The following is a 144179-nucleotide window of genomic DNA, read 5'->3' as shown; positions in this document are numbered from 1 at the left end:
TGAAGACCACGTGGGCAGCTCCTCTGGTGGGTGTAGGTCCAGAGAGCTACCGTCACTGCAAATGTTTTGGCATCGGCTGTTCTGAGAGGACTGTGAAGACCACGTGGGCAGCTCTTCTGGAAGGTGAAGGTCCAGAGAGCTTCTCTTACTGTGGATGTTCTGTCATCGGCTGTCCTGAGAGGACTGTGAAGACCACGTGGGCAGTTCCTCTGGTGGGTGTAGGTCCAGAGAGCTGCCGTCATCGCAAATGTTCTGGCATTGGCTGCTCTGAGAGGACTGTGAAGAACACCTGGGAAGCTCTTCTGGAAGGTGAAGGTCCGGAGAGCTTCTCTCACTGTGGATGTTCTGGCATCGGCTGCCCTGAGAGGACTGTGAAGACCACGTGGGCAGTTCCTCTGGTGAGTGTAGGTCCAGAGAGCTACTGTCACTGCAAATGTTTTGGCATCGGCTGTTCTGAGAGGACTGTGAAGACCACGTGGGCAGCTCTTCTGGAAGGTGAAGTGGTCCAGAGAGCATCTCTCACTGTGGATGTTCTGGCATCGGCTGCCCTGAGAGAACTGTGAAGACCACGTGGGCAGTTCCTCTGGTTGGTGAAGGTCTAGAGAGCTACCGTCACTGTGGATGTTCTGGCATCGGCTGCTCTGAGAGGACTGTGAAGACCACGTGGGCAGTTCCTCTGGTTGGTGAAGGTCCAGAGAGCTACCGTCACTGCAAATCTTCTGGCATTGGATGCTCTGAGAGGACTGTGAAGACAACGTGGGCAGTTCCTCTGGTTGGTGAAGGTCAAGAGAGCTGCTGTCACTGTGGATGTTCTGGCATTGGCTGCTCTGAGAGGACTGTGAAGACCACATGGGCAGCTCCTCTGGTTGGTGAAGGTCCAGAGAGCTACCGTCACTGCAAATCTTCTGGCATCGGATGCTCTGAGAGGACTGTGAAGACAACGTGGGCAGTTCCTCTGGTTGGTGAAGGTCAAGAGAGCTGCTGTCACTGTGGATGTTCTGGCATTGGCTGCTCTGAGAGGACTGTGAATACCACAGGGGCAGCTCCTCTGGTTGGTGAAGGTCCAGAGAGCTACTGTCACTGCAAATGTTCTGGCATCGGATGCTCTGAGAGCAGTGGCGTAACTAGAAGAGGCTAGGCCCCATAGCAGATTTCTGAATGGGGCCCCCCTTCCCCTTAAAAAAATAAATAAATATATTTGTAAAATTACGCACATTTATATATCACACTAAAATATATTTATATACTTTTACACACACTTAAAGCTTTACACTTATACACACATTAATACACACACACATACACTCACCGGCCACTTTATTAGGTACACCTGTCCAACTGCTCGTTAACACTTAATTTCTAATCAGCCAATCACATGGCATGCATTTAGACATGTAGACATGGTCAAGACAATCTCCTGCAGTTCTCCCGAGTATCAGTATGGGGAAGAAAGGTGATTTGTGGCCTTTGAACGTGGCATGGTTGTTGGTGCCAGAAGGGCTGGTCTGAGTATTTCAGAAACTGCTGATCTACTGGGATTTTCACACACAACCATCTCTAGGGTTTACAGAGAATGGTCCGAAAAAGAAAAAACCTCCAGTGAGCGGCAGTTCTCTGGGCGGAAATGCCTTGTTGATGCCAGAGGTCAGAGGAGAATGGGCAGACTGGTTCGCCACCCGTTACAACCGAGGTAGGCAGAAGAGCATCTCTGAACGCACAGTACGTCCAACTTTGAGGCAGATGGTCTACAGCAGCAGAAGACCACACCGGGTGCCACTCCTTTCAGCTAAGAACAGGAAACTGAGGCTACAATTTGCACAAGCTCATCAAAATTGGACAGTAGAAGATTGGAGAAACGTTGCCTGGTCTGATGAGTCTCGATTTCTGCTGCAACATTCGGATGGTAGGGTCAGAATTTGGCGTCAACAACATGAAAGCATGGATCTATCCTGCCTTGTATCAACGGTTTAGGCTGGTGGTGGTGGTGTCGGGAATATTTTCTTGGCACTCTTTGGGCCCCTTGGTACCAATTGAGCATCGTTGAAACGCCACAGCCTACCTGAGTATTGTTGCTGACCATGTCCATCCCTTTATGAGCACAATGTACCCTGTAACATCTGATGGCTACTTTCAGCAGGATAATGTGCCATGTCATAAAGCTGGAATCATCTCAGACTGGTTTCTTGAACACGACAATGAGTTCACTATACTCAAATGGCCTCCACAGTCACCAGATCTCAATCCAATAGAGCATCTTTGGGATGTGGTGGAATGGGAGATTCGCATCATGGATGTACAGCCGACAAATCTGCGGCAACTGTGTGATGCCATCATGTCAATATGGACCAAAATCTCTGAGGAGCTTCCAGCACCTTGTTGTATCTATGCCACGAAGAATTGAGGCAGTTCTGAAGGCAAAAGGGGGTCCAACCCGTTACTAGCATGGTGTACCTAATAAAGTGGCCGGTGAGTGTATATATATATATATATTACACGCATACTACCTACATTATATCCACACACATAAAGTATATACACATCAATACATTTACACGTACAGTAAATACACATTATGTATAGCAGATATACATTATAAATACAGAGGCAGATTTATCATACGTCGGCGCTCCTGCCATGCCCCCTCCCCCTAGTCGGGTCGCATACATCAAGAGGCTTAGGTCTCTTGATGTATCCGGCGGGTGGTGAAGCAGGTGGGAAAAACTAAGCCCTGTGCCCCACCACCTCCACCGGCCACCATGCCCCTCTATGCCCCCTCCACAACATGTGGCATATTCACAATTTTAATAGCAAATTCTTGCATTGCTCAAGAATTTGCGAGTATGTCATAGCTTCTACGCCAAAAAACTGGCATAGAAACTTTTATAACTTTTCCCCATACAGTATATATACATAATATATTTAGACATAGAAACCCTATATATATTTACATTAGATTTATTATTGTCTGTGTATATATATATATATATATATATATATATATATACATACAGTAATAAACACACCATATACACACATATAGCATATGCACGCATATGTATATGCACACCATGTATCATATATGCACACATACAGCATAAACAGACATACATACAGTAGATATACACACCATACACACATACATATAGTATAAACACACCATGCATCATATACACAAACATATACAGCAAATACAGACATAATACAGTATATACACACATACATATATTATATACACACCATACATCATATACACACGAATATACAGTATATACAGACATACATACAGTATATACACACCATACACACATACATATAGTATATACACACCGTGCATCATATACACATGCATATACAGCATATACAGACATACATACAGTATATACACACACCATATACACATACATATAGCATATACACACCATGCATCATATACACAAACATATACAGCATAGACAGACATATATACAGTATATACACACAAACACATATTATATACACACCATACATCATATACACATGCATATACAGTATATACACACCATACACACATACATACATCATACACACACGCATTTACAGCATATACACTCATACAGCATACACATGAATATATATATACTTACCAGAAGATGTATCTTCTCTGCATCCTCCTGACTGATCAGCCGATGATTGCTTTTCAGGATCTCCCTTCTTCTGGGGCCTAGTCATACTGCTCCTCAGTCCCCGGGATGTCCCAGTTCTCTAGTCGGCCTGAGCTACACGCTGTGTGGGTGTCAATCCTTGAGGTCCTGTCTCAGCAGCGCTATAATTAGACGCTACGGCAGGCAGCAGCCCGGGCCCTGCTGCTGCTGTGCGGGCACTGGGGGACACGGTGGGTATCGCGCGGGCCCGTACCCTGGGGAGGAGGAGCGTGAACTCCAGCGCCCGGACCACCCCGTGGACCTGTGCCTCCTCTGCTGCTCCCTGCAGTATAATTAATGTGGCGATGCGGAGACCCGATCCCACACTCCATTCTTCTGGTGGATCTATGAAATGAAGATGCACCACAGTCTGGGCCCGGAGAGCGGGCCCATGGACCTCACGGGCCCCGTAGCAACCGCTACGGCTGCTACGGCGGTAGTTACGCCACTGTCTGAGAGGACGGTGAAGACAACGTGGGCAGCTCCACTGGTAGGTGGTTCACAGAGCTGCAGTCACTGTGGATGTTCTGGCGTCGGCTGCTCTGAGAGGACTGTGAAGATGTGCAGAGCTCCTCGCCTGTCTTGGGGTCTAAGGAGCGGCGGTCACTGTGGACGTTAGACAGCACATTGCCTATAAGGAAGCAGATATATACATATTGTTATTGCCTAGCATATTATAGTGGCATACATCCCAACATTTCCGAAAGAGAAAGAGGGATAAAATGGCAGCACACAGAGCCAGAACAACCCCAGCCAGTGCGGGACCTGGAGGGAATATCTCCCAGCTGCCCGTGATGGCGGACAGAGGTGAAAAACGGGGACTGTCCCGCCAAAGCCGGGACGGTTGGGAGCTATGTAGTGGTAAATAAATCCATAAGGTTCAGTCTACACCAAACATCATAATCTGGACAAAAAAAACTTTCCTAAAAAAAATGTCTAATACCACCTCTAACATAATTGTTTTAGACCAGAGGTGCACAACTCGCGGGCTGCATGCGGTCCGCAGATCCTCAGGTTGCAGCCCCCGCCCAGGTGCCTGAAGCTTCCCGTGCAGCAGCAAGGCTGATATTTAAAATTAAATAATACATGCAGTAAGCGCTGCAGGACCTTACAGCCAGACGGTTAAAAAAGAAGTGTGTGATGATGTCATGTGTGATGATGTCATCACATTATCCTACAGCATCTCTATACAGCAGCCTGGGGAACAGGGCTGCCCACAGTGAGAGAACTGGGGGCAGGGTGTAACTAGAGCATGCAGCAGTATTATAGTAGTTATATTCTTGTACATAGGGGGCAGTATTATAGTAGTTATATTCTTGTACATAGGGAGCAGTATTATAGTAGTTATATTCCTGTACATAGGGGGCAGTATTATAGTAATATATTCTTGTACATAGGGGGCAGTATTATAGTAGTTATATTCCTGTACATAGGGGGCAGTATTATAGTAGTTATATTCCTGTACATAGGGGGTAGTATTATAGTAGTTATATCCCTGTACATAGGGGGCAGTATTATAGTAGTTATATTCCTGTACATAGGGGGCAGTATTATAGTACAGGCGGTCCCCTACTTAAGGACACCCGATTTACAGACAACCCATAGTTACAGACGGACCCCTCTGCCCCATGTGACCTCTGGTGAAGCTCTCTGGAAGCTTTACTATAGTCCCAGACTGCAATGATCAGCTGTAAGATGTCTGTAATGAAGCTTTATTGATAATTCTTGGTCCGATTACACCAAAAATTTTGAAACTCCAATTGTCACTGGGGCAAAAGAAAAAAATTGTCTAAAACTTCCATTATGAAATATACAGTTTCGACTTACATACAAATTCAACTTAAGAACAAACCTCCAGACCCTATCTTGTATGTAACCCGGGGACTGCCTGTAGTTATATTCCTGTACATAGGGGGCAGTATTATAGTAGTTATATTCTTGTACATAGGGGGCAGTATTATAGTAGCTATATTCTTGTACGTAGGGGGCAGTATTATAGTTATATTCCTGTACATAGGGGGTAGTATTATAGTAGTTATATTCTTGTACATAGGGGGCAGTATTATAGTAGTTATATTCTTGTACATAGGGGGCAGTATTATAGTAGTTATATTCCTGTACATAGGGGGCAGTATTATAGTAATATATTCTTGTACATAGGGGGCAGTATTATAGTAGTTATATTCCTGTACATAGGGGGCAGTATTATAGTAGTTATATTCCTGTACATAGGGGGTAGTATTATAGTAGTTATATCCCTGTACATAGGGGGCAGTATTATAGTAGTTATATTCCTGTACATAGGGGGCAGTATTATAGTAGTTATATTCCTGTACATAGGGGGCAGTATTATAGTAGTTATATTCTTGTACATAGGGGGCAGTATTATAGTAGCTATATTCTTGTACATAGGGGGCAGTATTATAGTAGCTATATTCTTGTACGTAGGGGGCAGTATTATAGTTATATTCCTGTACATAGGGGGCAGTATTATAGTAGTTATATTCTTGTACATAGGGGGGGAGTATTATAGTAGTTACATTCTTGTACATAGGGGCAGTATTAAAGTAGTTATATTCCTGTACCTTCACATGATCAAAACCGGTGAGTGTCTATGGCTGCGAGGTGCAAGGTGCAACCATCAAGCAGGCCATTTGCGGTGATGGAAGGAGCATGAGGCTACCTTCAAATGGTCAAATTCGGTGAGTGTCTATGGCTGCGAGGTGCAAGGTGCAACCATCAAGCAGGCCATTTGCGGTGATGGAAGGAGCATGAGGCTACCTTCATGAACACAAATCCGGTGAGTGTCTATGGCTGCGAGGTGCATGATGCAACCATCAAGCAGACCATTTGCGGTGATGGAAGGAGCACAAGGCTACCTTCACATGGTCAAATCCGGTGAGTGTCTATGGCTGCGAGGTGCAAGATGCAACCATCAAGTAGGCCATTTGCGATGATGGAAGGAGCATGAGGCTACCTTCATGAACACAAATCCGGTGAGTGTCTATGGCTGCGAGGTGCATGATGCAACCATCAAGCAGACCATTTGCGGTGATGGAAGGAGCACGAGGCTACCTTCACATGGTCAAATCCGGTGAGTGTCTATGGCTGCGAGGTGCAAGATGCAACCATCAAGCAGGCCATTTGCGATGATGGAAGGAGCATGAGGCTACCTTCATGAACACAAATCCGGTGAGTGTCTATGGCTGCGAGGTGCATGATGCAACCATCAAGCAGACCATTTGCGGTGATGGAAGGAGCACGAGGCTAGCTTCACATGGTCAAATCCGGTGAGTGTCTATGGCTGCGAGGTGCAGGATGCAACCATCAAGCAGGCCATTTGCAATGAAGGAAGGAGCATGAGGCTACCTTCATGAACACAAATCCGGTGAGTGTCTATGGCTGCGAGGTGCAAGGTGCAACCATCAAGCAGGCCATTTGCGGTGATGGAAGGAGCACAAGGCTACCTTCACATGGTCAAATCCGGTGAGTGTCTATGGCTGCGAGGTGCAAGATGCAACCATCAAGCAGGCCATTTGCGATGATGGAAGGAGCATGAGGCTACCTTCACAAACACAAATCCGGTGAGTGTCTATGGGTGCGAGGTGCATGATGCAACCATCAAGCAGGCCATTTGTGGTGATGGTAGGAGCATGAGGCTACCTTCACATGGTCAAATCCGGTGAGTGTCTATGGCTGCGAGGTGCATGATGCAACCATCAAGCAGGCCATTTGCGGTGATGGAAGCAGCATGGAGGTAGCAGGAGACTGGTGGGAGAATGATGGAAAGGAGTATTGGGCCACCAGTATTACCCCTTCACCATAGTTACTTTCTGCATGACAAGCTGCTGATGAGTCTGGCCATCCAGCTCCTGGTCTGTGGGGGGGCCGCATGGTAATGCTGTGACCACTCTGGACACACAAAACTGAACTGGTGAAACATCCGCTGTGCATTTATTCTGATGCGGATTGGTTCTGTGTAGTCCAGGGTCCCTTCAGTATTCGGGCCAGCAGCCCTTGTCTTCAGGGTGGCTGGTGGTTCCATTCTCCCGGCTTCCACGTCTTCCCAGTTTATATCGGAGAAGAATGGCTGACTCCGGATGTCTCCGTTGACTCCCAGGCGCTGGTTGGGGTCTTTACACAGCAAACCTTCCAGGATGATGACTTGGTCAGGAGTAAGAGACGTAGGGAAGACTGGAGTATGATGGAGGACGGATTGCTCACGTTCTTTACGATTTCTACCAGGGAAAGCTCTCTGCGATGTTAGGAGTCCGTAGAGGGTGACGCCGATGGCAAAGTAGTCAACTCCTCTCCCATGGGGCAAACCACGGACCATTTCTGGGGCAGCAAATCCTGGGCAACCACGACAAAGTGTCCTTGTGCCATTGAATGCGCCGCTCACAGAAAGGCCGAAGTCTGTGATTTTAATGTGGCCTTGACCGGTCAGAAGTATGTTATTTAGCTTCAGGTCGCGATGGAGTATTCCTTGTTTGTGCAGGAATTCGGTGCCACAGATCACTTCTGCTGTGATGAATTTCACTGTCGCAGCATCAAGTTGCTTTTTCCTCTGGAGAAAACGCTGCAGGTCCCCTCTAGTAAGCTCCATGACATAATACACAAAGTTCTTTGTGTGGAAGGCGGCCCGGCCATGGACGATATACGGGCTTCCATGGGAGATCTTGAGTATTTGGCGCTCTTCAAGACTGAAGCCATGAAATGTATAAACAGCTTTGTCTATGACTTTGATGGCAACGGGCTCTTTGCGGATGCGGTCTGACGCCATGTAGACTTTTCCAAAGCCTCCTTGACCCAGAAGATGGTGGAAGTTAAAGCACGCCAGTGATAGGGGAACTGTGGCAGTGGGTGATACTGCGGAGGTGCAAGCTTTTTCCACAGAGGTGTTTTCTGTGGTGGGCTTCTTGTCCTGGCAGCGGCTGCTCTCAGATGTTGAAGCAGAACTGTGGAGCTCCTCTGGTGGGTGTATGTCCAGAGAGCTACCGTCATCGCAAATGTTCTGGCATTGGCTGCTATGAGAGGACTGTGAAGACCACGTGGGCAGCTCCTCTGGTGAGTGTAGGTCCAGAGAGCTACCGTCACCGCAAATGTTTTGGCATCGGCTGCTCTGAGAGGACTGTGAAGACCACGTGGGCAGCTCCTCTGGAAGGTGAAGGTCCAGAGAGTTTCTCTCACTGTGGATGTTCTGGCATCGGCTGCCCTGAGAGGACTGTGAAGACCACGTGGGAAGCTCCTCTGGTGGGTGCAGGTCCAGAGAGCTACCGTCACTGCAAATCTTCTGGCATCGGCCATTGTGAGAGGACTGTGAAGACCACGTGGGCAGTTCCTCTGGTTGGTGAAGGTCCAGAGAGCTACCGTCACTGCAAATCTTCTGGCATCGGATGCTCTGAGAGGACTGTGAAGACAACGTGGACGGCTCCACTGGTAGGTGAAGGTTCAGAGAGCTACTGTCACTGTGGATGTTCTGGCGTCGGCTGCTCTGAGAGGACTGTGAAGATGTGCAGAGCTCCTCACCTGTCTTGGGGTCTAAGGAGCGGCGGTCACTGTGGACTTTAGACAGCACATTGCCTATAAGGAAGCAGATATATATATTATAGTGGCATACATCCCAACATTTCCGAAAGAGAAAGAGGAATAAAATGGCGGCACACAGAGCCAGAACAACCCCAGCCAGTGCGGGACCTGGAGGGAATATCCAGGACAATCTCCCAGCTGCCCGTGATGGCGGACAGAGGTGAAAAACGGGGACTGTCCCGTTAAAGCCAGGATGGTTGGGAGCTATGTAGTGGTAAAAAAATCCATAAGGCTCAGTCTACACCAAACATCATAATCTGGACAAAAAAAACTTTCCTACAAAAAATGTCTAATACCACCTCTAACATAATTGTTTTAGACCAGAGGTGCACAACTCACGGGCTGCATGCGGCCAGCAGATCCTCAGGTTGCAGCCCCCGCCCAGGTGCCTGAAGCTTCCCGTGCAGCAGCAAGGCCGAAATTTAAAATTAAATAATACATGCAGTAAGCGCTGCAGGACCTTACAGCCAGACGGTTAAAAAAGAAGTGTGTGATGATGTCATGTGTGATGATGTCATCACATTATCCTACAGCATCTCTATACAGCAGCCTGGGGAACAGGGCTGCCCACAGTGAGAGAACTGGGGGCAGGGTGTAACTAGAGCATGCAGCAGTATTATAGTAGTTATATTCTTGTACATAGGGGGCAGTATTATAGTAGCTATATTCTTGTACATAGGGGGCAGTATTATAGTAGTTATATTCTTGTACATAGGGGGCAGTATTATAGTAGTTATGTTCCTGTACATAGGGGATAGTATTATAGTAGTTATATTCTAGGACATAGGGGGCAGTATTATAGTAGTTATATTCCTGTACATAGGGGGCAGTATTATAGTAGTTATATTCCTGTACATAGGGGGCACTATTATAGTAGTTATATTCTTGTACATAGGGGGCACTATTATAGTAGTTATATTCTTGTACATAGGGGGCACTATTATAGTAGTTATATTCTTGTACATAGGGGGCAGTATTATAGTAGTTATATTCCTGTACATGGGGGCAGTATTATAGTAGTTATATTCTTGTACATAGGGGGCAGTATTATAGTAGTTATATTCTTGTACATAGGGGGCAGTATTATAGTAGTTATATTCTTGTACATAGGAGGCAGTATTATAGTAGTTATATTCTTGTACATAGGGGGCAGTATTATAGTAGTTATATTCTTGTACATAGGGGGCAGTATTATAGTTATATTCCTGTACATAGGGGGCAGTATTATAGTTATATTCCTGTACATAGGGGGCAGTATTATAGTAGTTATATTCTTGTACATAGGGGCAGTATTATAGTAGTTATATTCTTGTACATAGGGGGCAGTATTATAGTAGTTATATTCTTGTACATAGAGGACAGTATTATAGTAGTTATATTCTTGTACATAGAGGACAGTATTATAGTAGTTATATTCTTGTACATAGAGGACAGTATTATAGTAGTTATATTCTTGTACATAGAGGACAGTATTATAGTAGTTATATTCTTGTACATAGAGGACAGTATTATAGTAGTTATATTCTTGTACATAGAGGACAGTATTATAGTAGTTATATTCTTGTACATAGAGGACAGTATTATAGTAGTTATATTCTTGTACATAGAGGACAGTATTATAGTAGTTATATTCTTGTACATAGAGGACAGTATTATAGTAGTTATATTCTTGTACATAGAGGACAGTATTATAGTAGTTATATTCTTGTACATAGAGGACAGTATTATAGTAGTTATATTCTTGTACATAGAGGACAGTATTATAGTAGTTATATTCTTGTACATAGGGGGCAGTATTATAGTAGTTATATTCTTGTACATAGAGGACAGTATTATAGTAGTTATATTCCTGTACATAGGGGGCAGTATTATAGTAGTTATATTCTTGTACATAGGGGGCAGTATTATAGTAGTTATATTCCTGTACATAGGGGGCGGTATTATAGTAATTATATTCTTGTACATAGGGAGCAGTATTATAGTAGTTATATTCTTGTACATAGGGGGCAGTATTATAGTAGTTATATTCCTGTACATATGGAGCAGTATTATAGTAGTTATATTCCTGTACATAGGGGGCAGTATTATAGTAGTTATATTCCTGTACATAGGGGGCAGTATTATAGTAGTTATATTCTTTTCACCTTAGGCAGCAAAAAGCCAAGTATCAGCCCTATGTTATTTTTTTCCTTAAAGTTAAAAAGTTCAAGCTGAGTTGTGATTGGTTACTATGGTCATCGAATGACATCATAAAGAAATGATCTCCTACCTCTGGCATCCGCCATGTTGTTATGACTGGGACCTGGGATCTCACAAGCAGAGTCCTCTTTGAGGTTGTAGGTCCCTCTTTGGTTAAGACTAGTAAACCACTTCCAGGGTTTAAGGAGTCGGGCTAAGAATTTGCTTTTTTTCTTTTTCTTAGCTTTATCCATCTTCCCTGGTTCCGCTGGTTCTTCATATTTGGTGCTATGAATCTCCTGTGGGTTTGCTCCATGTTCGATGTCCATCCCCTGGTTACCAGATATCTGGGTGCTCAGGGTGTCAGAGCCTTGGGGCTGCTCCTGGATGGGATCATGTTCATCCAAGGTCACTTGCTCTACAAGGTTGGCAAGAGATGTCGCTCGCTCCATGGTCTGAGACATAATGACTAGAGTGGGCACCGCGCGCTGCCTTTTATACCCGAGGGGCGGGCCTAGCCTGCCACATCTTGATCCTGATTGGTCTATTTTCTTTATGCCAATCAACCCCATTGTGATGTCATCAGCCACCGTGGGAAATTCTATGTCATTGTGATGTCATCCACGTCTGATAAAGTGTATCCATATTATAATGCACAGATATTTCCTTTTTAACCCCAGGCTCATAGCGCTGTACAGGCATCGGGGAGCACGGGGTGTCAGTGGGTTTTCTCTTTTTATCCTTTGTGATTGTGTAAATTTTAGGGCTAAATGAACACAATGGGGCAGATTTACTTACCCGTTGCATTCGCGATCCAGTGGCGCGTTATCTGCGGCGGATTCGGGTCCAGCCGGGATTCACTAAGGTCCGTGCGTCCGATATCCACCAGGTGTTGCTGCTGCGCCGAGGTCCGCTGGAGTTCACCGGAGTTCACCTTCTTTCTTGGTGCAGATAAGTGCTTGTCAAGCAACACTTTTTTTTTTAAACCGAAAACCGAATCCGTTGGGTTTTCCGACGGCCAAGCCCCCGATTTCCACCGCATGCAACCCGGCGTGATTGCGCCGAAATCCGATCGCGTGCGCCAAAATCCTGGCGGAATTCAGCGCAAATCGGAAATCGTCGGGATACCCGACGGATTCACGTGATTCGGACCCTTAGTAAATGAGCCCCATTATTGACAAGATCAGACCATTCCAAATTTCACCTCCATTTTGCTTTAATTACTATGAAGATCTCAAGGGGTTAAGACTCTTCCTAAAAGTTGTTTCTAATAGTTTGAGGGGTGCAGATTTAAAGTTGAGTTGATATATGGGGATTTATAATATTATATAGTAACAATTTCATTAAAAACAATAATGATCCCCCCAAAAAGTCCATTCTGAAATCGTCTTGTAAATAGAGAAAACTGATATTCGATTTGTAAGCCGCGTGACATCAAAACAAATTATCCAGACATTTTAAAAAATTAAGAAAACCTAAAGCAAACATAAGGGAAATGTTATTTACCAGCTAATTTAGGTGATAGAACTATCTATTTTAATTATTTAAAATTTTTTATAATTTAAAAACTGGCAAATTTTTTGACAAAAATCATAATTTTTAAAATTTGTTTTATAAATAAACGCAAAACTTAGCAGCCAAAATTTATAACTAAAATGAAGTACAACATGTGGCAAAAAAAACTATCTCTAAATCGCTTTGATAAGTAAAAGTGTTCAAAACCTTAACCACATAAAGCGATGCAAGTCAGAATCCAAAAAGTGGGGCTGAGCCTTAAGCTATAGACTGGCTGCGTCCTGAAGGGGTTACAGGACATGTACCATCAGTTTACCGGCGGTAGATGTGTCCTAGTAAGAAGTTCCTGAGGACTTCTTTTATTATAACTCTATGGGGCACAATTGGGGAAATATAGTAATAAAAGTTATGCATATTACCCTGGGGTGCTCAGGCTACGTCACCCGAGCACCTCAGGGGGCCTTGTATTTTAATGTATGCCCTCCTCCTGTATCTATGCTGTGGGGGGAATACATTAAAATTTGAGGCTCCATGAGGCGCTCAGATGACATAGCTTAAGCACCCCAGGGTAATATGCATAACTTTTATAACTCATATGAAGTTACAAACCTCTTAAAGGCTTGACACACAATAAAAATTAGGGTGGGAATGAGGGAGAGATGAGGGGGGGGGCCACAATTAGATGGGGAGATGGGAGGGGCCACAATATGAGGGGGACATGAGAGACCATAATATGAGCATGAGATGAGGGGCCACAAAATGAGGGGGAGATGAGAGGGGCCACAATATGAGGGGGACATGTGAGACCACAAAATGAGGGGGAGATTAGGGGCCACAACATGAGGGGAGATGAGAGGCTTTAATATAAGGAGGAGATGAGGAGACACAATATAAGGAGGAGATGAGGAGACACAATGTGAGGGGGAGATAAGGGGCCACAATATGAGGAGGGAGATGAGGGGCCACAATATGAGGAGGGAGATGAGGGGCCACAATATGAGGGGGAGATGAGAGGGGCCACAATATGAGGGGGAGATGAGAGACCACAATATGAGGAGGAGATGAGGGTCCACAATATGAGGAGGAGATGAGAGGACACAATATGAGGAGGAGATGAAAGAGGACACAATATGAGGGGGAGATGAGAGGGGCCACAATATGAGGGGGAGATGAGAGGACACAATATGAGGGGGAGATAAGGGGCCACAATATGAGGAGGAGATAAGGGGCCACAATATGAGGAGGGAGATGAGAGGCTTCAATATAAGGAGTAGATGAGGAACCACAATATAAGGAGGAGATGAGAGGGGTCACAATACAAGGGGAAGATTCCACATTATGAGAGGGAGATGAAAGGCCACACAGTGGGGCATATTTATCAGAACCTCTGTGCCACATCAGTGGCGCAGAGGCCCTGAAATAATTGCAAATGCTAGCACTTGCAATTATTTGCCCCAATCCGCCACCTTCACACCAGTGGGGCGTGAAAAGGGGGGGCATGGCCGGGCGAGCAGGCCAGCACCCAGCCTGGCATAGAATTAACGCTGCGCGGCAGCCTGCTGCTGTGAATATGCAGCAGCGGGGCTATCATACGTATGATAAATGCCCCCCAATGTGTTTTCAATGCAAACGCATCATGTGAACGTGATCTTAAAATGTATGTAATATTTCCATGTAGTAGTAGTAGGGGGGCCCTGGGCTCCGATGTCAAGCAATGGGCAGGACCCTCTAATAGTAGATAGGTATCTTTAGGAGTTGTGCTTCTAACGACACTTAATCTGTATCCACATGATATGGAACAACTATGGGGCACCCCCTGATCTCATCATCCATGTTGATCCAGGCGACTGGACCCTAGTGATAAGGAATAAACCAATTTATATCAGTGAAAAATAAACCCCCCAACCCCTCCATAAAATACATTTTTAGGATAAGTCTGTCCTGTTCCCCATCTCATTACTCATCTCATAGACGGGCGGCTATTTTGGTAAATCAAAGCCCGAGATAATTAGATAAAAACAGAAATTAACTTTTCTTTTATACTCCATTAACTTCTCTCTCTCTTCTTCTCCCACTCTCGTAACCCGTCCTCCCCCTCAATCTCAACCTTGTTAAATCTTAATGCACGTGAGTCATGCTGCAAGACACAGGCCGTGACGACCGGCGTGCCACAAGGACAGCGACCCAGGGGGAGCCGGGGATTAGCCGTACTGTTACCATGGTGTCCGTTATAGAAACACAGATTCTATAGGCATCCTAAATACTCATTTCTAGGGCTCAGGCTTCATCACCGATGTATTCATCAGCAGGGGAATAGAGACAATTATATCAATGGTTTTTAATGCCAACATCAGGAGTAATCGACTAATGGGAAGCCTCCATGGAAACTGTGCACTAAGGAATGTGCAGGGTATTCAGCCGTATCAGCCGTATACCCATTGCCGTATGTGTGGCTGAATATTGGGGATCATTCGTCTTCAACAGAGCGACTTCTTTTTCACTCCACTCCAAGCTTTGGCTTGAAATGGAACGTAGGAACACAATGGGTCTTTTCCAACTTTTCAGGGAACGAGATCTTGGCGGATCAGATTTTGGCGCATCGCCGCCGGCTTTCATGTGACAGAAATTGGGGGGGATGGATTCGGACAAACTACAGGGGAAGCGGCACATGCAGGATATCGGGCGCACGATATTAGTGAATCGCGGCAGCTGTGTATTGGGAGTCGGGGAACACACCTCGGGGATCGCGCAGGGATGGGTAAGTAAATCTGCCCCATTGGGGCAAATTTACTTACCTGTCCGACGAAGTTCACAAAAAGTGCATTGTCTGTGTATAATGCACTGTGATGCGATTCACTAAGATCATGCACCCGATATCCTGCATGTGTCGCTTCCCTGCTAAGGTCCCTGGAGTTCACCTTCTTCTTCCTGGTGCATGTAAGGGCTTGATCTTGCGACACAAATTTAAAGTAAAATCCAGCACTCAGTCCGAAACAGTCGAATTGTCCAATGGCACACTCCCTGATTTGTGTCACCTGATAGCCGACACGATGCGACAAAATCCGATCGCATGCGACACAATCCAAGCGCAAACCCCTGTCAAAGTTGCACAAATCGAAATCGAAAAATAGCACAGAGTCCAATAAAAGTGAGAAGTGCGACCCTTGAATAAGCCCCAATCTGTTTGTCCTGACCTTGGCCTGATCCAGACTATGCTAAAAATCCACCAGACCTGACCTTGGCTTGTCCGCGGCCACGCTCTCCCTGGTGGATCGCTGCAGTCACACAGTCACTCTTCATCCACGTGGATCATCTACCGCCCATAAAGGGAATACTTCATGTGTCCTGTGCAGGTTTTAAAGAGTAAAAACTTATGGGGCGGAGGAGGGGTCACTTTAACAACGCTCATGGGAGAAGGCCAAGGTAATGAGGATCATACTCCTCTCTGGTGTCTCCACATTACATAGGATAAGAGTCTGGACAGGATAATCTATCAGGTTTGAAACACTTTCTATTGTAGAGAGATAGTGCAGCGCCATGTAAAATGATCTATTACTGTAACCATGGCAACAGGATCAGCCTGACACCAAGTTATCGCTCCTTGTGCTATGGTGAGGGGGTGTTAATGCCACTCATTGTGTACCATAGCAACCATAAGTGGGGGTGGCAGGGGCACTTTAGGTCGTATAGAAGGCTAAACACAATGAATGTTTATGTTCTATGAGGAAAATGTAATCAGGCAGCGCAACTCTGCGGCCTCTAAGGAGGAGGCGTCAGTCATCTGCGCAAACATGAACAACAGAGAACGCACCCAGATGAGACACTAAGTGACCATCCCCATTTATAAGGGAACTTTATTTCTATTGTTCCATCTGTCACGATCTAAAATGTAAAAATACACTAAAACCAATCTTCAATTTACAAGACAATGCAACCTCATGACAAGTATACATCATGTAATGCAATATAATGCCACTAGATGGCGGACATGTAACAAAGAAAACGTGAAATTTTGAAGTCACAGATTCAATGTAAAGTATGTGGAAGAAACCTGTATATTATAGGAATCTCTACCCAACATTCAATAAGTGGTACAATGCTTCACTACAAAGCACATCCTATGTCACAGGTACCACAAACCAGATTAGGAGACCTACTATAATACTGCCCCCTATGTACAAGAATATAACTACTATAATACTGCCCCCTATGTACAAGAATATAACTACTATAATACTGCCCCCTATGTACAAGAATATAACTACTATAATACTGCCCCCTATGTACAGGAATATAGCTACTATAATACTGCCCCCTATGTACAGGAATATAACTACTATAATACTGCCCCCTATGTACAAGAATATATCTACTATAATACTGCCCCCTATGTACAAGAATATAACTACTATAATACTGCCCCCTATGTACAGGAATATAACTACTATAATACTGCCCCCTATGTACAAGAATATAACTACTATAATACTGCCCCCTATGTACAAGAATATAACTACTATAATACTGCCCCCTATGTACAGGAATATAACTACTATAATACTGCCCCCTATGTACAAGAATATAACTACTATAATACTGCCCCCTGTGTACAGGAATATAACTACTATAATACTGCCCCCTATGTACAAGAATATAACTACTATAATACTGCCCCCTATGTACAGGAATATAACTACTATAATACTGCCCCCTATGTACAAGAATATAACTACTATAATACTGCCCCCTATGTACAAGAATATAACTACTATAATACTGCCCCCTATGTACAAGAATATAACTACTATAATACTGCACCCTATGTACAGGAATATAACTACTATAATACTGCCCCCTATGTACAGGAATATAACTACTATAATACAGCTCCCTATGTACAATAATATAACTACTATAATACTGCCCCTATGTACAAGAATATAACTACTATAATACTGCCCCTATGTACAGGAATATAACTACTATAATATTGTTCTTGTACAATATATATTCTTGTACATAGGGGGCAGTATTATAGTAGTTATATTCCTGTACATAGGGGACAGTATTTTAGTAGTTATATTCTTGTACATAGGGGACAGTATTATAGTAGTTATATTCTTGCACATAGGGGGCAGTATTATAGTAGTTATATTCTTGCACATAGGGGGCAGAATTATAGTAGTTATATTCCTGTACATAGGGGGCAGTATTATAGTAGTTATATAACTGTACATAGGGGCAGTATTATATTAGTTATATTCTTGTACATGTGGGGCAGTATTATATTAGTTATATTCTTGTACATGCGTGGCAGTATTATAGTAGTTATATTCTTGTACATAGGGGGCTGTATTATAGTAGTTATATTCTTGTACATACGGGGCAGTATTATAGTAGTTATATTCTTGTACATAGGGGGCAGTATTATAGTAGTTATATTCCTGTACATAGGAGGCAGTATTATAGTAGTTATATTCCTGTACATAGGGGGCAGTATTATAGTAGTTATATTCCTGTACATAGGGGGCAGTATTATAGTAGTTATATTCTTGTACATAGGGGGCAGTATTATAGTAGTTATATTCTTGTACATAGGGGCAGTATTATAGTAGTTATATTCCTGTACATAGGGGGCAGTATTATAGTAGTTATATTCTTGCACATAGGAGGCAGTATTATAGTAGTTATATTCTTGTACATAGGGGACAGTATTATAGTAGTTATATTCTTGCACATAGGGGGCAGTATTATAGTAGTTATATTCCTGTACATAGGGGGCAGTATTATAGTAGTTATATTCCTGTACATAGGGGCAGTATTATATTAGTTATATTCTTGTACATGCGGGGCAGTATTATAGTAGTTATATTCTTGTACATAGGGGGCAGTATTACAGTAGTTATATTCCTGTACATAGGGGCAGTATTATATTAGTTATATTCTTGTACATATGGGGCAGTATTATAGTAGTTATATTCTTGTACATAGGGGGCAGTATTATAGTAGTTATATTCCTGTACATAGGAGGCAGTATTATAGTAGTTATATTCCTGTACATAGGGGGCAGTATTATAGTAGTTATATTCTTGTACATAGGGGGCAGTATTATAGTAGTTATATTCTTGTACATAGGGGGCAGTATTATAGTAGTTATATTCCTGTACATAGGGGGCAGTATTATAGTAGTTATATTCCTGTACATAGGGGGCAGTATTATAGTAGTTATATTCTTGTACATAGGGGGCAGTATTATAGTAGTTATATTCCTGTACATAGGGGGCAGTATTATAGTAGTTATATTCATGTACATAGGGAGCAGTATTATAGTAGTTATATTCTTGTACATAGGAGCAGTATTATAGTAGTTATATTCTTGTACATAGGAGCAGTATTATAGTAGTTATATTCTTGTACATAGGGGGCAGTATTATAGTAGTTATATTCTTGTACATAGGGGGGCAGTATTATAGTGGTTATATTCTTGTACATAGGGGGCAGTATTATAGTAGTTATATTCTTGTACATAAGGGGCAGTATTATAGTACTGGTAGTTATATTCTTGTACATTGGGGGCAGAGGAATCTGAGGAAGCGCTTAGTCCAAGCGCGAAACGCGTTATTCCGTTTTTTAATTTTTTTATTGTTATATTACTTTTATTGTCATTCATGGCTTAAATAAAAAAAGTCTTTTAACAAAAAACGTTCCGAGCAAGCCAGCGCCTTTTTCACGTCCCAGAATTGGAGGAGAGGTCTTACGCACCCAGATTGGATGCTTTCGAATACTGTACACTGTTTACAGGAGAACGATCAGTGGGATCGGGCAGCAGCATTAAGGCTCGTTACAAACTTCCAAAGGAGTTGTGCCCTTTGTGCACAACCCCTAAAGGTGAGTGTATGATCACACCATCGATATTCATTTTACCATGGGTAATACGCCATAGGAGCGCTCTCTGTCTCTCCACTTCTATATCGAGATGTTGCAGTAGGGGAGTACTGGGGCTGGAGCGCAAAGGTAAGTATTATGTTTATTATTTTTGGGGGGTGTTGTGGCTTTATATAATATCTACTGGGAGGGGGGCTGTATACACCATCTACTGGGTGGGGGCCTGTGTATCCTATCTACTGGGTTGTGGGTTGTATATACGACCTCCTGGGGGTGGCATGGCTGTATATACTATCAATGGAGGATGTGTATATAAGGGATGGATTAGCCTTATATGGAGATGCTGGGTAGCCTGATATAGACTACCATATATGATTTAATTTGGGGACAATACAGGAATATTGCAGTATATGGTAGGAACGATCAGACCATCTAGGGTTAAAAAGCCTAGATGGTCTAAAAAAAACCAGGATGTTTTATGTGGGAAATGGTGTGTGCAGTCGTCTTGTGAAGATGAAGATAATATACATTTAGGAACATGATCCATTATAGTGTAAGTGATTGTGGTTTTTTTAGGGGCGCTGTGTGGAGTTGTGCTGCATGGAGCTGAAGACATTTGACTGAATTAAGCAGTGATAATCCATGGCTGCAAGAAATCGTAAAGAAGAAATCCTCCTGATGGAGCAGATCTTCACCTGTGAGGTACTAAATGTAACTAATGTCACTAAGCCAATGGGGCAGTTTTACTTACCCGGCCCATTCGCGATCCAGCGGCGCGTTCTCTGCGGTGGATTTGGGTCCGGCCGGGATTCACTAAGGCAGTTCCTCCGCCGTCCACCAGGTGGCGCTGCTGTGCTGAAGAGTTTCGAAATGCGCTGGAGTTCACCGAGGCCGGCTGAGTGAAGGTAAGTGCAAGCTCCGCGACACATTTTCCGTTTTTAAATGCGGCGGTTTTTCCGAATACATCGGGTTTTAGTTCGGCCACGCCCCCCCCAATTTCCGTCGCGCGCATGCCGGCGCCGATGCGCCACAATCCGATCGCGTGCGCCAAAATCCCGGGGCAATTCAGGGAAAATCGAAGCAAATCGGAAATATTCGGGTAACACGTCGGGAAAACGCGAATCGGGCCCTTAGTAAATGACCCCCAATGTGTCATTGGCTGACTACATGTGTGTGTGGCAGCATCAGTATGTGTAGTGTCAGTGAGCCATTGACGCTGTTAGGATGTTATAAATTGTTATTAATGTTGTCAACATATTCTGATCGGGGGCGACATTTTCAATTTTCGTCTCAGGCAGCACAATGGCTAGAATTGGTCCTGGTAGCCTATAGAGACTCTGATCAACTCTGTCAATGGTCCAGACCTACAACATATCTCCCACACCTCAGGACCTTACAACTCTCAGACATCTCTCTTATCAAGATGACTGCTCCAGAGAAGTTTCGCCCTTTTACTATGTCAACTGCCACATCTTTCTCTGATACAAATGAGTATAGTAGAATCTCAACACTCCCAGGATACTTTCACAATATTCCTGTAAAACATCCTGGGAGTCAGTGAGACCTGTCATCAGTTTTTTTTCTCCACATAATTACAGCAATTCTCAAAAGGATCAGGAGCCCCTTAGGTCCCATAACCCTATTCAAGAACCAAGGAGCCCACTGTTCTTAAAATGCCTTACCTCAGATTTCAGCCGGTCAATCCTTTGTTGGTCATCCCCACCCACCAAACAGAGTGACTCCAATTCTTTATGAAGTCTCAGATACTGGCTGTACTTACTTCTCACTTTCTTAATTGACAGTCTCTGTAAGACCGGATCTCCTCCTTGACACATCTCAACAGTCCACCATGTGGTTATAAAAATCCACTCTGTCCAGTTTATTCTCGAAGAAAGATCAAATGTATACCTGGTCAGAATTATCATTTAAAAGACTAGAGGTCAGTCTCCATAGCCCTCTAACAACATTAACATACTTAGTGGGCCACAAACAAAAATATAAGACCAATTGACCCAAATATGGGACAGTTCTTTCCCTTCTTTCTTCAGTGGTTTCAGCATGTCTCACCAGGGCAAGATCTATCCTACTACTGGATGTGAACAGATATAGATTCACTTAATTAAAAAGCTTTCGGTCACTGTCTGTGGGCCATAGATGTCAATGAGCCGGAGTCTTCTACCTCTGATGGTGACCTCTAGCAGCAGGCACCGTCCCATCGATACCTTGGTGAATCTATAGACAGTGACATGAGTGTTAAGCAAGATATAAACTCTGGCATAAGGCTCCACAGCCAGCGACCAAATGGACGGACCAGACTGCCAATCTCTCTCCGCCTCTCGTATGAGACCCAAGGTGTTTAAGCACGTTTCTTGCAAGAAAAATACATCGGCCTTGAGATATTTCAGATGTTCATACACAACATGTCTGGTCCTTCTAGCCCTAATACTATTCACATTACTAGTGACCACTGTAAGATCATAGTCTGCCATTATCAGAAGTTAGAGTGTTCTTGCCGACTACCAGTTTTCATATCCCATACAGACTGAGACTCGGCATGAAGGGGTCTCCTTTTTGTTGTCATCATATTCCACCATCTTACTCTTCAGCTCTCCCTCTATCTCCTTCTCTCCATCTGACTCTGATAGTACATTGTACCTGTTAGTAGTCACAGTAACATCAGTTTGTTTCTCCATTCTTATTTTGGAAGGCTTTTGGACGGTGGTCCACACACTCTCAGTTTGCAGGTGCTCTTATGTTTCTTTCTCTTTTTAAGGCTACATTCACACTACCGTATGGAGGACGTATATACGTCCGACGTATATACGGCCGATATACGTCCTCCATAGACGGCAATGGGCGCACGGCGCCCTACGGGAGCGGTAAGGTGCAGCACACGTGCGGCACCATACCGCTCCATACCCGGGAAAAAGATAGGACCTGTCCTATCTTTACCCGTAGTACGGCGCCGTGCGCCATAACTTCCTATGGAGAGGGGCGGGGGTGAGCTGCGCTCACCTCCTCTCCCCGTGCACTGCCGTTGCGGACGGCCAACGGCAGTGTGAATATAGCCTAACACTGTAATTTTTTTCCCGGTGGCAGGTGCTGGGGAAGGGATGGGCGCTGGCTGCTTTATAGGCTGCTCCACTACCTTCATGTCGCCTCCTCCTCCTGATCCTCTTCTGGGACATCTGCCCTTTCATCAGATCTTCATTAGGGAAATCCCGACAGATGTTGTGCCAGGCTTCAGAATATTCCCTAAGGGGGTGGCCGATCTGACCACACCATCTTATTCTCTGACAGTTTGTGCTCACATGGACGAGGTCCTCACATAGACTACACTTCATCGTGCTGCAGACACGTGTCATGTGACCAGATCTCCCGCACATAAAGCATAGCCTGGGCTGACCAGCATAAAAACACACACCTTCCTCTTGCCTGATAAAGAAGGAATGGGCAATGTTCTGGTGCTGGTGTAATCTAACCAGGACCCTCCGACCCCCAGGTCAAAACTCCATCTTCATCCTTGGTCTTGGTCAGGTCTGGGTGCAATGTCTCCTGAGCCAGATAGTCATATCTTGAGGGGGGACAGACTCATTCCAGTCCATGATGGTAACATTTGCAGTATCTGGATTGGGAATAACTTCTTCCACCCCTCAGTATCTCTGTCCCAGGTGTAGTGAGACCAGAACCGGTCAAGATCAGACATGAGCTTGAAGCTAATATCATACCCCTGTCTGGAAGGTTTATCGAGGCTAGGATGTCAACTGTCTGGAAACCCATGTGGTTACACAACATGTCCCTGACCACATGCCTCCTGTTAGGTAGATCTTCCTTAGCCCCTCTATGTCTTAACCTGACAAAATTTTACTGGTAACTGGCGTTAGAGGAGAAAAATTGGGAACCAAGACTCCAAGCATTTCCAGATGTCAGACCGCTGTCCTGCTGCGGGGGATAAGTGTGTTGTGGATCAGGGGACAGCTGACCACCCACACCATCGGGCTGCTGACCACCTGGACCTGGGATGACTCGTCACCTGGGATATTACCACCCACAGATACATCAGAAATAACAGACATATCAGCAACATTATCTGCAGTAACCCCTTGTGTAATGGCCCACTGGATGGATCATTGCAAACCAAATAAGCTCCTGCTGGTTTCATGGCTAGCAAATGTTAGCTCTGTTAAGTCTTTAAATTGAAAGATTAGAGATTCCAGAGCTGGAAGTCTATATATATATATATATATATATATATACATACACACACAGTCGGACTGGATTTATGGGTCTTTTCTCAGTGACAACATCCCTGTCTCAACATGTGATCCATGGCTGCTGCCACCAACACCACAGGCCTTCCCTTCACCATCTGCCTCATGGATCCAACACTACACGTACACTAAGAGTGCCACACGGGAAACCTTTCCCTACATTGCAGCCTCCCACTCTTATTGTATGTTCCCGCCGGCCCCGATGGGCTTGGATAAGACTTGTTCACCCACTATAAGCCAGCCGCTCAGGTACCAGGAAATCCAGCTGCCCCCACACTGTGGTCAGGCCCAAGTGGGTGGACATTGCAGATCACAGTCCAGAATGTCCCACTCAGATACACCTTGGAGATCTTCTGTAATGGAGGTAGTATTATAGTAGTTATATTCTTGCACATAGGAGGCAGTATTATAGTAGTTATATTCTTGTGCATAGGGGACAGTATTATAGTAGTTATATTCTTGTACATAGGGGGCAGTATTATAGTAGTTATATTCTTGTACATAGGAGGCAGTATTATAGTAGTTATATTCCTGTACATAGGGGGCAGTATTATAGTAGTTATATTCTTGTGCATAGGGGACAGTATTATAGTAGTTATATTCTTGCACATAGGAGGCAGTATTATAGTAGTTATATTCTTGTACATAGGGGGCAGTATTATAGTAGTTATATTCTTGTACATAGGGGGCAGTATTATAGTAGTTATATTCTTGCACATAGGAGGCAGTATTATAGTAGTTATATTCTTGTGCATAGGGGACAGTATTATAGTAGTTATATTCTTGTACATAGGAGGCAGTATTATAGTAGTTATATTCCTGTACATAGGAGCAGTATTATAGTAGCTATATTCTTGTACATAGGGGACAGTATTATAGTAGTTATATTCCAGTACATAGAGGGCAGTATTATAGTAGTTATATTCTTGTACATAGGGGACAGTATTATAGTAGTTATATTCTTGTACATAGGGGTCAGTATGATAGTAGTTATATTCTTGTACATAGGGAACAGTATTATAGTAGTTATATTCTTGTACATAGGAGGCAGTATTATAGTAGTTATATTCCTGTACATAGGAGCAGTATTATAGTAGCTATATTCTTGTACATAGGGGACAGTATTATAGTAGTTATATTCCTGTACATAGGGGGCAGTATTATAGTAGTTATATTCTTGTACATAGGGGTCAGTATGATAGTAGTTATATTCTTGTACATAGGGGGCAGTATTATAGTAGTTATATTCTTGTACATAGGGGGCAGTATTATAGTAGTTATATCCCTGTACATAGGGGGCAGTATTATAGTAGTTATATTCCTGTACATATGGGGCAGTATTATAGTAGTTATATTCTTGTACATAGGGAGCAGTATTATAGTAGTTATATTCTTGTACATAGGGGGCAGTATTATAGTAGTTATATTCTTGTACATAGGGAGCAGTATTATAGTAGTTATATTCTTGTACATAGGGGCAGTATTATAGTAGTTATATTCTTGTACATAGGGAGCAGTATTATAGTAGTTATATTCTTGTACATAGGGGCAGTATTATAGTAGTTATATTCTTGTACATAGGGGGCAGTATTATAGTAGTTATATTCCTGTACATAGGGGGCAGTATTATAGAAGTTATATTCTTGTACATAGGGGCAGGATTATAGTAGTTATATTCTTGTACATAGGGGGCAGTATTATAGTAGTTATATTCTTGTACATAGGGGGCAGTATTATAGTAGTTATGCAAGAATAAACAAAAGGAGAAAAGCGTCCTTTGGCACCAGCTTGAGTAAAAATCTTGAAAGTTTATTAGTATCAAAAAAGAGTGGTTAAAATCGAAAACATAGTGAAAAAATAACAAAACATGATAAAAACATGTTTGTACAAACAGGACTGGGTGACGCGTTTCGGACCTTTACATTTTTAGCGGTCCTTACTCATATTCTTGTACATAGGGGGAGTATTATTGGTGTTATATTCTTGTACAAGAATATAACTACTATAATACTGCCCCCTATGTACAAGAATATAACTACTATAATACTGCCCCCTATGTACAGGAATATAACTACTATAATACTGCCCCCTATGTACAAGAATATAACTACTACAATACTGTCCCCTATGTACAAGAATATAACTACTATAATACTGCCCCCTATGTACAGGAATATAACTACTATAATACTGCCCCCTATGTACAAGAATATAACTACTATAATACTGCCCCTATGTACAAGAATATAACTACTACAATACTGTCCCCTATGTACAAGAATATAACCACTATAATACTGCCCCCTATGTACAGGAATATAACTACTATAATACTGCCCCCTATGTACAAGAATATAACTACTATAATACTGCCCCTATGTACAAGAATATAACTACTATAATACTGCCCCTATGTACAAGAATATAACTACTATAATACTGCCCCCTATGTACAAGAATATAACTACTATAATACTGCTCCCTATGTACAAGAATATAACTACTATAATACTGCCCCTATGTACAGGAATATAACTACTATAATACTGCTCCCTATGTACAGGAATATAACTACTATAATACTGCTCCCTATGTACAGGAATATAACTAGTATAATACTGCCCCTATGTACAGGAATATAACTACTATAATACTGCCCCCTATGTACAAGAATATAACTACTATAATACTGCCCCTATGTACAAGAATATAACTACTATAATACTGCCCCTATGTACAAGAATATAACTACTATAATACTGCCCCCTATGTACAAGAATATAACTACTATAATACTGCTCCCTATGTACAAGAATATAACTACTATAATACTGCCCCTATGTACAGGAATATAACTACTATAATACTGCTCCCTATGTACAGGAATATAACTACTATAATACTGCTCCCTATGTACAGGAATATAACTAGTATAATACTGCCCCTATGTACAGGAATATAACTACTATAATACTGCTCCCTATGTACAGGAATATAACTACTATAATACTGCTCCCTATGTACAAGAATATAACTACTATAATACTGCCCCTATTTACAGGAATATAACTACTATAATACGGCCCCCTATGTACAAGAATATAACTACTATAATACTGCCCCCTATGTACAAGAATATAACTACTATAATACTGCCCACTATGTACAGGAATATAACTACTATAATACTGCCCCCTATGTACAGGAATATTACTACTATAATACTGCCCCCTATGTACAGGAATATAACTACTATAATACTGCCCCCTATGTACAAGAATATAACTACTATAATACTGCCCACTATGTACAGGAATATAACTACTATAATACTGCCCCCTATGTACAGGAATATAACTACTATAATACTGCCCCCTATGTACAGGAATATAACTACTATAATACTGCCCCCTATGTACAAGAATATAACTACTATAATACTGCCCCTATGTACAAGAATATAACTACTACAATACTGTCCCCTATGTACAAGAATATAACCACTATAATACTGCCCCCTATGTACAGGAATATAACTACTATAATACTGCCCCCTATGTACAAGAATATAACTACTATAATACTGCCCCTATGTACAAGAATATAACTACTATAATACTGCCCCTATGTACAAGAATATAACTACTATAATACTGCCCCCTATGTACAAGAATATAACTACTATAATACTGCCCCTATGTACAGGAATATAACTACTATAATACTGCTCCCTATGTACAGGAATATAACTACTATAATACTGCTCCCTATGTACAAGAATATAACTACTATAATACTGCCCCTATGTACAAGAATATAACTACTATAATACTGCCCCCTATGTACAAGAATATAACTACTATAATACTGCTCCCTATGTACAAGAATATAACTACTATAATACTGCCCCTATGTACAGGAATATAACTACTATAATACTGCTCCCTATGTACAGGAATATAACTACTATAATACTGCTCCCTATGTACAGGAATATAACTACTATAATACTGCCCCTATGTACAGTAATATAACTACTATAATACTGCTCCCTATGTACAGGAATATAACTACTATAATACTGCTCCCTATGTACAAGAATATAACTACTATAATACTGCCCCTATTTACAGGAATATAACTACTATAATACTGCTCCCTATGTACAAGAATATAACTACTATAATACTGCCCCCTATGTACAAGAATATAACTACTATAATACTGCCCACTATGTACAGGAATATAACTACTATAATACTGCCCCCTATGTACAGGAATATAACTACTATAATACTGCCCCCTATGTACAAGAATATAACTACTATAATACTGCCCCCTATGTACAAGAATATAACTACTATAATACTGCCCCCTATGTACAAGAATATAACTACTATAATACTGCCCCCTATGTACAAGAATATAACTACTATAATACTGCCCCCTATGTACAAGAATATAACTACTATAATACTGCCCCTATGTGCAATAATATACTTACCATAATACTGTCTCCTATGTATAAGATTAAGACTAAATATCTATGGATGTTTTATAGTAAGGCTCGGATAGACTACAGATGACTAGTTTTCCCATATATGGTTATGGACAATGTTTAGTAACACAAATATAAAAAAATCAAAGACAAAAATAAAGAGTAGAAACAACTGAAAACAATAAATGACAGAGAATAATCCTAGATTAGCGGAATTTTCTTCCAGAACAAACAGGCAATAAATCAGTGCTGAGATATTAATAGATGTGATATTGTGGCCAGATTCCTACAAAAACATCCAAACTCCACACAAAAATCTGTAAGTTCTCAGCTTCCTCCTCACTTGTAGCAGACGGGCCGCGATTAGAGCGCTGGTCTGGATTTGTCCAGTTACTATAAGACTATGCAGCATCAGATCTGTGCAACTTATTACCATATAACCTGCACTATGGACAGCCAGGGCACAGAGTGCAGGGTCTGACTATTCAGATATACTGTATGGGCGCAGCCCAGTACTACTACTCCTATCCTGTATATATGGGCACAGCACAGTACTACTACTCCTATCCTGTATATATGGGCGCAGCCCAGTACTACTACTCCTATCCTGTATATATGGGCACAGCACAGTACTACTACTCCTATCCTGTATATATGGGCACAGCACAGTACTACTACTCCTATCCTGTATATATGGGTACAGCACAGTACTACTACTCCTATCATGTATATATGGGCGCAGCCCAGTACTACTACTCCTATCCTTTATATATGGGCACAGCACAGTACTACTACTCCTATCCTGTATATATTGGCGCAGCCCAGTACTACTACTCCTATCCTGTATATATGGGCACAGCACAGTACTACTACTCCTATCCTGTATATATGGGTACAGCACAGTACTACTACTCCTATCCTGTATATATGGGCACTGCACAGTACTACTACTCCTATCCTGTATATATGGGCACTGCACAGTACTACTACTCCTATCCTGTATATATGGGCACAGCACAGTACTACTACTCCTATCCTGTATATATGGGTGCAGCCCAGTACTACTACTCCTACCCTGTATATATGGGAACAGCTCAGTACTACTACTCCTATCCTGTATATATGGGCACAGCACAGTACTACTACTCCTATCCTGTATATAGGGGCACAGCACAGTACTACTACTCCCATCCTGTATATATGGGCGCAGCCCAGTACTACTACTCCTATCCTGTATATATGGGCACAGCACAGTACTACTACTCCTATCCTGTATATATGGGCACAGCACAGCACAGTACTACTACTCCTATCCTGTATATATGGGTGCAGCACAGTACTACTACTCCTATCATGTATATATGGGCGCAGCCCAGTACTACTACTCCTATCCTGTATATATGGGCACAGCACAGTACTACTACTCCTATCCTGTATATATGGGCACAGCACAGTACTACTACTCCTATCCTGTATATATGGGAACAGCACAGTACTACTACTCCTATCCTGTATATATGGGCACAGCACAGTACTACTACTCCTATCCTGTATATATGGGCACAGCACAGTACTACTACTCCTATCCTTTATATATGGGCACAGCACAGTACTACTACTCCTATCCTGTATATATGAGCACATCACAGTACTACTACTCCTGTCCGGTGTATATGGGCACAGCACAGTACTACTACTCCTATCCTGTATATATGGGCACAGTACTACTACTCCTATCCTGTATATATGGGCATAATACTACTACTCTTATCCTTTATATATGGGCACAGCACAGTACTACTACTCCTATCCTGTATATATGAGCACATCACAGTACTACTGCTCCTGTCCGGTGTATATGGGCACAGCACAGTACTACTACTCCTATCCTGTATATATGGGCACAGTACTACTACTCCTATCCTGTATATATGGGCATAATACTACTACTCCTATCCTGTATATATGGGCACAGCACAGTACTACTACTCCTATCCTGTATATATGGGCACAGCACAGTACTACTACTCCTATCCTGTATATATGGGCACAGCACAGTACTACTACTCCTATCCTGTATATATGGGCACAGCACAGTACTACTACTCCTATCCTGTATATATGGGCACAGCACAGTACTACTACTCCTATCCTGTATATATGGGTGCAGCCCAGTACTACTACTCCTATCCTGTATATATGGGCACAGCACAGCACAGTACTACTACTCCCATCCTGTATATATGGGCGCAGCCCAGTACTACTACTCCTATCCTGTATATATGGGAACAGCACAGTACTACTACTCCTATCCTGTATATATGGGCACAGCACAGTACTACTACTCCTATCCTGTATATATGGGCACAGCACAGTACTACTACTCCTATCCTGTATATATGGGCACAGCACAGTACTACTACTCCTATCCTGTATATATGGGAACAGCACAGTACTACTACTCCTATCCTGTATATATGGACACAGCACAGTACTACTACTCCTATCCTGTATATATGGGCACAGCACAGTACTACTACTCCTATCCTGTATATATTGGCGCAGCCCAGTACTACTACTCCTATTCTGTATATATGGGCACAGCACAGTACTACTACTCCGATCCTGTATATATGGGTACAGCACAGTACTACTACTCCTATCATGTATATATGGGTGCAGCCCAGTACTACTACTCCTATCCTTTATATATGGGCACAGCACAGTACTACTACTCCTATCCTGTATATATGAGCACATCACAGTACTACTACTCCTGTCCGGTGTATATGGGCACAGCACAGTACTACTACTCCTATCCTGTATATATGGGCACAGTACTACTACTCCTATCCTGTATATATGGGCATAATACTACTACTCCTATCCAGTATATATGGGCACAGCACAGTACTACTACTCCTATCCTGTATATATGGGCACAGCACAGTACTACTACTCCTATCCTGTATATATGGGCACAGCACAGTACTACTACTCCTATCCTGTATATATGGGCACAGCACAGTACTACTACTCCTATCCTGTATATATGGGTGCAGCCCAGTACTACTACTCCTATCCTGTATATATGGGCACAGCACAGTACTACCCTGTTTCCCCTAAAATAAGACATCCCCCGAAAATAAGACCTAGTACAATTTTGTTCAGGCTTAGAAATATAAGGCCTCCCCTGAAAATAAGACCCAGCGGCCGCCATTGCAGCAGCTCCCCCCACCCCCACACCGTACATTAGTATTAGTAAATATTTTAGATGCTGCACAAGGTTGTGACATGGGAAAGAATTCATGGTATAAAATCACTGACTGTTGTGCTGCAAATGTGATACCAGCAACTACCAGGTTAAGAAGGGTCATTTATGGAAAGTGCTTTTACTAAACATGAGAGACTGGGGGCAATGATTCTAATAGAAATGGAGTCACAAGAAATACAGCATGAGTTTGGAGAGTTATAGGAATGTTAGAGAAGTTGATTTTTTGTTCAATGATAAATGTAAATTCTTGTTAATGGAAAAATAAGACATCCCCTGAAAATAAGACCTAGTGCCTCATTAGGAGCAAAAATTAATATAAGACACTGTCTTATTTTCGGGGAAACAGGGTACTACTCCTATCCTGTATATATGGGCACAGCACAGTACTACTACTCCTATCCTGTATATATGGGCACAGCACAGTACTACTACTCCTATCCTGTATATATGGGCACAGCACAGTACTACTACTCCTATCCTGTATATATGAGCACAGCACAGTACTACTACTCCTATCCTGTATATATGGGCACAGCACAGCACTACTACTCCTATCCTGTATATATGGACACAGCACAGTACTACTATTCCTATCCTGTATATATGGGCACAGTACTACTACTCCTATCCTGTATATATAGGCACAGCACAGTACTACTACTCCTGTCCTGTATATATGGGCATAGCACAGTACTACTACTCCTATCTTGTATATTTGGGCACAGCACAGTACTACTACTCCTATCCTGTATATATGGGCACAGCACAGTACTACTACTCCTATCCTGTATATATGGGCACAGCACAGTACTACTACTCCTATCCAGTATATATGGGCACAGCACAGTGCTACTACTCCTATCCTGTATATATAGGCACAACACAGTACTACTACTCCTATCCTGTATATATGGACACAGCACAGTACTACTCCTCCCATCCTGTATATATGGGCACAGCACAGTACTACCCCTCCCATCCTGTATATATGGGCACAGCACAGTACTACTACTCCTATCCTGTATATATGGGCAGAGTACTACTACTCCTATCCTGTATATATGGGCACAGCACAGTACTACTATTCCTATCCTGTATATATGGGCACAGTATAGTACTATTACTCCTATCCTGTATATATGGGCACAGCACAGTACTACTACTCCTATCCAGTATATATGGGCACAGCACAGTACTACTACTCCTATCCTGTATATATGGGCACAGCACAGTACTACTACTCCTATCCAGTATATATGGGCACAGCACAGTACTACCCCTCCCATCCTGTATATATGGGCACAGCACAGTACTACTACTCCTATCCTGTATATATGGGCACAGTACTACTACTCCTATCCTGTATATTTGAGCACAGCACAGTACTACTACTCCTATCCTGTATATTTGAGCACAGCACAGTACTACTACTCCTATCCTGTATATATGGGCACAGCACAGTACTACTACTCCTATCCTGTATATATGGGCACAGCACAGTACTACTACTCCTATCCTGTATATATGGGCACAGCACAGTACTACTACTCCTATCCTGTATATATGGGCACAGTACTACTACTCCTATCCTGTATATATGGGCACAGTACTACTACTCCTATCCTGTATATATGGGCACAGTACTACTACTCCTATCCTGTATATATGGTTTGTTATTACGGCCCTGAGTATTAGTATAATATATTATAGTGTATATTGTAGTGAAGAACATGTGTGGTCATAAGAAGTGATTTGGACATTGATGGGATAAGCTGCTGTCTAGTTGTAGTCTCCATGAGATTCATCTGAACTGGACTTTTAACTGACCAAACCGGCTTCTGTCCCTGTCACACTTGGCTTATTTACTTTGGCAGAAAACCAAGAGCCCATGTTATTCCAGAAGCTCAGAGCTTGTTGTCGGCAGCCCTGATGCTTTATCCAGATGGGACAACTGAGCTTCTAAAGAATTTACTTTTATTAGTCTTCTTTATTCTTAAATAGAAGGGACGGAAAAGTCCATTGAAAGTTAAGGTCAAATTTGTGTTGTTTTTACTATAGTGTCAGTAGTCATAACCATTTCACCACCTTGTAAACTAGATTGACTATCTTTACTATTATCACACTGCCCCCTATGTGCAACAATATAACGACTATAATACTGACCCCTATGTACAAGAATATAACTACTATAATACTGCCCCCTATGTACAAGAATATAACTACTATAACACTGCCCCCTATGTACAAGAATATAAGTACTATAATACTGCCCCCTATGTACAAGAATATAACGACTATAATACTGCCCCCTATGTACAAGAATATAACTACTATAATACTGCCCCCTATGTACAGGAATATAACTACTATAATACTGCCCCCTATGTACAAGGATATAACTACTATAATACTGCCCCCTATGTACAAGAATATAACTACTATAATACTGCCCCCTATGTACAGGAATATAACTACTATAATACTGCCCCTATGTACAGGAATATAACTACTATAATACTGCCCCCTATGTACAAGGATATAACTACTATACTACTGCCCCCTATGTACAGGAATATAACTCCTATAATACTGCCCCCTATGTACAAGGATATAACTACTATAATACTGCCCCCTATGTACAGGAATATAACTCCTATAATACTGCCCCCTATGTACAAGATCATAACTACTATAATACTGCCCCCTATGTACAAGAACATAACTACTATAATACTTCCCCCTATGTACAGGAATATAACTACTATAATACTGCCCCCTATGTACAAGAATATAACTACTATAATACTGCCCCCTATGTACAAGAACATAACTACTATAATACTGCCCCCTATGTACAGGAATATAACTACTATAATACTGCCCCCTATGTACAAGAATATAACTAATATAATACTGCCCCCTATGTACAAGAATATAACTACTATAATACTGCCCCCTATGTACAGGAATATAACTGCTATAATACCGCCCCCTATGTACAGGAATATAACTACTATAATACTGCCCCCTATGTACAAGAATATAACTACTATAATACCGCCCCCTATGTACAAGAATATAACTACTATAATACCGCCCCCTATGTACAGGAATATAACTACTATAATACTGCCCCCCTATGTACAGGAATATAACTACTATAATACTGCCCCCTATTTACAGGAATATAACTACTATAATACTGCCCCCCTATGTACAAGAATATAACTACTATAATACTGTCCCCTATGTACAAGAATATAACTACTATAATACTGCCCCCTATGTACAAGAATATAACTACTATACTACTGCCCCTATGTACAAGAATATAACTACTATAATACTGCCCCCTATGTACAGGAATATAACTACTATAATACTGTCCCCTATGTACAAGAATATAACTACTATAATACTGCCCCCTATGTACAAGAATTTAACTACTATAATACTGCCCCCTATGTACAGGAATATAACTACTATAATACTGTCCCCTATGTACAAGAATATAACTACTATAATACTGCCCCCTATGTACAGGAATATAACTACTATAATACTGCCCCCTATGTACAAGAATATAACTACTACAATACTGCCCCCTATGTACAGGAATATAACTACTATAATACTGCCCCCTATGTACAGGAATATGACTACTATAATACTGCCCCCTTGCTGTGAGGACGTGTATGAGCTGAGCTCCTGAGTCTCTGCATGTCTGGAGCTAGCCCAGGGCGGGGCCACCCTGGGTGGGGAGATTCCCCAGGCAAGGCCCAGGCTTCCAGGCCTACACCGGGAGTGAACTCCCAAAAACCTTCTAGGGATGCAAATCCCAAAGTAAGCAGTAAAGATGGTGGACAGATTGCAGACAATGCGGTTGTGGTGAGAAAGAATGAAACAGTGGAAGTAACTGAAGCAGCAATGAAAGCGTCAAGTTCTATGAGCAGCCAGCGTGGAGGAGCACAGGTGATGCAGCAGAGTGTGAGATCAGCAGCAGGTGCACAGCCCCCCACTCCTGCACCCAGACAGAGGAGAACATCATTGGAGAGACAGACCCTGCGAGAGAACCTGCAGCAGAGGGATGTGGTGTCCAGCATGGCCTGCACAGGCCGCACCAGGTCAGCAGTAAAGCCACAGAGTGTTACCATGAGCACTGCTAAGTGTGAACAGGCCCCTGCAAGTGCAAGCCACAAGCCTGGGAAGGAGACAGGTGCACCCAAACCATCTGGAGCTGCACCCAGACCAGCACAGCAGGGGAAGGAGACCGCGCGGGCACCGGAGCTGCAGTTGGCGGAGGAGATACCGACTCTGGTAAGGAGGATGGGGGAGCTGACTAATCACAAGAAAATGCTGCAATTGCAAATTGACTGTATGTATTCACTTAGAACTGCGCACCCTGAGAGCAGCACCCTGTATAACTCCAAGCTGCAGGGACTCGGCATAGAGCTGGCACAGGTGGTCAGGGATATGGACTGTGTCCTGGAGAGGATGGGACCCCTGGCCGAGTCTTACAGGAACCAGGAGCGCTTCTCCCAGCAGAGGCAGAGCTGTGACTCTGGGCCCCGGGCCCCTACAGCACAAGCAGGACCTGTCCCCCCAGATGTACCCCAACGTGTGACACAGATTCTCAGGCCTGCGAGCTTCTCATTCCAGAAGGGACAGACACCAGATCAGCCGCAGAGCTCTGCAGCAGTCCCAGAGCAGGTGCATGGACCTGTAGTACCACAAGTCCCAGCAGTGTCTGTGCAGCAGCAAGATGGTGAACTTTTATCTATGGGTCAGGGTGATGCGGTGACCCAGGAGAACTCTAACGTGCTTGAGACTGGGGACACTGTAGGACATTCTGCTTTACCTGCGGGGTTGGGGGATGGAGCGGACCCACAGTCTATCTGGGAGGTACAGCCACCGGAGGATAACATAGAGGTGGATGGGGGGCAGGGGGTGGCGCAGAATGATGCTTGTGACTTCCCCCCTTTAACATCGAGCCCCCTTGTAAAGTCAGGTCTCTCTAGATCAGACCCTCCCCCCAATACCCGTAGTGAGCCCCATCCGGAACCTCCTAAAAACGCCTGGAGCCGCGGCGCTCCCTCCTTCACCTCCGGCGCACACTACTCCGGGCAGGCGTTCAAAAGGAGGAATGTGGTGCGCTTTAAGAACAGAGGCGCAAAGGAAGATCTCCCGGATAGGAGGTTTGTGGTGCGGGATCTCCTTTGTCACCAGATGGGGTTCTCACCAGATGATATCCTGGCAGTCATCAACCTTCCAGACAGACAGGGCTATGATGTCAGCTTTAAGCTAATGTCAAGTCTGGACAGGTTCTGGGATAAACTCCCCCGGTTCAGGGACACTGATGGTTGGAGCAAGTTTGTGTTCGTCCCCATATCCAGGCCAGGTACCGTGGTGGTCAATGTGATATTCTGGAACGAGTCGGTTCCTCCTCAGGACATTCTAGTGTGGCTCAGGCGCCATTGTGATCTGCTGTCTGACCTCACTAAGAACCGAGATGCCGACGGTATCTGGACTGGAGGGTGGAAGGTTCTGGTGAAGTTGAGGCAGTACAATAACATCACCCTGCACCTCCCTAACTCCTTCTATATAGGCAGAGAAAAGGGCGTCTGCTTCTATCCCGGACAACCACGAAAGTGCTTCAGGTGTGGTACGATCGGTCACGTGGCCAAAGTATGTACAGTAGTAAAATGCAACTTGTGTGGGGAGGTCGGCCATCTCAGTGCCACCTGTGAAATGGTCAGATGCAACCTCTGCGGAGAGATTGGGCACCCGCACAAGGATTGCCCGGAGGCCTGGCATAACATCGCCAGGGATTTTTCTGATGATGAAATGGTGCAGGAGGCAGATGCCTTAGAGGAGGAGGCCCTGGTGTCGGGGCAAATTCTGACCAGGCGGGAGGTACAGCAGGGGTCAGGTGATGCAGAACCCCAGCAGTCAGTCAGCACTCAGGGGAGTGTGGAGGTTGTAACCCACGACCAGCCTCAGGCAGCCACCTCTGTAACATCTACTGAATATGAGGAGGTGAAAAAGAATAAAAGGAAGAAAAAAGATAAATCCTCCCGTAAGCCTGAGGAGTACAGTGCGGAGCCTAAGACCAGGAGGAAGTCCAGCGGTGATGCCGGGGTCATGGTCCTCTCCAACAGGTTTGATGCTCTGTCAGAGTCTGATGGGGACTTTGAAAAAGAGCTAGAAAGAATTGATAATGAGTGTGAGGTGGACACAGGGGATCCTCCAACTAAGAAGAAGCCCCCTCCTGTAGAGACCGCTGAGGATTCAGACATGGAGACTGGTGGAAGACAGGGGGAGGATGACTCTGACTCATGATGATGGGGGTCACTGCTCTGCTCTTTATCGTTGTAATGGCTGGGTTCTCTCTAAAAGTTGCTTCCAGCAACGTCAACAGCATTAAAGTAAGAAGGACCAGACACGCTGTATATGACCACCTGAGATATCTGGACGCTGATGTCATCTTCCTGCAGGAGACCCGTCTGACCACCTTGGGGCATCTCCGTGAGGCTGAGCGTGAGTGGCGGTCTGGTCCTTCTTACTGGTCACTGGCTGTGGAGCCGTACGCCGGGGTCGCCATACTGTTTAACACCACAGACGTGACGGTGCACAGGCTGACGGAGGTCGCTATGGGGAGGTGCCTGGTGCTAGAGGTGACCATCCATGGTAGGCGGCTCCGGCTGATCAACATCTATGGCCCACAGACAGTGACAGAGAGAATCCAACTGTTCAATGAGGTGAAGCAGCATTTATTTACCTCTATCCCTGTGATAATGGCGGGCGACTTTAATGTTGTCATGACTTCAGGTGACCGGTCCTCAGGCAGAGCAGTGGTCAGGGACTCCAGGGTCCTACAGAGCATATTATCACAGGCAAACCTACGTGATGTATTTACCTTGGACGGGAGGAAGCCTCGGTACACCTATACGTGTGCTGACAGGCACAGCAGGATCGATATGGCATTTGTGAGTCCCTCAGAGAATGTTAGTGGTATAAGCGAGAAGGTTGTTCCATATTCTGATCATCTTATCTTATTGTTTCACCTAGGAGCCACTAACCGCTCGGACATTGGTCGGGGGTTATGGAGGCTCAATTCTAGCATCCTGGATGATGCCTATGTCCGGAATTGTATCCACTCCCTTTTTCAGGACCAGCTCCAGAGACAGGACTTTTATGACAACATATCTGACTGGTGGGAGAACGTCAAGGAGGAGATCAGGTCCCTCTTAAAGAGACTGTCAGTGAGAAAGGGTAAGAGTAAGTACAGCCAGTATCTCAAGCTGCGGAAAGAATTGGAGTCACTGTATTCGGCGGGAGGGGGGGACAAACAAAATATTGACCGACTGAAGTCTGAAATAAAGCAGTATCAGTACAGCCGCTACACGTCCCTGGTTATCGAGCGGGACTACGGAAAACTGAGCGTGCCTGATCCATATGAAAATTGCCGGGAACGTGTGGCCAAGAAATCGATCACAGGTCTCACTGACTCCCAGGGAGTTTTACAGGAATCTCGGGAGGGTATCCTGGGGGTGGTGAGATCCTACTATGCTGAGTTATTTCAGAAGAAGGTTTTGGATAAAGACAAAATGGCTCAATTCTTGGAGGCAACTCCAGGCCCTGACACTAAAGATTTGGACTTTTCTCCTTTGACAGCAGGAATAACAGAGGAGGAGGTTAAAGAGGCCATTGATAAGTTACATCTGAAGAAGGCACCAGGTCCTGATGGTATAACATGTGAATTCTATAAGAAGTTCAGAGACCTCTTAGCCCCGATCCTTGTGGATGTGTTTACCAATTGTCTAGAAAATCACCTGATGCCTCCATCCATGAGAGTGTCCTCCCTTATTCTGCTGTCCAAAGGTAAGGAGCCTAGCGACATCAAGAACTGGAGGCCGATCGCCCTCTTGAATGTCGACAGGAAAATTCTGGCAAAAATTCTATTCTCTAGATTAGTCTGTTTGTCCCCGGCACTGTTGGCAGGCTCTCAGTACGGCACAGTAAGAGGGCGGAACATCTCTGGAGCAGTCCTCTCGATAAGGGAGATGTTTGAGAGATGTAAAGCCCTGAGGTGTGGGAGATATGTTGTAGGTCTGGACCAGGCTAAAGCCTTTGACAGGGTTGATCACGCTTATCTATGGGCCACTTTGTCAAAGTACGGTATTCCGGGACAATTTATAGATTGGCTGAGAACTTTGTACAGAGAGGCGAAGAGCTTTCCTCTGATCAATGGTTGGCAGGGGGACACTTTTGAAGTAGAGGCAGGGGTACGACAGGGCTGCCCCCTGAGTCCACTGCTGTATGTGTTTGCCATAGACTTGTTTCTGCGATCACTGCAGCGGTATGATTTTCGAGGGGTGCCGGTCCCCCATTGCTTGCCTTTGAAGGTAGTCGCCTACGCGGATGATGTGACTGTGGTGATATCTGAACCTCGTGAGGTGGAGATGTTGTCTGCAGCCATCAGAAGTTACTCAGAGGCCTCCGGGTCTCTGGTCAACCTAGAGAAGAGTCAAGCTTTCTGGACATTGGATACTGCTCCTGGCTTTGATCTGCCACAATTCGCCAAGGCCTCCACCCATATTAAGATCCTTGGGGTGAAATTTGGGAGGGAAGATAATGCCAAACTAAATTGGGAAGAGAAGTTGGAAACCGGAAATGTAAAGGTTCAGCGATGGAAGAACTGGAGGCTGAGCTATAGAGAAAGGGTTACTCTGCTGAAGACTTACCTGGTCCCTGTCTTCCTCTACGTCTCTGTCGTATTTCCTTTGCCAGAATCTTTCTCCGCTAGGCTCTTTAGCCTGTTCTTCCAGCTTTTATGGGGGAACAGGTTGAACCCAGTAAAAAGAGGGGTCACCTACCTGCAGAGGAGAGAGGGTGGACTGGATATGTTAAATCCAAGGGTTTTCTTTGACTCCATGTTTCTGAAAGTTAATTTCGGTTGCCTGGACTCAAATGATGGTCTCCTGTGGGTAAGTAGTGTCAGGGACTGGATATTGCCTTTTGCAGAGTCTTGGGTGCGAGGCGGCAGTCTCAAGAGGGGCCGATGGACTCCTGGCTTCCTCCCCCAGTATCTGGAGTATGGGATACGGTGTTTGAAAAAGTGGAGAATAGATAAGACCTATCTGGAGAGTAGGACCAGGAAGGAGCTGTACACTAATATCTGTAGGACCTTCTATACAGTACAGCCAGCTCTGAGGGACTGCACAACGGCCACCCTGCAGGAAAGCCTGAGGTTCCTCAATAGTCTGAGACTCCCTGCAAAGCTCTTTGATATTGCCTGGTTGTCCTTACATGGGAGGCTCTTTGTCAGGGGCAATTTAAAATTCTTGAGTCTCTCTGAGCGTTTGTGCCCCTTGGGATGTCAGCAGGAGGAGACCATGGAGCATTTTACTACTGAGTGCCCAGGAGGGAGGCAGATATGGCAGAAGGTGTCCCGCATACTCAAAATAGGAAGACTGCAGTCTCTGACCTACCCAGAGATCATCTATGGGGTAACACCACAGGTAACCGGCATAGACCAAGGGACCATGTACCTGATCATCACCACAATTAAATACTATCACTGGCACACCAGGACCAGAGTGTCTGCACACAGCGAGTCCTTCCAGCCCATGACCGCAGTAACCCAAATACTCTCAGAGCTGAGGTGGATACGATCCATAGAGGTTAGAAAGAAGAGTAATAATGTTAAGTTATGGAGGAACATATGTCTGGGGTAATTGATCAAGTAATTATATTAATTTCCACATTTTTTTTTTTTTTTTCTTTTTACCAGTAATGGACTTTTTGAGTTAAGATTATTATGAATTTATTATTTTCTGATCAGTATGATATTTGTTAATTAACTGTTTGTTCATTCTGATGAGAATGTAGTGTAATATTTTCTGTTTGTTTATACTAATAAAAATTGCCCCCTATGTACAGGGATATAACTACTATAATACTGCCCCCTATGTACAGGAATATAACTACTATAATACTGCCCCCTATGTTCAAGAATATAACTACTATAATACTGCCCACTATGTACAAGAATATAACTACTGTAATACTGCCCCCTATGTGCATGAATATAACTACTATAATACTGCCCCCTATGTACAGGAAAATAACTACTATAATACTGCCCCCTATGTACAAGAATATAACTACTATAATACTGCCCCTATGTACAAGAATATAACTACTATTATACTGCCCCCTCTGTACAAGAATATAACTACTATAATACTGCCCCCTATGTTCAAGAATATAACTACTATAATACTGCCCACTATGTACAAGAATATAACTACTGTAATACTGCCCCCTATGTGCATGAATATAACTACTATAATACTGCCCCCTATGTACAGGAAAATAACTACTATAATACTGCCCCCTATGTACAAGAATATAACTACTATAATACTGCCCCTATGTACAAGAATATAACTACTATTATACTGCCCCCTCTGTACAAGAATATAACTACTATAATACTGCCCCCTATGTACAAGAATATAACTACTATAATACTGCCCCCTATGTACAAGAATATAACTACTATAATACTGCCCCCTATGTACAAGAATATAACTACTATAATACTGCCCCCTATGTACAAGATTATAACTACTATAATACTGCCCCCTATGTACAGGAATATAACTACTATAATACTGCCCCCTATGTACAAGAATATAACTACTATAATACCGCCCCCTATGTACAAGAATATAACTACTATAATACTGCCCCCTATGTACAGGAATATGACTACTATAATACCGCCCCCTATGTACAAGAATATAACTACTATAATACCGCCCCCTATGTACAAGAATATAACTACTATAATACTGCCCCCTATGTACAAGAATATAACTACTATAATACTGCCCCCTATGTACAAGATTATAACTACTATAATACTGCCCCCTATGTACAGGAATATAACTACTATAATACTGCCCCCTATGTACAAGAATATAACTACTATAATACCGCCCCCTATGTACAAGAATATAACTACTATAATACTGCCCCCTATGTACAGGAATATAACTACTATAATACTGCCCCCCTATGTACAAGAATATAACTACTATAATACTGCCCCCTATGTACAAGATTATAACTACTATAATACTGCCCCCTATGTACAGGAATATAACTACTATAATACTGCCCCCTATGTACAAGAATATAACTACTATAATACCGCCCCCTATGTACAAGAATATAACTACTATAATACTGCCCCCTATGTACAGGAATATAACTACTATAATACTGCCCCCTATGTACAAGAATATAACTACTATAATACTGCCCCCTATGTACAGGAATATAACTACTATAATACTGCCCCCTATGTACAAGAATATAACTACTATAATACTGCCCTCTATGTACAAGAATATAACTACTATAATACTGCCCCCTATGTACAGGAATATAACTACTATAATACTGCCCCCCTATGTACAAGAATATAACTACTATAATACTGCCCCCTATGTACAAGATTATAACTACTATAATACTGCCCCCTATGTACAAGAACATAACTACTATAATACTGCCCCCTATGTAGAAGAATGGGGCTGTTTGGGAGTTTACATGGCTTGAACAGGTATTTAATAGGTGTTTTTCTGCTGGGATTGTGTCGCACGCGATCGGATTGTAGCGCAGCTGCGCGGCTTTCAAGCGACAGAAATCGGGGGGCGTGGGCAGGATTTACCTTTCAAATTGTGTCGCAAGACCTTACATGCACCACTAAAAAGATAGTTAACTCAGTTGGACCTGCACATGCAGGATATCGGATACACGATATTAGGGAATCGTGGCACAGTGCGTTCTCGTCAGACAATGCACTTTCGGTGAACTCCGGGGACGGGGTAAGTAAATGTGCCCCAATATGTCTTTCAATACCCCATCCTTATGCTGCCTGTCTCTTATGCAGATATACATACAGTGCCTGCGCAGTCCGGCCTCCTCCGGTTGTATACATTAGAGGCCTGGGACTAGTTAGCACTGGATTTTGGCCAGAACTTCTGGTAACGTTTAACAATGTGCCTGGATCTCAGCCAGACGTTCTCACTATAGAGAGATGAGTGCTGTGACACGGCGTCTACAAGACAGGACCGCGCTCACCCATGCCATCGCTGGGTATGCTGCCAGGACATAACCCGCTCTGTACTGTAATTACTGACGACATTTTGCCTCTGGGCCGCTGCATTGATACACACCACAGAGAGTCAATGAGCGAGAAAACTCCGCTATACACGTCCCATGACAACACAGCCTTCTGGTTATAAGAAAATATATCAAGAAAAGAGTCACAGGAATAATAATATATGGTGGAAATATAAGGGTAAATATGGATGTGTATAAACCAATATGGCCGCCATTCCACACCCCCCATCTCTACGGTGATGCACACCTCCATGTCCATATTAATGTGTATCTTGGAGAACTTTATTAGGACGAGCCCTACGGGAGATGTAATGGCGGCTATATTGGTAATGGTCTATCACACTATGTCCGCCACTGAAGTCACCTATTTACCTTACTGAGGGGTTGTCATCCATTGATTTAGGAACGGAAGACTTATGAATGAATTAATCCACCACTCATATTCTGAAGCCTTCTGGTATCCTACTGCTATGGTTGGATACTTGTTACAATCCCAACAAGGGCGGGATTCAAACATACTGGTCAAATTACAAGGCGGGATTCAAACATACTTGTCACATTAAAGGGCGGGATTCAAAAATACTGGTCACATTAGAGGGCGGGATTCAAAAATACTGGTCACATTAGAGGGCGGGATTCAAAAGTAATGGTCACATAAGAGGGCAGGATTGAAAAATACTAGTCACATTAGAGGGCAGGATTAAAAAATACTTGTCACATTAAAGGGCGGGATTCAAAAATACTGGTCACATTAGAGGGCGGGATTCAAAAATACTGGTCACATTAGAGGGCGGGATTCAAAAGTAATGGTCACATAAGAGGGCGGGATTGAAAAATACTGGTCACATTAGAGGGCAGGATTAAAAAATACTGGTCACATTAGAGGGCGGGATTCAAAAATACTGGTCACATTAGAGGGCGGGATTCAAAAGTAATGGTCACATAAGAGGGCGGGATTGAAAAATACTGGTCACATTAGAGGGCGGGATTAAAAAATACTGGTCACATTAGAGGGCGGGATTCAAAAATTCTGGTCACATTAGAGGGCGGGATTCAAAAGTAATGGTCACATTAGAGGGCGGGATTAAAAAATACTGGTCACATTAGAGGGCGGGATTCAAAAATTCTGGTCACATTAGAGGGCGGGATTAAAAAATACTTGTCACATTAAAGGGCGGGATTCAAAAATACTGGTCACATTAGAGGGCGGGATTCAAAAATACTGGTCACATTAGGGGGCGGGATTCAAAAGTAATGGTCACATAAGAGGGCGGGATTGAAAAATACTAGTCACATTAGAGGGCGGGATTAAAAAATACTGGTCACATTAGAGGGCGGGATTCAAAAATTCTGGTCACATAAGAGGGCGGGATTAAAAAATACTGATAACATTAGAGGGCAGGATTCAAACATTAGCGGGGTCAAAGATACCAGTTAAAGGGGGCAGGACAAAAAAATACAGAATAGAGGGGGAAACTCAAAAAAAAAACCCATAGGAGGATGGGACCCTCCTGAAATACTCTGTTTGGCTGTGTAGCTATACTTGGGGACTTGTCTCCATTCTTTGCCTCATGTTGGTGCTATATAAAGTCCTGGTGGTCACTTTCCCCTGCGAGGTCACAACATTCCTCTTCTGCTGCTTTGCTTGTCATGTGTAACCACTAGGAGGCAGTATAACATGGTGACATACATGTCACTATACATACAGTTACTATACATAATCCTATATGGGAAGGTTGTTACGGTAATTGAAACATTAGCCGCACCCCACCCCCCCATAGCTGCCTGTGTTGACCCCTCACAAACCCCTACATTCTGATAGGATGATATAGTCCTAGCACTGGACATGGAAAATTCACCTCATTACAGTCCGTCAGTTCTATGTATAGTCTGATGTATCTCCATTAGATTTACTATGATGTGGAGGCCCCGGCATCTGTCCTTGTATGACCACAGCCACTGTCACCCTCCGGAGCTGCGCTCTTATATATAACCACCTACTCACTCCCTGTGTATTCATGAATTACTGAAAAGCTGTAAACAGAATGACACACGAGACGCGAGAGAAGATGACCCCATCCAACACCCGACGGAGAAATGTGTGTCCCCTGCCAAATAGTGGATGGAACGGATCGAGGTGACAGAACCGGTGCTGCTGATCGCCTTCCCTCCCTTCTGTCTGACAAGATAATGATACGCTCACACCGGGGGGGCGGGGTGTGTCGGGGGGAGGGGATGCAGGACATGGACACTGTGACACTTGGGGGGACAGGACAGGGACACTGTGACACTTGGGGGGACAGGACAGGGACACTGTGACACTTGGGGGACAGGACAGGGACACTGTGACACTTGGGGGGACAGGACAGGGACACTGTGACACTTGGGGGACAGGACAGGGACACTGTGACACTTGGGGGACAGGACAGGGACACGCTGACACTTGAGGAACAGGGACACTGTGACACTTGGGGGGACAGGACAGGGACACTGTGACACTTGGGGGACAGGACAGGGACACACTGACACTTGGGGGACAGTACAGGGACACGCTGACACTTGGGGGGACAGGGCAGGGACACTGTGACACTTGGGGGACAGGACAGGGACATGCCGACACTTGGGGGGACAGGGTAGGGACACGCTGACACTTGGGGGGACAGGACAGGGACACGCTGACACTTGGGTGGGACAGGACAGTGACACGCTGACACTTGGGGGACAGGACAGGGACACGCTGACACTTGGGGGACAGGACAGGGACACGCTGACACTTGGGGGGACAGGACAGGGACACGCTGACACTTGGGGGACAGGACAGGGACACGCTGACACTTGGGGGGACAGGGACACACTGACACTTGGGGGACAGGACAGGGACACGCTGACACTTGGGGGGACAGGACAGGGACACGCTGACACTTGGGGGACAGGACAGGGACACGCTGACACTTGGGGGACAGGACAGGGACACGCTGACACTTGGGGAACAGGACAGGGACACGCTGACACTTGGGGGGGACAGGACAGGGACACGCTGACACTTGGGGGGACAGGACAGGGACACGCTGACACTTGGGGGGGACAGGACAGGGACACGCTGACACTTGGGGGGACAGGACAGGGACACGTTGACACTTGGGGGACAGGACAGGGACAAATAAAAAAATAAAGGGCTCAGGATTAGACGCCTCTTGAATGTGTTTTATGTTTAGATGTTATTAGGCACATGAGGTTTACATTTGTTTACATTTTTCAAAATATTTCGTTATTAAGAGTTGCTTATAACGACCAGTGAGATGACCAATCCTGTTCTAGCTCTCCCTTTCTTTGAGACCTTCTGAGAATGAAACCTTCTCTCTGATTGGTTACTAGGGTTAGTGGCATTTCCCTTCTTTTTCCTAAATACAATCTCCATTGTGCACACCATGACACCAGGAAGTGTAGACTCGGCAGATATTTTGTAGTCATGAGACATGTTTTGCGCTGTATAAATAAATGGACCCATAAATCTCACCCAATCATATACAACTGGTTTACATTTTTGTGTAGAATTGTCCAGACGGTCCTGTACATCTATAATGATGTAGCGTTAAAAATGTAAAAAAAAGGACGAAAATACTGTTATACACGAGAAACGATATGAAACTATCCAAAGAAATGGCGGCCATGAGTCGCAGCGCATCCCCTGATACACGAGGGTTAGTATCTCACACATACAAGACCAGCAAAAATTAAAGTGACAGTAAAAATTAGGCCACGTGTCAGTAATAAAACGGGAGACGAGCAGACCTGGCTAATCAATGTGACAGCGTGACACTCCACCGGCATCACCCAGGCGACTCCGCCGTACCCCGTCTATGAACTTACATCCGGATGACGTCACCGGAGTTTATATAGTCGGTTGTCAGGATTTTTTCGGAAAAGCGACTATAATTGCTGCAGTACATGTACAGTGTATGGACGGGTGTGACGGGGGGGGCTTCTCCGATCTATCAATGTAGGTTAACACCTTAAGGACACGGCCTAAAATGGCCTTCAGGACGCAGCAAATTACAAAATACAGAGGCATACGAGGGCTTGTTTTTATGAGTTAAGATTTGTATTTTTCAATGGGTTCGATTTTCTGTTAAAAGTAGCAAAATTATTCAAATGTATTAACTCTTTCCTGCAGAAAAAGAGAAGACTGTTTTTCCACTTGTTTTTTTTAATTAAAACTTCTACGCAGTTCACTGTACAGTATAATAAGCATGATAAAAGTATTCCGTAGGTTAGTACGATTAAGGAGACACCAAACATGTACAGGTTTTCTTATGTTTTACTTTTTAAGGAAATCAAGCACTATTTTAAGGAATGTTATAATGAGCTATATGGGGCTTATTTACTAAGGGTCGTGCTGCTCACTTTTGTCTGAATTTTTACTGGGATTGCACGGCTTAGACAGGTATTTAACAGGTGTCTGCGCTGGGATTGTGTCACACGAGATAGTTTTTTTGGCGCAGCTCCACTGACTTTCTTGCAACACATATTGGGGGGGGCAGCCATATTTTGATGGTAGAAAGCACTAAAATTGCAATTTTTTATTAGCTTTTTAAAAAAAATGTTATACCCCTACACAATACAGGAAGAATAATGTAATATTTGTTTGGCCAAGGTCGCCACAGACGCAACAATACCAGTTTTTTTTGTGTGTGTGTGATTTAAATTTTTTTAGCACAAAAAAATATAAATATATAAATATAGGAAAATAGGTGATTTTTGTGTTTTTTTTAAACAGTTTTACTTAGCTGCTGCGATCTTGCTTTATCGTGGCAGTTAAGGGGTATAACTGCCCGGCAAGGAGAGATCACCCTGCCAGGCAGACTCCGTGGAGTCCAGGCTGTATGTGGCAGCTGGTGTCCTGCTGCAGATCACGTTGGAACACCGGGATTGCCAGTGCGATCAGCAGGACGATATAGATTGTCCTAATGCAGCAATGGTCCACTGATTAGGACGATCTATATCGTCCTATAGTGTTCACCAGTTAAGAGATAACACTATATAAACTCCTGATAATAATAAAGGTGGTGAGTCACATGACTAAAGCTCAGCGCAAATCACGTAGGGCAGACGCTGTACAGACACTAAGGCCCCATTCACACTTGCGTTTTCCTTCACCTGTTTGTGACATGCAGAACTTGCATTGCACTCTGGCCCCCCCCCAAAAAAACATATACTCACCTCTTCAGAGGGCCTTCTGGATTCCAGCGGTGGCTTTATGTTCTCCAGGTACTTCTGATCCCATTGGTCGGGAAATGTGTGTGACTTGCCAATTTTTTTAAAGTGGAGCAGGGGAGGCCTGAGGGTGAACTGCAAATTGTCACCCCCTCCCATGGCCATCTCCACTTTATACAAAGTTATAGGATCTCTTAATTGAGCATACGTGGGCACTATACTGGGGGGGGGGGGGGGCATGGCACTGGGGGGTTGTATCAGGGTGGGCACTATACTGGGGGGAACTGCACTGGGGGCATGTATAATGGAGGGCACTATACTGGGGGGAACTGCACTGGGGGCATGTATAAGGGAGGGCACTATACTGGGGGGAACTGCACTGGGGGCATGTATAAGGGAGGGCACTATACTGGGGGCAATGCCTTGGGGGTTGTATCAGGGGGGCACTATACTGGGGGGGGGCACTGCACTAGGGGGTCATATTGGGGGGCACTATACTGAAGGGCACTGTGTTGGGGGGTTGTATTGGGGGGGCATCGCACTGGTGGGTTGTATTAGGGGGGTACTATACTGGGGGCCACTGCACTGGGGGTTGTATAAAGGTGGGCACAATACTGGAGGGCACTGCACTGGGGGGTCGTATCAGGGGGGATACTATACTGGGGGCAATGCACTTGGGGGTTGTATCGGGGGGGCACTATACTGGGGGACAATGCACTTGGGGGTTGTATCAGGGGGGCATCGCACTGGTGGGTTGTATCAGGGGGGCACTATACTGGGGGGCAATGCACTGGGGGTTGTATAAAGGTGGGCACAATACTGGAGGGCACTATACTGGGTTTTGTATCAGGGAGGGACTATACTGGAGAGCACTATAATTGGGGGGTTGTATCCGGGGGGGGGGCACTATTGTGGGGGACAATGTACTGGGGGTTGTATCAGGGGGGCACTGCACTGGGGGTTTGTATCGGGGGGCACTATCCTTGGGGGCAATGCACTGTTGGGTTGTATCAGGGGGGCACTATACTGGGGGAGGGCACTGCACTGGGGGTCGTATAAGGGGGGCACTATACTGGGGGGCAATGCACTGGTGGGTTGTATCAGGGGGGGCACTATACTTGGGGGCTCTGCACTGTGGGTTGTATAAAGGTGGGCACAATACTGGAGGGCACTATCCTGGGGGGCACTGCACTGGTGGCTTGTATAAGGGAGGGCACTATCCTGGGGGGCACTGCACTGGTGGCTTGTATAAGGGAGGGCACTATCCTGGGGGGCAAAGCACTGGGGGGTTGTATAAGGGAGGGCACTATCCTGGGGGGCAAAGCACTGGGGGGTTGGATAAGGGAGGGCACTATCCTGGGGGGCAAAGCATTGGGAGGTTGTATAAGGGAGGGCACTATCCTGGGGGGCACTGCACTGGTGGCTTGTATAAGGGAGGGCACTATCCTAGGGGGCACTGCACTGGGGGGTTGTATAAGGGAGGGCACTATCCTAGGGGGCACTGCACTGGGGGGTTGTATAAGGGAGGGCACTATCCTGGGGGGCACTGCACTGGTGGCTTGTATAAGGGAGGGCACTATCCTGGGGGGCAAAGCACTGGGGGGTTGTATAAGGGAGGGCACTATCCTGGGGGGCAAAGCACTGGGGGGTTGGATAAGGGAGGGCACTATCCTGGGGGGCAAAGCATTGGGAGGTTGTATAAGGGAGGGCACTATCCTGGGGGGCACTGCACTGGTGGCTTGTATAAGGGAGGGCACTATCCTGGGGGGCAAAGCACTGGGGGGTTGGATAAGGGAGGGCACTATCCTGGGGGCACTGCACTGGGGGGTTGTATAAGGGAGGGCACTATCCTAGGGGGAACTGCACTGGGCGGTTGTATAAGGGAGGGCACTATCCTGGGTGGCAAAGCACTGGGGGGTTGTATAAGGGAGGGCACTATCCTGGGGGGCACTGCACTGGGGGGTTGTATAAGGGAGGGCACTATCCTAGGGGGCACTGCACTGGGGGGTTGGATATGGGAGGGCACTATCCTGGGGGGCACTGCACTGGTGGCTTGTATAAGGAAGGGCACTATCCTGGGGGGCAAAGCACTGGGGGGTTGGATAAGGGAGGGCACTATCCTAGGGGGCACTGCTCTAGGGGGTTGTATAAGGGAGGGCACTATCCTGGGGGGCAAAGCACTGGGGGGTTGGATAAGGGAGGGCACTATCCTAGGGGGCAAAGCACTGGGGGGTTGTATAAGGGAGGGCACTATCCTGGGGGGCAAAGCACTGGGGGGTTGGATAAGGGAGGGCACTATCCTGGGGGGCAAAGCACTGGGGGGTTGGATAAGGGAGGGCACTATCCTGGGGGGCAAAGCACTGGGGGGTTGGATAAGGGAGGGCACTATCCTGGGGGGCAAAGCACTGGGGGGTCGCATAAGGGAGGGCACTATCCTGGGGGGCAATGCACTGCTGGCTTGTATAAGGGAGGGCACTATCCTAGGGGGCACTGCTCTAGGGGGTTGTATAAGGGAGGGCACTATCCTGGGGGGCACTGCACTGGGGGGTTGTATAAGGGAGGGCACTATCCTGGGGGGCACTGCACTGGGGGGTCGTATAAGGGGGGCACAGGATAACACAGCCTCGGTCATCCCCTCTCATCAGCATTACACCCACGTGGGGCTCTCAGAGCTGTCAATCAAACTTGCGCAATCCGGTCCAAATGGCTCCGCCTACCCTGCTAGATTCCATGGAAACCACATCAGCCAATAGGAGCGCTACTCCGATGATTGACAGCCGCCTCCAGCCTCTTTCCTGCAGGAGAGGGCGGGGACACGAGGAGAAATAAGATGATGGAGAGGGAACGAAGTAACGGTTTCGAGAAGATTGACAGCGGTGACAGCCAATCAGATCGTATAGATAGGTGAAGGGGAGACAGCGGGGGCCAATAGAGGAGGCGGAAAGGTTTGGATGGCTCCGCCTGGTGTCGGTGGGCGTAGCCGGTGAGGTGACGGGCTGGTGGTTACCGGGAGGCGCAGAGACAGAAGGAGCCCAGGAGCCGCCGGTAAGAGGGGATGGCGGGAGCAGCGGAGACCTGTAATGTGACCCGTATGTACCGCGCCCGGGCATCACCTCCCGCCATAACCTGGCAGAGGGATTTACCTCAGAGGAGGCCCGTGTGGAGGTGCCCCTGGTATACCCCCTCGGCATAGCTATATACCCCACTATACTCCTCTATATACCCTGCCAACATAACGCCCCTGAAATATATCTATATACCCATTACCAGGTAATGCCCCTGAAATACCCCCATGCCCAGCAATATGCCCCTGAAATACCCCCCATGCCCAGCAATATGCCCCTGAAATACCCCCCATGCCCAGTAATATGCCCCTGAAATACCCCCATGCCCAGTAATATGCCCCTGAAATACCCCCCATGCCCAGTAATATGCCCCTGAAATACCCCCCATGCCCAGTAATATGCCCCTGAAATACCCCCCATGCCCAGCAATATGCCCCTGAAATACCCCCCATGCCCAGCAATATGCCCCTGAAATACCCCCCATGCCCAGCAATATGCCCCTGAAATACCCCTATGCCCAGCAATATGCCCCTGAGATACCCTTCTGCTAACATAATGCCCCTGAGATACCCTTCTGCTAACATAATGCCCCTGAGATACCCTTCTGCTAACATAATGCCCCTGAGATACCCTTCTGCTAACATAATGCCCCTGAGATACCCTTCTGCTAACATAATGCCCCTGAGATACCCCCATACCCAGCTATACCCCACTGCCAACATAACACCCCTGAAATACCCCCTATGCCCAGTTATATTCTACCTGCCCAGGTAATATCCTAGGTCATGTCTATTCCAGACTACCCCATGCCTGGGGCAATACCTACTGCCTATACCCTTCTGTCATGCCCCATACTTATCATATACCCAGGTGATGCCCCTTCTGTAAATCCCTATCCTTAAATAATGTCCCTCCTCTAATTCCCTGTGCCCAAGTAATACCCTTCCCTAATATCCTACACTGAATCTCTTTATCACCTCACACTTGGCCTATGCTGCTTCCCTTTGCCCAGGTGTTGCCCCCTGCGATCCCCCGGTTGCCCCCATGTACCACATCTCTCTGTTCCCTCCCAAATACCCTTTGACTTGATTTACCTAAATTTGAAGCCTGACTCTAAGCCCCTGGGGTATCCCCTTAGAGACCCCTCGTTCTTAGGGATGCCCCTTTCATGCAGATGCGCCATGTGATGCCCACCTGTAGTGCCCAGTTTAGGTGATGGAGTGGCACCAGCCAGAAGGTTGTAGTTTCCATGATGTGTGGCTGTCATTTACCTGTCTGTGTTGGTGGAGGCAGAGTTGTGCCAGCGTTGTTCTGCCTGGCAGTGCCATGGTATTTGTAACATAATCCCCATGTTTTGTGCACCCCCTTTTACCACCCTCCCCCAAATTCCTTCTCTGTTGTTTGGGTGACAATGAGATATAACCCAAGCTGAAGGGTTAAGTCAGAAGTCGTGTCTCGTTGTTGGCAGATGAAGGGGTTAATGTTTTCCGCTCCTTGTAGGCATGTGCCAGGGTAGATGCCATGCTGCTCCCATTCATTCTGTGATCGTGGAGGCCGCCATGTTTTGCTGGCTGCAGTAGCGGAAGGGTTAATAATTTGGCCATATGGCTGACTCCCGCCTCGATGGTTGCCTTCAAGGGCAGTTTGATCCTTATCCCCCCTCCCTCAGTCTGGTGCCCATGTGTCTGGGGCCTGCTAGCGTGCGGTGGGCACCACCAGGCCGGGGCATGTGTCTGGACATCGCTCCCGGCTCCTGCTGCAGAACATCTCGCCACGATGAATTAATCAGGGGCAACACCCAGGTCCCGCTATTGAGCCGTTTGCAGGACGGTGGCTCTGCCTGACCATGTTTTGGGAAGGAGGGGGAGGGGGGCGGCAGGAAAGGGGTTAAGTCCGAGAAACAAGTGTGGAGAAGAGTTACCCGGCACTAGGTGGGCGGCTGCTCAGATCTGCAGCTCCCAGGGAACAAAGAGCCGTCTACATCATGACTTGCAGCTTCCATGCGCTCAGGCAGTCCTCCTCTGCTCTGTCTAGCCCCCTCCTCTGTGCCCCCCACCACCAGCCTACAGCCCGCCGCACCCCCCCAATACATCAGCTCTGGGGGCGTAGTAACCTGGATCCGGATTAATAGGTAGAGCTATTCCCCCCCGCTTTATGGTAGCGTCACCCCCTGTGTAATCCCTCACAAAGACCGGACCTTATAATCGGCATCGCGAGCCCCCCGTATGCAGATGTCATAATCGGGGGGGATTGAGTTCTTCTTCTTAGAAGTTATTAATTCTTTGCATATTCTGAGAGCTGATTAGTCTCCCGCTGCGGGCGCCCACGATTATAGGATCTGCCAGCGCTCTGATAGCGGCATATAGAGGGTATGAGGCAGGCATGAGGTAATGTAGGGGGTATTTACATGGATATGGGGGTATTGGGGTGCTATAGCCAGTGCATGGGGCATTTATATGGGTGTCGGGGTATTAGAGCGCTATAGACAGTGTAGGGGGTATTAACACAGATGAGAGGGTATTAGTGGTATTTACATGGATATGGGGGGTATTGGAGTGCTATAGCCAGTGCATGGGGCATTTATATGGGTGTCGGGGTATTAGAGCGCTATAGACAGTGTAGGGGTATTAACACAGATGAGAAGGTATTAGTGGTATTTACATGGGTGTCGGGGTATTAGAGCGCTATAGACAGTGTAGGGGTATTAACACAGATGAGAAGGTATTAGTGGTATTTACATGGGTGTCAGGGTATTAGAGCGCTATAGACAATGTAGGGGGTATTAACACATGTGAGAGGGTATTAGTGGTATTTACACGGGTGTTGGGGTATTAGAGCGCTATAGACAGTGTAGCGGGTATTAACACATGTGAGAGGGTATTAGTGGTATTTATATGGGTGTCGGGGTATTAGAGCGCTATAGACAGTGTAGCGGGTATTAACACATGTGAGAGGGTATTAGTGGTATTTATATGGGTGTCGGGGTATTAGAGCGCTATAGACAGTGTAGCGGGTATTAACACATGTGAGAGGGTATTAGTGGTATTTACATGGGTGTCGGGGTATTGGAGCGCTATAGACAGTGTAGGGGGTAGTAACACATGTGAGAGGGTATTAGTGGTATTTACATGGGTGTCGGGGTATTGGAGCGCTATAGACAGTGTAAGGGACATTTACATGGGCTTGGTTGTATTAGTGCTATAGAAGGTGCTTGGGGTATTTGAGTAGTGGGCATTTCCTTGGGCGTTGGGGTATTAGTGCTATAAACAGTGTTAGGGGTCTCTACATAGGCTTGGGGTTATAGAGTGTAGGGGGGTATTCACACAGAAGTGAGGGTATTGGTGGCATTGACAGTGTAGGGACTATTTATATGGGATTTGGATTCTGTAGACCACATAGGGGGTGTTCACATTGATGTGAGAGCGTAGGGGGCATTTACATGGTTACCGGGGTAACATAGTGCTATAGACTGTGCATGGGGTATTTAGATTGATGTGAAGGTATTGGAGTGATCTATGCAGTGTATGGGGTGTTTACATGGGCGTCAGGGTGTAAGTGTGTAGGGGGGGGTACAGGCAGTGTATGTTGCTTTGTAGGATATTAACTTAATTTTTGGATTTTTTTTTTTTTTTTTTTTTTTAGTTATGGGCCACCTGCAAGTTTTTCGGCTACCGGGTATTAAAGTATTAGAGTATATTTTGTGTGTGTGTGGTATGTCATCTGCAGGCGATGGCAGCATAGTCGCCCCCCTAAATAGGGGCAGCTTCACCCCAATCATCGAGATCCCATTGTTTCTGGGGGAAAAAAAAAAATGTTATTCCTGGAACTCAAAGGAAGGAAATTCCAATACAATGATCTCTGCGGAGTCTCGGGCGTCTTGACCCACATTCTGTGCAGCCGTAAAGAGAGAACGAAAAATACTACAATGAGGGGAGGTCAGGGGGAATGAGAGCGCATGGCATCCGCAATCCCAAAAAGTTAAGGAATGCCTGACAATCCCGGGGGGAGGGGGCAACAGGCCTAGTTTTTTTTAAAATAAAAATGTGGATATTTTTGCATTTGGTGAGGATCCCTTTTATCTTCTGTGGGTCACATGGCATTAACCCCTCAATTCCCACTTCTCACTATCTCCATAAAAGAGCCATAGACCCTGGGTGAGCATCGTGGGTGCAGATGGTCTCATGCTTTCATTTTGGTAGGTTACGCATCTGGGGGAGCACCCGGGGAGTAAAGATATGTGCGGGTCACTGAGATGATGTTATGGCTCTGTAGGGCCCCGCATGACACACACTTCTGGCTTCCTGTAGTTTTACAAGGGTCAATGTGTTTGAGCCGTGCCAGGAAAGAGGCGACAGGTGAAGTCATTAGTCACCCAGATCTGTAATGAGGGGAAGACTATATCCAGTCTGATTACTAAGTACATCCCCTACTGTGAGACAGAGAAATCCAGACATCAGCCAAGTAGGAGGTCTCCCGGGATGTGCTAGAAGTGTAGGGGGAATAAGCAATTCTGATCTCTGATATATGTGACTGATATAGCATCATCTAAACAGTGTACTATATTCCTTTCTTCTGGTGTAGGTGTAACTTCCTTATATGAGAACTATAATTCTGCCCCTTATGTACAAGAATATAACTACTATAATACTGCCCCCTATGTACAAGAACATAACTACTATAATACTGCCCCCTATGTACAAGAATATAACTACTGTAATACTGCCCCTATGTACAAGACTATAACTACTATAATACTGCCTCCTATGTACAAGAATATAACTGCTATAATACTGCCCCCTATGTACAAGAATATAACTACTATAATACTGCCCCCTATGTACAGGAATATAACTACTATAATACTGCCCCCTATGTACAGGAATATAACTACTATAATACTGCCCCCTATGTACAGGAATATAACTACTATAATACTGCCCCCTATGTACAAGAATATAACTACTATAATACTGCCCCCTATGTACAAGAATATAACTACTATAATACTGCCCCCTATGTACAGGAATATAACTACTATAATACTGCCCCCTATGTACAGGAATATAACTACTATAATACTGCCTCCTATGTACAAGAATATAACTACTATAATACTACCCCCTATGTACAGGAATATAACTACTATAATACTGCCCTCTATGTACAAGAATATAACTACTATAATACTGCCCCCTATGTACAAGAATATAACTACTATAATACTGCCCCCTATGTACAAGAATATAACTACTATAATACTGCCCCCTATGTACAAGAATATAACTACTATAATACTGCCCCCTATGTACAAGAATATAACTACTATAATACTGCCCCCTATGTACAAGAATATAACTACTATAATACTGCCCCTATGTACAAGAATATAATTACTATAATACTGCCCCCTATGTACAAGAATATAACTACTATAATACTACCCCCTATGTACAAGAATATAACTACTATAAGACTACCCCCTATGTACAAGAATATAACTACTATAATACTGCCCACTATGTACAAGAATATAACTACTATAATACTGCCCCCTATGTACAAGAATATAACTACTATAAAACTGCCCCCTATGTACAGGAATATAACTACTATAATACTGCCCCCTATGTACAGGAATATAACTACTATAATACTGCCCCCTATGTACAAGAATATAACTACTATAATACTGCCCCCTATGTACAAGAATATAACTACTATAATACTGCCCCCTATGTACAAGAATATAACTACTATAATACTGCCCCTATGTACAGCAATATAACTACTATAATACTACCCCCTATGTACAGGAATATAACTACTATAATACTACCCCCTATGTACAAGAATATAACTACTATAATACTGCCCCCTATATACAGGAATATAACTACTATAATACTGCCCCTATGTACAAGAATATAACTACTATAATACTGCCCCCTATGTACAGGAATATAACTACTATAATACTGATCCCTATGTACAGGAATATAACTACTATATTACTGCCCCCTATGTACAAGAATATAACTACTATAATACTGCCCCCTATGTACAAGAATATAACTACTATAATACTGCCCCCTATGTACAGGAATATAACTACTATAATACTGATCCCTATGTACAGGAATATAACTACTATATTACTGCCCCCTATGTACAAGAATATAACTACTATAATACTGCCCCCTATGTACAGGAATATAACTACTATAATACTGCCCCCTATGTACAGGAATATAACTACTATAATACTGCCCCTATGTACAAGAATATAACTACTATAATACTGCCCCCTATGTACAGGAATATAACTACTATAATACTGCCCCCTATGTACAGGAATATAACTACTATAATACTGCCCCCTATGTACAGGAATATAACTACTATAATACTGCCCCCTATGTACAGGAATATAACTACTATAATACTGCCCCTATGTACAAGAATATAACTACTATAATACTGCCCCCTATGTACAGGAATATAACTACTATAATACTGTCCCCTATGTACAAGAATATAACTACTATAATACTGCCCCCTATGTACAGGAATATAACTACTATAATACTGATCCCTATGTACAAGAATATAACTACTATAATACTGCCCCCTATGTACAAGGGCATGTGAAACACTACAGCAGAAGACTGTATCTAAGCTTGTGATACCGATCACCATGTAATGAGTTATGTCTTCTCTCCTTAGGTGATTCCTAGAGACTCCAAGTCACAATGTCTCAGAGAGTGGGGCAGGATGACCCCGAGCGATACCTCTTTGTGGACCGCGATGTGGTCTACAATCCCGCCACACAGGCGGACTGGACGGCCAAGAAGCTGGTGTGGGTGCCCTCAGAACGGCATGGATTTGAGGCAGCGAGCATCAAGGAGGAGCGGGGGGACGAGGTGGTGGTGGAGCTGGCAGAGAACGGAAAGAAGGCCATGGTGAACAAAGATGACATCCAGAAGATGAACCCACCCAAATTCTCCAAGGTAGAAGATATGGCGGAGCTGACCTGCCTCAATGAGGCCTCCGTGCTGCACAACCTCAAGGACAGATATTACTCCGGACTCATCTATGTAAGTAGGAACGGGAATGTGGCCGTCCTTAAAGGGGTTTTTTATGAGTAGAAAACATGGCTGCTTTCTCCCAAAAACCGCTCCTCTCCTGACCATATGTAGTATTGCAACTTGGCTCCATTCATCTCTATACATATGATCTGCAGTACCCAGCACATCCCATGGGCATGAGTGGCACTGTTCCTGGGAGAAAGCAGCCAAGTGTTTAAAGGGGTTGTCACAAGGTCAGTGTTAACAATCTATATCTTACTGATTATTGGGTGTCCAACCTCTGATCCTAACAATGGGGGGTCCCATTAATCCTGCTGATTGAGCGCTGCCAGAGAGATTGAGATGGCACAGGTTAGGGATGTCACTGCGTTCATGGGGACCCCCATTCGTGTAATCAGTGGAGGCCCACCCATGATCAGAATGCTACTTTCCAATCCTATGGAATATTTATGTGTAATGATGTTGTATTGGTAGTTATCACAGTGGGCACATGCCCCTGGTGCCCATGGGTAGCGCTGCTTGCATTTACTGTTTTCATGTTTTCTATGCATTGTCATTAATAGGTGGAAGACCCCTTTAAATTTGGGTTTACACTTTATTTTTTTATATTAGATTTGTCTTGCTGACATGTGATATTCTGATAAATCCCACAACTTCCTCACTGGATCCAGCGGAAACTTCTTGCCTTTAATTAAACCAAATATTTACTGTGGGGGTCACTGAGGTTCGGACTTTGTGCGCCGAGCGCATTGTGTTTAACCCTTGCTGTGTCGGTGGGCTGACGGGGTCACCGGGTTGTTAAGGGCCTTCTGCTATCAGAGCCAAGTTCCCGTCTGCAGTGACATAAACAACGCTGTCACCCGCCCGGACCAGGATTGTGAGCGCCTGTCATCCCCCAGAACTTCTATTCAGGGGATTAATCATTACAGAGCCCTGCAGGAGGCGCTCCGATCAATAACTGTGCATTAGGTAATGAGCTGCACATATAGGTTTGTGTATGTCTTAAAGGGGCAGGCCGCAGCGCAGCAGGGTGTGACTTCTTCGCCCTCCATTGTGAAATGCTGATATTAGACGTCCCTTTAAATGGCAGATTGAAACGTCTCCTTTAGGTGGCCATATAAATTAGCCTACTAATTTAGACCTGGTGGATCACGCGACCTCTCTGGCTGGGGTACAACCCCTTTAAGATGCCCTCACCTCCTGGAAATGCTCCATGCATTATTAAGGCGAGGTCCTGACCTCAGCTCTTCCATACATCCGATCGATGCTTCTCCTGGCGCTCTGTGGTCCAGGACATAGCAAAAGCCCCGGCCAAGGAATGGCTGCGGTCCGCCCAAGTATGCGGCGTGTCACGGGTAAGGAATGGAAGCCGGCGCTGGTCCAGAGCTCTGCCAGGAGATAAGCCGACGCTATAGAAGGCAGACGTCTGTCACTGCTCTATTTCAGTCTGTCTGGAGGAATCCATGGAGAACGCTTATCTGCAGCACGAGATAAGCGGCCGCTCCCGGAGGGGCAGCATCGCCTACCAAATCACATGACTTTCTCCTGACCTAATAGGAAGACAAACGTCTCCTCTCTGCATCTCCATACATACACGCATATGATTGGCCCCATGGATACACACAGTAGAAGGAAGGAATTTGGGGCAGATATGTAATTTTGGGGGCTAATCTTCAGGACCATTAGGTATTGTGTCCTGTCAGTATAGCTGTGGTTCCCCAGCACAACCCCTTTTATTGTAGACACTTTTTTTTCGGTCTTCCTTTTGTGTTTTTTTTGGATTCTTAAAACAATTCAAAAAGAGAATGAAATTCCGGGGAATTAAAAACTTCCTCCAGGATTGTCTGTTTTGAAAAGAATCAGAAGTTTATGAGGAAACACTGTTTTCCTGTAGGTCAGGAGGTGGTGGTCTTTTCTGGGGACCCCTTGATCTTTTACTGTTAACCCCCACTGTGCCTGAGGACCATCATTTCCCCCTTTTGTACAGTTAATACAATTGCATGATAAATGTAAATAATGTTTCCCTGCAGTGCCCCTGCTGGAAAAACAGGGTATTACAGTATTGAGTCCTCCAGAACCACATCTAGTTCTGGGGGAAGTCTTCATATTTGGAGCATGAATTATCATGGCTGAGCATGAGGAGGGGATAGTTTATAGTAGAGGCATTACTATTTTACTTGTGGCCATTCCACCCTCTATTGCTTTGGCCACCATGTTTGGCTCTTGTGACAGTTTCAAATAGTTGGATTTTGGCTCCGCAGTTTCTCAAACAGGAACAACGTTTTGCAATTATAAAATATGTTGAATTTTAAAGGGAAACTCCAAGATATGAGTTGTGTATCTAAAGGGAAACTCTACCCTGGCAAAAGTTTTCTAGTAGAATTCCACCGTTACAGTCACGACGTGTTCACAGTTTGGATGCGCGCAGGGCATCATAGTCAGTCTCTGTGCAGCTTTAGCTGTGAGTAGAGTGAAAATAAAAAAATAAGACCCAAACCCAAAGTATTTGCTGTTGTCATACACCGCACAGAGACATTAGATGTTTGGTTTGGCCTCTCGCCAGTCATCGTCACGGTCCCGTGCTCTGTCCTGGAGGCAGTAACCTTTGGTGGGGATATGACTCTACCCTAGACAATTGCTTGCCGGGCAATTCCATAACACGTGTTGCTCTGATGCTCATATGGAGATACTCGGCGTGCAGGAGATAAACGGGGGCCACAGGTTGGCGGCAGCCCCTGACCATAGACCTTCCCTGAACTTACACTGTAGTGGACGTCCTCTGCACACAACCACAGTCCTTCCCTTTGTAGCCACAGATATGTCAGGGCGAGGTTTGGCACTTCCTGCTCGAAGAGATTTTGGAATTGCACTGCGAGTGACATGAAGAAGTTGCAGGATTAACTGTGACGAGGGTGAAGCCGCACTCCTGGCTCGCATGCCCTTGCTTTCCCCCTTCCTCACCCATGCCCACCAGTGCCCCTCCATTATACCTTCCATATATGAGCTGTGATGTTTATGTCACCTTTCAAATGTAGGTTTTATTTTATGTGTGTTAAAATCTTGCAACTCATCTCTGGTTGCTGTCAGCGAATGGAGTCATCCAGATGCTGATATGACTCACAACTCGACTTGCACAGATCCAATTTGGCACAAGATATCTAGCTGATAAAATTCACTTACAGGGGTTGTATCCGGTTTGATTGTTGTCCCCTATGCACAGGAGTGAGGACTACAATCTGGTTGGTATCCCCCCCCATTCTGTGTGCATAGGCGATAACTATCAACATTGTTACAACTCCTTTAATTACAATGTATCACTGTTTCAATGGCAAACAGTGGGATTCTGGATGCAGCTTTATATGTGACTAGAGTGTGAGGTCATGTTATCCAAACAAAATGTACAAAGCTCCAATGACTTTCCAGTCTTGGACTTGACGTCCGCTGACACATTGCAACAAAATGCAGCTTCCAGGGCAGCGCGCAGACATGGATACAGGGTTCTCGTTCACCAAAGCAAACAGAGATCTTATAACTGGCACAGAATGATTTAGTAGCGGAGAGATGCCCTTAAGGTATAATATGTGATGATGGAGGCGATTTGAGGACGACCAGATATTGGTGTCAGTCATGTGACCTCATACACTATAAAAGGCGCAGAGATTCATGGCGGGTCCCCAGTGCCGTCATCTTGCCGTAGCCGCCATTAATATCCCGGTCTATGTCATTATTCTAATCCCAATGATGGTCTTTGTTCCAGGCGTGATTCCAGCTCTGGAGGACATAGTAAATCTTCCATAGTTGGGGTCTGGCTCCGGTGGGTGAGAGCCGTGTGGTATGTGTGTGTCCTTGGAGTGGGGCCAGGGGACGACACATTCCCACATTCCTCCCTGATATACGGCTCCCCCCAGTGGTCCCACAATCTGCACATTCCTGCTGCACTAGGAGTTTATTTCCCTTAGTGCCGGAGCCATTCATCACCAGTGATCGAGGCGATCACCATCCCCCGCCACCCCACAGTGTAGTCTGCAATGTCCCACAACAACTTTATAAGCCATGTGATACTGGGTGTAGTACCATGTAACACACAGCTTTACCAGGACCCACATATTCCTGGATACATCCTCTGTCCTGTGGTGGTGTGCTGGGGTATTGGAAAGCTGGGTAGCAGATCCCGGGAGAGATTTCATGGCAGACATATCGATTGTCACTGGACTACTCCCTAGTCATGTAGCCATTATTGGGAACCTGACCATGCAGAGCTATGTAACCGTTTCTATATGTATGGTTTAGTGGCAGCAGGACTGTGAAGTATCGATTTATATTCTGGGATTGTAGCTTTTTCCTTTTACACTCGCACTGCTGTGCTCTGTGCTCTCTGCAGTCAGTGTCTGACAGAGTTGTACCTGGAGTGATGTGTAATGTGCTCCGTGCAGCCTGAATTGGTTATACTCTCTGGAGAGATGTGTAATCAGACCATTGTGTATGTTGGTAGCAGCAGGACTGTAAAATATGGATTTATATCCCAGGATTGTAGCTTTTAAATACTCACTGGAGGTGTGTCCTGACACTGCTGTGCTCTGTGCTCTTTACAGCCAGTGTTGGATATTGGAAAATATGTAATCTTACCTTTGTGCATATTGTTGTTAGTAGCAGCAGGACTGTGATATATGAATTAATATTCCAGGATTTTGCAGTGGTGGTTCCTCACACTGCTGTGCTCTCTCGCTTCTGAAATAAATTTCTATACGGTCTCCCTCTACTGAGTCTTCGCTGTAGTTTTCAACCAGATGTACGATCCTGCTTTTTATAGGAGGTGAGTGATTGTGCAGAGAGCTAAGAGCACAGCAGTGTGAATACAGCCTCAATATACATACAGCATATACAAGCCTTGGGGTTGGGGCCCTGAACTTCAAGGCTTTGCACAGATCCTTGTATTCTGGAGGTTTTCCTTTAGGATGAGGGCACTTACTGTTCTTCCTTCCCTCCGCTGGGGTCTCGCAGGTAAACTTCCTATATGGAAGTGTAGACATCTTGAGCGGTGACATCCCCCGTCCCTTTAAGATTCACCATTGCCACTGTTCCTGAACAATGGTTTCATCTGATAGACCTCACAGCTGAGGGTTTGCTACAGTTGTATCCAGTTCAGACAGCAGCATCTTTTTATAGCCTGTCCCTGGAGGGATCGCTACAATGTATCAGCCTGGAGTGTAAACTGGACACCATTGTAACAAACTGGCATCTCTGAACCTGGAAGGGGCAGGACATGTCCCATGATGCATACTGACCAGAGTTTAGGTCCTGCATTTATAGACTCCCCCTTTAAGTGTTCAGCTTTGCCAGGCGTCGATATAAGAGGAGGTTTTCTCTCACCAAATTTCTCAGCCCTTCGCTAGGTGCCAAGATCAACAAGCCGGGCGATATAGGGTGACGCTCCGGAGAAGGTTTCCTGAGTGTAATCTTAGTAGCTCAGTAATTCTCCCCTGGAATGTCCTCTCCAAAATCAGGGGGTACCAGCCTTAAAGAGCAAGGACACCTTACATAAAGAGGATTCTTAAAGTGGATTTTTTACTTTTAATAGAAGGAGCAGTGTTTTCTATATGGTTGCTTTCATTTCCTTCCAATTTCCAAGACCTCTGCTTCCTATCAGTGAATGGAAACGTTCTGGTTCACATCCAGGTGCTAAAAAGTTTCCCATAGACCTTTGAACTTGTTACAGCTGGGGATTTGCTACAGTAGTATCCAGTCGGTGAAGCAGCACCATCTTATGGTTTGTTACAATGTATCTTTCTGTAGTCAAGGAGGTTTATCTTGCAGAGGATTGTCTAGACTTGGCACAATTGTAACGGACCCTCAGCTGTTGCAAGTAGCAAGTCTTTATTTGTTTTCATCCTCTGGCTGCTTATGATATTGAGTTAGTGACCCCTCTATAGAGCCCCTTTAAGAATATGCTCCTGTTTTCATAGGATTAGTGGCGATCCCCTGCACCCTGACCCCTCCATTGTCTATAAATAGCCCCTGCACACCTGGGTCCCCCTCCCCCATGTCTCCATACAATGGGTCTTCTGGCTTCCTGTACACCTGCCTGCACATCCTGCGGCGCCCCCCTCCCTCCCTGGTGGTCGGTGAAGCTGCAGCCGGTTCCGCCACATTGGAGACGCAGATGTTTTCACTTTTAGCTCAGTGCTGGGTTTATGGAGGAGGAATTTCCCCCGTCCTGATGTCAGGGCTCCTGAAGAGGCGCTAATAGGGACAAATTAAGCAGTGTCATAAAACGGGGTCACATGACACGTTCCTGGGAATGACCGTGTTGCAGCCACCGCCGTATTCATGTCCTGCACTGGAGGGGGGAGGGGGTCATCCATGCGATTCTAGCGAACATCACCCAATAGAAATCCCACAAGATACTGATGAATACAGACTTGTATAATGGGGTCCATGGATACAAGCCGGGAGCTCCTCTGCTGTATGCGATAATCTACACCGTGTGACATGTAGGAGATCCGCCACATTATGTTTTTTTTAGATCTCTGCTTGCTGCCTTTCTTAAAGGAACTCCCTGGTCATGTGATGTCACACAGGTGCACGGCTCGTTATGGCCCTGGTCATGTGATGTCACACAGGTGCACGGCTCGTTATGGCCCTGGTCATGTGATGTCACACAGGTGCACGGCTCGTTATATCCCTGGTCATGTGATGTCACACAGGTGCACGGCTCGTTATATCCCTGGTCATGTGATGTCACACAGGTGCACGGCTCGTTATATCCCTAGTCATGTGATGTCACACAGGTGCACGGCTCGTTATATCCCTGGTCATGTGATGTCACACAGGTGCACGGCTCGTTATATCCCTGGTCATGTGATGTCACACAGGTGCACGGCTCGTTATATCCCTGGTCATGTGATGTCACACCGGTGCAGGGCTCGTTACAGTAATCAGAGCTGTGTGATGTAACAAATTCTGCACCTGTGTGACATCACATGACCAGGGACTGGTGTTTTGCTACAGAAGGTAAACAAAGAAGCCTTTCTATAGAATGACAGGAAGCAGAGATCTAGAATTGATGAAAGTAGACCAACCCTTTTAGAGATTGCTGCACCAGTTCTGCTGTCTGGTAGTTGCCCCCATGTGGTAGCTGGTCTGTCGCTGGTCCTGCTTGTTGATACTTTGTATCTGACGAGTAGTTTGTAAATTGTCTTAATGGTTTCTTGGCTGTGATTGGTGGTAACGGAGAATACTATTGGCTAATACTGGGCCTATACACACCAGGGCAATGGACTATAATAAATCAGACCTTACTAGTTGCCCGGCACCATTGATGCCCATGTTACTGGCGCCCCTATCTTTTCAGATACCTCTACACCCATGTTATGAGATGAGGATAATTCTGCCACTGATCTTGTGGTCCTGCCCCGCCATGTAATGTGCAGAATGGCGCCAGCACCGTCCGGTCCCCGCCGCCGCAGCTGTGTTATATCACCGCTGTCACCGGCTACAATAATCCCGCCAGCGTCCCCCGACCCCGGGGTCCAGTCGCACTTTCCCACACATATCAGGGGCTTCCGTGATGGAGAAAGAATTCCCTGAGTAAACACAAGTAGAAGCCACTTCGTGTTTTCTCAGCGGAGCTGCACCCGCACCGTGTTATTAGAGGGTGAATGACCCCGCACATTGACAGAGGTCACTGACATGACTTAAAGGGGACCTGTCACCAGAATTTACCCCATTACACTACCAGCCCCCTCAGGTAGGGGATCAAATGTCCACTCTAGAATTTTTGTTTTATGGTGATATCTTATCCGTTAGTTATTAAAAGAAACCCCTCCAGGGTCACGTGATAAAGAGCAGAGACGAGTCATATTTTACCTGAGATGAGTCGCTTATTGAGGCTGCAGAGGGAGAGGAACTTGAGTTTTTCAGTTCTGTAGACACCATAAACATGCATTTGGTGTCACATTCGGGATAAAAATCTCCTCTTTCAGATCACATCATTGTTGGAAATGTGAGTTATTGCTAAAGATCCAATTTTACCATTTTCTTTAACTTTCTCCGTCTTCTGGTTGCTCCCAGAACCACAATCCTGAAAGAAGAGATTTATAAGTCGTAAAGGTCTTGTAAAATCTTCTCTGCTCATCTTCACGTGACTTTGGAGGAAGTAAATGGGTGATATTTCACATAATATGGTATTTCATGTTATCCCCGACCTGAGGGGGCAGTGAGTTTAGTGGGTTAAATCCTGGTGACAGGTTCTCTTTAAGTTTGAGGCAGAATAGTCAGGATCAGTCTTTTTTTTCTTTTTATTTTCTCTGATTTTCTTACATTCTTTATTGAAAGTGTCAGTCTAAACTGCAGTTGTAGCCTGCTTTTCCTGTACCAGGAGGCCCTGGATGAGCAGAACATGGCGCTGACCTAGCAGAGGGGTGTCTGGTTTTACACAGGACTGGAAAAATTATAAATTTAGAGTAAGATTGTAGCACAGGCGCCATGTTAGTCACAGATGACGGGGTATCTCGTAGTCTGCTGTGGTTTTCAGCCAGGAATGCAGCTCTGGTGGTGTGCAGTGACGGGGGTGTGAGCGCTGAACCAGTAAATTCTGTCTGTGACCCGGGGCCCAGTGTCCTCCTCCCAGAATGCAGCAGTCACCCAGCTTTCTCCTTGTGGGGCCTCTCCCATAGGGGGCGGCTTGTGGAGGGAGATAAGGGCGATGTGCGGCCTCCACACGCTGCCGTGCACAGGGCTGGACTCCTTTCTCAGCCTCAGCCTCCCTGTGTTTGGTTATAGGGGGAGGATTGGGGCAGATTTTGTTGTACTCCGCACATTTGGTACATTTGGCCAATTCTTCTGAGAAATACAGAACCGTGAAACGTGGATTTATGTTACCGCCAAAATGCACATGTCCTCACACTGCTGCGCTCTGAGCTCACTGCACTGTGCTGATTCACCTGTTATTGTGACTGTTGTCTTACTCTAATATAAGCCTGCTTCCGCTTTTACTCAGAACTGTAGGGCTGTGGATCAGAGAAAAGCACACAGCAGTGTGAGGACACGCCCTCGGTACACTGGGAGGAGCTACAGCCATACTACTAACCATACACACAAAGTTGTTATTGCACATCCCTCTTGGACTACTAAGTAATTCTGATTGCAGAGAGCACAGAGCACAGTAGTGTGAGGATGCGTCTCCTTTGCAATCCTAGAATATAAGTCCAAATATCTCACAGTCCTGATTCTAATAACCTACACTAATGTCTGGTTACACATCTTTTCAGGGACAGTGCCTAACACCGACTGTAGAGGGGAGAGAGCACAGCTGTGTGAGGACATACCTCCACTAAAATTCTGGAATATGAATCCATGTATCATAGTCCTGCTGCTACTAACATATGCAAAGGTATAACAATACATCTCTCCAGGTACAACGTATAACACTGGCACAGAGCACAGCAGTGTGAGGGCACACCTCCATTACAATACTGGAATATAAATCCATATATCACAGTCCTGCTGCTACTAACAACATACGCCAGGGTATGATTACACATCTCTCCAGGGACAATACCCAAGACTGGATGTAGATTGTTTAGTCTTTCCTTTGACTGGTTCTGAGTCGGTGGTGATTGAATAAATTGGTAGCACACATAATAATTAATGCATCTCCATGGTTACAGACTACGATCCCATCCGGTGTAGTCAGACCTTGCTGATTGGAGAAGACCTAGAGAAACTCCTAACAGAAAGGCCCGACTACACTGGGTTGTATTGTAGTTTGTAACCATGGAGCCGCTTAGGGAGCTGTATACAGAAAACAGAAAGATTCTTCTATGGATATTTTGTGGAAATGGTAATATCTTAAAAGTCAAGAAATATCTAGAAAATGTATTCGGGATAATTGATATGTTTGTTCCGACATGTAGCCCCCCCCACCTATCAGCTGCCTCCAGTATAGAGGTGAATGTACGCAGCGCCATACTCTGCGCAGTGGCCGTGCTGGGTTATTACAGCTTAGTTTTCCTTCCCTTGACCTCTCTGAGTTTTAGAGGACACGCCAAAGGGGAGGAGCCAATAACAGTTGTCCTGCCCCCTGTTGGCTGCTTTGAGAACTTTTTTTTTGTTATTTCCAGATTTGTCATTGGTTGATGTCTGGATCCTCCCCCTGCGCTGTAGTACATTATTACCCATCTGATATCTTAATGACACTCTTTGTGGGTAATGGCGTGTTGTAGGGCGGTTGTCATCGCACGTGGGGGGGCGGTATTAGTCTGGAGAAGGGGTTTTTCTTTTTAATTACAGTTATTTTCTCTCTCTCGTTGTCTAGACTTACTCCGGGTTATTCTGTGTGGTGATCAACCCCTACAAGAACCTCCCCATCTATTCGGAGAATATCATAGAGATGTACCGCGGGAAGAAGCGCCACGAGATGCCGCCGCACATCTACGCCATATCAGAGTCTGCCTACCGCTGCATGCTCCAAGGTGAGTCCATGGGTGGCACGGAGTAAAACGGCGCCCCTGCTGTCCACAGGTGGTGTCTGGTATTGCAGCTAGACTCTACCCAAAATTATATGCACCTGAGGGTTAGGCTGCTGCCTCTGTCCGGTGGAGGTTGTACCCTCCGGAGATGAGGAGGAGGAGGTGGTCTGTAGATAACCCTGGTGGTCATTGGGAACTTTCTCCTGACATGTTGGGACCCTATGGTATAACCGCACACCATCAGTTTAGTCATCTGACAGTATGAGCTGCAATACTACACACAACCTGTAGACAGGAGTGGCGCTGTTTTGTAATGAGCCATGTTTGCCCAATCCTGGACTCCCAACTTAAAGGGGAGCTCCGCTGCAGTTGATTGTCTTTGTTTCCCCTTGCCATGCTGGCAGTGATGGCTTTGGCTGGCTCTCTGCCTACTAGCGGACACTTGAGGGGGGATTTTGAAGACGCCTTTAATATCTTAGGGTCTATGGAGCTTGAAGGAGACCCCTAACTATGTGACGGCCCCTAATCGCTGGGAGCGTGCATCTATTAGGGGTGATGGGTGGAGCGACTGCACTCGATTACAAAGCTATAAGGGAATCTTTGTGAGGGCATGCAGCTTTGGCTGTGACTAGAGTTTTGTAGATACATATGTGAAGTATTTTGGTGCAGGGGATTTCTCAGTAGAGTCATCGTCTTATCGGGGGCCCTGGATATTTATCTATTAATAATCGGCTTCCTGTCCGGGGTCTGTTTGCCGTCATGAGGGAATATTTTGGGGCTCGCACGCCACATGTGTATACGTTCTGCTGTTTGTGGAATGTCGATGTATATATCGTCCTGTATAAACAGCGGGCGCGCCAGGCATCTGCGTGCAGTTACTGTAACGCAGCATCTTGTTACATGTACAACCTGTCAGGTCATGGGATGCTTTGCTTTTCGGTGTCTGTCTGCCCACTGGAGCACAGAGTATTTCAGCACTGGGTTCTGTGTATGAATGAGGGTTGGACACTTCTCAAACCTAACATAAACCTCCAGTTTACTGTGGAGGACTGAGGATTGACATCCAGGATTGTAGCTTCTCCCAGTGCACTGGGGGTGTGTCCTCACACTGATGTGCTCTGTGCTCTCTGCATTGAATTGTAAATGTAAATTTCACACAGTATGATTACACATTTCTCCAGGGACATTACATAAGCCCTGAGCACAGCAGTGCACGATCATGGAATATAAGTCTATATTTCACAGTCCTGCTGCTACTAACAACATACACAAAGCTATGATTTCACATCTCTAAAGGGACAATACATATCACTGGCTGCTGTCTGTTTGTTCACTCCTGCTGATGGTTTCTCTTTGCAACTTTTTCTCCTGTGTAGTATGTGTCCCAAATCCGTGCCCTCCTCCACCCACATCCCACCAAAATGTCTTCAGCTCAGTATAAAAGTCTTTCTCGCGTGGTCACGTGTTACATATGTGAATTCTGTGCACCCTTGGTTTTGAATAGAATTCCATAATTGCAGTAAAGACTGGAATGTATGCGGATATAGCAGGAATGTGAGCGATTGTGTATTGGGGAGTGTGGAAAGCTGGGTACAGGCGCCATCCCAGCATCAGCATGACCCTGGTGCCAGGCCTGTGCCCCGGGTGAAGTGCCCGCTTCCGCATTAGCCCGGCGAACCCCTGGAGCCCGGCCAGCACATGTCATTTCATGGAGAATGCTGCAGCTTTTTAGCCGCTGACTGTTTCCTCCCTCATAAACCCTGCGGTAACCGCAGCAGACATAGAGATCCGGGCACTCTGAGGTCACAAGGCCAGACCCTCAGCTATGCCCCCAACCCCCCTCCACTTCCTTCCAGACTCCCCCACCTCAGTGTTTGTAATGTCTGGTAGAGTCTTGGGAGTCATTGTCTTCAGAATGTGGGCTTGCTTAACCCATGATATGCCAGGTATCCGCACTGAAATCTTATGTTATTTACAAAAAAATGTTCTGTTTGATCCCCCAATTACACATCGGATGGTCACAGGCTGATCGCTTCTGGAACCACAGTGGAACCATTGGAAGAACCCAACTGCAAGTGTAGGATTTTCCTACAGCTCCCCCGCAGGAGAAATGAAGTATTGCATTCTTAAAGGACATCTACCACCAGGATGAAGGACTGTATGCAAATGAGGGGATCCCCTCGGGCTCATTTGCATACAGTCCTTCAGTGTAGATGCCCTTTAATTGAAAGTAACTGGTGGCCTTGGCAAAGAAAGGACATGCTGGGTCCTCCAGAGAAGGGTCTGTAGAAAACAGAGTAGTTGAATGGAACCCAAAAACAAGTGTTCAATTCTTCTACAGCACCTCCACAGGAGAAATGAAGTATTACATGCTGTTCATTGATACAGTCTGATTGCACATGCAAAGCAAAGGACATGCTAGGTCTTCCAGAAAGTGGTGTATATCCCGAACAGAAGGTCAATATAGCCCTACGGCACCTCCGCAGGAGACATAAGGTATTACATACTGTCCATTGCAACCAACTGGTTATCCATGTAATGTAATAAATTGCTGAATCCATCAGAGAGTGGTTTATATAGAGCTAAAAGCAATGAATGGATCCCAGCAGCAAGTGTTGAGTTCTCCTACAGCACCCCCACAGGAGAAAGAAGGTATTACATGCTGCTCATTGAAACAAACTACCATGCATCCATGTTATGCAAGAACTTGTTGGAGGAGTAAGAGTTGATGGATAACATTTAGTATGCAGTCACCCATGATGCTCTGCTCTGCCGCTGACTCACTGTATGCCTTCTGCCATAGCATCTGTCACAGCGCTGGTGATAAAGGCTTCTAACACTCAGGATTTCCTTCCGGTCGCTGTTCCCCCTCCACGGCTTTCCAAGGATTGGCACATGGATGACAGAGATGAGCGTGGGCATCCTGTCCTAGTGTCCGCCCGCTCTGGCCCGATGCCATTTTTGTTCAACGGTGCAATTCAAGCTGGCGCTTCACCCCCTCTAACAATGCCGACTCTGTTGTGGGTATTCTGGCCGTGTCCTAGAACTGGCAGAACACGATGCGGCTGGCATCCCGGCACCATCAACGTCTCGTTATGAATATGAACATAGAGTACAGAGATCGCCATGTGCCCGGGAGTAACGTGCTGCAGCCACAGTCATACATGAGCAATCCCATAGGACCAGGGGGTGGGTAGCACACTCCGGGACACCATGTTATCTAATCTGGAAGCGTGACCCTAATCTTCTTTTAAGGCCACCTCAAGACTGACTTTTGGTACTTAGTCTCGGTAATTCCTGCTTACGTCCTTGTGTCTCATCCCCATCCTGTGCCAAGAAAGAAGCTTATAGGCCGCAGATGTGGACTGTGATGTCATGGATTATTTAGTATTTGGGACACTAAGAATAATGGACACTTTTTGTGTCTCGTGGATAGATCTCCGTGCTATCCCATACTATCCTTTTAAACTTTTTCCAAAATCCTGGATAAAATTAGCAAAACTGATGGAGACCACGTTGGAAGATTTGAAGGTCCTTCGATGGAAATGAAAACGCACATGTGAACAAAGCCCAAGATGGCGACAAGTCCGACGTATAGAAACAATCCATGTGTTATCATCACCTAAATGGTTATAATGAAACCCAAATGGCTTGACGTGTGTCCAATAGTCCGTTCACGGAGACTCCCAGCAGATTGCTTAGCTCAAGTCCTTTGAAGTCGTCTGCGCCCATTAGGCGATAACATTCCTCCGAGGTGCAGGAATGCTCCAGCTTTTTGATATATTACTCTTTGGCTTTCAAGAGTTTTTTTTTTTTTGTTTTTGTTCTTTTTTTGGTCCATGGAAACGGTGGGATTCAGACTCCATCGCAATGTGTGACACCTGCCTGGCCCAGGTCACGGCTGTCGTAAAGTGAGCGATCCTGTCTGCTGCAGCCGATGGATCATCTCACTTCTGGATATTTCTGAGTCTAACGTCTGCCAAGGTTCATATTTTACCATTCCTATAAATTCTCTGGTAATCCAGATGTTCCTCCAGCTGTGAAGACCAGAATTCCTGAAAGGCAATGCACTTTTTGTCTAGACTTTCCTTGATCTGGAAGGTGACTATTAATGTGATCCTTCACCTAGAAGACGAAATAACCCATAAGCTATTCCCTCGGTTCTGCTCTGCATGACTCTGTTGTTCCTTCCTTAGATGGCCACTGACTACTTTAGGGACAGCTGCCTGTACGTAAGGAGCGCCACCTACATTCCCCTGATCATGGACAATAGTGGGGAATGTCTGTGACTTACTCTACGACCAATAGTTTGGTAAAACCAACCCTATGGGGGCAGATAAGCAGAGACTTGTATTAGTAGGGCTTGTCTTTATATTTGGGTCCGTCACAACCCTTCGGTGATGCAGCTGTCTTCCAGGTCATAATGAGTTGTCTCGCCTCTGTTGAAGAGGTCGTAGTGTTTCAGACACTGTGGACCTTGCTTTGGTTATGACTACTTTGAGCCTCCTCCTAAAACAATTCTTCTTAATGTCCCTTAAAAAATCCAGGAAGGAAGTAATAGTAACACGACCTCCTCAAGTCAGAGAGTGGAATTTCCTGTCGTGATCGTCCTTCGCATATTTATAATACGAGGATTTCATTCTGGTTATACTTGGGCATTGATGGATTCACATATTGGTTTGTGTCAGACACCTGAGGTCGGGAGATGAACCTCCACCAGAGAACACAAGGATTGGACATGGCGAAATGTGAATGTCCAGCCCTTTTCTTCTTCGGCATCGAACACGTTTGGAACTTGCTTGACCATCTAATGGGATAAGAAGGATCAGACACTTAAGTTTCAACTTTTCCGATTCCTATGTTCTCGAGGATGGGAGATGCCGGACCGCTTCTTACTCTCCTTTCCATAATCGGGGGAAATCCATGGAGCTCGGCTTCTCCTATGTATAAGTGGTAGCACCTAACCTCCTGGTACACATGTAAAGAATATTGCGCTGTGTCCAACGCTTCCCATCGATGGCAATCGCTTTGGTTTTGATGCAGTGTCCACATCTGCGTTGTATTTATTTTAATGGGTTTGTTAAGCCCGGCAATCTGCGGGGGCCCATCTGTAGTCAATTTGTTCCTGCTTTACGCCCGTTTATTTTTAGGGCACCCGGCCCCAGCTGCACAGACCAGACACCAACGCGCTTGACCAGAGTTGTGTTTATGTTTCGGTAACAGACTCCTCTAAACCGCAGGAATGCAGGTCCCGAGGGGGAGTCAGACCTGTCCCTGCTCCTGCTATGAGGGGCATGTTAGGGTCCCCCATATATGGACTGTACATATTGATAGGGGATGGTAGACGCAAGATATTGGTTTTGTGTCACCCAGAACTTTTTGGTGGCTTTGGGCCCACATGCGGTTTAGACTGTGAATCTGCAGCGCGGTCTCGTCTAGTTCAGTTCTGGTCTCTGTTATGTTCCCATGATGGTGAAGGACCATTAACCTCATCCATCATCAGTCAGTGATGCGTCCATTCCCCTAATTATCTGCCGCCCAATAAACCCACAGGTTGGGATCACTGGAGGCACAAACCTCTCGCCTACTTACGGATATACATATTGTTTCCAGCACTCCTTAGCTTCAGCCTGGACAGGAGGATCTGTAAGTTCTTGTGCAGCAACTTGGGGTGGGTCTCATGGAGTTTCCAGTTTCACCAAAAATCTGCATTTTTATCCAACATTTTATCTAATCCTTCACCAGATACCAGAAATGATCCTGTAAGATTCTTATCCGGCTTTCTGGTCAGATTATCTCCAGTTCTTTCTAAACAAGCCCTTAGTCCTTCTCAGCCTAAATCTTGGTCTTCAAACTGGGTCTGGAAAAATGGACCTATTTTGAGACGACCAGAATTTTTCATTGACAAATTATTTCTTCTATGTATATCAAGAGAACCACCGTTACTGGAGCCCTACTTTGGTGGTCATCTCAAGAACATATCCAAGTGTCTGGTTGACCTTGTTGACTCCATTTTTTGGGAAGGCTGACTTCCATATTTGTGGCGTTCTCCTTGCCCTTATCTATTATGTGTAATTGACTGGTCACACCCTTGTATGTGCACTAAATGTCCCCTCAGGATCTGCTTGGTCTCGGGCGCCCTTTCTAGTCATCTGTGGGGATCTTGTGCTGCGGTCACAAATGTTTATAGTGGAATCTTCCCATTAAGGATCCTGTAGCACATCCTATCCAAAAGTCCACATTCGAGGAGGACCAACTTGACCATCCCGGTGACCTGAGGTGCAGATGCTATACCACTATAGACCTGGTTGTGATGGCTCTCCTTCCAGCTGTGACTACATGTAGACCCCCTCCCCCCCCCCTGCAAGATCTGGAGAACTTTTAAGGAATCTGCACAACCCTGGAGCCTCATTAAATGTGTCTCCATCCATTATTCTCCTTGCAGAACCATTTGCTTAGTGTTGAGCGTGTGATGAGCCGGAGCTCTCTGACGTGTGGTTAATAGGATGTGCCTCCAGCCGTGCGGGGGTTAAAGGCAATTACACTAACTACATTCATGTGACCGGCATGAGCCTGATGTTATGGAACGACAGGTGCGGGACAAGGATTCCTGGAGGCCGGGATACCGGATATCCAGCACCGTGACTGACGGCATACATTACTAATGTCCCCATATGTCAGAGCGGAGATCACGTGTAATGTATACCATGCAGCCCGGCTATGGAAACCGGGGCAAACAGAGGAGATGATGGCGCCACAATAGAAATATTTGTATGTCACCGTATATACAGTATATTACACTGTGAGGACGTGCAATGTCTGGGGACTGGGGTGATGGGACCGTGATAGGTGATCCGCACCTCCTCTATGGACGTGGTATAAGGGGAACCAAATGTGTCATTAGGGTTACGCAGTAAATGCTGCAGGTTCCTCATTGCCCTCCACCCTCGGAGGTCCCGCAGCGTTCAGCAAATGTGCGCAGGAATCTCCGGGAACAGCTGTGGGAACGCTCAGCGCTCACCGGGATTGTTTAGAGACAACTGTCCTGCTGCAGCTTTCATGTGCCGAGCTCTTAATAGAGAAGTGATTTACTGGAGTGTTTAACCACAGATCATCCCCCTGTTACATTATAATGGCTTTATTATGGTGCGGGCCGCCCTGACGTATGCCAGATGTTACACAGAGTCACCAGCTTCTGCTGCAGTAATGAGGGAGTAAAGTCACCGGCTGCACAAGTTATAAAGGGTCCATGGCCTAATAGTGTATTATATGTATAATGTACAAATACATTCATTACATCCTGTATTATACCCCAGAGCTGCACTCACTATTCTCCTGCTGGTGCAGTCACTGTGTACATACATGACATTACTTATCCTGTACTGATCCTGAGTTACATCCTGTATTATACCCCAGAGCTGCACTCACTATTCTGCTGCTGGTGCAGTCACTGTGTACATACATGACATTACTTATCCTGTACTGATCCTGAGTTACATCCTGTATTATACCCCAGAGCTGCACTCACTATTCTCCTGCTGGTGCAGTCACTGTGTACATACATGACATTACTTATCCTGTACTGATCCTGAGTTACATCCTGTATTATACCCCAGAGCTGCACTCACTATTCTGCTGCTGGTGCAGTCACTGTGTACATACATGACATTACTTATCCTGTACTGATCCTGAGTTACATCCTGTATTATACTCCAGAGCTGCACTCACTATTCTGCTGCTGGTGCAGTCACTGTGTACATACATGACATTACTTATCCTGTACTGATCCTGAGTTACATCCTGTATTATACTCCAGAGCTGTACTCACTATTCTGCTGGTGCAGTCACTGTGTACATACATGACATTACTTATCCTGTACTGATCCTGAGTTACATCCTGTATTATACTCCAGAGCTGCACTCACTATTCTGCTGCTGGTGCAGTCACTGTGTACATACATGACATTACTTATCCTGTACTGATCCTGAGTTACATCCTGTATTATACCCCAGAGCTGCACTCACTATTCTGCTGCTGGTGCAGTCACTGTGTACATACATGACATCACTTATCCTGTACTGATCCTGAGTTACATCCTGTATTATACCCCAGAGCTGCACTCACTATTCTGCTGCTGGTGCAGTCACTGGGTACACACATGACATTACTTATCCTGTACTGATCCTGAGTTACATCCTGTATTATACCCCAGAGCTGCACTCACTATTCTGCTGCTGGTGCAGTCACTGTGTACATACATGACATTACTTATCCTGTACTGATCCTGGGTTACATCCTGTATTATACCCCAGAGCTGCACTCACTATTCTGCTGCTGGTGCAGTCACTGTGTACATACATGACATTACTTATCCTGTACTGATCCTGAGTTACATCCTGTATTATACTCCAGAGCTGTACTCACTATTCTGCTGGTGCAGTCACTGTGTACATACATGACATTACTTATCCTGTACTGATCCTGAGTTACATCCTGTATTATACCCCAGAGCTGCACTCACTATTCTGCTGCTGGTGCAGTCACTGTGCACATACATGACATTACTTATCCTGTACTGATCCTGAGTTACATCCTGTATTATACTCCAGAGCTGCACTCACTATTCTGCTGCTGGTGCAGTCACTGTGTACATACATGACATTACTTATCCTGTACTGATCCTGAGTTACATCCTGTATTATACTCCAGAGCTGCACTCACTATTCTGCTGCTGGTGCAGTCACTGTACATACATGACATTACTTATCCTGTACTGATCCTGAGTTACATCCTGTATTATACCCCAGAGCTGCACTCACTATTCTGCTGCTGGTGCAGTCACTGTGTACATACATGACATTACTTATCCTGTACTGATCCTGAGTTACATCCTGTATTATACTCCAGAGCTGCACTCACTATTCTGCTGCTGGTGCAGTCGCTGTGTACATACATGACATTACTTATCCTGTACTGATCCTGAGTTACATCCTGTATTATACCCCAGAGCTGCACTCACTATTCTGCTGCTGGTGCAGTCACTGTACATACATGACATTACTTATCCTGTACTGATCCTGAGTTACATCCTGTATTATACCCCAGAGCTGCACTCACTATTCTGCTGCTGGTGCAGTCACTGTGTACATACATGACATTACTTATCCTATACTGATCCTGAGTTACATCCTGTATTATACTCCAGAGCTGCACTCACTATTCTGCTGCTGGTGCAGTCACTGTGTACATACATGACATTACTTATCCTGTACTGATCCTGAGTTACATCCTGTATTATACTCCAGAGCTGCACTCACTATTCTGCTGCTGGTGCAGTCACTGTACATACATGACATTACTTATCCTGTACTGATCCTGAGTTACATCCTGTATTATACTCCAGAGCTGCACTCACTATTCTGCTGCTGGTGCAGTCGCTGTGTACATACATGACATTACTTATCCTGTACTGATCCTGAGTTACATCCTGTATTATACCCCAGAGCTGCACTCACTATTCTGCTGCTGGTGCAGTCACTGTACATACATGACATTACTTATCCTGTACTGATCCTGAGTTACATCCTGTATTATACCCCAGAGCTGCACTCACTATTCTGCTGCTGGTGCAGTCACTGTGTACATACATGACATTACTTATCCTGTACTGATCCTGAGTTACATCCTGTATTATACCCCAGAGCTGCACTCACTATTCTGCTGCTGGTGCAGTCACTGTGTACATACATGACATTACTTATCCTGTACTGATCCTGAGTTACATCCTGTATTATACTCCAGAGCTGCACTCACTATTCTGCTGCTGGTGCAGTCACTGTGTACATACATGACATTACTTATCCTGTACTGATCCTGAGTTACATCCAGTATTATACCCCAGAGCTGCACTCACTATTCTGCTGCTGGTGCAGTCACTGTGTACATACATGACATTACTTATCCTGTACTGATCCTGAGTTACATCCTGTATTATACCCCAGAGCTGCACTCACTATTCTGCTGCTGGTGCAGTCACTGTGTACATACATGACATTACTTATCCTGTACTGATCCTGAGTTACATCCTGTATTATACCCCAGAGCTGCACTCACTATTCTGCTGCTGGTGCAGTCACTGTGTACATGCATGACATTACTTATCCTGTACTGATCCTGAGTTACATCCTGTATTATACCCCAGAGCTGCACTCACTATTCTGCTGCTGGTGCAGTCACTGTGTACATACATGACATTACTTATCCTGTACTGATCCTGAGTTACATCCTGTATTATACCCCAGAGCTGCACTCACTATTCTGCTGCTGGTGCAGTCACTGTGTACATACATGACATTACTTATCCTGTACTGATCCTGAGTTACATCCAGTATTATACCCCAGAGCTGCACTCACTATTCTGCTGCTGGTGCAGTCACTGTGTACATACATGACATTACTTATCCTGTACTGATCCTGAGTTACATCCTGTATTATACCCCAGAGCTGCACTCACTATTCTGCTGCTGGTGCAGTCACTGTGTACATACATGACATTACTTATCCTGTACTGATCCTGAGTTACATCCTGTATTATACCCCAGAGCTGCACTCACTATTCTGCTGCTGGTGCAGTCACTGTGTACATGCATGACATTACTTATCCTGTACTGATCCTGAGTTACATCCTGTATTATACCCCAGAGCTGCACTCACTATTCTGCTGCTGGTGCAGTCACTGTGTACATACATGACATTACTTATCCTGTACTGATCCTGAGTTACATCCTGTATTATACTCCAGAGCTGCACTCACTATTCTGCTGCTGGTGCAGTCACTGTGTACGTACATGACATTACTTATCCTGTACTGATCCTGATCTGCTGCTGGTGGATGTTGTGTAGGCTTCTGATTATGCGCAGTAGTTGTTGTGTAGGTACAGATATTGTTGTGTACAGGGGGTGCTGTGGGGGGGGGGGGGGGATGGTGTTGTGTGTGTGCCCCCCCCCCCCTTATTGGATGCAGATCAGTGATTCCTGTGCTGTCCTGGTAATTGTTGGACTGTGGCGCTCCCTACATGTCGGTGTCTCTGTGGGGGTCTCATGTTGGGGTCTCATTGATGGGTTTTCACAGGGCAGCTTTTTCATAGATCGAATGGACTTAAACATATGGATCCTCTTTTTTCCAAATTCCTGTGTAATAAGTTAAAGGACACCTGTCATCAGGTCTGTGTCACTAGTCCTGTCACCTCTACCTGTTGGAGCAGCTCACAAGGATCCCATCCCAGCCTTTATCTAGTTATTTCATACATTATTCATTGTAAAATCATCTATTCTTTATCATGTAAATGAGGCTGGTCACATGGTCAGGGGCAGTGATGTCACCCCTGTTACCCCTCCCCTCTCCTCCCCCTGCTCATGTCTGTGTGTAATGTATAGTAAAGCATGGCTAGTGTGTGCTGCATCTGCTGACATGCTGCATCCTCCTAATATACAGGTGAGAGACACAGACATCAGCTACACAAGTACCTGACATGTTCTGCTGTAACATGGCTGCAGCCAGTAGCTGTTGTATCTCTCCTATACACACACACATGCACACACAGGCTGCAGGGGGCGCCAGCACCAGGAAGCACATCATTATACAGCCTCACATCATTATACAGGCTGTCAGTCAAGCACTGGGGGTGTGGCTGTGCCTCCCACTCATGAATAGAGTGGGCAGCTTGAATATGCTAATGCTTCATTGGACATTTCACAGGTCATTTGCATACAGCTTTAGGACCTCATTGCTTAGGTTTACAGGCATGTAGAGGGACAATGAAGGGATAGAGGCAATGCTCTCTAATGGTAAATATATTTAGTTTAGGAGGGTTATTTTGCATGACGGGTTCTCTTTAAGTGACCGCTCAGCTTTCCTAGACTCCTTAAAGGGAACCTGTCAGCAAAAATTGGCCTAATAAACCACTACCAGTATGTTCCTAAGTAGCTGAACACCTTCACTATCATGTTTCTTTCATGACCCAGTGCGGTGGCATCATCCAGGCAATCGACTTTAAAGTGAGATGTAAACTGGTTGTATAAAGTCAAGGAGGCGGAGATTTTAACACTAAAGTCAAGCTCTCTCTTCCTCTGAAAGCTCTCTTCATTGTAGGTAGCTGATGGTCCTGCATCCAGAGACATCACTAACCACATCTCCCAAAATCCGATTAATAATTTCAATCTCCGAGGAGGAGGAGGCGATCAGAGCTTCTCACCTTGACTTCAGTGTTAAACTCTCCTCCCCCTTGACTTTATACAACCAATTGCCATCTCACTTCAAAGTAGATTTTCTGGATGTTGCCACCGCACTGGACCATGAAAGAAACAAAAACTACCAGGTGTTGCGCTGCTTGACAATATATTAGGAATGGTTTATTAGATTAATAGCTGTTGATAGGTTCATCAGACAATATAATGGGAATGCGATGCAGCAGAGCAGACACTCAGGAGTCTGGGAAAGCTGGGTGACTCTCCTGTAATAGGAGCCATATGGTGCTGTGTGTGTGACCTCCTCCGGCTGTGAAGTTGATGGATTGGGTGTGTGACACGAGGGTCAGCGCTGGGACAGTCTGGGGAGGTTACTCACTACACTCCCTGCTGCCCGGGATACATGCTCCGGCCTGGTGCTGGTGACGATTGGCCGCGTCTGATCCGCCAAACAGGGCACCAGGGCTGATGATGATGACAGCTGAGACGGCCTGGTCAGAGGTCGTGAGTCTATAGCGATAACCTTCATCCACCTCTCTACCCTACTGCGGGTCTATGCCAGGAGGTGCCCGCTGTGTGAGGCGCTCGCCGCGCGTCTTCCAGGCTCCCGGGACGTCTGGCGATACCTCAGCAGCTGCTTATAATCCTCGGCGTTTGCTTATAATAAGAAGTGTCTGTTTGTAGAGTTGGCGCTGAGCGGCGGCGGGTATATCCAGTAGCGGTGACATCGGGCAGACCATGGAGATTAATGTGCGGATAAACAGTCCCGGTAATAGTAGCAGCAGCCGCCATCCATCATACTTATCATACACAGGGCAGACGCGTCATCTGCAGAGGCTCTAGCCACACCGGATCTTACTGCACCCACACGATTCACAGCTAACATGACCGCTCCCGTCTAAGGGGGGGGAGGCCACGAAATACCTGGACTCCCCATGTTGCTCCTCTTTTTTTAACATTGTGTCTGCATTGAAACAATGGGGATCGCCTACCCCCAAATGTGCTTCAACATTTTTCAGTAACTCTGCTTGCTGCCAGGGAAGGTGAATGCTGATCTTTTATATGCGTCATGTCAGGACGTAGATGTTTTGTTGCTAGAGGGGATTTCCAGATCCACAAAATTGACCGTCCAGAGGTGACTGAAACGCGTCGGCCGTAAATGTCTGTCCTGTGCTGTTTTGTTTGGCCTATATACTATGTAATCCTACACTGCCAGAAAATTCCTATATGGATTTATACTCCAGTATTGTGCACTGTGGTCGTGTCCTCACACTGCTGTGCACTTGTCTCTGTACAATGAACTGTTTCCCTGCTCCTCCTCCTCTGCTCCGAGTAACTGAACCAATAGTTCATTCAAAAGTGAACCACAGCTTTTAATCATTGCAGAGGGAATGGTCTTTAAAGTGGTTGTATGCAGAGAGCTAAGAGCACTGCAGTGTGAGGACACGCTCCCAGTGTACAGCGCTGGAATATAAAGCCGTAATTCATAGTCTATTAACAACATAGGCGTAGGTATGATTGCACATCTCTCCAGGGTCAATACATATCAGTGGCTGCACAGAGCACAGCAGTGTGAGGGATGATTGCACATCTCTCCAGGGACAATACATATCACTGACAGCACAGAGCACAGCAGTGTGAGGGATGATTACACTTCTCTCCAGGGACAGCACATAACACTGGCTGCAGAGAGCACAGAGCACAGCAGTGTGAGGTCTGATTACACATCTCTCTTGGGACAATAAATAACACTGGCTGCAGAGAGCACAGAGCACAGCAGTGTGAGGGATGATTACACATCTCTCCAGGGACAATACATAACACTGGCTGCAGAGAGCACAGCAGTGTGAGGGATGATTACACATCTCTCCAGGGACAATACATAACACTGGCTGCAGAGAGCACAGAGCACAGCAGTGTGAGGGATGATTACACATCTCTCCAGGGACAGTACATATCACTGGCTGCAGAGAGCACAGAGCACAGCAGTGTGAGGGATGATTACACATCTCTCCAGGGACAATACATAACACTGGCTGCAGAGAGCACAGAGCACAGCAGTGTGAGGTCTGATTACACATCTCTCCAGGGACAATACATAACACTGGCTGCAGAGAGCACAGAGCACAGCAGTGTGAGGGATGATTACACATCTCTCCAGGGACAATACATAACACTGGCTGCAGAGAGCACAGAGCACAGCAGTGTGAGGGATGATTACACATCTCTCCAGGGACAGTACATATCACTGGCTGCAGAGAGCACAGAGCACAGCAGTGTGAGGGATGATTACACATCTCTCCAGGGACAATACATAACACTGGCTGCAGAGAGCACAGAGCACAGCAGTGTGAGGTCTGATTACACATCTCTCCAGGGACAATACATAACACTGGCTGCAGAGAGCACAGAGCACAGCAGTGTGAGGGATGATTACACATCTCTCCAGGGACAATACATAACACTGGCTGCAGAGAGCACAGCAGTGTGAGGTCTGATTACACATCTCTCCAGGGACAATACATAACACTGGCTGCAGAGAGCACAGAGCACAGCAGTGTGAGGTCTGATTACACATCTCTTCAGGTACAATACATAACACTGGCTGCAGAGAGCACAGAGCACAGCAGTGTGAGGTCTGATTACACATCTCTCTTGGGACAATACAAAACACTGGCTGCAGAGAGCACAGAGCACAGCAGTGTGAGGTCTGATCACACATCTCTCCAGGGACAATACATAACACTGGCTGCAGAGAGCACAGAACACAGCAGTGTGAGGTCTGATTACACATCTCTCCAGGGACAATACATAACACTGGCTGCAGAGAGCACAGCAGTGTGAGGGATGATTACACATCTCTCCAGGGACAATACATAACACTGGCTGCAGTCTATGTGGTGACACCTGCTGAAATATTAGATTTTAATTGCAACCAAATGCAGAATTTTAACCTTTATCTTTTCTTTTTGTCTTTCAGATCGTGAGGACCAATCAATACTTTGCACGTAAGTAAAACCCAGTGTTGCACATTTACACAAAAACAAAACCTCTCAGGCTTCATTAGGTTTCCGTGATGAGCAAAGCCGCCTTTATACATAACCACAATGTGTAGTGTCCTGTAGGGGGCCGTCACACACCCTTTAATGATCGTGACCTTACCTTTAATGGTTACAGCTTAATCCCCGGAGACTTACATTCCCAGTTACAGGTCCCCTTACAGAGAAGCTGCCACATTGTACGGGTAGAATGCTCTGCAGACTCCACCCCCTCCCTTTTGTGTGTCCTGATCGGTCATTAGTGTAAAAGATGTTTTATGATGGATTTCCCCTTTAAGTGCAGCAGAACTTGACGCTCGTTTCTCCCATCAGCTGACACTTTTACTCTGTTGGAACTAATGGAGTATTTTCCTTTTACTATATGTCTGATGTGCAGACACAGCCCTCGCCTGTCATCACTACAAGCGTCTTATTGTCTCACTCCAAGGCTTTTATACAACGGATCTTTCCTGCAAGTGCCGACTGTTTTATGAGGTTCTGAACCCAGAATACAATCCTGCAGATTACATGTACAGGATAAGTAATGTCATGTATGTACACAGTGACTGCACCAGCAGCAGAATAGTGAGTGCAGCTCTGGAGTATAATACAGGATGTAACTCAGGATCAGTACAGGATAAGTAATGTCATGTATGTACAGTGACTGCACCAGCAGCAGAATAGTGAGTGCAGCTCTGGGGTATAATACAGGATGTAACTCAGGATCAGTACAGGATAAGTAATGTCATGTATGTACACAGTGACTGCACCAGCAGCAGAATAGTGAGTGCAGCTCTGGAGTATAATACAGGATGTAACTCAGGATCAGTACAGGATAAGTAATGTCATGTATGTACACAGTGACTGCACCAGCAGCAGAATAGTGAGTGCAGCTCTGGAGTATAATACAGGATGTAACTCAGGATCAGTACAGGATAAGTAATGTCATGTATGTACACAGTGACTGCACCAGCAGCAGAATAGTGAGTGCAGCTCTGGGGTATAATACAGGATGTAACTCAGGATCAGTACAGGATAAGTAATGTCATGTATGTACACAGTGACTGCACCAGCAGCAGAATAGTGAGTGCAGCTCTGGGGTATAATACAAGATGTAACTCAGGATCAGTACAGGATAAGTAATGTCATGTATGTACACAGTGACTGCACCAGCAGCAGAATAGTGAGTGCAGCTCTGGGGTATAATACAGGATGTAACTCAGGATCAGTACAGGATAAGTAATGTCATGTATGTACAGTGACTGCACCAGCAGCAGAATAGTGAGTGCAGCTCTGGGGTATAATACAAGATGTAACTCAGGATCCGTACAGGATAAGTAATGTCATGTATGTACAGTGACTGCACCAGCAGCAGAATAGTGAGTGCAGCTCTGGGGTATAATACAGGATGTAACTCAGGATCAGTACAGGATAAGTAATGTCATGTATATACACAGTGACTGCACCAGCAGCAGAATAGTGAGTGCAGCTCTGGAGTATAATACAGGATGTAACTCAGGATCAGTACAGGATAAGTAATGTCATGTATATACACAGTGACTGCACCAGCAGCAGAATAGTGAGTGCAGCTCTGGGGTATAATACAGGATGTAACTCAGGATCAGTACAGGATAAGTAATGTCATGTATATACACAGTGACTGCACCAGCAGCAGAATAGTGAGTGCAGCTCTGGAGTATAATACAGTATGTAACTCAGGATCAGTACAGGATAAGTAATGTCATGTATATACACAGTGACTGCACCAGCAGCAGAATAGTGAGTGCAGCTCTGGAGTATAATACAGGATGTAACTCAGGATCAGTACAGGATAAGTAATGTCATGTATGTACACAGTGACTGCACCAGCAGCAGAATAGTGAGTGCAGCTCTGGGGTATAATACAGGATGTAACTCAGGATCCGTACAGGATAAGTAATGTCATGTATATACACAGTGACTGCACCAGCAGCAGAATAGTGAGTGCAGCTCTGGAGTATAATACAGGATGTAACTCAGGATCAGTACAGGATAAGTAATGTCATGTATATACACAGTGACTGCACCAGCAGCAGAATAGTGAGTGCAGCTCTGGAGTATAATACAGGAGGTAACTCAGGATCAGTACAGGATAAGTAATGTCATGTATGTACACAGTGACTGCACCAGAATAGTGAGTGCAGCTCTGGGGTATAATACAGGATGTAACTCAGGATCAGTACAGGATAAGTAATGTCATGTATGTACACAGTGACTGCATCAGCAGCAGAATAGTGAGTGCAGCTCTGGGGTATAATACAGGGTGTAACTCAGGATCAGTACAGGATAAGTAATGTCATGTATGTACACAGTGACTGCACCAGAATAGTGAGTGCAGCTCTGGGGTATAATACAGGATGTAACTCAGGATCAGTACAGGATAAGTAATGTCATGTATGTACAGTGACTGCACCAGCAGCAGAATAGTGAGTGCAGCTCTGGAGTATAATACAGGATGTAACTCAGGATCAGTACAGGATAAGTAATGTCATGTATGTACACAGTGACTGCACCAGCAGCAGAATAGTGAGAGCAGCTCTGGAGTATAATACAGGATGTAACTCAGGATCAGTACAGGATAAGTAATGTCATGTATATACACAGTGACTGCACCACCAGCAGAATAGTGAGTGCAGCTCTGGGGTATAATACAGGATGTAACTCAGGATCAGTACAGGATAAGTAATGTCATGTATGTACACAGTGACTGCACCAGCAGCAGAATAGTGAGAGCAGCTCTGGGGTATAATACAGGGTGTAACTCAGGATCAGTACAGGATAAGTAATGTCATGTATGTACACAGTGACTGCACCAGCAGCAGAATAGTGAGAGCAGCTCTGGAGTATAATACAGGATGTAACTCAGGATCAGTACAGGATAAGTAATGTCATGTATATACACAGTGACTGCACCACCAGCAGAATAGTGAGTGCAGCTCTGGGGTATAATACAGGATGTAACTCAGGATCAGTACAGGATAAGTAATGTCATGTATGTACACAGTGACTGCATCAGCAGCAGAATAGTGAGTGCAGCTCTGGGGTATAATACAGGGTGTAACTCAGGATCAGTACAGGATAAGTAATGTCATGTATGTACACAGTGACTGCACCAGAATAGTGAGTGCAGCTCTGGGGTATAATACAGGATGTAACTCAGGATCAGTACAGGATAAGTAATGTCATGTATGTACAGTGACTGCACCAGCAGCAGAATAGTGAGTGCAGCTCTGGAGTATAATACAGGATGTAACTCAGGATCAGTACAGGATAAGTAATGTCATGTATGTACACAGTGACTGCACCAGCAGCAGAATAGTGAGAGCAGCTCTGGAGTATAATACAGGATGTAACTCAGGATCAGTACAGGATAAGTAATGTCATGTATATACACAGTGACTGCACCACCAGCAGAATAGTGAGTGCAGCTCTGGGGTATAATACAGGATGTAACTCAGGATCAGTACAGGATAAGTAATGTCATGTATGTACACAGTGACTGCACCAGCAGCAGAATAGTGAGTGCAGCTCTGGAGTATAATACAGGATGTAACTCAGGATCAGTACAGGATAAGTAATGTCATGTATGTACACAGTGACTGCACCAGCAGCAGAATAGTGAGAGCAGCTCTGGAGTATAATACAGGATGTAACTCAGGATCAGTACAGGATAAGTAATGTCATGTATATACACAGTGACTGCACCACCAGCAGAATAGTGAGTGCAGCTCTGGGGTATAATACAGGATGTAACTCAGGATCAGTACAGGATAAGTAATGTCATGTATGTACACAGTGACTGCACCAGCAGCAGAATAGTGAGTGCAGCTCTGGAGTATAATACAGGATGTAACTCAGGATCAGTACAGGATAAGTAATGTCATGTATGTACACAGTGACTGCACCAGCAGCAGAATAGTGAGAGCAGCTCTGGAGTATAATACAGGATGTAACTCAGGATCAGTACAGGATAAGTAATGTCATGTATGTACACAGTGACTGCACCAGCAGCAGAATAGTGAGTGCAGCTCTGGGGTATAATACAGGATGTAACTCAGGATCAGTACAGGATAAGTAATGTCATGTATGTACACAGTGACTGCACCAGCAGCAGAATAGTGAGTGCAGCTCTGGAGTATAATACAGGATGTAACTCAGGATCAGTACAGGATAAGTAATGTCATGTATGTACACAGTGACTGCACCAGCAGCAGAATAGTGAGTGCAGCTCTGGTGTATAATACAGGATGTAATTCAGGATCAGTACAGGATAAGTAATGTCATGTATGTACACAGTGACTGCACCAGCAGCAGAATAGTGAGTGCAGCTCTGGGGTATAATACAGGATGTAACTCAGGATCAGTACAGGATAAGTAATGTCATGTATGTACACAGTGACTGCACCAGCAGCAGAATAGTGAGTGCAGCTCTGGAATATAGTACAGTATATATTGTGTATTACTTCCTGCTCCATGTCCTCGGGTGTCTCGGCCCCCCGGTATTTCTGGTGTGTGTAATGTCTTTCCTCCTCTGTGGGTGGGATATAACACTCTTCCAGTACATCCGGACGTCTCCTGTGCAGGATGATGCCGGTGCCCGGTGGCTGCCCTCTGTATGACACGTTGCAGCAGATGTGCACCCAGCGCTGCACCCGCTCTCGTCCACATTCCTGGCCGGTTAGGGTGATATATATGCAGCTGCTTGGATGAGAAGTTTAACCCTCTTTCTGCTGGGGTTTCCCTCCCCACCCACAAAATAAATTACATTCCAAAATATAAGCAGAACAGTCGATGTTTCGGCTTCATATTCTCAGCGTGACATAACGTTATTTTCAGCAGTCTCCCTTTTTATGGCCAGAACTTTCTGTGATTGATTAGTGGATTTTTGGTGCTTACATTTTCTGCCTTTTTAGTACTAAAAAGATAGTCCAAGTCTGCACCCCAGTCCTTCCATAGAAGGAAGGTAACTGGCCCTCCACGGCTAAACAGACGGGGGAGCGGGGAGGTAGGAGGCTCGGACTGTGGGACAGGCCCCATGTATTGTCAACGTCTTGTCGTCTCCTTCACACTTGCACAAGGAACCATACGAGAAACCTAGAATACCTGGGCAGAGGGAAGACAAGTCTTATATGTTATGTAGGCCGACATCTGACGACAAATGAATAAATTCATTCTGCCCCAAGGTCAGCCGCCCCCCCCAGGTCAGCCGCCTAATCTTGCCCGGCCCCCCCAGGTCAGCCGCCTAATCTTGCCCGGCCCCCCCAGGTCAGCCGCCTAATCTTGCCCGGCCCCCCCCAGGTCAGCCGCCTAATCTTGCCCGGCCCCCCCAGGTCAGCCGCCTAATCTTGCCCGGCCCCCCCAGGTCAGCCGCCTAATCTTGCCCGGCCCCCCCAGGTCAGCCGCCTAATCTTGCCCGGCCCCCCCAGGTCAGCCGCCTAATCTTGCCCGGCCCCCCCAGGTCAGCCGCCTAATCTTGCCCGGCCCCCCCAGGTCAGCCGCCTAATCTTGCCCGGCCCCCCCAGGTTAGCCGCCTAATCTTGCCCGGCCCCCCCAGGTCAGCCGCCTAATCTTGCCCGGCCCCCCCAGGTCAGCCGCCTAATCTTGCCTGGCCCCCCCAGGTCAGCCGCCTAATCTTGCCTGCCCCCCCCCAGGCCAGCCGCCTAATCTTGCCTGGCCCCACCCAAGCCACTCGAACACTAAACCAATAAATTTCTTCTACCCCATAGCAGACCCCTACATATGTGTTATCTTCATGACCCCCAATGTTAGCCAACCCCAAGCCTATGCTCCATCTCCCCTAAATTTATCCCACCCAAGGGCTGACCCGTCCCTCGTTCTGACCCTCATACACTTCTAAATTTTTTTACAACCTCAGACCTCAACCCCCAATATATCTGACCTCAGACCCCTACGTTTATGAGACCAGACATCTAAATTGTATTGGCCCCCCCTGAGCAGTAGCTTCATCCACCCCCAGATGTCACATAAACAGTGAGAGGCTACAGGAGGCGACGTATCACCAGATGTGACTCTTATTACACCCCCCGCACTATTATATTTGGGCTTCTGTAGACTCCGGATGCGTTAAGAGAAGTCTTGCTGCTTTTACACTTTTCTAGTTTGGGGGGGGGGGGGAAGGGTATTTGTTGGACTTTGGGTAAGTTGGGTTTGTTTGTTTCTCTAGAGGTGAATCCGGAGCTGGGAAGACGGAGAACACCAAGAAAGTTATCCAGTACTTGGCGCACGTGGCGTCTTCACACAAGGGAAAGAAGGACCATACGATTCCTGTGAGTTACTAGAAGGATCTTCTACCTGGCCAGGACCAGTCTCCCTGTTGTCCTCTGCTCCACATGCCAACCCTTGTGGTACCAATGCCCTGTGCTGGCATAGCCTTTCCGAGCACCCCTAGATATGACTTTGGTCTCATGTCCATGAGGACAACCCAATGGTCACAAAGGTTTTCCTCAAGGGTGCAGCCAACATATCACAAAACTTTCCACCAGAGAAGTTAGATGGACACTTTGGACAAATTAGAGATGTTTCTTGAGTGGTTAATCTTCGTGCCTACACTTGGATCGAAATGGGCAATTAACGGTTCCGATAATTAGAACCAACCTTTTTGGGTTGAGAGTTTTTTTACGTGAGGTTTTTGGAGCCAGTACATTTCCTTGCTCATGTTTGGATTTCACTGTGATTTATTGTCCTTGATATTTTGGTTGAGCGGGGGTGGTACCATGTTTTGGGGTTGGTTTGTGCCCTTGGCTACCTGCTTGGGTCAATGGATCTCACCCCCTGGTAAGGAGAACCATCCTAGCACCCAACGTGGAACATTTTGGGTTGAGTTTTGGTGCTTGAGACTATTGGCACTTACTGGCTCAGTGGTTGGGTTTGTCCATGATTAGATGCATGTTCCTAATTGTTCTCACTAAGCATGGGGTGATACCATGGCAGCCATGTTTGGGGGGTGGGTTTGGGTCGGCACTGTGTGGTGATTATTAACTGCCCCGTGACTAACTTGTGTTTTTTGTTTGCCGTAACAGACGGAATCCCCTAAACCCATCAAACACCAGGCAAGTGGATTTCCTCCTCCTCTCCTCATACTTTTCTTTGTAGTCCTATGTAGTGGCCCCTTCGCCCCTTTGCAGGCGGCCATTTTATTGGAGCCTTTGGAGATTTAGCCCACAGAATGGCCTCCTGCATTAGAGGGAGGTGACGGGTAGCCCCACTCCTGAGTTCCTCTATCCTCTGACGCCTCTCTGTACCCATACAGACGTATCCAGCTCCATATATCCCACTTCTACCACCATTAACAGCGTAACCATTCAGTTCCTGGTGCTCACATCATTTTAACACTCTTTATACCCGCCTGGTCACATGGGTAGGCGTGGCCAAGTCTGTACCACCCCTGCAGAGCAGGGTGACCACCCCCTCTAGGAGCCATATTGTGCCACCTATTGGGTGTTGTCCACCACAGGCTTGATGGGGGGGATCCCTGCCTCAGATAGAAGGGGGCGGGGCACTTGTATGTATTTATTTGAATCCCTGTGTTTGGTGAATTTGGTGTGCTGCATAGACCATAACCATTAACGTATTTTTTTTCTCCCCCCTTCACTGTCATTTTGTTAAACTACAGAGTGGATCCTTGTTGTATGTGAGTAGCATGTAGCTCTCCCCCCTCCCCCAACACTTACCCTCCACCCTATTACAATTTCTTCCGCTCTCTCCACCCCTCACACCCCCATCCCCCACCCGACCTCATCCCCCGCTATCATTTCACCTCTGTCCTCGCTCATACCGCGCGCTGCATGACGCGCTCTGCCCGTCTCCAGTCTTACCTTCACCCCACGGCATAAAGTAGCCGCCTTTTCCGCCATTTTAACCTGCTTTTTTTTTTCCTTTTTTAACCTGAGGGTGAGGGTTTGGCTTGTTCTCTGTTGCTCTGCTCCAACTATTGCTGCAAAATATCTATTGTACCCCCCCCCCCCCTCCCTCCTGCAATAATAATGGTCTGATCCTTCATCTTACGTGCAATTGTTTTTATGGTAACCAGTAATGGTGGAAGGAAAGGAAGAGACACAGTGATACATGCTCTTTACAGCAGTCATAAAGTGAAACCATCAAGGTTTTGTAAGTTGTTTTAGGATCAGGATGTCCCCAAATCTCTACTTATCCTGTACTGATCCTCAGTTACATCTTGTGTTATACTCCAGAGCTGCACTCACTAATGGTCATGTATGTACACAGTGACTGCACCAGCAGAATAGTGAGTGCAGCTCTGGGGTATAATACAGGATGTAACTCAGGATCAGTACAGGATAAGTAATGTCATGTATGTACACAGGGACTGCACCAACAGCAGAATAGTGAGTGCAGCTCTGGAGTATAATACAGGATGTAACTCAGGATCAGTACAGGATAAGTAATGGCATGTATGTACACAGTGACTGCACCAGCAGCAGAATAGTGAGTGCAGCTCTGGGGTATAATACAGGATGTAACTCAGGATCAGTACAGGATAAGTAATGTCATGTATGTACACAGTGACTGCACCAGCAGCAGAATAGTGAGTGCAGCTCTGGGGTATAATACAGGATGTAACTCAGGATCAGTACAGGATAAGTAATGTCATGTATGTACACAGTGACTGCACCAGCATCAGAATAGTGAGTGCAGCTCTGGAGTATAATACAGGATGTAACTCAGGATCAGTACAGGATAAGTAATGTCATGTATGTACACAGTGACTGCACCAGCAGCAGAATAGTGAGTGCAGCTCTGGGGTATAATACAGGATGTAACTCAGGATCAGTACAGGATAAGTAATGTCATGTATGTACACAGTGACTGCACCAGCAGCAGAATAGTGAGTGCAGCTCTGGGGTATAATACAGGTTGTAACTCAGGATCAGTACAGGATAAGTAATGTCATGTATGTACACAGTGACTGCACCAGCAGCAGAATAGTGAGTGCAGCTCTGGGGTATAATACAGGATGTAACTCAGGATCAGTACAGGATAAGTAATGTCATGTATGTACACAGTGACTGCACCAGCAGCAGAATAGTGAGTGCAGCTCTGGAGTATAATACAGGATGTAACTCAGGATCAGTACAGGATAAGTAATGTCATGTATGTACACAGTGACTGCACCAGCAGCAGAATAGTGAGTGCAGCTCTGGAGTATAATACAGGATGTAACTCAGGATCAGTACAGGATAAGTAATGTCATGTATGTACACAGTGACTGCACCAGCAGCAGAATAGTGAGTGCAGCTCTGGGGTATAATACAGGATGTAACTCAGGATCAGTACAGGATAAGTAATGTCATGTATGTACACAGTGACTGCACCAGCAGCAGAATAGTGAGTGCAGCTCTGGAGTATAATACAGGATGTAACTCAGGATCAGTACAGGATAAGTAATGTCATGTATGTACACAGTGACTGCACCAGCAGCAGAATAGTGAGTGCAGCTCTGGGGTATAATACAGGATGTAACTCAGGATCAGTACAGGATAAGTAATGTCATGTATGTACACAGTGACTGCACCAGCAGCAGAATAGTGAGTGCAGCTCTGGAGTATAATACAGGATGTAACTCAGGAACACCAAATTGTGTGTATATAATTCTATATATACTTGTAGTGTATAATTGTTACTCCCTCCTCCTCTCCCATTACTCCCCCTCAGTATTCTGCCTCTGCAGGGTTTTTCCTCAGCAGATTGTTAGATGACAATATCCTTCCCATAATTCCTGGCACTCACCTGTCGGGGTTGATGGCCGCTATTGTTGTAAACAAAGACCCCTGTCCCCGGGGGATGTGCTGCTGGAGGGGGAGACAGGTTATAAATGGGAGATTTATTGTAAGGTGAGAATTATCCATGAGCCTTGTGTTTCCTGAGTGCGTTGCGCTTTGTTACTTATTGCTGTATTGTAGTTTGGGAGGGGGTGTAATGACTTGTGATTCGTTACTGCTGGGGGAGGGGCTGTAAATGTAAATTATTCATCTCCTCCTAGATCCTCTTTAGGCTCCTTCCTGGATAGTTGGGATCTGTTACCCAGCTTTCCCATAGATTGGGATGTATATTTCATTGTGGGGGCATGGATAGTTCTGTACTGGGCATGATGGGTGCTGCCCCCCAGTGCTGAGGCTGATATTATAATATTACCAGCTTATGGGAGAATTCATTGTGTCTATAGAAAGTCCATCAGGGGGAAAAACTCTAAATTATGATAAAATTCAGTCTGTCTGCATCACCACCAGGGGGAGCTCCGGAGCTTAGTGAAGACAGGTAGGATAGAGCTCCCTCTGGTGGTAACTTCAGGTCATTTAAGTCCTATAGTTTGCTGCATATACTTATAGTGTGTATAGGTAACCTGTTCTGCTGCGTCTCCAGACCGTGCTGCACGAGGGGGGACTCTGACAACTAGACAGAAGAGGGAGTATCCTGTAGGCCCCTGACCATGATGCTTTGCTGTGTGATGGTCACCGCCGTCTCCAGCGATTTCGTTTAACTCTGTAATTTTGGGGTTTTTTTCTCTCTGTAGGGGGAGCTAGAGCGCCAGCTGCTTCAGGCAAACCCCATATTAGAGTCTTTTGGGAACGCCAAGACAGTGAAGAACGACAACTCCTCCCGCTTTGTAAGTGTCAGAGACAAAAATGGCTTTTGAGGGTTCCCTGTGCTGCATATAGAGGGAGGGAGCCCCTTTATTGACTCTCAGGGATGGGGGCGCTTCTACGCTGCGAGGACGTTGTACAGGTAAGTCTTTTAGGGGCATCCGCTCTGTAAATCTCCTTGCAGAGTCTTAGCCGTGTCCATATAGTATCTGGTTCCATGTAATCCTCGCCACCGGATTACACATGAGGCAATGCTGTGCGCCCGCCCCACGGCGCCCCCTGTGGACACACCACCGGTATCACACCTTCCTCCTCTGCTGTTCATGATCTTACAGACACTCAGCTGGAATACCCCTTTAAAGATCCCTGTAGAACAGTAAAGTTTTGTATCAATGTATCTGAGTCACACGGCACATAACAATTATCAGATGTTTCCAATTTCTTGATTGTTCGTTATGGACTTAGAAATATTGTGATTCCTTCTCCAGGGCAAATTCATCCGGATCAACTTTGACGTGACGGGTTACATCGTAGGCGCCAACATCGAGACCTGTATCCTTTTCCCCGCCGTCGCCTCCTGTCCGGCCTCTGAACCCCCCGCATGCAGGAGGGAAGCCATGGCCGCTCGCAGGCCCAGGATAAACCGGGATTTCCTGTCCTTGCACAGGACTGCCAAGCTGGGTTTAACTCCATAATCTGTGTAAACGGCACAAGTCCGTGGGCGGCGAATTTATGGCGTCCGCTTTATCACCCGGCTGATGGATCCAAGCGGAGAACTTCCTAAAATAGTCAGACACCCGCCCGCGTTAGAGGTATTTACACCGTCGTCTGCTGGATCCGGTACAGACGCTGCGTTCCTCTGGCATCCTTGGGATAGTATCATAACTGGGACCAGATGTATACGTGTGCCAGGATAGGTCATCAGCAGGACACCTACTGGTCATGAGGAAGAAGGGGGTCAGCACAGGAATAGCGCCCCTCTGGTCACCTGGCTGTAGAGGGAACTGCAGGACAGATCCTTGTACACAGTGAGTGTTAGTAAATATGGTGTAGCAGCCTCTCTATTCTTGGCTTGTGTGGGGGTCCCATTGCTCGGACCCCCGTGCAGCATATCGTAGCGCTGGACTATTGGTAGGTCGCCCCTCTTCCTCTCTTCATGCTTGCTGATTGTTTCCAGAGGACTGCATGTGCGCGGGCCAGGAATCTGCTGTACTGGCCGTCTCACGTTACCGCCACGGGATTGAGTGTTTATACGTTAGGCCACGGGCTGTTATTACTGGGGACACCGCAGGGGGAGCGCGGCCCCAACCTGTGGCATTTCTCAGCAAAAAAATCTCTCTACGGCAGGGAAATTAAATATCATTCCTGGGATTCCTCACCGCGCCAAGTTTCAGATGAAATTCAGCTTTTCCTAATTAAAACCACTCCACATCTCTGCGCCGGTTTAAGGCTGTGCATATACCTGAGATAATGCCGCCATTGTGTGCACAGTGTTATGGCATCTATCCTGCTCCACTATCATCCTTAACCCCCGGCCTCCAGACTTACTGGAGAAATCCCGAGCCATCCGTCAGGCCAAGGACGAGAGGACCTTCCACATCTTCTACCAGCTGCTGGCAGGATCCGGAGAACATCTCAAGTGTGAGTCCTGTTCTACAGAACGCAGATGCTGCAGAACATCTTGAGGACATCACTAACCTTGTGTTTTTCTTTGGGCCTGTAGCGGATCTCCTGCTAGAAGGATTCAACAATTACAAGTTTGTCTCTAATGGCTACTTACCTATCCCCGGGCAGCAGGACAAGGACAACTTCCAGGAGACCATGGAGGCCATGCACATCATGGGCTTCTCTCACGATGAGATACTGTGTAAGTAACGGGGGATGCTGGGAGTTGTAGTCTATGGGCCTAGGGTTGTGTTGGCTGTAATCTCACTCTCCTACCATCTTCTCCCATCAGCGATGCTGAAGGTCGTCTCTTCAGTTCTCCAGTTTGGAAATATTGTCTTTAAGAAGGAGAGGAACACAGACCAGGCGTCCATGCCGGAGAACACGTGTAAGTGAAGGAGGGTGTGCAATATACCAACCAATGACTTGCGTGTGCACCCTACGTATACGTCTCGCTGGGACCCCACTGCCCCCCATTCATCTGTATGAGACAAGCACATTCCCTATCTCTGATAGACAAGCAGAGGACGTGTGTGACCACCTCTCTATTTACATCCATCCCCCTCATCCTATTTTTTAAAATTATTATTATTATTATTATTATTATCTGGGCCCCGGCACTGGCTGCATCCTGGTAACAGCAGGATCACAGAGCTGGGACAGGGAACACCTATAGAGTGAGATGTATAGGTTCCTCAGTGACAGATATATGCATGGTAATCCCCCTCCTGGTATGTACCACAGTCTGTATTACCCCGTGGCTGATACCAGAGAGTTCATGCGGTGCAGCAGCCCCTCCATCTGTCAGGGGGCGCTGGAGGCAGAATGTACGTTGTGCGTTCTCTGTGTTTATTTGTATTGGGTCCGGACTGTGGAGAACAGATCAGAGGCCAAGAATTTGCAGCCAAACGCTCCAAACCCCAAGGGAGGTGTGAGCGCCAAGATTCGCTGGACCCTCTAACCTATTGTTTCCCGCAGCGCAGGAATTTATCATATACTCAGGACCAACGAGGTGTAGAACAGCCCTTTAAGAGCCTTCAGCTACCGACCCCCTACAAGCCCCTTAGATAAGTGATCAGCAACCTGCAGCACCACAGCTCCCAGTGTGCCCTGACTGCTGGGATTTGTAGTACAGCAGTAAGTCATTCTAGTCCCGCCCCCTTGCCTCCTTCATTTCCGACGTGCTGAAAAGACAGTAATTTAATATCTAATGACTTCAGGCCTGCGCTATGCAGGATTCTCCCCAGAGACCCAGCTTTCCCAGCACATAGCAAACTCTGAAGTCACAGAACTTTCTGATCCGGTTCAGACCCGGAATCTTATGTGTGGAGGCGGCTGCCAGGGAGGATTTGTATCAGGAATCCGATGCATTGGAAAGTACAGAAGAACATGGGGACCCTAGGGGGAGGTCCTGTAATGCATTGGCAAGTGCCCTCTGACCTCTGCCGTATGAAGAGCCGGGATAGGCAGGTGTTGCACGGACTCCTGGATCTCAGGACTATTCTGATTGGTGCTTGTAGGTTATTAGTAAGCAGTATGTGTCCTCCGGCAGGTGCTGGGGACCTGTCTATGGGGGAGGGCAGACATGGCCCAGGTGCCCGACCTCATCCTGTCATCTCTCCCTGCAGCCGCACAGAAGCTCTGCCACCTGCTGGGCATGAACGTCATGGAGTTTACCCGGGCCATCCTCACCCCGCGCATCAAAGTGGGCCGCGACTACGTGCAGAAGGCGCAGACAAAGGAGCAGGTGAGCCTAGGAGCCGTCCCTGGCGCTGTGCCGGCTGCTGCCATCCGGGCATAGACCACCTGTGCCGCCTGGTTTGTCCTGTATTTATGCAATGAGTATAGATCCCCGAGCCTCTCGTGAGGAAGAGCGCGGAGGATTATTGTGGGATTAGGAGGTTTTACATTATATTGAGATCTGCGAAATGATTGTCCCTGCCTGCATTGTCCACTAGGTGGCGCTCTCAGTATAAGGCTTTAGTAAGAGGCTAGCCCAAGTATAGAAGTTAGTTTATGGGTGGGGGGGACCATCACCGCTCACAAGATTACATACTGCCGCTCCACTCACTGTATATGTAGCCGCCTCTAGCATAACCAGACACAATATTCAGGCAGGGGAACAGGACCCCACTGGTTTGATGGTCATTTTGTGGAAAGGGCTTAACTTTTGACCCCTTTAAGTGGGAGCGGTATAAAATCTTATGTTATGAGCTCCCTCTAGTGGTGACCGCATATGGACAGGCATTTCTTTGCTGTTGTCCTGCGGACAAAGGCGTCGCTGTTGTTAGAATCTGGAAGCCATGTTTTTATGTCATTCTGACCACTCCCTTTAATGCTCACCTCCTCTCTTCCAGGCCGACTTTGCCATTGAAGCTTTGGCTAAGGCCACCTATGAGCGCCTCTTCCGCTGGCTGGTCCATCGCATCAACAAAGCTCTGGACCGCACCAAGCGTCAGGGAGCCTCCTTCATCGGGATCCTGGACATCGCCGGATTTGAGATCTTTGAGGTTCGTCTATTATTTGGGGAGGAGGCGGGTCAGTATTAACCCTTTATAGCTGGACTATTGCTGCTGCTGTAGAGTAGTATTACTATAGACCATAAGTCTATTACTATTTGTATATGGACTCTCCCTATTCCATTCCCTTTTGAGCTTGTCTATCAGGACATCTCGTCCCTGTGGCCGTTCATCTGCTCGTGATTGTGACAGGGAGGACGTCTGATAGATGCGGTTATAATATAATAGGTGGCGACGCGTCTTGTATCATGTGTTATCTGATAGATCCTATTAGAGAGCCATGAAGCTCCATCATGACCCAGACTCGTAGGATTCTGCAAATTGCACATCATCATCTATGCTCCAGTCACATCCAGAGCTGCGTTCTCAGGCTGTAAAGGCTTGTAGCTCTCTAATGCCCTCTGCTGGCATAGTGCTAGTACTTATCATGAACTCCTGGATTTTGCATCGTGCAACACTAGACTGCATGATACCATAAAATAACGGGTCATGTACCAAAACTGAGCCAGCAAAGGGCACTAGAGAGCTACAAGGTCCTATAACAGTGATGGCAAACCTTTTAGGCACAGAGTGCCCAAACTACAACCAAAACCCACATTTTTCGCAAAGTGCCAATGCGTCAATTTAAGCAGTAACTTATTACTCCCTGCTCTGTCACAGGTTTAAAGTATATAGGTACCTGAGGACACCAATACAGTAGAAAGAAGAAGACGTTTGGATTATCATTGTAGCTTCCTTCTAGGGTCCTGGGCTCTCTGGGACTGCAAGAGGCCTTGAGTCCTATCTGGCGAACTCTGTGCTGGGGTGATGGCTCGGGTGCCCATAGAGAGGGCTCTGAGTGCCACCTCTGGCACCCGTGCCATAGGTTCGCCATCACTGTCCTATAACCTGAAAGTGCAGCTCTGGATGTGACTAGAGTATATAGAGAAAGATGCCAGATAATGAAGACTATAGTGCAACACATGGCTGAGCTGATAGGTAGGGGTATGCTGGGTACCTGGTGGCATCCTGCAGGGTTATGGCTGAGCTGATAGGTAGGGGTATGCTGGGTACCTGGTGGCATCCTGCAGGGTTATGGCTGAGCTGATGGGGAGGGGTGTGCTGGGTACCAGGTGGCATCCTGCAGGGTTATGGCTGAGCTGATAGGTAGGGGTATGCTGGGTACCAGGTGGCATCCTGCAGGGTTATGGCTGAGCTGATGGGTAGGGGTATGCTGGGTACCAGGTGGCATCCTGCAGGGTTATGGCTGAGCTGATGGGTAGGGGTATGCTGGGTACCAAGTGGCATCCTGCAGGGTTATGGCTGAGCTGATGGGTAGGGGTATGCTGGGTACCAGGTGGCATCCTGCAGGGTTATGGCTGAGCTGATGGGTAGGGGTGTGCTGGGTACCAGGTGGCATCCTGCAGGGTTATGGCTGAGCTGATGGGTAGGGGTGTGCTGGGTACCAGGTGGCATCCTGCAGGGTTATGGCTGAGCTGATGGGTAGGGGTGTGCTGGGTACCTGGTGGCATCCTGCAGGGTTATGGCTGAGCTGATGGGTAGGGGTGTGCTGGGTACCTGGTGGCATCCTGCAGGGTTATGGCTGAGCTGATGGGTAGGGGTGTGCTGGGTACCAGGTGGCATCCTGCAGGGTTATGGCTGAGCTGATGGGTAGGGGTGTGCTGGGTACCAGGTGGCATCGTGCAGGGTTATGGCTGAGCTGATGGGTAGGGGTGTGCTGGGTACCAGGTGGCATCGTGCAGGGTTATGGCTGAGCTGATGGGTAGGGGTATGCTGGGTACCAGGTGGCATCCTGCAGGGTTATGGCTGAGCTGATGGGTAGGGGTGTGCTGGGTACCAGGTGGCATCCTGCAGGGTTATGGCTGAGCTGATGGGTAGGGGTGTGCTGGGTACCAGGTGGCATCCTGCAGGGTTATGGCTGAGCTGATGGGTAGGGGTGTGCTGGGTACCAGGTGGCATCCTGCAGGGTTATGGCTGAGCTGATGGGTAGGGGTGTGCTGGGTACCAGGTGGCATCCTGCAGGGTTATGGCTGAGCTGATGGGTAGGGGTGTGCTGGGTACCTGGTGGCATCCTGCAGGGTTATGGCTGAGCTGATGGGTAGGGGTGTGCTGGGTACCTGGTGGCATCCTGCATGGTCATGGCTGGCGTCTCCTCACCACCGATTGTTTTCTCTCCTTTCTGCAGCTGAACTCCTTTGAGCAGCTCTGCATCAATTACACCAACGAGAAGCTGCAGCAGCTCTTCAATCACACCATGTTCATCCTGGAGCAGGAGGAGTACCAGCGCGAGGGCATAGAGTGGAACTTCATCGACTTCGGCCTGGACCTGCAGCCGTGCATTGACCTCATTGAGAGGCCGGTGAGTGCTGCAGCCTCCATTCCTCAGACGCCGCTCTAGTCTATGGACACTAGAGTTCTCTTCTACTGCCATCTGGTGGCCAGATATGGATAGGCTTAGAGTGTCAGTATCTTCCATGTCCATGTTCTGCAGGCTAACCCTCCCGGGGTCCTGGCTCTGCTGGACGAGGAGTGCTGGTTCCCCAAAGCCACAGACAAGACTTTTGTGGACAAGCTGGTCCAGGAACAAGGCACCCACTCCAAATTCCAGAAACCCCGACAGCTGAAGGACAAAGCCGACTTCTGCATCATCCATTACGCTGGCAGGGTAAGTCGCTTTACTGCATTGTGGTGATAATTATATGGATATTCATCTCTCTGGATATAGCTGCAGCAGCTCTGGATGTGACTGGAGTATAAGATATGAAAATATTAATCATGACTCTTCCTCCAGGTGGATTATAAAGCAGATGAATGGCTCATGAAGAACATGGACCCTCTGAACGACAACGTGGCCACCCTGCTCCACCAGTCCACAGACAAGTTTGTGGCGGAGTTATGGAAGGACGGTAGGTCACACCATGTGCTGGTTCTGTGACCCTAATCCTTGAGTGGACTCTAACTCGTATTTGTATCTCCTTTTGACCGGTGCTCCCCCAGACATAGACTGTGCAGAGAGCCTCCTTCTATGACCACTTATGTGGAGGTGAATGTGTGACTAGCGCTGTAGACTATCGCCCGCATGATAGGAGCGCTGTACAGACTAGACATAGAGGACCCCTATAGCCACCGCAGTCATGACCTCTTATTATTAGCACCGCTGCTGCTTTTACCTGTCAGCTTTCCTGTACTCATCTATTGCTGTCAGTGAATAGAGATCCTCTTGTGGCCCTCACACACCTTCAGGAGTGATCTCGACAGGTTTTACTAACATTATCATTCACTGACTGCAATCAGGGGTACTCCCATCTTTGACATTTATGACGTACCTACCTGTCTGGAGAATGGGGGTCCCACGACCCCTGTCCTACTGTTACACTTGCTCAATCTCTCTCCAATTGAAGTCTGTGGAAGCACCAAGTATAGGGAAACAAACTGGGCTATTTGTAGCCCTCCCATAGATATCATTGGAGAGGGGACCCCTGTGTTCTGTATAGGTGAACATGGGACCCACATACGTCCGGCATCTTTCATCTGTCCTTTCCTCTTCCTGCAGTGGATCGTATTGTGGGTCTGGACCAGGTGGCTGGAATGACAGAGACGGCCTTCGGATCGGCCTACAAAACCAAGAAGGGCATGTTCAGGACCGTGGGGCAGCTGTACAAGGAGTCGCTGACTAAACTCATGGCCACGCTCCGTAATACCAACCCCAACTTTGTGCGCTGTATCATCCCCAACCATGAGAAGAGGGTGAGTGTGGCAGCAGGCGAGGGCGCCAGGGCATAAATACACCTAATATATATATACGTCAGACACGACCAATCAATCTACAGATCTAGACTTGCAAAGCCACAGATATTTCTGATGACATTTGGGGTAAATCCACCAAGTCCTATAGATATATTTCACATGATCAGAATGCTTCCCCCTGGGGATAGTACAAGGAAAGGTATAGACTCTTCTTACATCTCCTCCAGGCCGGTAAGCTGGACCCTCACCTGGTGCTAGACCAGCTCAGGTGTAACGGTGTGCTGGAAGGGATCCGAATCTGCCGTCAGGGATTCCCCAACCGGATCGTCTTCCAGGAGTTTAGACAAAGGTAATGGATCGATGAGATGACAAACATTTGGATCTTAAAGATTAGAGACAAGGTGATTTGATTGTTATATTTCTCCTCTAGATATGAAATCCTCACCCCCAATGCCATCCCTAAGGGGTTCATGGATGGGAAGCAGGCCTGCGAGCGGATGGTAAGGCTCCATGGATGGATATGTGACTATATCATAATACTATCTATGGCTTCCATGCTTCTCACCGTCTCCTCTTCCCTCAGATTCGGGCTCTTGAGCTGGATCCAAACCTTTTCCGTATCGGTCAGAGTAAGATCTTCTTCCGTGCGGGTGTGCTGGCGCACCTGGAGGAGGAGCGGGACCTGAAGATAACAGATATCATCATCTACTTCCAGGCCGTGTGTAGAGGCTACATCGCCAGGAAGTGAGTGTGGATCTGGGGATATAGCGGGGTGGGCAGTGCCAGTACTGACACATAGATGGACCTTGTCTTTGAGTTGTATGATCCGATGTAAGACCTGGGATCTCCCTCTTGTAGGGCTTTTGCCAAGAAGCAGCAGCAGCTGAGTGCCCTGAAGGTCCTACAGAGAAACTGTGCTGCCTACCTGAAACTGCGGCACTGGCAATGGTGGAGGCTGTTCACCAAGGTAAGTCCTGCATCCTGTAGGTTCATTCTACCTCTGATTAAGTCTTTAGGACTCCCCTGTGCATTGTAGAACAACGTTGTGTTGATTTTTTTTAGGTAAAACCACTACTTCAAGTAACCAGACAGGAAGAAGAGCTTCTGGCCAAAGACGAAGAACTACTGAAGGTGAAGGAGAAGCAATCTAAAGCGGAGGGAGAACTGGTGGAGATGGAGAGGAAGCACCAGCAGGTAAGTGGTGTCTCTACTGATCACATGAACCAGCCCATGGTAGACACCTCCTAACATCTCATCGTCCTCCCTCAGCTGGTAGAGGAGAAGAACATTCTGGCAGAGCAGCTCCAAGCCGAGACTGAGCTGTTTGCAGAGGCTGAGGAGATGAGGGCACGTCTCGCTGGAAAGAAACAAGAACTGGAAGAAATCCTGAGGGACCTGGAGATCCGGATGGAGGAAGAGGAGGAGAGGAACCAGGTCCTGCAGAATGAGAAGAAGAAGATGCAATCCCACATCCAGGTAAGTAACCCGCACCAGCCACATGTGGGCTCTGAACGTTACTCCTAGTATCCTGGGTGATGCCAGTCTGCTCCAGTGTAATGTGGTGCCACCATATTCTCTGTTATAGGATCTGGAGGAACAGCTGGATGAGGAGGAAGCGGCTCGGCAGAAGCTACAGCTGGAGAAGGTGACGGCAGAAGCAAAGATAAAGAAGATGGAAGAAGATATTCTGCTGCTGGAGGACCAGAACTCCAAATTTATCAAGGTGCGGACATCACGGGGTCTAATTCTGGGATACTGAGAGTGCAGGGTGTTATAGTACCCATAAAGTTTGAGATTGGGAGTGAATGGAGATCAGAACCAGATAAGGGAATACTATGTCACTCAACAATGTTTGTATTTATTCAGGAGAAAAAGTTGATGGAGGAGAGAATTGCAGAATGCACAACGCAGCTGGCAGAGGAGGAGGAGAAGGCCAAGAACCTGGCCAAGCTGAAGAACAAGCAGGAGATGATGATCTCTGATCTGGAAGGTATAAAGTGGGGCAGATTCCTAGACGCCGCCATCATCTGTATCTGCCTTGTGTTACTGTCCTGACTGCATCTTTTACTTATAGAGAGGTTGAAAAAGGAGGAAAAGACCCGTCAGGAGCTGGAGAAGGCAAAGCGGAAGCTCGACGGAGAGACTACCGACCTGCAGGACCAAATTGCAGAACTCCAGGCTCAGATCGAGGAACTTAAACTACAGCTGGCCAAGAAAGAGGAGGAGCTGCAGGCTGCACTGGCAAGGTGATGGAGCCACCAGGGTGGTGGTCTGATGATCCATGAACTTGGATAGTAACACTTTCATTCTGTCTGCACACAGAGGGGACGATGAGGTGGTCCAGAAGAACAACGCTCTGAAGTTGGTGCGAGAGTTGCAGGCGCAGATAGCTGAGCTGCAGGAAGATCTGGAGTCTGAGAAGGCTTCCCGAAACAAAGCTGAGAAACAGAAGAGAGACCTAAGCGAGGAGCTGGAGGCCCTGAAGACCGAGCTGGAGGACACCCTAGACACTACGGCCGCCCAGCAGGAGCTCAGGTACTGTTACTGTGGATACACATCAGCTCTGATACACTGTATCCAGCCCTGTAGATTTTTCCTATTCACTTAAATTGTGATTTGTAGGAGCAAGCGTGAGCAAGAAGTGGCGGAACTGAAGAAGAACATTGAAGAAGAGACCAAGAACCATGAAGCCCAGATCCAGGAGATGAGGCAGCGACAGGCCACGGCCCTGGAGGAGCTATCCGAGCAGCTGGAGCAAGCAAAGCGGGTAAGAGAAGGGCAACAACATGGGCAGAGGGTAAGAGTCATGGTGTTCATAGCCCAAAATTCTAAATTTTTCAAATTTTTTACAGTTTAAGGTGAATTTAGAGAAGAACAAGCAAACCCTGGAGTCTGATAACAAGGAGATGGCTGGGGAGGTGAAGGTCCTGCAGCAGCAGAAGTCCGAGTCCGAATATAAGAGGAAGAAGCTGGAGGCCCAAGTGCAGGAGCTCCACGCCAAAGTGTCCGAAGGGGACCGGCTGCGGGCAGAGCTTGGGGAGAAGACCACTAAGCTCCAGGTATGGTCCAACGTATAGTGTACAAGGACCATAATGAGGATATTTGATCTATTGTTGTGGACAAATGTGACCCCTGGCCGGGGGTGGGGGTTGTGATGACCACAGTAATGTACATTCTTCATGGAATTTTCTTCCTTTTTAGAATGAGTTGGATAATGTCTCCAGTCTCCTCGAGGAAGCAGAGAAGAAGGGCATCAAACTGGTGAAGGATGTAGCCGGCCTGGAGTCCCAGCTGCAGGACACACAGGTAGGAATATGGAAATTATCAGACAGCCAATTATCAGAAATGTGGCCAGTATTATATTTAGAAGCTCACGGCCTCTTCCCTTGTTAGGAGCTGCTTCAGGAGGAGACTCGACAGAAGCTGAACCTCAGCAGCCGCATCCGTCAGCTTGAGGAGGAGAAGAACAATCTGCAGGAGCAGCAGGAGGAAGAGGAGGAGGCCAGGAAAGCCCTGGAGAAGCAGATCCTCACCCTCCAGGCGCAGGTAGCTCTGAGGTCTTTACATGATGTACATTGCTAAATTCTGGTCTTATGTTCCTATGTGTGAGCTGTTCTCCTCCTGCTTAGCTCACAGATGCTAAGAAGAAGGTGGAGGATGATGTGGGAACAATAGAAGGACTGGAAGAAGTGAAGAAGAAGCTGCTGAAGGACATGGAGTTGTTGGGTCTACGTCTGGAGGAGAAAGGTCTGGCCCACGAAAAGCTGGAGAAAACAAAGAACAGACTTCAGCAAGAGCTGGATGATCTGATGGTGGACCTGGATCACCAGAGGCAAATTGTGTCTAATTTGGAGAAGAAGCAGAAGAAATTTGACCAGGTGCGTCTCCTGTCGAGAGGACCATTTATATGCAGACAAGTCTTATGAGCTTCTCATCATCATGTCCTTTCTCAATACTTCCAGCTCCTCGCTGAAGAAAAGAACATCTCTGCCCGGTGTGCTGACGAACGGGACAGAGCGGAGGCCGACGCTCGGGAGAAAGAGACCAAGGCCCTGTCTCTGGCCAGGTCACTTGAAGAAGCGCTGGAGGCTCGAGATGAGTTTGAGAGGCTGAACAAGCAACTTAGAGCGGAGATGGAGGATCTTGTGAGCTCGAAGGACGACGTCGGGAAGAACGTGAGTACAGCTTATAGTATAGATGTAATTGCATTGAATACCATGATCTGGATTTCTTTGAAGCCAACCTTGTTTACTTTGGTAGGTCCATGAGTTGGAGAAGTCCAAGCGTACGCTGGAGCAGCAGGTGGAGGAGATGAGGACTCAGCTGGAAGAGCTGGAGGACGAGCTTCAAGGCACAGAAGATGCCAAGCTTAGACTGGAGGTGAACATGCAGGCCATGAAGGCACAATTCGAGAGGGACCTTCAGGCACGAGATGAGCAAAATGAAGAGAAGAAACGAATGTTGGTGAAGCAGGTAACTGCTGCTCTAGTAGGTGTATTTTTTCCCTATTATCTATACAGTTCTATATAATGAAGTTATGTTTCTTCTCTTCTCAGGTGAGAGAAATGGAAGCAGAGTTGGAAGATGAACGCAAGCAGCGAGCTCTAGCTGTGGCCGCCAAGAAGAAGCTGGAAATGGACTTGAAGGATCTGGAGTCACAGATGGAGGCAGCAAATAAGGGCCGGGAGGACGCCATCAAACAGCTCCGTAAGCTGCAGGTAATGTCACCTGCTCATATGGACACCACAGACACTGGACGACCCAACATTAGGAGGATAATAACCTTCTGTGTCCTGTCAGGCTCAAATGAAGGATTATCAACGAGAACTGGAAGAGGCAAGGGCTTCTCGGGATGACATATTTGCTCAGTCCAAGGAGAACGAGAAGAAGTTAAAGAACCTAGAGGCAGAAATTCTCCAGCTTCAAGAGGTAAGTCCTCAGGGCAGTGAAACCCTGTAGTAATAAAATCCAGGTCTCGTATTTAGAGCCTGAAACCATCTTCCTACTAATATCCACAGGAACTTGCGGCTTCTGAGCGATCCAGGCGTCACGCGGAGCAGGAGAGGGATGAGCTGGCTGATGAGATCTCCAACAGCACCTCAGGAAAGTAAGTCTAAAGAACTTCAGCTTCTTCTCATCAGTATCGCACTACACAATTTTGAGGAGTTGCAGCTCTGATCACATATCTGAGTCTCTGGTAAACACTTCTGATCACTGCCAGGTCTGCCCTACTGGACGAGAAAAGACGTCTGGAGGCGCGAATCGCTCAACTCGAGGAAGAACTGGAAGAGGAGCAGAGCAACATGGAGCTTCTGAATGACCGATTCCGCAAAACCACTCTCCAGGTGGGAGCATAACCTGAAGACCCATACTATGTCCATAACATGAGTCATATACAGGAATCATCTCAGTCTTTTTCCAGTATATTTTTCGTAATCGTGCTATGGTTTGTTATTCTCACTAGGTTGATACACTCAATGCTGAGCTGGCCGGGGAGCGCAGCTCAGCCCAGAAGAGCGAGAACGCGCGGCAGCAACTAGAGCGACAAAACAAGGAGCTGAAAGCCAAACTCCAGGAGCTGGAGGGGACCGTGAAGTCCAAGTTTAAAGCCACTATTGCCACCCTCGAATCAAAGATCGCACAACTGGAGGAGCAGCTGGAACAGGAGGCCAAGTAAGAACCTGGAGAGGACAGCAATGTCCAGTCATGGGGGTAGATCCATCTCCATAACATTTCATCTTCTGCCTCTCCTCCCGCAGAGAACGAGCCGCATCTAACAAACTTGTGCGGAGAACAGAGAAGAAGCTAAAGGAAGTGTTCATGCAAGTGGAAGATGAGCGGCGACATGCCGACCAGTACAAGGAGCAGGTAGGTGTCTGTATACCTTGCACTGGTTCATAGGGGTGTTCTAAGATTGTGTTATCTCCTACCCACAGGATGGGATATAACATGCCGAACAATGTGTGAGTACATCTGCTGACCCCACCCAACACCAGAACGGGGTCTTGTATTCATTAGGGAATGGAATCCTTATATTCTTCTCTTAGATGGTTGATGAGTGACTGGATCTCCGAGGAGAATCTCACTTGAGAAAGTGGGACCCTTGTATGGCCGAATTGTGTACCGATACCGTAAATAATATGTGGTTAATTCTCCTACAGATGGAAAAGGCCAACGTCCGCATGAAACAACTGAAGAGGCAACTGGAGGAAGCAGAAGAGGAAGCGACTCGTGCAAACGCATCAAGGCGCAAGCTGCAGCGGGAGCTGGACGACGCATCCGAGGCCAATGAGGGTCTGATCCGAGAAGTGTCCACCCTTAAGAACAGGCTGAGGTGAGAAAACCCAACTAGGGCAGGTGGTGGGAAGAACTATGGTTGTCCGGGGTTTACAATGGAGACTGAAGATGTCCTAACTCTTCGAATCTTGTACGTGACTTGCTGTTCTGCCTTGCAGGAGGGGTGGTCCCGTGTCCTTCTCCACATCTTCTAGCCGTTCCGGTCGGCGTCAGCTCCAGATAGAAGGGGCTTCTCTCGATCTCTCAGACGACGACACGGAGAGTAAAACCAATGAAGTCAACGAGACGTCTGCCTCTTCCCCAGCCGAGTGACCTCCTTCCCCAGCATTCCTCCGCCCGAATCCGGGCCGCCCAGGGAGCAAGAATGAAGGGACTTGACACTGCTGGTAGAAGCCACCAGGGGTGGGCCGCTCTAGAGGTGTCTGTATCGCTCCTCCCTCCAGACGGCTTTGGCTCTTTCTAACGCTAAAACACAAATCCGTTTTGAACCGTTCTCCAGCAGAATTTCTCAGTTTCTGCAGGAACGAGGTGAAGACCACCCGCCTTCACCCCCAGACACAGGAGGCATCAAAGAGAATCAATATTCCAAGTCTACATTTCCTTATACGGCGTCTGTTTTAAGACTTTTTTTTTTTTTTTTTTGCTTTCTTTTTACTTTCTGGCATCATGTGGATACACGCAGCTACACTACATGTCCTTCCCCATGTGGGCGACGACGGGGGTGAAGGGAAGAGGCGCGATTCCTTCCCCACTTTGCATGTTGTACCTGGTCCCTCTCTATTCCAGTCTGTGGTGGGCTGGCCAACACAAGTCTCCTGACTAAACTGTGAATCTGTCCGATTTTTAGCGTTTTTTCTCGTTATCTGTAGGAATGTGGGTCCGGGGCCCAGACTGTAAACCCGGCGCCAGCCGTTCCTTCTGCTCGGATCGATTCTATCCAAATTGCGTTTCGATTCGCGATCAGCACTTTGTTCCGGTCCCACCCGCCATTTTAAAAACCCTTAAAATAAAAATATTTAATGACCTAAACGGTGCCTTAGACACTTAGTGAATTGAGAATATTAAGGTACATATCGGCTTCTCCCACCGAGCGAATGAGATTAGTGCGTTATATCACTAGGACGTCCGTCAGTATTACACGTGCTGGAAATATCATGGGGTTTTTTCTTTTTTTTTGTTTTTTTTTTCATTATTATTTGTATTAAAAGCTTCTTCTAATCTCCAGGTTCAGGGGGGTGTAGTGTCACCCCCTCCTGGACTCACGAGGGTTAATACAGGTTATCTCTGTGCGCATTCAATGTCTGTCCAATTATTATTATTATATATTTTTTTTAATACGTAACAGCTGCCGAAATCCCCCGGGATTCCCCTTTTTCCCCCTCACCCCCGTGTATATCCCATATTTCTAGACGATGAATTTTGTAAGACAATAAACGTATTCATTATAGAATTCGCTTTCGCTGTCTCTTATTTAGGCAAATGGCCGGCGCCAGGCATCAGCTGCTTGGTGGCCGCCATGAGCCACGGACTTGTGTATGGGATTAGGTAAAAGTTGCAGAAGTGACTGGTCGCAGGAGGAGGGACCAGCCACCTACTAATCCATCTGATTTTACATGTGACGCCTGTTTGGGAAAAATCGTGTCTGAGGAGACGGCTGCACTGACTGAGTCTTTACGTGATTAAGAACCAAATGCGTCCAAAGGCTGGGAAGCGCTGGTTCTGTTTATAGCAACCACAAATCTCTAGAGGAAGATGTCAGTCAGTTCTGGTTAACCTGTGTCTCGGGTCGAGGATACTAATGGCCGACTTCAATTAGTTCAGGCAACTTTGGATATTGAAGGCCTGAAAGAACCTAAACGTATTCAAGACCTAAAGTTTGAGGGGCTGGAAGAAAGACGTAGAAGGGTCTTTCCTGGTCGTAAATGTATCAGTGATAATTGCGAGAGAATGGATGAAACCAGAAAGAATGATTTGTATTCCAAAAGCAGTGAAGATAAAGGATCTCTTTATGGTGGAAGAGTCTGGTGCCAGTGGTGACCCAACAAAGATCGATGTATCTGTGTCGAAGATTACACTGGGAGTCTCAAAGACCCCACAATGTGGGGACAATGTGTGTAGTGCGTGGATAAACCAACCACAGCTGGATATACATGGGGAGCTCCTTAGGGAAGAGGCCTGTTAGAATCTGACACTAACTTGCAGAAGAAAGTGGAATTTTTTGCGGACGGTTCCATAGACGGATCAACCCGGTCATCCAACCTATCCAATCCAGTGAGTAGGACGGATATAAAAATAAATATATAATGTATAGGTCATGATGGACAATACTACCCCAGTCACCTGTATAAAGAGGCCGGGAGGAACAAGCCGCATGCAGTTGATGGATCTTATGGTTCAAATTCTTTGTTTGGCCTCTGGCTGATATTTAAGGAGTAGACATCGCTCCGCAAGATGATTTTGGCTATCCACTTCACCAAGAAGAGTTGTAACTCAATCCAGATGTCTTCAGGTTGATCTCCGATCTCTATGGAGTCCCCTTTTATCAATCTCTTTACTACAAGACTAAATCGAAGGGTGAAGAGGTTTTACACTCTGAGCAAGGATGGAAAGGCCAATAGGGATCGACGCCTTCTCCCAGACCGGGAAGGAGAAACTTGTTTCCCCGCCGATGATTTAGATTTTGTGGAAATGGTGGAAAATCGGAGGATCAAGACACTATCATTCTCTTAGTTTCCTTTTGGCCTTTACAGGGTTTGGTTTTCTAGTCTGAAGAAACTGTCAATACCCGATCCTTGCATTCTTCTGTAAGATCAGGACCTGTTGTCACAGGGTCCTATAATCTATCCGGAAGTCAGGGGCCTGCATCAAACAGCATCACTGTTGCAAGGAAAACCTTGAAGAGGAAGGGTCTTAAGGACTCTGTAATTGTGTAAGGAAATGATTGCTAGTAGGGAAGATTCTTTCTACCTTCTTTCAGTTGTTTCTTCAAACAGGTTTAGAGAAGGGGCTGAATCCAGCGACTCTTATAGTACAGATCTAGTACAGATTAATGGTGTCAGGTCCTGCCCCTGTTTACACAACCTCAGGTTCTCTAAGGGTTAATATAATCTACAGAGTGAGCTCAAAGCAATCGCACCATGAAGTATGGTAGAAGATCTCTCTCTCTGTGGAGACCAGATGCCAGTCTAGGCCGATGTGAGATGCTTTATTTACATCACAAAGGATTATACAGAAACTTCCAGTGGGGCAGGACCTGGGCTTGGTTAGTTGGGAATGAAGAAGTAATGTCCATAGTTCATTGGTTAGTAAATTGTCACATGGGCATCGCATAAGCAAAAGGCGTCTCCTTCCCTGGAACAGGTAATATCCGTAAATCACTGGTGACGGCACAGGGAGTCTTGTATTCTTCGGTGCAGAGGAGGACAATGTGATCAGCTTTCATCCACAGTTTCGGCATATTCGGCAAGAATTTCATTAATCATATAGCAATGCTGCACAGTGCCTCCTTAGACCGGAATATAGCCAGTCATCTGTGGATTATGAGGTTTATTAAGGTGGCAGGTACAATCCATCCTTCATCTAAAGTATTCTAGAATTCCTATTCCTTGGGACTTGTACACTTGTCTTGGTAACACAGCTATAGCCCTCTTTTTTAGTCTGATCTTTTACAGGATTTTAACCTGTGGTGTAACAAGAAACCAGCTGTCCCCGCTATAAACTTTAGATGGGAACCCCATACAGCTGAACCCTTGTTTTCCCCCTTCCCACACATTACACTTGATAATAAGCATGTATGCTACACAGACAAATACACACAGCACAGTACTCAAATAGTCCAGCAGACTCCCCTTATTAATCAAACGTCCAGCAGCCTCCCCTCATTAATGCAATGTCCAGCAGCCTCCCCTCATTAATGCAATGTCCAGCAGCCTCCCCTCATTAATGCAATGTCCAGCAGCCTCCCTTCATTAATGCAATGTCCAGCAGACTCCCGTCATTAATGCAATGTCCAGCAGACTCCCGTCATTAATGCAATGTCCAGCAGACTCCCCTCATTAATGCAATGTCCAGCAGACTCCCCTCATTAATGCAATGTCCAGCAGACTCCCCTTATTAATCAAACGTCCAGCAGACTCCCCTCATTCATGAAATATGCAACAACCTCCCCTTTCTATTTAAATGTTCAGCAGCAGGGCCAATCTTCTATTTTTTTTTTTGATCAAATACATTTTTTATTGAAAACCAAACATTAGTTTTCCATTTTTTGCATTTAAACAACATAAAACATTACAACAAACGCCCCCCCACCCCTTTCCCTCCCTACCCCTGCTTGGTGAGCGAATTGTCCACATTCCAGTATAACCCTTGCAATCGCAGAAAATCCATAATAGATGATGTTTGTCCTTTGGCAATATGAGGTGTTCGTATGGGTCCATCCAGGATATCCTTAGTCCTGAAGGACTATATAAACAGTCCCGTACAGCTTAGAATAAGTGACGATATACACAGGCATCCAACAATCGGAAGATCATGAGTTTTTACATACACTATTCACCATACTAACTGTTGGCAAGACAATGGTTACAATCACCTTGCAATACTACTAATTATTCTGTCTCTAGTAAGAGTTAAGGGAGCCAATCCTGAAACATCAAGCCATGGGCCCCATATGGCATCGAATTTTTTCAAGGAATTTCGCTTTTGATAAACAAACTTGTCCAGTCGTAATAAGAGATTGGCCCTAGAAATAAATTCAGAGATTTGTGGAGGCTCAGTATCCTTCCAATGGAAAGCTATGAGCTTCTTGGCTACATATAGCAGTCGCAGCACTGCTATCCTATGGCTCTCAGACAGTTGCAGCTCCCACACATAGCCCAGAATAGATATAAGAGGACTACGTGTTATAGTTGTGGAGTACGTTTGGTCAATCAAATCAAAAACTTCTTGCCAGTAACGACGTAACCTGGGGCAGTTCCACATCAAGTGGATCAGGTCTGCACCAGATCTCTCGCACCTGGGGCAGCAATCGTCACCTCTGTACCCCATCTTAAACAACCTAACAGGTGTAAAATATACCCTATGTAGCAAGTATAAATTGGATAACCTCTGCGCCTCTCTGACCGAGACTCTAGGTGCCGATTCCAGAATCTCTTGCCACTGATCTTCGGTAATGGTTCCCACATCCTTCTCCCACTTAGATTTTAAGTCTGTAGGGGATTTCTTGATATGGGCATCCCTTAGGTACGAGTAGTTGATTGAGATTATACCTCGCGTATCTCCTGATTTATTTATCATATCTATTACTATGTTATGGGCTGATTTTTTTATGGGTTGTGAGCGTTCCTGTTGGGTTATCGCATGTCTCAGTTGAAGAAATTGATAGAAACATGAGTGTGGAAGGTTAAATTCTGAGCGCAATTGCTCAAAGGACTTTAGTGTGTTATCCTCATATAATTGGGCCATAGTAATGATTCCCTTACTTAACCACTGAGGAAATGGAGTAACTTTGCCTATTTCAGGGTATTGGACATTTGGCCACAAGGGAGTGTGTACAGTATACCCTTCCATCCCCAGCAGGCTGCGCGTCTTCCACCACAGTTTGTCTATATATTTCAGTGTCACTAACTTCCCATCTACAGTTTGGAATAGACCCCCTTCTAAAGCTCCTAATAAATTACCTTGTTGTAAAATATGGCATATCACTTTTTGGGAGGCTAGTCCCCCAGCCATGTCTCCCCACCCGCGTAAGTGCTGTAGTTGGGCTGCCATAAAATATAACCATGGATTTGGCATTGATAACCCCCCCATCTTCCTTGGATCTCTGCAAGGTGGCAAGTTTGATCCTCGGGATCCCTTTTTTCCAAAGCAGATCTCGAAAGATACCATTAATTTTATGGAAGAGTTTTAACGGAATCCATATGGGGGAATTGTGAAGAAAGTATAATAATTGCGGCATCATGACCATTTTGACAAGATTGGCACGACCAATTACTGTGAGAGGTAACTTGCACCAGTCCTTTACTTTCGTTTGAAATCTACAAATCAAAGGTATTATATTGAGCTCAATAAATTCAGTAGGGTCCGCCGATATGTGTACACCCAGATATTTAAAGACCAACACCACCGATAAACCATACATAGTGAGTGATCTAGGGCAGACCTGTGGGGACAAGGGCATTACTACAGATTTTGTCCAGTTAATGGTAAAACCAGATAAAAACCCAAACGAGGTTATTATATCTATTGCCGCTTGCAGGGAGGGAGACCAATTATCTAAGAAGAGCAGTAGGTCATCAGCATATAGTGCAACTTTCTCCTGATGTTCTCCATATTGAAGGCCTTTGACAGCTACCGCAGATCGTAGAGCAGCCGCCAGGGGCTCCACCGCAACCGCAAACAGTAGCGGCGACAGCGGACATCCCTGGCGAGTCCCTCTATATAGTGGAAATGGGGAGGAAAGCAGTGAGTTTATCTGCAGTCTAGCCATTGGAGAGGAGTATAACAATCGCACCCACGCTAGAAATTTTGGCCCAAATCCTAGCTTTTGCAATGTTGCAAACAAGTACGGCCACTCCACACTATCGAATGCCTTAGCCGCATCAAAAGACACGACCGCGGCATCCGATGAGTGCCCACGGGTGGCTTGAATGTTCAGGTATAGCCGCCGCAAGTTGATGGCTGTGGACATATTAGGCATAAATCCTGCCTGATCAGCGTGTATAACTGACGTGATTACGTTAGACATTCTGGACGCTAACATTTTAGCTAATAGTTTAATATCTACTGTAAGAAGTGAGATAGGGCGATATGAGTCCATTTCCAGCGGGTCTTTTCCCGGTTTTAAGAGGATTACTATGACCGCTTCCCTCATTGATGGTGACAATTGACCTAGCTCCAAAGCCTCATTATATAATGTTAATAAACGGGGGAGAAGAATATCTTTAAATGTTTTAAAAATTTCCACTGGGATCCCATCTATTCCAGGGGCTTTGTTATTGGACATAGAGTCCAGTGCAAGTTCTAACTCTTCCATTGTGAACGGGGCTTCTAGTGCCACTCTCTGTTCTCTATCCAACTTAGGTAATGTGAGGCTGTTCAAAAAGCTGTCTAATTGTTCCTGCGTGGGACTGACCTTGGATGAGTAAAGGGAGGAATAAAATGACTTAAAGCTATCCAGTATTTCTTGAGCCTGAGTGACTACGTTACCATCTGCGTCTCGAATTGCAGGTATATGAGTGGCCGTCCCCTGACTAGAAGCCATAATGGCTAAAAGATGACCAGCTTTTTCCCCTTCCTCATAAAACCGTTGCCTGCAAAAGAAGCGCTTATTGTCAGCGACAGTTAATAAATGCTCAGTAAGTTGATTCTGCGCCCCTTCCCATGACAATTTATTCGTCTGGGAGGGCTGCAGGATGTAGGTCCCCTCCGCTTCAGCTACAGTCTTCTCCAGAACCTCCCCAAATTCCCTAGACTTCCTTTTTACTCCGGCTACCTCCCTAACTAGGTTATCTTTAAAACAGACTTTAACGCAGTCCCACACTAAGAGAGGAGAAGTGGATCCCTCATTATGTTCGAGAAAATCTACAAGTGAAGTTTGTAATTCCATTATGCGCCCTTTTTCAGATAACACTGGCAGCCAGAATGGATTGAACCTTCTACATCTTAGCCCTCTAATAGGTTCCAGCAAGGGCCTCAACCTCACTAAAAGTGGAGAGTGATCTGAAAGACGCCTAGGTAAGTATTTGGCTTCTAGGATCATAGGGACCATTGTTGAGTTACCAAGGGCCAAGTCAATTCTTGACAACGTGTTATGCGATCTGGAATGGCAGGAGTACTGTTTATCCAAAGGGTGCGACATGCGCCATACATCTACCAACCCAATATCAGTCATTGTGCGACCAAATTGGGAAGGGATAGGAGACAGAGATGGGGGACGGGTGTCACTAAATTTATCTAAGGCATCGTCAAGCACATTATTGAAATCCCCCCAACATTAGCAAGGGAATACCTGGGTATTTCTCCACAAAACATAACAACTTTTGTAAGACTATAGCCGAATAAGGCGGGGGCACATATACTGCTATTAGCATAAGGCGAACATTATACAATTCCCCGTATAAACATATAAAACGGCCTTCCTTATCGACCAGTGAGTCATGACAAATAAATGGCACTTGTCTATGGAAAATCATGCTGACCCCTCTGGAGTATGATGAGTATACAGAGTGATAACATAAACCAGCCCACTTAGGACTTAGATGTTTTGTTGTATCTTTTGTCAGATGAGTTTCTTGCAGGCAGCAGATCACTGGTGCATGATTTTTAAGTGTATCTAATACAGCCTGTCTCTTTCTCGGTTCACCCACCCCTCGTATGTTCCACGTGACTATCGCGATAGAGGAAGCCATAAGTATTTAGTAAAGTACAGGCGGTCCCCTACTTAAGGACACCCGACTTACAGACAACCCATAGTTACAGACGGACCCCTCTACCCACTGTGACCTCTGGTGAAGGTCTCTGGATGCTTTACTATAGTCCCAGACTGCACTGATCAGCTGTAAGGTGTCTGTAATGAAGCTTTATTGATAATTCTTGGTCCAATTACACCAAAAATTTTGAAACTCCAATTGTCACTGGGGCAAAAGAAAAAAAATTGTCTAGAGCTTCAATGATAAAATATACAGTTTCGACTTACATACAAATTCAACTTAAGAACAAACCTCCAGACCCTATCTTGTATGTAACCCGGGGACTGCCTGTATAGCTCCTTGACCCTGTTATACCCTCTATCTCCACAAGAGGGCGACAGAACTTCACCTATATATTCTAGTGTCGTCAGATGTACATAGATGCGTTTGCAATATTTTCTGGTCCCCACCAAGCATTTATCTAAAACCCCCCTTCCACCCCCCCACCCCTGTAACAGTAACAAAACAAAAACACCCCACATGCTCTCTCACAATACGTAACCGCAGTCGCCTAATAAGATACAGGTTCCGGTGAAGGGGGAACCCCCCAGGCGAAAGTGACAACACTTGCGGTATTTACGGGGGAGAGTTATCCAGAGAACACTATGGTGCGGGATGAGTAGAGTCACACTGTAACTCCCCTCAGCCCCCAAGGCTATCTAGACAGAGTGATATTAAAGTGAACAATGCAATAAACTTTTAAGGCAGGACACAAAAAAAATGAACAGAAAAATTGACAAAAAAGAATTTAGCAGTGAGCTACCCGCTCCGCATACCCGTAGTAACACATTTATCATATGGAACCTCCGTGCGCTGGAAAATGTTCAGGGAGAGACCATAACCGTAAGTTGTATCATACTCACGGCGTGACCTCTGAAAAGCAGTAGTGGGAGTCCAGCTTATTCTTGGCGCTGATCTGCTTCGTTGTTGTTATCTCTTATTTGTCGCTCATGTAGATCAAGCCACCCGAGCGCATCTTGAGGGGAGTTGAAGAAGTGAGTGGCGCCCAGAGCCACAACCCGCAAGCGAGCTGGATACATCATAGAATAGGAGACTTGTAAATTTCGCAGACGCCTCTTAATATCCAGGAATTTTGCTCTTCTTTTCTGTACATCTGCCGAATAATCCGGGAAAAAGGAAATTCGTTGACCATCAATTGATAGACCCTCCATATCTCTGGCCTTGCGCAGTATGATGCCTCGGTCTCGGTAGTGCAGAACTTTGACCAGTACGGGTCTGGGAGGGCCACCAGGAGGGAATGGCCTAGTAGGGACCCTATGAGCCCGTTCCACTGCGAACAACGGGGTTAGGATGTCTTTACCGAATTTCTCCATTAGCCATTCCTCAAAGAATTCAGTCGGCCGTGTCCCCTCTATTTTTTCAGGCACTCCTACCAGACGGACATTATTTCGCCTCAGGCGGTTTTCCAGGTCGTCTTGTTTGGCTAGAATGGCGTCCAGGGCTCTGGAGTGCGTCTGAACATCTCTTTGGAGAGGCGGGAGTGCATCCTCCACATCACATGTTCTGTCCTCCAAAGCTGTGGTTCGCTCTGAAAGCTTTTTAAAGTCATGACGCATTATAGACATATCTTCCGCCATAGACCCCACTTTGAAGTTAAGGGCTGCCAGTGATTTATTACATTGGGAGACAGCTTTAAGAATGTCTTTAAGCGTGGGTTCTTCGGTATCAGAGGGAGAGTTATCATACTGGGCATTAGGTGAGCGGCTAGTGGCCTGTTCCGCTTCTGCCCCCTCTGTCTCAGACATATCTTCCTCCCTAAGACGACCCTTATCTGCTGCTGATCTTCTAGGGGTATAATAGCTGGGCCCAGCCCAGCGATCAGCTCCTTCTGCGGGCCTGCTGCGGGCATACTGCCCTAATCTCTCTGCAGCCCCTCTGCCTGCCTCAGCAGCGCGTGTGGAGCCGGCAGGTGTGTTCCCGGCGGCGCCATTTTGTGAGGCTCTCTTCGCCCCCTTACCGGACCTCCCGCTCGGCATAGCGGCTTGTAGGAGCGGCGTTTCGGGGTGTCAGCGGCTGTAGACTGGTCTCCCCTGTCAGGGGTCGAGGTATGGCGCTTCTATGCGCGGAAGTTCAGGCTGGATTCGGCGATGTATGCGGGCCGCGGCGGGAGCTCACTTGCCGTGCGTCTGCTCACATCGCCGGCTTATGTGCACCGTACGCCAATCTTCTATTTAAAAAAGCTCTGTACTTTCCCTCTGACGCTCGGCAATCCCCACAGATTCTTTCTCAGCAGAGCAGGCAGGGACACTCACTTGTTCTTTGCCTGCACACACTGTGATGTGACAGTGGCGCGGCGTGATGACATCATAGAGTGCACATCCAGGTCTCTGCCTGTGCGCTCTTTTATAGGTGTAAAACATGCATACAATTGATTGTCTTCCCCTCTGATGGACCTGCAGGCCCCTTCCCCGATGCTGTCGTGGTTCAAGGTGGTTCAAGGATACATCATTACTACTGTTTACCAGGATTTATTATGTTGGTCATAAGGATTGGTCATTATCTATAGGCTCCCACACCAGGCACACAGTTTACACTCCCAAGTCCAGGGGGTCATATCCATTGGTCACATGGCCGGTTTACAATCCATTCCCACTGAAGTGAATAGCGTTGGGCTGCACTACCCTCCACGGCCTCTATAGAATGTACGGTCCTGTTTTTGGTAAGGAGTGAAGAGGCCACAGCTCTTGTCTCAACACTTGGCTCAAATAGCGGATCATCAGTGGTTTTGGACCCCAACAATCTAATACTGATGACCAGTGCAAAGTGTAGACCATCACCCTATCATATACATGGGCACCTTTCCACCATGGCTAATAACAATGGGTCCCAGTCATAATAATAGACAAGGTGAGGGAAAACTTGACCTTTTATTCAGTTTTTTTGGGGGGGGTCTCTGCAATCATAAGGCCAAGCCTTTCATGTAAATGGCATATTTTTGGGGTGCACTTCCACAAAATTAAAAAAGAGACCCTGGTGACTTTCTAAACTTTCCCTAGGAGAGAGGAACCATGGCACGGAGAAGATATGCCATGAGATATTGGGATGAGGATTTTCGGTTTTGTCCTCAGCTGGTGGAGCTCTGTGCTCTTTATTTGACCTTTTTATGTTCATGAGAATTCGTAATGGCAGATATGAATCAAACGTCAAGTATGAAGGAAGTGTTTGTTTTTTTTGGGGATTTCCAAGTTTGTTGTACCCATAAAATACAAACCTATGTAGAGTATCGAAGGTCAGAATTTATAACCCTGAATATGCAAATACTGGGAGATTCAGGTTTATGTCTCAAGACGCTCTGGTCTTCTTTCATTTTCTGTTGTCCTCTTCACGATGGCGTACGCTGAGCTGGAGGATGATCTCAAATGTTGCATTTGCTGGAACATGTTTACCGATCCCACAACGCTGACTTGTGGACATACCTTTTGTCGGATTTGCGTTCAGGATCTGCTCTTTAATCAAGATCCTGGTGGAGTTTACTCCTGCCCCCATTGCAGAATTCGGTTTGGGGGTCGTCCAGTGATCCAGAGGAACACAGCCCTATGTAATGTAGTAGAGCGCATCCGCTCCAACCAACAACAAGGGGACCTTCTTGGAACCTGTTCCCTGCACAGGAGACCCTTGGAATATTACTGCTCTGAAGATGCTGCCAGGATCTGTACACTCTGCCGCGAGGCGACACAGCATAGGGGACACGAAATCCTGACCTTGGATGTAGCTTGTGAAAAGAAGAAGGAAGCGCTGAGGAACATTCTTGGACATCTGGTCACAAGTGATGAAGGAGAGAAGAAAGCTCAGAATCTGCAAGAACAGATGATAAAAGTGAAAGACGAAGCGTCGACTGTGAGGACAAGTGTTACAGTCTTGTGTCAGGAGTTCAGGACTCAGCTGAATGTACTCGAGAGGAGAACACTTGGCTTAATATCTGGACAGGAAAAGCAGGTGTCTTCTACCATGTCCCAAAAACTTAAAGAAATAGATGATGATCATTATAGCAAAGTGTTATACCTGGAAGAACTGTGCAATATGACTGATAATTTAACGCTCCTACAAGCTGACGTCGATGGCTTGACCTTGGTAGATGAAGGTGAAGATGGAGCTCCCAGTGGTCTGGATGAAGACCTGATCTTGGAGACCTTCCACACTGGTATAGCGGATGTTGTGGCTTGTGTGACTGGTGGGACGTATGTGCATAATGCTATAGGTATGACCTTGAATGTTCACACGGCTGGGAGTAGTATCTATCTATCTACAGACTTGAAAACCGCATCCTGGTCTGAAAGGAACCTGAATCATCCCGAAACTCCGGAGAGGTTTGAGTACAATCAGGTGTTAAGTAGGAAGACATTTTGTAAAGGAAGGCAGTTCTGGGATGTGGAGACCAGCGAAACTGGGAATTGGATGATAGGGATGGCGTATGTCAGTATTGAACGGATAGGGTCGGGATCTCTTGTAGGGGATAATCAGAAGTCCTGGTGTTTACGAAGGTTTGACAATAAGTATTCGGTGTCGCATGATAAAAGGATTTCTGATCTACCATTCGAGCCTTCAAAATCTGCCTTCAGGATCTATCTGGATTACGAGGCGGGGCAGATGTCCTTCTATGAGCTTGGACCTCCAACCAGACACTTGTACACCTTCACTGCCTCCTTCATGGAGCCTCTTCATGCTGTCATTTGGGTCTGGTCGTCTTGGGTCAGGATAAGGAGCTAAGTAAAGGAGAAGAGAGACTTTTATCCAAATCTGGATATTTTTCCTTTGTGACAGCCATGATAGAGTAAGTCCAATGCCGAAGAGTTCAACAGCTGACATAGCATCTGCCGTTGTTACCTCTTACCTACCTCTATCCGACTTCTCCATATGTAATGTATCTCATGTAATGTATAATAGTTCTAGTCGCTTTCACGCCCGCTCCCCTGCCACCGGATGAGACCGGCAAAGTCTCAGTGTTGGGCCAACCACTCCCTGCTTCTACATTGAGCTCTAGACCTTCAAACCTGGGCCGTACCTCCAGCGATCTGGGGTCGGGAAGTTAGAGTTCTCCTTATGGAGACTGCCAATTGAGGCCGCCTTGTAGGCATGTGGAAACTTCTAGCCATGGAAGCTCCACTAGGGGATTCTGGGAAAACATGCAAATAAGTTTTCCAGGATGGTTTCCCATTCTTAAAAACTTCTTTGAATGTTCTGCTAAATTTAGGACAGTTGTGAGGTAAGTAGTAACCTACCTCTGATTCTTCTCCAGATCTCATGTATAAACCCAAAACTAAATCCTGCATTGAAGTTGTGATGTTGTATAGGATTTGCACGTTTAGGATCGCTTTATACATCCTTTGCTTCTGCAGCAGCTGCTTGGCATTGAGTGCTGGTCACTACAATACCCTGGAGCTTGTATATAATGTCCATGTAGTAATATGATTGCGATAAAGAAAACTCAGTGGGAACAAGTCCTAATCAGCGCCACTCTTGGTCACAGGTTGTACCTGGTATTACAGCTCAATCCTATTTACTGCCATGTAAGTAGACATAGTCCATGGACACGAGTTCTGAACATGGATCCAATGTTCTCCAACCCGTGACCAATAGAAATCGGAGAACACACTGCATTTCTATGGAGGTTTTTTTTAATTATGTTTCCTATGAATATTGTTTTTGTTCTTGGTACTGATCACCTGTATATATGTACAAACCGTGGAACGTCGCTTTTTTTCAGACTGGACTCAGGGGATGGTACATAATATTACTACACCAAATATTACAGACAATAAATAGTATCAGGCTAGACGACACAAAGTGCCTCTCCTACCGACATGTAATGACCAACTCTATCAAGATATCCAAAACCCAAAAAAAGATGGTACATAATATGTTTATTTGGTTGTAAAATACAAAATGTATAATAAAAAAAATTCTTAAAAAATGTCATATCCCTTTAACCCCCTCCTCATCCCCCTACTGGAGAATCCTGCAGCAGTAGCTTATTATTTACAGCAAACCCTGAACCGACATCACCACCATGACATCCAACAGAACCAGGTCCAACAATCACAGACATGGATGATGTCAGTGTTTTATACAGGTGGGATCGCTTCTCGGCCTTTTGGCTAAGATCAAGTGTAGTCTCTGAACTACCTTGGATCTGACTACAAACTCTGAAAGACTGAAGATCTGAAGAAGGAACCTTGGATTTTTGAAAAGATTTGGAAGATATACATACACCTGTATGTATGTATGTATAGATGTGTGTGTACATATATATGTGTGTATGTATGTATGTATGTATATTCTGTATATGGTATATGTATGTGTGTGTGTGTATATTTTCTGTATGTATGTGCAGTGTGTATATGCTGTATAGTTTGTAAATGTGTATTTGCTGTATGTATAGTCAGAATGTGTGTGAATATTGTATATATTGTATGTGTGTGTATATATGATGTATGTATATTCAGTATTGGTGATATTTATCAGGGCTTCTGCGCCATGTCAGTGGTGTAGAAGCCCTGAAATAATTGCAAATTTTAGTTTTATACTACATGGCGGCGGCAGGCTGTATGCATTTTATACTAGATTTTATACTACATGGCTGTATGCATTTAATACTATATGGCAGCAAGCTGTATGCATTTTATACTAGATGGTGGGACGCTGTATGCATTTTATACTACATGGCGGCACGCTGTATCTATTTTATACTACATGGTGGTACGCTGTATGCATTTTATACTACATGGCGGTACGCTGTATGCATTTTATACTACATGGCGGGACGCTGTATGCATTTTATACTACATGGCGGCACGCTGTATCTATTTTATACTACATGATGGTACGCTGTAAGCATTTTATACTACATGGCGGCACGCTGTATCTATTTTATACTACATGATGGTACGCTGTAAGCATTTTATACTACATGGCGGTACGCTGTATGCATTTTATACTACATGGCGGGACGCTGTATGCATTTTATACTACATGGCGGCACGCTGTATCTCTTTTATACTACATGGCGGCACGCTGTATCTATTTTATACTACATGGTGGTACGCTGTAAGCATTTTATACTACATGGCGGTACGCTGTATGCATTTTATACTACATGGCGGGACGCTGTATGCATTTTATACTACATGGCGGCACGCTGTATCTATTTTATACTACATGGCGGTACGCTGTATGCATTTTATACTACATGGCGGGATGCTGTATGCATTTTATACTACATGGCGGGATGCTGTATGCATTTTATACTACATGGCGGTACACTGTATGCATTTTATACTACATGGTGGGACGCTGTATCTATTTTATACTAAATGGTGGTAGGCTGTATGCATTTTATACTACATGGTGGTACGCTGTATGCATTTTATACTACATGGCGGCACGCTGTATCTATTTTATACTACATGGTGGTATTCTGTATGCATTTTATACTACATGGCGGCACGCTGTATCTATTTTATACTACATGGTGGTAATGCTGTATGTATTTTATACTACATGGCGGTACGCTGTATGCATTTTATACTACATGGCGGTACGCTGTATGCATTTTATACTACATGGTGGGACGCTGTATCTATTTTATACTACATGGCGGGACACTGTATCTATTTTCTATGCTGTATCTGATATGCTACACAAAGGGAGAACAAAGGCTTGGTTCACCCCTGCCTTAGGATATGGTGGAGGTCCTGTCCTAGTCCTGTGGATACGGGATAAATATTACTGAAACTACCCCTTTTACCCTTATAAACCCTTAGTTCTGTATACGAACCCAAGCATTGCAGACATAGAAGGCAGGATAAAGGGGCTCCCTGAATGTGGCTGTGATGACATACAAGAGTCTAATTGGGTCATTTAGTTCGTAGAGGGACAGCTTCCCGGCCTCATAATCCAGATGTAGTCTGAACTTGTAGCAGGGACTTTCTTGATGGACCTGGATCTCCTCGTCGTTGTGCATCACAGAATAGGAGCTACAGTTATACACCTTGGAAAGACACCAGGACTTGTTGTTATATCCTATTTCGGCCATATCACCTGACCTGGGCATGCTGCGATAGCCGACACCTAAGCTCCATGTCCCGGATTTACTGGTCTCCACGTCCCAGTAATGTTGTCCAGATGAGAACAGCTGGGTGCCCAAGACTTGACAGCGATGCAGATTGGGCCGGGCCCCAGGGTGTAGCTGTTTTATTTGTGACCACGAGGCCACTTTCAGGTCATCGGAGATCTCCACATTGATACCAGCCGAGCGCACGTCCAGTGATAAGTCGGCTTCCTTCTCTTTCCCAAAGAACAGCTTCTTAGACTGCAACATTAAATTCTTAAACTGTTCATACAAAATCTGCGAGAGTTTGATGTCCCTTAGTTCGTCTTCGTGGACCTCTAGATTCTCCTCCAAGAAGTTTTCCTCAACTACATAAAAGTCCTCTTTGTTAGACTGCGGCTCCTGTAGGAATGACCACGGATCGCTCATGTGACACAACTCCTCGAGGAGACCGATTTTTCTGTACATTTCATCTTTCTTTATGTCCAAGTCACGGATGAGATCAGAAATAAGTGACACATCCTTCCTTTCCGAGAAACACCTCAAGACCGTCTTCTCCATCTCATCCAGAATTGTTCGGAGGTTTCTGAACAAGGCAGCGACGCTCTCGGTCTCTTCCGATATTTTGTTCTGTAACTTGTGTTGCTGTTCCTTTAAGGTTTGAAGTCTTTCCTCGGTTTCCTCTCGATTTTGTATAATTTTTTTCCGTAAATCTTCCAGTTTCTCCTTCTTCTTCTCCGAGGCTTTGTCTAGTGGCTCTACCTGATGTCCGTCATGTACCCCAGCCATCCGGCAGAGGAGACAGATGCAGACTTTGTCCTTTGGGCAGTAGTATTGCAGGACCTTATCATGGATGGTGCATCGTTTGTTCTCCTGTAACACGTTGGGATCAGTCAGGACATGTTCCTCTGACTTGTTGTGGACTATCAAATGGCTGTCACATAATGAAGCTTCACAATGGAGACAGGATTTGATGGCGGGGGTAGAAGAATGGATACAGTAAGTACAGAGGACTCCGGTGCTCACCTGCTTCATCCTGGTGGACTGGAACCTCTCTGCGATGTTGGATAGGGCTACGTTTCGGTGTAGCGTAGGACGTGTAGGAAACTCTGCCCGGCAGTCAGGACAGGTGTGAGCTCCAGACCTCTCTTGGGTGTCCAGTGTAATCTCTATACACTCCCGGCAGAAGTTGTGTCCACATGTCAGCGTCACGGGATCTGTATATATGTTCAGGCAGATGGAGCAGGTCAGCTCATCCCCAAAATCTACACACGCCATGTCGTAGGAGGAGGAGGTAGTCCGCACAGGTGAAAGCTTCAGACCCCTCGAGAGAACCCAGTGTGAGATCTACACCCGCCAGGCAGACGTCCACTTTTCCACCTCTTTATGTAAGAGCAGGACAGAAAACTTCTGAAATCTGCACATCCTGAGGAGAAACGAAACTTATGCGTCCTGCGTGAGTCACGGGCTGGGCTATTAACCCCTTACATTCCAGCGGTAGAACAAAGCTACAAGGCTTCAGCGTGCAGGGTATACTGGGGACAATTTCCAACTAGTTTTTTTTTCATTTGCAGCCAAAAGTAGATAATTTGTGGAATACCACCAGGATATTAATGGTAACTTGTTTGCTACCTTATACAACTGAGGGCGTTACTGGTAAATCCTTTGCTCTCCTACACCACTGAGGAAACTACCAGTAACTTCTCTGCTCCCCTAGACCACCAGGGATGTTACCAGAAACTTATTTTCTCATGTAGACCACCAGGGATGTTACCAATAACTTATTTTACCAGCAACCGCTTTAATCTCCTAGACCACCAGGGATTTTACTAGTTACTTCTCTGCTCTCCTAGACCACCAGGGATGTTACTAGTTACTTCTCTGCTCTCCTAGACCACCAGGGATGTTACTAGTTACTTCTCTGCTCTCCTAGACCACCAGGGATGTTACCGGTAACTTCTTTTCTCTCCTAGACCACCAGGGATGTTACCGGTAACTTCTTTTCTCTCCTAGACCACCAGGGATGTTACCGGTAACTTCTTTTCTCTCCTAGACCACCAGGGATGTTACCAGTAACTTCTTTTCTCTCCTAGACCACCAGGGATCTTACCGGTAACTTCTTTTCTCTCCTAGACCACCAGGGATGTTACCGGTAACTTCTTTTCTCTCCTAGACCACCAGGGATGTTACCAGTAACTTCTTTTCTCTCCTAGACCACCAGGGATGTTACCGGTAACTTCTTTTCTCTCCTAGACCACCAGGGATGTTACCAGTAACTTCTTTTCTCTCCTAGACCACCAGGGATGTTACCGGTAACTTCTTTTCTCTCCTAGACCACCAGGGATGTTACCGGTAACTTCTTTTCTCTCCTAGACCACCAGGGATGTTACCAGTAACTTCTTTTCTCTCCTAGACCACCAGGGATTTTACCGGTAACTTCTTTTCTCTCCTAGACCACCAGGGATGTTGCCAGTAACTTCTTTATCTCCTAGCCTAGACCACCAGGGATGTTGCCAGTAACTTCTTTATCTCCTAGCCTAGACCACCAGGGATGTTGCCAGTAACTTCTTTATCTCCTAGCCTAGACCACCAGGGATGTTGCCAGTAACTTCTTTATCTCCTAGCCTAGACCACCAGGGATGTTGCCAGTAACTTCTTTATCTCCTAGCCTAGACCACCAGGGATGGTGCCAGTAACTTCTTTATCTCCTAGACCACCAGGGATGTTACTGGTAACTTCTTTTCTCTCCTAGACCACCAGGGATGTTACCAATAACTTATTTTACCAGCAACCTCTTTAATCTCCTAGACCACCAGGGATTTTACTAGTTACTTCTCTGCTCTCCTAGACCACCAGGGATGTTGCCAGTAACTTCTTTACCTCCTAGACTGCCAGGGATATAACCACCAACTTCTCTGCTCTCCTAAACAACCAGGGATGGTACTGGTAACTTCTGTGCTCTCCTAGACCACCAGGGATGTTACCAGTAACCAGTTTTTTTCCCCTTAGACCCCTCTGGACACGACTAGACTTCTGGGAATGGCCACTTTGTTCCCTTACACCACTGTCTATTCTACCAGTATCTCCTTTCCTCACTTAGACCGCCTGGCATGTTTTGTCTTTCCATCTGATGAGAAGATGTTAGGGACGTTGGACAATGTCCATGGCTTTAACGCACTAAAAACGTGGCCCATTATTACTCGGGAACCACGTAAGACACTCGGTCGTGCTGTGAGTATCGATAGAAGGGATTGTATTCACTTTCAAGCAAATCTCTATAATAATAATAATAATAATTCCTGTATTTATATAGCGCACACAGATTACGCAGCGCTGCACAGAGTTTCCCAAATCAGTCCCTGTCCCTAATGGGGCTCACAATCTAATCATCCTACCAGTATGTTTTGGAGTGTGGGAGGAAACCGGAGGACCCGGAGGAAACCCACACAAACCCCAGAATGACAATGTATACAGCGCTGAACACTAAAGCAACAAAAATATCTTCTTATTACCCCAGAGACGTACAATAATACAGACGACAAAAGGGAAAAACTCGTCTATAAAGGAGACACGCTGGAGCTGTGCTATTTATTCTGTTATCCTTGATCTCACGTCCCGAGGACTAAACTACCAATAAAACCCTGTGCTACAAAGACAAGACAGAAGGCCACAGTCATGTACAGACACAAACCGCTTCATTGTTTTCTTTATTGTTATCGATGTGTTCTAGGGGGCGCAACATACAATAAGTGGCCGAGCACTTACCCCGAATAAGAGATTGTTTGGATAATGATTTGTCTCATCGCAGCACAATCTGAAACCGTTGGCAAATCCATGATCCCGCCAGCCATGGGTTTTAATGTAACGTTTAGATGGGTTTTGGGTAAATCCCACCCGCTGTACTTGCATATAGGGGTGACCCTCAACTCTCCACTACCCAAGGCGCGCTATATACAACGGCACCCCCCTCCGCCGCATCCAGAGGTAACACATTAGGTTATTTAAGTAGTAAGTGGGTCCTCCATGCAGTGTCTCACGCTGACATTGGGTGTGAAGAGACACTGGGGGACATCAATCATAGTTTTTAAGACTGTTTTTGCAGTTTTTTTGCGCAAAAACGTGCCGCAGTTCGTTAATTTGACACATTTTTGCAACATTTTCTGGCGCACATCAAAGTCCGGCACTTAGTGGTTTTGAGTCCCTGCGCCTTATCTGACATAGTGGGGCAAATTTACTTACCCGGTCCTGTCGCGATCCCCGATCCGGGGAAGATGAAGTCCGGCGTGATTCACGTAGCTCGTGCGCCCTATTTCCGGCATCTTTTGGTTTCCCTGCTGAAGTCCGCTGGAGTTCATCTTCTTCTTCCCGGTGCTTTGTGTCTTGGGACACAATTTGAATTTTAAATCCCGCGCATAGTCTGAATCCATTGGATTGTCCGTCGGCCCACGACCCCCAATTTGCGTCGCATGAAAGTCGGCGCAATTGCGCCAAAATCCGATTGCGTGCACCAAAAAATCCTTCTAAATGCGGCGCAAATCGGAAATCATAGGGAAACCGGATCAAAATGCGGTCCACGGACCCTTAGTAAATGAGCCCCAGTGAGCAGGTGCTATACAGATGTTTGCACGGCATCTATCACAATTTGCCTACTAAATGCACTTCAAAAAAACTTCACTTTTCATTACTAAAAACATAGGTTTTCGCTTCCCAAATGAAAAATTATCTCTATGCAACATAAAAAATACTTCAGAGCAGTTTCTCCAGTAACAACTTCAGAATTTTCCATCGGATCATCTCTGGGAGTGATTATTGTCTTATTGTTCAGATCTGAGAATATTATCAGTCTCCATTTCATGTATATTATAATAAAAAAGGCAAAGACTCATTTGAGCAAGAATATTTTTTTTTTACATCTCTGTCACTTTTAGTCCCTGCAGTTACATCACAATGAGGTCCGGACATTGTACAAGCTGAGACTTTATGTGCAGAGATGAAGCCCTGAACGTCCGGTCACCTTTTCTCAGTGTCCTTTCATTATTAGTCACAAATGAGATCTACTTTGTAGAGACAAATTTGGCGCAAATGAATCGGACATGAGAAAATGCAAAACGCATTTACTAAGGCAGAACTAGATGCATCATAAATCACCAGCCAAAAAAAAGAACAAACCAGGAGCAAAAAATAGGCGAACCTGAGAGCCCCCTATGATTAATGTCCCCCATAGGTCAGGTCCTGTTTTATAGCAGGTGACTGTGCTGCCCCCCATCTTGCTACAGTTGGTGCTGCCTTAGGCAAGAGTCTCATCTCGCCTCATGGATGGTCAACCTCTGCAGTGTTTACACAGAAATTATAATGTACAGCTGAGAATATAATAAGACATAATCTCTGGTTACATTGACGTATGTTGAAGTGAAGTCTTACAACCTATTATTACCCCTAATAAGTTTAAATGGGTTGTGTGAAAATTAGAAAACATGGCTGTCCATATGACTGCAACAACAACAACATTACAGTGAACCAGAAAACGAAACCCAACCTATGGACACCCTGTGCTCTCCTCTGGCACTGGGCCATCTGAAATGGGTTCCTTAACATATAGATCAATATGAGCTTCACTGAAACAAGTAAATCCAATACCTCTTTAGACGTAGAGACTATCTGGTGCACATAGAGTTAAAAGAGGCGTGTGGATGACGTGTTCTTCATGGTCTGGGGTGAAGCACACGCCCCACTGTTTGCACTAACCTCATACCATGGCGTTTGCAGCCCTGAAAGAAGAGCTGACTTGTTCCATCTGCTTAAACGTCTACACGGATCCAGTTCTGCTGAGATGTGGACACAACTTCTGCCGGGTCTGCATTGATCATGCACTGGATTCTCAGGAGGCTTCTGGAGGATACAGCTGTCCCGACTGTAGAGGAGGATTTATGGAACGTTCTGCATTGCAAAGCAACCGAAAGTTATGTAACATTGTAGAATATTTACATTCTACTCAACCAGCACCAGCGGAGGCCGAGATAATCTGCTCCAACTGTATAGAGTCTGCGGTGCCGGCGGTGATATCCTGCCTGCACTGTGAGGTTCTGCTGTGTGATCACCACCTGAGAGTCCACAGCAAGTCTCCAGAACACGTCCTGATGGAGCCCTGCAGCGCTGTGAGGATTAGGAGATGTCCCTCTCACCAGAAGGCCCTCGTCTACTATTGCTGTGATGAGAAATCTTGCATCTGCGTGTCCTGCTTGCTGAATGGAAAACACATGGATCATCAAGTGATCGATATAAATGAAGCTTTCAAGAAGAAAATGGAGACTTTGAGAAGTATAAAGGCTAAAGGAGCTGAAATGGTGGAGGAAGTTGAGCAAAAAATCCAAACTCTCCAGGCCCACAAAAAGAGAACATTGGCAAAATCAGCAAGTTTAATAAAACTTAATAACATCACCTTCAAAGAAATCAGAAGGCAACTGGATGTCCTCTCAAAGAGGGTCCAGAACGAGATCGCAAGACGAGAAGAGCAGAAGTCACTCTCCATCTCTGATCTGATCCAACAATTGGACATAATGAAAGATGACTTATCCAGGAGGATGCGTCACATGGAGAAACTCTGTAACTCGACCGATCCCCTGACTCTCTTACAGGACGGAGAAATTGACGGGAAGTATTTCCTGGACACTGGACATATAGACTTATATCAGCAAGTGGTTACAATGACCAATGATGAAGATGACCTGGATGAGAATGTCATCTCAAAGATGACACGCATGGGACTGTCTGGTATTATGGGCGATGCTGGAGTAACAAAATATTGCCCTGTCGATGAAGCTACAGAGATATTTTTGGATGTCAATACGGCTGCCAACAACATCTGTGTGTCCGGTGACTTGAAAACGGCCTCTTGTTCAGACGTGAATCGGAATCGCCCAGAAACACCCGAAAGATTCGATGATAGCAAAGTAATGAATACCAGGAGTTTTACATCAGGTGAACATTACTGGGACATGGATACCTCCACATCAGGAGGGTGGAGGGTCGGCGTGGCCTACGCTAGTATGGAACGGAGAGGGAATATCTCTTTTATTGGGAAGAATAGCAAGTCCTTGGGTCTCCGCAGGTTAGGGGACAGATACTTCCTAAGATTGAATGATAATGAAATCCACATACTTCACAAAGCTAAGTGTGGAAAAATCAGAATCCATCTCGATTACGATGCTGGACGGGTGTCATTTTATGAGATGAGTGACCCCATGGTGATCTTATACACCCACAACACCACATTTACTCAGCCCCTTCATGCAGTGTTTTCAGTTTTTGAAAATGGATGGGTCAGAATAAGAAACTAACGGCGATACACAATCACACACTTCAATGGGAGAGAATTCCCATGTTTTTTGGACTATAAGACATTTGGCTATCAATTTGACACCAATTGAAAATTCCCTGCTGAACACACATCTCGGCAATAGCTCTGCTACATGCACACACACACAACTCTGCCTCATTTGTGCACACACAGCTCTGCTACATGCACACACACACTTATGCCTCATCTGTGCACACACAGCTCTGCTACATGCACACACACACAACTCTACCTCATCCGTGCACACACAGCACTGCTACATGCACACGCACACACAACTCTGCCTCATTTGTGCACACACAGCTCTGCTACATGCACACACACATTTATGCCTCATCCGTGCACACACAGCTCTGCTACATGCACACACACACAACTCTACCTCATCCGTGCACACACAGCACTGCTACATGCACACGCACATACAACTCTGCCTCATCCATGCACACACAGCTCTGCTACATGCACACACACACAACACTGCCTCATCGGAGCACACACAGCTCTGCTACATGCACACACACACAACTCTGCCTCATCGGAGCACACACAGCTCTGCTACATGCACACACACAACTCTGCCTCATCCGTGCACACACAGCTCTGCTACATGCACACACACACAACTCTGCCTCATCCGAGCACACACAGCTCTGCTACATGCACACACACACACACAACTCTGCCTCATCCGAGCACACACAGCTCTGCTACATGCACACACACACAACTCTGCCTCATCCGAGCACACACAGCTCTGCTACATGCACACACACACACACAACTCTGCCTCATCCGAGCACACACAGCTCTGCTACATGCACACACACACAACTCTGCCTCATCCGTGCACACACAGCTCTGCTACATATGGGAATCCCCCAGGCTCTCACCCCTAATAATAATTAAAACAGCCATATGCTGAGCTCCCTATCCACCATATTTACTAAATCCGCCATCAGCTCCCCATCCCCTCTGTTTACCCCTCTCAAACACAAACTATAAGCTCTCAACCCTTTATAATTAATACCCCCCCAGAGATTGGGTCAAATGCTCTGTCAGCGCTTCTCCCGATCTCCTGACCTTTGGACTATAGGATGGAGATATTTGAGAGTAAGACGTTGGCCGGCGGCACGCGTGGCATTTTGAACCGTTTTTTTGGTCCGTTTTTAAGCAGTCCGTTAAAAACGCATGCGTTTTTTGAAAACGCAATTGATTTGACCGGTTTTACCAATTATCTTAATTTAAACTGGTCAAAAGCAGATGCGTTTTCAAAAAACGCATGCGTTTTTTAACGGACTGCTTAAAAAACGGCCCAAAAACGGGGGTGCAAAACGCCACGTGTGTCGCCGGCCTTTTTCTTACTAAAAAGTGCGTTTTAGGATCTGAAAAATATGGTGTTAGTAAATCTCCCCAGCGCAGCTCTCATTTAACAGGAAATCCTTCTTTCGAGTATACGCTCACATTTATACTTTATATTATAGTTTACATGCAGGAATAGTTTACAGCTCCTAACAATCCCTTCTTGTTCAGCGTCTGCTCATGGCTTTGTCTCTTCATAGATTACATAATGGCACGAATCAGTGATGAAATAATGTTAGTTGTGGGTTAGTGCTGGGGCCGACTGTATATAGTAGGACTGTAATGGTGCTTAGGACTCGGGCTTCTAGTGAGTTACATAGTTTCTAACAGAAATATATTTGTATTGAAGAATCGACAGAAATACTTTACTACAATTGTTTTAATCATTTTTCTATGTTACTTCGAAATGTTGACAAACGAGTGAAATAAATGAAAATTTGCTGTGCACGTTATTTGCTTGATTAGAATTGATTCACATAAAATACGCTCATCACTTTCCTGACCCTTTTAAGACAAAATAACCCCCCACCCCCACAAACTGGGCAATAGAATGACTGAAAATCAGTGTTTATTATAGGACTTCAACAACAATGATCTTTTCTTAGCATAGGCCATCAATATCCCGATCAGCGGAAGTCCTACAGCCGGCACCATCACAGAGTATCAGGCGGCTCTGGTCCAATCAGGGCAGTTTCTGGGTAATTTGTTGTACAGGACGGATCTCAAAAAAATCACCCCCACCCCAGGTTGTTAAAATATATACAATACGCCCCGCTTTTTAACATAAACAGACCCCCACCAAATTAAAAATAATACAGACATGTATTTAATGTATGGATTATAGTGTGTGCAGCATTATCCCACTAAGTTACCTTACAATTAATTTGGGGGGGGGGGGGCAATTTCTAACATATACAGACCCCCCTTTAATTAAAAAGTACAGTGTCTTCCAAATTATAATATTGTGCCCATCATTAATTATTATAATATATATTATACATATTATTACATATATACAGGCGGTCCCTTACTAAAGGACACCAGACTTACAGACGACCCCTAGTTACAGACGGACCCCTCTGACCCCTGTGACCTCTGGTGAAGCTCTCTGGATGTTACTATAGTCCCAGACTGCAATGATCAGCTGTAAGATGTCTGTAATGAAGCTTTATTGGTAATCCTTGGTCCCATTATAGCAAAAAAATTGAAACTCCAAGGGGGACATTAGTCATAGTGGGGTCTCAGGTTCGCCTGTTTTTGCACCTGGTTTGTTCTCTTTTTGGCTCCTGATCTATGATGGATCTAGTTCTGCCTTAGTAAATGCACTTTGGAATTGTCGCATGTCCCATTCATTTGCGCCTAAATTTGTCTCACATTGTTAGATCTCATTTGTGACTAATAATGAAAGGAGACTGAGAAAATGTGACAGAACGTTCAGGGCGTCATCTCTGCACATAAACTATCATTGTGATGTAACTGCAGGGACTAAAAGTGACAGAGATGGAAGAAAAAAAAAAAATTCTTGCTGAAATGAGTCTTTTCCTTTTTTATTATAATGTACAGGAAATGGAGACTGATAATATTCTCAGATCTGTACAATAAGACAATAATCACTCCCAGAGATGATCCCATAGACAATGATGAAGTCGTTACTGGAGAAATGTTACATTATAAAACTGAGCTGAAGTATTTTCCATGTTGCATAGAGGTTATTCTTCATTTGGGAACCTAAAATGTATGTTTTTAGTAATGAAAAGGGAAGTTTTTTGGAAGTGCAGCTGCTCAGAGCAGGTGCATTTTCTGCGCCTATTTTGTGTCTTTTTAGGCGCAAATTAGTGATAGATCCCGTGCAAACATCTGTATAGGAGACACTCACTATGTCAGATAAGGCGCAGGGACTCAAAACCACTAAGTGCCAGACTTTACCGTGAGCCAGAAAATGGCGCATAAATGCGCCTAATAAGCGAGATGCGCCAGAACAGACGCTAAAAGACACTCAAAACAGTCTAACAGACTATGATTAATGTCCCCACAAATGTCACTAAGACAAAAAAATAATTTGCCTGGAGCTACATTTATAAACTATACAGTTTCGACTTACATACAAATTCAACTTAAGAACAAATCTATGGAACCTATCTTATACGTAACCCGGGGACTGCCTGAACTTCATTAGAACAAAGCTTAGTACATAAATACAGCACCAGTATGGGGTCCAACATATAAGTACAGTACTAGAACCAAGCTCCATACAGAAACACAGCACCAGGACTGATTCTCAGTCTCTATATACATATATACAGTATCCGAAATGAATATATGCAGCCCCCCTTTTTATTCATACTGTGCCCCCTGTAATAAATAAATATATAGTGTGCCCCCTGTATTACATACCATCTTCCCTATATATATACTGGTGGGAAATCAAAGTGTAGATTTAGGAACTCCAGCACTTCGGACCAGAAGACATGGACCCTAGGGCAGGACCAGACACAATGCAGGAAGGATCCGACTTCAGCCTGACAGCGAAAGCAAAGATCATTGGGCATTGCTCCCATGCGGAATAGTCTAGCAGGGGTGAAATATACTCGATGGAGGAATTTAGATTGGATCAGGAAGTCCCTCGCACTCACTACAGATGTGAAGTAGGACAGTTCGACCTCCCTCCAGTCATCATCGGACAGGTCAGGGATATCCTGTCTCCAGCATTCACGGGCTCTATCAAATGATCTGGACTTTTGCTCTTGTAGGAGAGCATAGCACTGAGTGAGTGGCTTAGGGAGGTCCGGGGTACTCATCAGAGTCTCTAGTTTGGAAAATGTCACCGTCAGACTAAAGGAGCCGAATTGGGCTTTGAAAGCGTGTCGCTTTACTTATGTGGCTACTGGGGCGTGGAGTAGCCGGGCACGAGGCTACACGGCGCGGCTACTCCACGCCCCAGTAGCCACGTTACTCCTCCTACCCTGTTGTGTGCGGCGCGCAGCTCCTCGTCGCTGCACGCCCTCGTCCGACATGCTGGCGTTGTGCGCATGCGCAGAACGCAGGTCCGCAGCCACAGCTCCGAGGCCGGAGCTACTGCGCATGCGCAGAACTCCGGCATGTCGGATGCTGCACGCCGCACACACAGGGTAGGAGGAGTAACGTGGCTACTGGGGTGTAGAGTAGCCGCGTCGTGTAGCTTCGTGCCCGGCTACTCCACGCCCCAGTAGCCGCATAAGTAAATTTACATATTAAGGGAATAAAGTTTATTAAAACTTAGTGGGGACGTGAGGATTAGCTCTAAAAAGAGCTATCCTCACGTCCCTTACATCCACCTACCCCCCGATCTACCTTTATAGGTAGAATTGTGGTGGTAGGTTCCCTTTAAATAGTTTGATTTTATGATTCACAAAATTTTCTGACCTCTCTAAATTATGCGGAGTGATTACCAACAAAGCCACCACTGGAAACTACGAGTCCCATGATCCTTTAGTTTTCAGAAACTCCTCCTCCCTCTTATGCTCTGCTCCCAGTGAAGATGTAACAGACTGTCCTGCTCTTTTACCATAGTAATGATGTGAAACTGCCATCACTGCACATTACCTCACTGAGATGACATCTCACCCCAACACTGGCCGTACTGGATGCACTGCAACCAACCGAATGCAGCCAAACTGAGTGCTGATCACATGACCTGCCCAGGCAGGTGCAGGACATGTGATGTGGACATGTGACCAGCGGCCATCTTCTGTCCTGTGTCTGCTCCGCACAGAGGAAATCAATGGACTGATTAAAGGGCCGGTAGCATTTTAATTCTCCATTCATTATGCGAAATTTTAAACAACAACAAATTACATATTAGCTTATATTTTAAGGACCCATTTGTATATGAATTATGCTGATTCCTGGAATACCCCTTTAAATACAAATGTTGAAGGACATCTCTGATCAGTTTTACTTCTTGATAGACTTGTCCTACTAAGAAGTTCTTTTATTACAACCCTATACACTGCGATTGTGGAAATATAGAGTTCTAAATATTATTCTAATTAGCCTGGGGAGCTATGGATATATCACCGCAGCGCCTCGTGTTATAATTTATCCACTCCCATCACCTGCTCCACGCACTGTGGACGGGCGGGATTTGTATTGTAAGGGGGGGGGGGGATAAATTATAACACAGGCTAATTAGCATAATTGCTATAACTCACTATTGCAGCAATCACGGTGTATAGAGTTATAATAAAAGAAGACCTGAGTCTAGTTCCTCAGGAACTTCTTAGGAGGACACGTCTACCGTCAGTATCACTCATCACGTTGTGATAAGAAAGCAGGGATCCATGAAGCAGATATTACCGGTGTCTACAGAGCACCTCCTGCCTCATCACAGTTTCAGGCCTCTGCTCTCTTCCTACTTCTATACAGGGAGAATAATTGGGCCTTTTTTGGAGAAAATGTATGACCCGAATGCAGAAAACTTCATTTTTAGCTTTATAAAAACGAGGGTTAGATCGGGTAAACCGGACTTCATGGCCCTGCCCACGGTGCAACAAAATACCCATATACATGCAAAGACATATTTAGATTTCTCTGTATTCAGATGCATGAAGCACGAAAGCCACTTCAAAATTATCATGGGGTTCTTCAAGCTGCAAGAGAATGTCTACCGGGGGGCTTGGATGGAGCGGTGATCATTTCGGTTGGACCATTCAGTCTTTGGCTCTGCACTGATTAATGAAGGCTTCTCATTGGGACAACCGGGGGAGCCCAGAGTTCAGCTGTAACTAAAGTCAATGTGGTACATGTCTTATGGGGCCCATAGTATCATGATGCATAATTGTCAGGGTTATTATGCCTAGTTTAGGACTCTCACCCAAGCATTATCCAATACAGTGATCACTGGGTATAGAGGCTCCGTGAAGGTGGCACTGTAGGTATATAAATGTCTCATTGAGATTCCCAGTTCATAGAAAGACATCTGCCCAGCAGAATAATCCAGATATATCCTCACTTTATAGCAGGATGGTCGGATGTTCAATTGGATTTCCTTACCGTTATGTTTTACTGAATAAAACTTATTATTGCTGCGTAGACTCCAGGACTGTTGATTATTTCCAATGTAGGATTGTAGTCCTTGTCTGCTTATACTTGGATAGGTCATACCGACTCTCCAGGCTCCCACTGTACTAACTTCTACGTCCCAGTAGAGTCTTCTTTCAGAAAAGCCCATCATGCTGAGAACTATGGAATCAGGAAATCTCTCAGGTGTGTGAGGACGATCCTGCTTGACTGTTGTTGCGGAGGCAGTTCTCAGGTCATCTGAGACATGGACATTATTAGCGGCCGTCTTCACATCCAGTAATATTCCAGAAGCCTCCTGCACATAGTAGCCTCTCTGAAGGCCTGACATTATGCTCACCATATTACGGTGAAGGGCTTGGATGATCGGATCTTCATCCAGATCTTCTTTAACCTCATTCACATTTGTATTACTATCCCCCACTGTATATATTTCATTTTTGTTCGCCTGTAAGCAAAGCAAAGGGTCCTTCACCTGACAGAGCTGATCCAGGTTGGATATTTTCCTGGACAGATCGTCCTTTTTCATCTCCTGCTGCTGAATCAGATCAGAGACTGACAGTGACACCTGCTCTTTTTTCTTGGAAATCTCATTGAGAACCTGATTCTCCAAGTTCTCCAGCTTCATCCTGAGATCTCGGAACTGGACACCGACCTTCTCCATGATACCAGCTTCTTTTTCGGGGATTTGTCTGAGATGTTCCTGGAGATTGCAGACTTTCTTTTCAATTTCTTCCTTTTCTTTGATGATATTGCCTTGAATAGTCCTTAGTTTTTCCTGCTCCTTTTTGGAGGCTTCATTCAGTAATTCCACTTGGTGTCCTCTGTGCTTCTCACCCAGACAGCAGGAAACACACAAACACTCGGCATCTTCAAGGCAGTAATACATGAGGACCTTCTTGTGGTGAGAGCATTTACTATTCCTGAAGGACTTTGTTGGTTGGACTAATGCATGTTCTGGAGCCGTGCTGTGTACTGTCAGGTGTGTGTCACACAGAGAAGCTTCACACCACAGACAAGTCTTAGAGGCCACCACAGATGTGTGGACACAGTACGTGCAGAATACCTCCGACTCTTCCTCTTCTTCCCGAGATTGGAAATGCTCGGCTATGTTACGTAAGGTGGTGTTTTTCTGCAGGACGGGACGCTCCGGAAACTCTGCTCGGCACTGGGGGCAGCTATAAGCTACACATCCCTTCTGTGTATCCAGAAACCTCTCAATACACTCACCGCAAAAATTGTGTCCACATTTCAGAGTTACGGGGTTGGTGTAGAGGTTCAGACAGATGGAACAGGTCAGCTCATCTTTCAGCTCAGCAGAAGCCATTGTTGTGTGGTGACGAGAAGGACTGAGGAGAAACACTTCCGCATGGTGTATTCCAGTTATTTGCACTTTTTCACTCCCACTTAACTCCTTGCATGACTTGTTTTAATCTCTGGATGTATCATGGCTGCTTGGACCTAACCTCTTTCTCTCGTTATCACAAGTCTGTTATGGCACACTTCGACACCCACATGCAGACAACAAAATGGGGAGCTCAGTCTCAGTTCCTGGGGTGTTGGCTTGTAATTGAATCCAAATATTGGATCCATCACTTAGTACTAGGTTCAACAGGTTAAAAAATAAAAATTAAAAAGTATGTATAATCAATGTACAGGGTTGTGGGGACCAGTACATTAAGTTGAATCTTTGCCGGAGAGCTTCCTTTAACGTCTGTGAAGACTGTTCTCTCATTGCTGCAGTTACATACAAGGGCATTTTGGAGCAATGTTAGAGACCTTGAAACTCGAGTGATAAGTTAAGAGCGGTATAAAGTACAGACAGATAAAGCCATGTACACAGAAGGGAAACTTCTCTTCGGAGGGTGTGACCTGAGGTCTAGGTGTTTAACCATGTGTACTCTAGCATCTGTAACGTTGGGTAAAGAGTAGAGAACTCCACAAAGGGAAAACATTCTCAAAAAATGGTGCCATGTTACTTGGTATCTGCTGTGTTTGATTTATGGAGGATAACTGGAAGAGCAATAGTGACCCCTGGTCCAGCCAAGAGTAAGCTAGACATGGGACCGATGTAAGACCCTATTGATAGTCCTGGGTGGTGGTCATAGCACAGGCTTGGTTAGACAGGTTGCTTACATTTTTGTAGTATGTTTGGCTGGGTCACTCATGTTGCAATGGGAAGCGGTTCTATAAAGAGCACAAGTTATAGTAAATATGTCAGGGCAAGGTGTCCCTGCTTAATCCCTACTCTGCTCTGCACATTTACTAAACACCTACACCCCATGAAAACCAGCTGAACCAGTATATCATCGATTAGTGTTGAGTGGACCCAAACGTCAAAGTTCTGGTCCTTACTAGAGATGAGCGAACATACTCGTCCGAGCTTGATGCTCGATCGAGCATTAGCGTACTCGTAACTGCTCGTTGCTCGGACGAGTATTTCGCCCGCTCGAGAAAATGGCAGCTCCCGCCGTTTTGCTTTTTGGCGGCCAGAAACAGAGCCAATCACAAGCCAGGAGACTCTGCACTCCACCCAGCATGACGTGGTACCCTTACACGTAGATAGCAGTGGTTGGCTGGCCAGATCAGGTGACCCTGGGATAGACTAGCCGCTGCCCGCGCTGCTCGGATCATTCTCTGTCTGGATGCCGCTAGGGAGAGAGCTGCTGCTGCTCAGGGAAAGCGTTAGGGTGTTCTATTAGCTTACTGTTAGGCAGGAGTGATTCTCAAAGAACCCAACAGCCCTTCTTAGGGCTACAATAACGTTATAATTTTTTTATTTTTTTATTTGCAGCTAGTACCATATTGTGAGGAATTAGCAGGGGGACTTGCTACCGTTGTGTTTAGCTCTTAGTGACACACATATCCACCTCAAACACCAAAGTGGGAAAATTTATTAGGGGTTTGAGTAGAATTAGGCACAGTCTGCCAGTTTCTTTTTATTTTACGTTTATTTTTTTCATAACTCAGCGTCATCTCATCTGGCATAGTAGTGTGCTGTAATACTTGGCTAGAAAATAGCCATAGGAGAATACAAACGTCTTAATTACGCCTGCAGTAGCGTTATATATATTTGATTTCTGGTTGATCTGCTGGTGGCTGTACTTGCTGCAGTGCATCTACTATCAAATTGGGAGCAATTTGGAGTCAGACTTGCGACCACTGTGTTTTAGTGACGCACATATCCATCGCAAAGACCGAAGTGGGAAAATTTATTAGGGCCCGGGGTTGTATTTCAACTAGGCACAGTCTGCCATTTCCTTTTTTATTTTACGTTTATTTTTTTCATAACTCAGCGTCATCTCATCTGGCATAGTAGTGTGCTGTTATACTTGGCTAGAAAATAGCCATAGGAGAATACAAACGTCTTAATTACGCCTACAGTAGCGTTATATATATTTGATTTCTGGTTGATCTGCTGGTGGCTGTACTTGCTGCAGTGCATCTACTATCAAATTGGGAGCAATTTGGAGTCAGACTTGCGACCACTGTGTTTTAGTGACGCACATATCCATCGCAAAGACCGAAGTGGGAAAATTTATTAGGGCCCGGGGTTGTATTTCAATTAGGCACAGTCTGCCAGTTTCTTTTTATTTTACGTTTATTTTTTTCATAACTCAGCGTCATCTCATCTGGCATAGTAGTGTGCTGTAATACTTGGCTAGAAAATAGCCATAGGAGAATACAAACGTCTTAATTACGCCTACAGTAGCGTTATATATATTTGATTTCTGGTTGATCTGCTGGTGGCTGTACTTGCTGCAGTGCATCTAC

The 144179-nt window shown here is 45.7% G+C and overlaps 5 protein-coding genes and 1 pseudogene across 7 annotated transcripts; 4 read left to right on the top strand and 2 right to left on the bottom strand.

Annotated features, from left to right (window-relative positions):
- The first annotated feature begins 52195 nt into the window (after window positions 1-52195).
- On the top strand, window positions 52196-111542 carry MYH10 (myosin heavy chain 10). 3 transcript variants are annotated; one of them, XM_072112608.1, is made up of 43 exons: window positions 52196-52347; window positions 59091-59461; window positions 69768-69924; window positions 85149-85176; window positions 91430-91532; window positions 92286-92315; window positions 92879-92896; window positions 95795-95887; window positions 96353-96416; window positions 97407-97505; window positions 97588-97731; window positions 97822-97917; window positions 99158-99276; window positions 99887-100039; window positions 102234-102407; window positions 102540-102713; window positions 102840-102954; window positions 103602-103795; window positions 104023-104144; window positions 104226-104295; window positions 104379-104539; window positions 104654-104762; window positions 104858-104989; window positions 105065-105271; window positions 105381-105518; window positions 105662-105785; window positions 105870-106041; window positions 106118-106330; window positions 106418-106562; window positions 106648-106854; window positions 106997-107101; window positions 107189-107341; window positions 107425-107673; window positions 107758-107970; window positions 108056-108268; window positions 108352-108513; window positions 108596-108724; window positions 108814-108902; window positions 109017-109140; window positions 109260-109468; window positions 109555-109663; window positions 109957-110129; window positions 110251-111542. In XM_072112608.1, exons 2-43 carry the CDS (start codon window positions 59117-59119, stop codon window positions 110402-110404), a joined length of 5988 nt encoding a protein of 1995 aa, XP_071968709.1. In that variant the 5' UTR covers window positions 52196-52347; window positions 59091-59116; the 3' UTR covers window positions 110405-111542. The 3 variants fall into 3 exon arrangements, with proteins under 3 accessions (XP_071968709.1, XP_071968710.1, XP_071968711.1); XM_072112609.1 differs by lacking the exon at window positions 92879-92896; XM_072112610.1 differs by lacking the exons at window positions 92286-92315; window positions 92879-92896.
- A 9893-nt stretch (window positions 111543-121435) lies between these two features.
- LOC140065108 (E3 ubiquitin/ISG15 ligase TRIM25-like) lies at window positions 121436-128056 on the bottom strand. The gene has a single exon (XM_072112607.1). The coding sequence runs from the start codon at window positions 127904-127906 to the stop codon at window positions 126338-126340; it is 1569 nt and encodes a 522-aa protein (XP_071968708.1). The 5' UTR covers window positions 127907-128056; the 3' UTR covers window positions 121436-126337.
- LOC140066000 (E3 ubiquitin-protein ligase TRIM11-like) lies at window positions 121909-123288 on the top strand. Its single transcript, XM_072113565.1, has one exon. It carries the CDS (start codon window positions 121909-121911, stop codon window positions 123286-123288), a length of 1380 nt encoding a protein of 459 aa, XP_071969666.1.
- On the top strand, window positions 124657-124862 carry LOC140066363 (U2 spliceosomal RNA; annotated as a pseudogene).
- A 4325-nt stretch (window positions 128057-132381) lies between the features above and the next one.
- On the top strand, window positions 132382-133965 carry LOC140065999 (E3 ubiquitin-protein ligase TRIM21-like). The gene has a single exon (XM_072113564.1). It carries the CDS (start codon window positions 132382-132384, stop codon window positions 133963-133965), a length of 1584 nt encoding a protein of 527 aa, XP_071969665.1.
- A 4595-nt stretch (window positions 133966-138560) lies between these two features.
- Window positions 138561-142133, bottom strand: LOC140065107 (E3 ubiquitin/ISG15 ligase TRIM25-like). Its single transcript, XM_072112606.1, has one exon. The coding sequence runs from the start codon at window positions 141730-141732 to the stop codon at window positions 140182-140184; it is 1551 nt and encodes a 516-aa protein (XP_071968707.1). The 5' UTR covers window positions 141733-142133; the 3' UTR covers window positions 138561-140181.
- Between the last annotated feature and the right edge of the window lie 2046 nt (window positions 142134-144179).

The sequence above is a fragment of the Engystomops pustulosus genome, chromosome 6 (assembly GCF_040894005.1).
Source record: "Engystomops pustulosus chromosome 6, aEngPut4.maternal, whole genome shotgun sequence".
Lineage (NCBI taxonomy): Eukaryota > Metazoa > Chordata > Amphibia > Anura > Leptodactylidae > Engystomops > Engystomops pustulosus.
This window is presented reverse-complemented; position numbering and strand designations above follow the sequence as displayed.

Bases quoted from the DNA above. Each gene is read 5' to 3' on its own strand.
- MYH10 (XM_072112608.1), top strand. From the start codon at position 59,117: ATGTCTCAGAGAGTGGGGCAGGATGACCCCGAGCGATACCTCTTTGTG. The intron at 85,177-91,429 runs GTAAGTAAAACC...TTGTTTCTCTAG, and splicing joins GACCAATCAATACTTTGCAC to AGGTGAATCCGGAGCTGGGA. The intron at 109,664-109,956 runs GTAGGTGTCTGT...ATTCTCCTACAG, and splicing joins CCGACCAGTACAAGGAGCAG to ATGGAAAAGGCCAACGTCCG.
- LOC140066000 (XM_072113565.1), top strand. From the start codon at position 121,909: ATGGCGTACGCTGAGCTGGAGGATGATCTCAAATGTTGCATTTGCTGG.
- LOC140065108 (XM_072112607.1), bottom strand. From the start codon at position 127,906: ATGGCGTGTGTAGATTTTGGGGATGAGCTGACCTGCTCCATCTGCCTG.
- LOC140065999 (XM_072113564.1), top strand. From the start codon at position 132,382: ATGGCGTTTGCAGCCCTGAAAGAAGAGCTGACTTGTTCCATCTGCTTA.
- LOC140065107 (XM_072112606.1), bottom strand. From the start codon at position 141,732: ATGGCTTCTGCTGAGCTGAAAGATGAGCTGACCTGTTCCATCTGTCTG.